This window comes from Athene noctua, chromosome 13 (genome assembly GCF_965140245.1).
Source record: "Athene noctua chromosome 13, bAthNoc1.hap1.1, whole genome shotgun sequence".
NCBI classification, from domain to species: domain Eukaryota; kingdom Metazoa; phylum Chordata; class Aves; order Strigiformes; family Strigidae; genus Athene; species Athene noctua.
In genome coordinates, this window is record NC_134049.1 from 22,152,397 (window position 1) to 22,274,292 (window position 121,896).

Genomic DNA, 121,896 nt, shown 5'->3' on the forward strand with positions numbered 1-121,896 from the left:
TCTCGGGCATCTCTAAAGTGTCATCAATAAATGGAGATCTGATTTATACTGTCCATTTGAATTTCCAACAGGCTTTGGAAAATCCAGTTTTTGAGGAAACTAAGCAGCCAAAGAGGATAAGGGAAGGTCTTAGCATGGGTAAGTAGTTGGGTAAACAAAAGATGGTAAAAGTAAATGATCAGGCATCACAATAGTGTCAGCAGAGTTCTTTAGGGATTTGTGCTGGAATTTGGGCAGTTCAGCATACTCATAAATGACCCAGAAAAGGATGTGAGCATTCTAGTCACTATTACTGGTCATTTGCTCTTCCCATTTTACAAATTTTAATGTAGAAAGGAACATTATTAACATTTACTCTAGCCTCCTGCGTGACATGATCTAGGACTAATGCAGATTAATTGCAGATTCAAGTCTAGTAGCTGGAATTGAGCTAAAACTGACCTTTTATAAAAAATACCTAATCTTGGTTTTAAAATTTCCTGTGACAGAGCATCTACAAAAAATTTTATCATGTTAATCTAGAGGTTAGCTGCCCTCAACATTAAAAATTATTAACTTAATTCTGGCCTGAAGGTGTGTAGCTTCCAGACAGCATCTCTTTTGCAGCTATGTCTGCTTGTGTGAGGATTCCTCTGTGTTCAGGTCTCCATCTCTCCATGCGGGTACTTACAGATTATTATCAAATAATTACTTCCTTTTGCTTAACCAAAAAAAGATTAAGCTCCCAGGATCTTTTTTATTAAAGTATGTCTTCCAGTTCTTTTCCACTGAGCAGGATCTTCAGCTTAGATTTGGTGCTAACATCTTCTACCACAAGGAGCAAAGGCAGTTCTCAGTCCAGTTTAACCACCTTTTGAGAGTCTTCTGCACTGGGGAGGTCTTCCAAGAAAAGGGGAAGGGCAGAATCACCAAAGCAGCTCTGATACCACCCTTCTGTAAAGCAGGGAGTAAGTGCATGGTTGAGGGTTACATATTCTAGCTTAGACTAATAGATCTGCCTCTTGTGAAAAGCCAAAGTAAGCTAGTGAAATCTTCAGACTACTTAAAGTCACAGGACGATGTTTTAACAAATTCTGTGCCAGTCCTAGGCTTGATCAAGTCATTTTGAATCTCACATTTTTTTAGGTCTCACAGCAAGACTCAGTCTTCTCTATTTATTCCACTCCAGTCTTCTCACTGCTAGAAAAAGTTAAGCATTCTCGAGTACTGAAAAGTGTGGGTGGCAAACACCTGATCTGAACCCTTTCCCCTGCTGAAGTTTGAATTAAAAAAAGCAACAACAAAATTGTGAGCTTTTCCCCCATTACTCATGAACTGGGTATTTTTATCACCACACATTTCTAAATAAATCCTGTCACCTAATCTTGTTAAGTGAAATCTGAAAACCCAAGGAAGTAGATGTCTGTTGCTCCACTAAAACAGGGATTTGTGAAGGGTTTTGCAGAATGGTGAAAAACAAAGACAGACTTAACAAACACAAAAGTGGCTAACAATATATACAATTTTTCTTTGAGCAGACTTTGAATAGCAGCCTATTGAGCATCCACTATGCCATGAAGTTGCTCAGAAGGGGGAAAGTGGTATTTGTTGTTGTTGCTGTTGTTTAACCTTAAGTGCTTCCTCTGGAGTAGAGTAAACACGGAGATGTCGCCAGCTAGAGAGTGCTGTTTAGTCTGACGTGCCTCTATGGGAGTAGGAGGAGAAAATGATTGCAGTGTCTAGGTCAGCTCTACTAAGCTACTTTATATATATATATATATATATATGTATGTATGTATGTATACAGCTTTTTTTACAGCAGTAGTGAGTGAACAGAAGCAGCAAGCAGAAATAAATGGTTTTTGCTAGTAACTTTCTGCTAGATACCATAGGAACATGTATAACCTGGGAAGCTAAATGGACAGATGTCCTGCGTCACCTCAGGCAAGGTTTTTATGCCAGACCCAGTGAAGGATACAGATGCTCAAACGTGTTGTGTATCACAGTGTGTAACTCCTGCGGGCCTGATCAAGCCCAGACTGGGAGACAGAACCTTCCCATGCTGTGCCCTGGTGGCTCTCCAGGGACGATGGGCCAGCCTTTGTGCCCAGCAGGAACCAACCGAGCCACGAGGGAAATGCTGAAACAATCAAGTAGCCACAAATTCCTTCTCCCCATCATCTCACCACAGCTCAGCCATGTGCGGGGCTGCACATACCTTCACATCATCTAGAACCCTGTCACAAAGATTTAAGTCTTTTTTTAAAAAAAGAAGACAAAACAGTTCTCACTCTTCTCCTAATTGCAGCTGGTGAAGTAAATGCCACTTTTCTGTTCCCCTAATGTCCCACGGGAAGCATCTTTGTGGAGCTGCTCCATCAAACAGAAGATTTAAAATATCATCAGTTGGTAGGAGAGCACAGGAGGGAAAATCAGGAAGGCTCCCAGGTCCTGCTCCCAGGAATGTTTCTACAAACCACATGGGAAAGGGCATTGTCTAAAAAGAAGACAGAGTTCAGGAAGCAGCATCTAGAACTGCTGTGTGTTGTCCTGCCCTTGCATTAAACAGCACTGAACAGTAACATTAGATGCAGTGTGCAGTTTTCTCATTGACTTCACTGAAAAAAGCTTCAGCATTCACAGAAGAGACAGGTGAGCAGGATCCTCTCCTCTTGCAAAAACACACACACACCAACACAAGACTACCATCCACTGAGACAAATTTATACAATGATGAACTGATACTATCAAGGCAATGGCCTCAGGAGTCTGTAAAGCTTTGTTTAAACTCTTACACAAAGGTCAGCGGAGTGTTGAAAACAAATGAAAGCACAGGCTGCGAAAATTAATCAATGGGGAGTCCCTGGGTAGACTTCTAGAACCGCTGCAGGATGGGGCAGGGCTGCTCACTCCCTGCCTGTGCAGAGCCAAACACAGCCTTGCAGCTCAGCTCCAGGAGCATCTGTTTAATCAGGGCCAGCTTGTGTGGCACTGTGGCAGATAAAATCTTAGTCCTCAGTCTGTATGCCTGAGAACTAGGGAGATGCCTGCATGATAGATATTAATTAGCACAAGGGCACACAGTCTGAATAGATGCGGCTGGCAAGGAGCATCTGGAGAAGGAGAGGCACAGATAAGAAAACTCTGAATGAACCTTCCACCTCCACCTTTCTGGGTTTACTGGGTATTTAATCTTTGTCAAGTGTACAGCCCTTGCGCTCCCTTTCATTAGGAAGACCAAATCTCATTTTATTATTAGCCAATTGGGTAATACGTTGGTTCCTAATACACCATTTGAAAAAGAGAGCAGGAAAAGCGCATTTTCTCATTTTTCTCTTCTCCACATACAACCTTCCTGTTTACAAAACCAGCAGGTTTTCCTTTAACTTTCAAAAGAAGGAAATTAACTTTTTGGTAAAGATAAGTTTTTCAGAATGTCAGTTTAGTTGGTTGAGAAAATGACCATAAATAAGCTTATAATGGAAGTTCATACCCTCCTTTCATGGTAGCATCGTAGCACTACTTCATCATGCAGAAAGGTGAATGCAATGCAGACAATTCTCTCCCTGCCCTCTTTCCATATTCATAGTTTCTTCTCTTCTGCTTTGGATCCACCCTCCTCAGTCTGTTTTCTCTGCTGTAGCTCCTCTCAGCAAAGCTGCCTCTGAAACTAAACAAGCAAAAAGGAAACAGACAGCACTGAACTGGGATTTGAAGACCATCAGATTGTTTACTCTGCTGCTATATTCTGTTCCTTGGCTGTTTAGACTGGAACTGCTAGGGTTTTGATATCAGCAGGGTTTTCTAGATGCTTCATTAACACCTATAATGAAACTACAGTAACAAATGACAGACAAAGGTCCAAATTGGACTTGGAGTGCTTTTTTGATCCATAATCGAAGTAAAAGCTTGATTAGCACTACCACACGTGTGCATGTGTAGACATAGGCAGGCACAACCTCAAGGAAATAATGTCCAGATTTAGGATAACCCCACAAGATCCTTCTGGTGTTGAGCAGGTTATATGCAGTAGCACTGAAGGGCTGGTTTCTAAAAGCAAAGCCTAGACACAGGAGGCCGTATTTTAATCTCATAGAATTATTTGCAGCCTTATCAACTGAAGCCTATTCCCTTTCCTCTACTTATCTACCGGCTCACTGAGGCACTTGGCATTGCTGACAGTTGCAGACAGTGCTGCTGAGCAACAGACATGGCAGTGGCACAAATCACTCTTTCCTCTTGCAAGATAATGGGAATGTCTCGAGAACTCAGACTGGCCTAACCTGGTTGCTTGTTTGTAGAGGATGTACCTATGCCAGTAAGGAATGAAATGAAGGCAGAATCTCCTTTGCCTTTGGCCTTGTTTTTATTGACAGTGAAATTCTACTCCATTTAAGTTATTGAGTGGGAGGGATAACTACCTGAAACATCCCTCTGTGGGTAGCAGCATGACCGGGGTATCCATCAGGGGTAATGATAAACTAGGGTCTTCTGCATGAAGCAATTCTACTGCCATAGTGTTTAGACATGCTGGCCTGGTGTCGTGGTTTAACCCAGCAGGCAGCTAAACACCACACAGCCATTTGCTCATTTCTCCCCCGCAGTGGGATGGGGGAGAGAACCGGGGAAAAAAAAAAAAGTAAAATTCATGGGTTGAGATAAAAACAGCTTAATAGAACAGAAAAGGAAGGAAAAAAATAACAACAACAACAGCAATGGTGATGATAAATAATTAGAATATACAAAACAAGTGATGCACAATGCAATTTCTCACCACGCGCCAACTGATGCCCAGCTGGTCCCTGAGCAGCAGCCCCCAGCCAGCTTCCCCCCTAGTTTATATCCTGAGCGTGACATCAGATGGTACGGGATAGTCCTTTGGCCAGTTTGGATCAGCTGTTCTGGCTGTGTCCTCTCCCAGCTTCTTGTGCCCCCCCAGCCCCCTTGCTGGTGAGGTGGGGTGAGCAGTTGAAAAGTCCTTGACTCTGTAAACACTGCTTAGCAATAAGTAAAAGATCTGTGTGTTTTCATCCTGAATTCAAAACAGAGCACTATACCAGGTACTAGGAAGAAAACGAACGCTATCCCAGCTGAAACCAGGACACTAAGCTTGTTTTTTGCAATTTTGCTGTCTTCAGGGGTTCAGAAATCATGAATAAGCATGGAAATGTCTGAGTTTGTTCTCCAAAATCATGAAATGACTTCTAGCTGCTTACCTGAGGAAATGACACTTACACAGTCGTGCTTTGTATCCCTCAGTCTGTCAGTTCCCTCCTACTAATATTGCAACCTGTTTGATAGTTTAAAACAAGTCTGACAGAGGGATTTTGTCTCAAAGATAATGTCTTCCTACATATTTGTGAAAGTAGGTAGCTGGAGTAAAGAGAGGATTCCTCTTGAGTTATAGAATCATAGAACTAAAGGATAATTTAGGTTGGAAGGGATCTCTGAGGGTCTTCTGCTCAAAGCTACTGCAGCCTACGGCACCATCATCAATAAATTACTAGACATTAGAGAATCCATGACAGAACGGTTATGAATTATGGAGGAAAAGCTTGTGCTGAATCCTGCACATTAGACATGGGAGACTCCAGTCACAAGGCATAAATCTATGGGACATGTCTTTCATAGCCATTTTGCTCACAGAGCATCTTGTTTTTAATTAGTCTCTTATTTCAGATTTTTAAATCTTCTGCCTTTCTTCAGCAATTTGCTGCAGGGAGGCATTGTTAAGGTATATCCACTTGGATTATGAGTTCTTAAATCAGAGCTGTATAAATGTCTGACAGGTAGTATGGCCGTGAAACTTTAGTTTGCAGTTGCATCAACAACATGATGTTGAGTTAGTTTGATTCACTTACTGAGGAAGAGAAAGGGTTAAAGTCAGCCCTGACAGAATTCAGCTCACTAAGAGCCGAGTCTGGACCTCCCAAAGTCAGGGGCTGCCATTACTGTTGTTGAAGACAATAGCACATTTCCCATCAAATCCAGCACTGCATGATAATCAAAAATAGTACAGTTGATGTAGACAGAAGATACATCGGCGGGGACAGACTCATGAAAAGGGATCCATTATTCTTTGTGAAGCTACAGCTCATTAAATGCTGGTGAAAGGCGCTATTTTGAGAAAGAGTCGTTTCATAGTCACTGAACTCATCCAGTTTGAGCAAATCTCCCCATGCTGTCTCAACCCTCTCCTGAATAATTCCAGATGAGGGTAGAAAAATAAGCTAGTGCTCGGTTTTTAAATAAAATCTGATGGAATATATATTTGGAAGGCAAATTTTATTGAAGTCCAAGATACAATCTTAATATGAGCATTGCAATGGGAATATTGGAGAATTCATTGGGAGAGTTTAGACCATAATATGAAAGTGTAGGTACTTTGTAAACTAGAAGTAATTGTGACTAAACCATACAGTTGGTCTAAACTCAGCAGCTTCTTGGATTCTATGTAATTTCTTTTCCTCATAGCTTCATACCTGGTTACCTGTCTCTATTTTTCTATTTCTATTAAGTTTTCTATTCTCCAAGGGAAATATGAAAGGTCAAGGTGGCAAGATGCTCATGCTAATCAATCTTGTTTCTAGCTGTGATTTTTAGCTACTTGATCCAGTGAGGATTAGCAGCTTTTGCAAAACATCTAAATATCCTGAAAATCTCAGCGGTTTATTTTCTACAGTCTGTGACTTCTTTCCAGAGATACCAACATGGCTGATTCTTTGGATAACATTTCATTTTTGGCAGTCCAGTGGCAAAGCTGTTTGTCAGTTACAAGCACATTCCCAGCAACCCTACTGTATCCTAGACAAGTGCTTAGATTTTGGTCTTGGTTATAAGGGTGAAGAGAGTGGGATTGCTCCAGATTTGTTTACCACTGGATGCTGGAATGAATATAGCTTTCCAAGTACTTCCTGATGCAAGCTTTTCCATCCTGTTGTGTATCTTGCCTCCTGCTGCTGCCTCTCCTGCTAGGCTCCACAGCCCGTTGTTGTTAGGGATCTGTTTAGTATCTATCTGCTTCCACTGATGGAATTTGAACCATTCTTTCACTCAGCCGAAAACAATTCTTGCACAGCCAAAGTGGACTTCTTCCTTCCATCCTGATGTCCAGCTCTGTGGGACTCTTCTCTCCTCACTGCCCTCTGGGGTGACTCCCCAGAGTCCAGCATCCTGGCATGGATCTTGCTTCCTTCCCATTGCTCAGCTCTTCCCTTTTTCCGGCCAGACGCTCAGGTGCCCTCTTCTCTGTGCCTTGAAATAGGTTTCAACAGATGTTCCAGTGGTTCATTCCCCCACTTTACAGTTTCTATAAGGAACGTGATAGAGCAGTAAGAAAGCACTGACTGAATGACAGAGAGTACAAGTGTGACAGCACACTTGGGTAATTAATAGGGACAAGGGGAAGATAGGATTTGTGTATTTATGGTGATTATTTTTTATTATCTTCTAGGTATGATACAAGCTGCAGAGGCAGTGAGTGCAGACACTACCACTCTGAGGTAGAATTTCCCTGTTTTGTAGTGTTGAATATTTCATGAATTTCAAATGCCAATTATGAGTTACTTGCTGCCTGCTAGGAACAATAGGGAGCTTTGGAAGGAGTGTTCCCATTCTTCCAGTCTATACCACATGTTTGTTGACTCTTTTTTTATCTGAGAATCCAAGGGTTCAAAGGTGATAACTGAAACTCTCACTCAAGCAAAGGTGGTCCTAACAGCCCAGCGTGCAGAAAGCTTGCACTGCTGCTTTCTGTACCCTGAGCTAGAGGGTATCAGTTTTTATGGCTCTCAGTCTATTCTTCTATAGTTCTGAGCTCATTTGGAATGTGATTTTTCACATTTGCATTGCAGCACTGGATTTTTATTAAAATAGCACCACATAGAGATGTACATGTATATATGTATATATGAGCTGGCAAAATTGCCTAAGAAACGGCTGCTTCACCTGCATTCTCCCTACTAAATTCATTCTCTTTGTATCTATGCCAAGTCTTGGAGCAGTATCTGACAAATACTGTTAAAAGGAGATCATTTCCCTCAAAAACAGTTCTCCCTTTTCCTGGCAGGTGGGTTTCTATACCCCTTTTGAATGTACTGTGCAGGCAATGATAGGCAAGACTTAGTACTACAAGAGTCCTAGCTTTTCTGAAAGGTTCTAAAAATCTGCCTATAAAGGTCTGTCTGCTGACATGGAAAGCACTGCCATAATGCTGACAATAAATAATGTCCATGATAGTAGTTTCATACCATTAGACAAGGATAATTCCCAGCCTCCTGCACTTAGTTCTTGGAAGGCTCTCAAATAAAATATCATTACTTTGAAGTTCTCTGGACACAAAATTGCCATTACATTTTAAGGACTTTAAAACTTTGTCTGAGTTCGGTACCTGTAACTCCTACCCGAGTTTTTAGAAGTGTTTAGGAACTCACACTTGGAGGCAGAGGGACACAAGAATGCACGTTCTGTTTTTAGCACTTTGGGCTACCTGCTTTGGGCTATCTGCTAGACAAGGCCTAGATTTGATAGAGCATTGAGGTTCTTATTTCAGGTTAAGCTTCAGGTTAAGCTCCCCCCCCCCCCCCCCCCAATGGGACTACAGTATTTGCTAAAGTGACATGCTTAAAAAATTGCTTCAAAGCAGGTGTGATACTGAAGCTTAATGCTTTATAGATGGATAAGGGTGACAAACAGTGTCCCAGAACAAAAACTTAAAAATCTTCTCTGTATCTGAGGAATCGTATGCATCGTCTATAGAGGGACGCTGGTGGCTGGGAAGTGCTAGCCAGAGTTCTGGGCACGGGGATATCTGCATGCTCTGTAATTGTGCAGCAGTGTGCCAGTCAGCCTGACTCAGTCTTTGCACCTGATAATTTCTTTCCTAGCTACAGAAGCGATAAAGGGACGTTCTGCTGCTTGGATGCTCTGTTGTGTTCTTCCCCCACTTCAAGGCTGTAAGAGAATTTTATTTGTGTCACCGAATAAGGCAGCACTCAGAGAACAATCAGGCCAGGAAATAAGGAGTGTGGGTATATTCTGGGGGCAGCTAAAATACCTATGGCTGAAAGAGGACAAACAGCTTGGTTCCTTGAGCACATCCTTTATTGCTCTGTCATTCTCTGGGAACATCAGGGACTGTGTTTAAGAAGCTGCATCAGTTTCAGATGTTATGCACCTCATTAATCAAAACACATCCTTTTGGAAGGCAGTTGATTGCAGCTTAGGCACAGAAGTGCTTACACCTCACCATCCCTAGTGCCTGGAGGAGGGAAGAAGAAGAGGAGAAAGACCTTTAATGTTATCAGTGGCTTAGTTCACGTTATCTAATCTACAGAATCATTTGAAAACTGAGATTTATTTCCCCAGAAAAGCTTGATCTACCAGAAATTGTGATGAAAATAACAATATTAAATAATATTTGCACTGGGTAGCTTCACTGTAGCGTATTTCAAATGAGTCACAGCCAGTCTAGGTTGTGCCAGGAGGTGGGAGGAGAAGAGGAGCAGGTGAATCCTCAGAGAAAGGATTTGGGAGAGCGAGCAAGAGAGCAGCCAAACAAAGATGAGGAAGCATGTGCTGTCTGTGTGTATGGTGAAGTCACTGCTGATGCCTACATTACCTTCAAGTAAGAGCTTAAGTATCATCCTGCTGCTTTAAATGACAGAGTTACCTTAGGCAAGAGACAGGTGACTCCTGGAAGGGAAAAGGTGACTATTTGCTTATGAAATAAGCTGAGAAAGAAGCGCAGAGATCGGCTGAGGACTTCCTCACTGCTTGCAGTGGGCATTTGTTGCCTGTGTTTAGCGTCCCTGCCTGTCTGCACAGTTCACGTGGTTTCCTTTTCCTAGGAGGTATGATTTTAAATGTATAAACCAGCAAACATTCTAGAAAGCATCAGACATGGAATCTCTGCAAAAATATATGCAAACAGGATCTCGTATGGCTAAACAGATTCTTAATATAACTCAACTGGTTTTGAAGGGCTTTACACTAGGAAACAATTTGAACCAGTGTATCAATCTAAGAGCTTCCTGAACGTAACAGAATAAACAGCCATTCCCAAAGAAGCACAGGGCAGGACTGATTGCCACCTCTTTTCCTCCTTTTCTCCAAAAACCTCTGAAAGAACAAAAGGTAGGGAAATGCCCGATTTTAGCCATTTTTTTCCCCTGCTGTGGCCTCTTATATGAGGTGCATTGCAGCAAGCAATGAAAGGAAGAAGGATTCCCATCCGGAGCTGTTGTTTTCCCAGGACCAACCTCCTGGGAGACCCGCTAGTCGAGGGGGAGCCGCAGAAAGTGCTGACTCAGGTGCCCACTGGGAAGTGGGTTTCCCCGTGTCTCGGGGAGAGCCCTCGCATCCCACACACTCCCTCGCCACCCCTGTCCAGCCTCCTTGAATCCAGCAGTGAGGCTCTTAGAGATGCAGCTGGCTTTTTTTTTTTTTTTTTTTTTTTTCCTTTAATGATTTCTGTAGCTCCAGCCCCGCTGAGGGTTAGAGAAATAGTAAGGTCTGGCATGTCTAACGGGGAAGCAAGGCAGCAAAGGAAAAAAAAAAAACAAACCCTTCCAAACCTTCGGCAGTTTGCAGACAGGTACAAAACGTGTTTCCCAGCAGGCAAACTTCTGCTAGGAACGACAGACACTCCCCAAGACCCTGCTTTGCATGCAGGTGAGATTTTCAAGGTGAACCGCTGTTTTTTCTTTAGATTTGGATCTGCCCCTTCCCACAAAACTCCCTGTGTCTTCACAAGTAAACCTGCAAGAAAGCACCCACAACTCCAGAAGGGGAAGGCATCTAAGAGAAAGAGGAATCTTCTTGCTCCTGGGTCGTTGTGGGGGTTTGGTGTGGGTTTTTCTTTTTTTTTTCCTCATGTTTATGATGCTGCTATTTTTAAATTCACGGCCGCCCGGTAATTTTTGCCGTTAAACCAAGGATGGCATTAAGCCTGGCACGGTCAGCTAAAGCCGCGTCGCGGTTGCCTTTGGCTCCGCGGCAGGAGCCTCACAGCGCCGGGGCTGGCCCATCCTCGGGGCGAGGTGGTCCTCGGGGCCAGCCGGTCCTCGGGACCGGGCGATCCTTGCAGCCCGGCGGCGGCAGCGCTGCGGCGGCGGTTCAGCCGCACACCCCCTCGGCAGGCAGGCGTTGCCCTTTTAAGAAGCCCGGGTGCTGGCTCAGGTAGGCAGAGCCTATGTGCAGTAGTCGCTCCTATGGCAACCCAATAGAAAGGGATCGCTTCATGAATATTCCCAGGAGCAGGGGCTGCATGAGGAATAAGTGATGACAGTGATGTAAGCAAGCAGTGGCTGCTGCAGGTTGCAGTTCATTGTGTTATTGGCCGGCAGGTTGAGGAGTTTGAGGCACCCGGGCTTGAGCTGGGCTTTCCGGATGATGTCTGCCCGCCGGGAGACACGGCACATTTGCATCTCGAAGCCAACATGGCAAGGCGGCTGCTGCTGCTGCTGCCGCCCTCCCTCGCCTTCCAGCCAGAAGTGTGTGGCTCTCCTCTAGACTTCTTGCCCAGTGCTCTGGATCTGAGCAGACAGGGATTGTAGTAACACTCACCAAGGGGAGACAAGCAGCAAGTAGCCAAATCGAGACACCGGAGGAGAGGGGGGGCTTTATTGCCTTCCCTCTTTCTTTTTTTTTTTTTTTTTTTTTTTTTTTCCGTTCTGGATGCAGAGCCTGTCTTTTGATGCAGAGCCTGTGGATGCCACACTCTGGTAAGGAGATGACACGCCAGCCTCTGGTCCCTTCTGCCCCTTGAGCTGGGGGCAGGGGCCCGGGGACAGTGACGGTTCCCCTCCCCGGGCAGAGCGGGGGGGTCTCTCCCTCTAACTGAGCAGCAGCAGCAGCAGCAGCAGTCGCGGCCATGGACAAGCTGCCCCCCTCCATGCGCAAGAGGCTCTACAGCCTGCCCCAGCAGATAGGAGCCAAGGCGTCGATCATGGACGAGGAGGAAGACAGCGACAAGGACACCCGGAGGAAAAGCATCAGGCTGAAGCCACTGCCTTCGCCCTCTGCTGGGAGCACCCGGGCACTCGGGGGGGACCCCGGCAGAGGGGGGGACCCCGGCCTCCTGGAGACGGAGGCAGGCGGCAAGGGCGCCAAGACCAGCACCAACGGGGACTGCCGCCGCTTCAAAGGGAGCCTGTCCTCGCTGGCCAGCAGGCACCTGCACGACGCGGCCGAGGAGAAGAGGCTGATCGGCGGCGAAGGGGAACCGGCCTCCCCCAGTGAGGACAAGAGCCCCCCCGGCAGTGGGGAGCTGGAGCAGGGACTGCCCGCGCCCCCCCCGCCAGCGTCCCCCCCGGAGCCCCAGCAGCAGCAGCCCCCCCGGGCTTGCTCCTCTACCTCCATCAAAGTGGAAGGAGGCGGAGGGTGCGACCAGATCACCCCAGATGAGGAGCAGAGGCTGGGCCAGGCCGGTTTCATGCAGAGGCAGTTCGGGGCCATGCTCCAGCCGGGGGTCAACAAATTCTCCTTGAGGATGTTTGGCAGCCAGAAGGCCGTGGAGAGGGAGCAGGAAAGGGTTAAGTCTGCCGGGTTCTGGATCATCCATCCCTACAGCGACTTCAGGTACAATCCCCCCTCCTCGGCCACTCAAAACTAGCCGGCCTGCCCCTGCCCCTCCCCTGCCACAGCGCACACACCCAGACCGAACTTTCCTTGCTCTCTAGTCAGAGGAGCTGGAGGACACTTCCAAGATCCACTCCAGTCAAACAATCTGCAGGTTTCATTTATATTTAAACTTAATTTAGTGTACCCACACTGTTACTAATTTTAAATTGCATTTTAAAACCAACGAATATCTTTCGTTTTGGCTTTTTATAAGGGAACGCCTCTCTCTAAGTTCAGTGTAAATGGGGAAAAATGGTCCCACCTGATGCACAACTCTAGACTAAAAGCGTGGTGTCAGCTGCTTAACTAGTCCTACATCCCCAGCTCAGAACGGATGGTCTGCCTGATTCATGTTTCAGTTCCCATTTTTGAACCTCAAAGACCTCTCTCTTCTTCCCCAAGAGTTGGGGAAGGATGTTGCTACTGTTGCTGTTCTGTAGGGCTTCTTACTGCAGCAGTGCTTGTCAGGAATTGGTATGTGCAGGGGATAGCAGCATTCGTTAAGAAGGAACTTAACACCTTCAGAGTCTTACGGAGAAAGATGTTCCCTTTTCCATCTGTAGATCCTTATTTGCAAAATTAATTTGGATAGGGAATAGTTAACATAGTCTTTATGAAAGGAATGGCTTTCTTTCACTTGGACAGCAACGTTTCCATGAAGGTTAATAAGGAAATTAATTAACTTGGAAACCCTAAAGCCATTATTTTTGTAGTTCTGTATAGCAGAGGGTATTTGTGTTTGGGTATTTCTGAGTAAAGTGTTGTCTGTTGCACAGGTGAATTGTCCTCTGCAATATGTATGTAAAGTACTGCAATCAATAATTAATTACTTAGTGCAATCAATGGCTAAGGTTTATTGCTTCAACTTTAATTACAACTGGCTTACATCTCACGTTTAAGAGCAGACAGAAGAGCATTATTCAAACACATCTATCAATCTATGTGATTTTATTGAATTCTTGGACTCTTCAAGGAACCTTGCATTATTACCTAAAATACAGTTAGCAAGATAATAGCAGGAAGGGGTTCCAGGGTGGATTTGGGTGCTCAAAGACAGAAATGACAGAAACCTCTTGACACTGCCTTTTAGAGATTTAGCAAACAGTCCACATGCTTAGAGGATTCAGCACTGGCACTGAACAGATTCCTTGATATTTGCTTGGATTAACAAATGTTATTAGAAGGCTGCATGAATTGGAAGACTGCACTGTCGTTTAAATTCAGCGCATTCGAGTGTCCCAAGCTCACAGCTGACCAAGCGTCTGAGGGTTTCCAGTAGTTACGTCATGATACATAGTCCTTGCAAATAGAATCTTACTCAAACCCAGATGGGAAAGCATATAAAATTGCCTCCCAGTTGTGACTGATCAAGTAGTACCTCACAAACACAGTGAAATGTGAGAGTGATTAGCTTTAAAAGGAACAAAATTAATTTCATACTCTTGGCTATAGATCTTTGTATTTTGCCACAAGTCTGGAGTTAAAAACTAGCTGCTGTGCTTTCTTGGGTTATTCTAGCAAGGTGTTCTCTGTGTGTTGCATCCTCATGGTATTTTGGATTTAGTCTCTGGATTGGATTTTGATTTATGCAAAAGTAGTGTTCAGCTTGCATATCTTTTATTTATCTGTATAGTGGATTTATTCCCTTCCATCTTTATAACTACATTTTCAGCATAGAACCAGACTGGCAAACTTAAGCAAAAGGATTGTAACAGTAGCTGAGTCTTGCCCACGATGAGATGGTGCTAAGAGTTTATTTTTGTAAGATTCTTAGTGAACCAGTGCTTATTCCTCAGAACAGCACAGTAAATTATGAGGTAAGTTTTTATTTCTGAGGTGCTTGGCTGTAGGGCCACTCCTAGCCTTACACAAAGGAATGAAATATGCAGACAAGCTTAGACTCTCCCAAGCCAGATGATCAGACTGAGTCTGCTAACGCTCAGACGTTCGTGTGCATGCAGATATATATATGAATGCATGTATGACTCGTTAGTATTAATAATATAATCCTCCCCTGACATCGCTTTGCATTTGTGCAGAGAAAGCCAGTGAGTTGGATATCTGTGCCCTGGTGCAAGACGCTCTCTGCTTGGGGTCAGATTCCAGGTAGGCTGGTATTGTGCCGCTTTGGGTTTCTTCTAAGTTGCTGCTAGAAGCCTAGCACATAGGTATGTGCTTTCTCCTCGCTATCGTATATCAACATCAGATGGGGCGGTGGTACTGATTGCACAGAGAGACATCTGGAGAGACGGGGAGGAGTTGGAGACATTACTGTATGGTCAGTACGTGTATCTTCTGGGGAACTCTGTTCACCCCTGTTTCTAGGTCACTTGCAGCATCTGTTTGAATATAAATGTCGCTTAGAGAAAATGTGTGGACTTCCATGAAAAATGACCTATGAACAATGGCTGCCTTGAAGGAGAAGAGTGGGAGCTTTCCCAGATTCTCTTCGGGTTTTGTATTCCCTCTCTGAATGCTACTAAAGCATCTGTCTTGGAAGTGACTCACATGAATATGAATAACATTTTTTGACCTCTGAAAAGCAGCAGATTGTACCAAAGAGCAGATATTATAAAAATATTTGCAAGAGCTATATCTCTGACCCAAAGGACTGTATTTTCTGCTTTGCAAATTACGCAGTGCAATGCGCGATTGCTCCTTGTTATAGATGGGTGCAGATTCTGGAGCATTAGGATCTTGTAAGAGGCATGAGTCTTCATTATCCTGCACTTTGCCATCACCAAAGCTATGCAGCAGCATTTAGTATAGAAGTTTCAAGTCCTCAGCTATTTAGACCCCGATCTTGTTTTCTGCCTTTTTGGGGAAAACAGTTTCACCTCTGAGAGTGAGGTGCATCTCCAGGCGTTTTGGTCGAGCTCCAGACCTCATAACTTGGAGCTGTCTCAGTACAGCTCAAGATCTGAAGTTTTGAATGGAACACTCCAGCCCTAATTACTTGAGCTGGATTCTGCTGTGAAATGACATTGGTGTAATTCCTCTGACTTCATGGAGTTGCTTCTCTGCGCTATGCGAGAGGAGTTGCCGTTTTAGAATAGAACAGAGGCTTTCATCATAGTCTCATTAAATTATCGTTTTAGCATCTAATGCGGCTAATTCCAGTAGCAAATCTATGACCCTCCAAGAGTAAAGCAAATTAATATAGATTAAGACTCTGTTGATTTCTGCTTTTAGTCCATTGTGAGGGGAAAAGACACCGAATGACCTTTATAAAAACCAAACAGAGTGCCCCTGAGTACTCATGACTAATGCAGTGGACTAGTTCTGGAAGCACTTAAAAGATGTTTTAGCAATTTCTAATGAAAATAAGAATACTAGCTCCTGCTCAGAGGTGCAGACGGATGTGCTAGCAGCCTCAGTTTATTTGCATCTGTGGTTGACTGCACATCGGTGCAGAGCCAAACTGTATTTCCTAGATCAAGATTTATCTGCAACTTTGAAAGCTTTTTCACTGGGTAGATAGAATTGTAATTTATTGCTTAGAGAAAGCATTGATCCAGTACAATTGGTTTAATAAAAAAATTCCAGACAAACAATGATCTATCTAGTTTGCAGCTGACTGAAGCATATTGGCTGTAGCTGCTATCCAGAATTGCTTGCAAAAAAGTGTAGCATGCTGCTTTTAGAAGGCCTGAGAACAGATACACTATCTGAAGGACCAAAATAGTCCAAACAGTGGATGTAAATAGACCTGCACATTATTCACTGCCCAGTAATCTATTAACTTATTCACAGAAAATACAAGCTGCTGCCTCCTTGAAAACAATGGAAAATATTCCGGTCGGTAACAGTCCCAACTTCAGATTTTAGAATTATTCTTTCCAGGGGTCTCCCTTTGTTATAATACTTGTCTGCAAATAGATCCTTTTCTTCATTTGCTTCTGCTGCCAGGGCTCCCTATCTGCTTGGGAACTTGGGGAGATTTCTGTGGCACCAGAAGAAATGCTCAGGTGTGATGTATAAGGTAGGGGGATTTCTGAAGAAATTTGCTCCCCTTCACGCTGCTTCAGACCTCTGAGCGGTGTCAGACTGCCTTCTCGTGGGGAATCAGTGGGGTTTACTAATTATGGTACTAAATACCAAACCAAACAGCACTGGTGGGACTGAGCAAAAATGGGAAGGATGTGTGTTTACCTTTCCCACTCTCCTGAGTAGGACTGATTTCCAGAGTGCCTCACAGAGTGCTGCTCTGTCTGGGGAGACTGTTTTCATTCCTAAGCTGTTTTGTTAGGAGGGTAAACAATTTGTGAAGCATACAGCACTGCTCACGGACTTTGGCAGTTCACTTAGGTGGGTGCTGCTTTCCCTGTTCTCAGACAATAATGCCCTTTTCTTTACCTGCTGCCCAGAATGCAGCTTCTTGTGCCGGCTTCTCTTCACGCCTTATCCACATTCAGAGGCTGCCCACAATGGCAAACTCTGATCTTGTGACTGGCCCACACTGCTCATAGCAAAGTAAAATGAAAGCTACCCATTGTGTGAGCCTTATGTACAGCAAATTGAAATTCTGGTTCAGTGAAACCTCTGCTTAAAGGGAAAGGTCGGGCAGACCGTTGTGTTAGTAGCAGAACCTGTGCCTGTCGTTAGAAACAAAGTGCAGAGCAGGCACAGGTTTATGGGTAGGCAGCTCATAGACTTGGCTATCTTCTTTTCTTGTTTATGCAGGTGGCACTTGCCTCAAAATAGTGTGGGGACACTGCTAGCTAAGGAAGGGGAGATGCTTTCCTGAAGTCAGATTTTGCCGTCTTTACTTTCCTGCCAACTACTAGGGCAGTTTTGCTGTAGCAGAATGAAGGGATCCAAGCAAGAATAATACCAGGGATAATCCAAATCTCACTGAACAGCATGGTTTGGATTTCTGTTGTCTTCAGTGGACTGTGAAACAGGCTGCAGGAGAAGAAAGATGGTTTTGTGACCATGAACTAAGGGGACCAAATTGGTGCAGCCATACTTCCCATGTCCATAGGCAAGTCATCACATGCTTCATGCCCACGCTAGACAGTCAGTGTGGGGATATATTTTTTTGTATGAGACATGTTCAGATGCTGCAAAAGGCAACGTCTGAAAACGGGAAGGCCTCAGTAAATGAAACACCTCAGTGTATCACCATAATATAAGGCTATAATCATATAATATTATGGTATTTTCATGTATGTTCATGTGCAGAAAATTAGATGAAAGAGTATAAATAAATATTGAAGCAAGCACTGAGATCTAAGAAAGTGGTATGATTAAGATTTTCTGAATAAACTTAAATCAGGACCTTTGTAAAATCTCTGCTAATAGATGACACATTATCTCTTCCACAGAAGCCCATGCCTCATTCAGTGCACACAGGGATGCTTCCTTTGTGAAAAACCACTTAATATTTTCTCCATCTCTCCTTGTAAGATATTTATTATATGTTACCCCCATATTTACTGGATCTTATTCATATCCTGTTCTGAAAAAAACATGTTAATTTCCTCATGTTTTTTTCTTTTCTTTGGCCTTATAAATTATTCAACTATAATAGCAATAAATGTTCCTTTCGCTTCCTGATATCTTGGCTAGGAAACCATCTCCCCAGTTTATAGCAAGGTGGCAGAGACTCATAGAGATTAAGGTCAAAACCATTCATTAACCTGGTGTAGTCAATTTGAGGACCTCTTTGCAGAGTAGGTAGCATTACACAGCACACCTTATGTTCAGAGCTCTGCCTTTCTGAGTGCTTAGTAAGGAATCAGGCATCACTGCGACCCAGAAGACACAGGCACAGAGATAATGAGTACCTGTTTTAAGAGTAATGGGTGCTTTAAGAGGATTGGGACATTCTGATTTGGACCATTTCTTAGACTAGCTTGGTGAGCAGCCAGACTGAGAAATAGGCACGCTGATCCCACCCACCCTCTTCCTGAGCCTCCGATGTTTGTTAGTTTATCTGTTGTTACAGAAAAAAAATAATCACAGCTGTAAACAATGACATAGTGTTCGCTTTAATCATCATCTAAGAATATTCTTCTAATTACAGTTTTGGATTGAATGATTTGCCTAGCACCTCTGCAGGAACTTTTTGGCAGAGACAGAATCTCCAGGGCACCACTCATCTGCCCTGGCCATCACATCTCATTCTGCAGTTATCTCTTATATTGCAAACCTTCCAGATTGTGCAAGAAATGAGCTCCTATAGCAGAACTCTTTCCCACACATGTCTGCCTCAAGCACTTACTCTTCTCTTGAATGAAGTATGAATCCTATGGGAAGAACTGGTTTAAATCATGTAATGACTGTGACATAATACATATGTACAGCTAACCTCAGTTCTGCTATTTCATAACCTGAGATTTTGACTTCACGGTCTAATTTTTAATACAGTGGTTTTGTACAGTTGTTAACGTTTTAAAAACCAAAATCAGTCCCTATCATCATTATCATCATCTCTCTGGATTCATTAGCAGGTATGGATCTTTTCAAGGATATGCTGCACTGCCCTCTGCTCTGAATGAAGCAATGGCTGTAGCAGGTAGTTACATCAAAGGAACGGTGATGGACCAGATTCTTGGGTTACTTTTCAGGCTTCAAAAGGAAACATGCTCTGCTTTTACAAACTCTCTACTTGTTTTCTCCCCAGCACCAAAGCATGACGCCTTCTGCCCCACTCTCTCCAACCTGTTGTTTTCCCCATCCCTCACTTCAAGTTTGTGTTTCTTATCCCACCACCTCCATTTTCTAGGCTTCTGGTGGCAGGTTGCTTGTCCAGCCAGTCCTAGGCCCCAATACCCAGCTTATCATCTGATCACTATTTTCCACCTCACCTTAGTTTTCAGTAATGCCTCTCCTGCCCCCTCTGCCCCCACCATGTTCCATTGCAGTATGTCGCACTTGGCACTTTACTCAGGCCAGTTCCCTCCCTTCCCATTCTCCAGCCCTCAGGTTTTTTTCTGAGTGGGTCTCCCCAAATTAGTCTTCTCTTCCCTTCAATATATTCTCAGTTACTGTCGTCCCTCTCTCTTCAAACAATCTTGGTTTTCTCAGCCCCTGCTTTCCTTCCGGATTAAAGAATGGATCATTTTGCCTAGTAATTTAAAACCCTTCCACATTATCCCCCTTTTCATTCTTGGATGCTACTAGCCCAGCAATGTTTAGACAAACTCTACCATTTTTTATTTTTTAAACTTGAAGTATCTCAATCCTTGGAGCTAAGCATTTTAAAGGATGAATTAGTGTAGAAACACAGTCTCCACTGCATTAGTGTGAAACAGATTTTATTTGAGGGGAAAATGTGTTTTCTAAAGGTGTTTATTGGTAGGCACACACAGAATCAGTGTAGGACTTTTCAGTACTGTTATAAGCAGGTAAATTTAAGCTTTAAGCTTTAACCAGTGTTATTCTGGTTAGGTAATTGCTAGTGCTCTCTCTTGCACTGAGTTTTTTCTGCTGTAGAGTCACTGCTGCTGCACTGAAATCCATTTATTATGCAGATAAAAGAGTGATCTTTGTCTGGAGATAACATAGTGTCATTTTAGCTTGAAACCATTGAAATTTGTCTTTGTTTCTGATGTGTTATGAGCACCTCATTAGCAAGCCCATGATTCCCTCAGTTTGCTCTTGAAACCAACTATCTGAGCTCTCATCTCTGCCAGAGCATAGATTCTTCCTTTCTCTTATTTTTGAAGGCTGTGTGGGTGCCAAGGCAGTTATAGGTCAATTGAGTTATTGTTGGTTCTAATTGGCACTCTAACAAGCTATTACATCAATTTACCTACAGATGAATGTCACTCAAAAAGAAAGGCTCCAACTCCTTTTCTGTCTTTGAGAACTTAAAAAAACCCCATTTCCTCTGGTGAATGTAAGGGAAAGGCCAGTCTGTAGGGGAGCGGCTAGTGAGAGATTTCACCCCTAAGTGTTTATGCCACAAGGTGCATGGCTGAACAAGGTCCAGGCTGTTCCTGGGCGCGGAGGGGTGAGAGTCTTTCCAGAACTCCAGGCCAAGAGGAAGAATTAAGAAAATCACTAAATCTGACAAATACTCTTATATATACCTTTCCTGATTTGTAACAGAGCATGGGTTTATTTCCATGTGGAGAGACCTACGTCCTCTTCTCCTCCTTTATGGGTTCTCCGTGTCCCACGTTCCTGTGACTGTTGATGCAGGTGTAGTGTTCACTGCCATCTTTCAAATCAGGCAGCACCCGGCTGGTGACATCATTACCTTTTTGGTGGCTGGTAATCTATAACTTCATGAGATGTACTTGTTGCAGAAGAGTCAGAGTTATGATGGTGAATAGGGTTGATTTAAGTTCTGTTCTGAAACATTTAGATAACCTCTTCCTCTAGCAGCAGTACAGTGCTTATTCCCATGTTATCTGAGCATTTCTTAGTGAGACGGTTGTAAAACAGTCGCTTTTCAGCCTACAAGTCAGGACAAGGTTCTTTGACCAAGCAGCACTGCAAGTTCACCCCGGGGTCTCCAAATCAAAGCTGCTTTATATATGACAAGCAGTAAGAGCTGCTCAGGTATCCTTGCTTAAGTGGGCAGTTTTTTTGGTGAAGCACAAGGCAGATGAGAACGCAGCTTGGCTCTGTGCAGCTCTACAGCTCTGCAGTGCTGACAGCACTAAAACCAGGGTTATGGCAGCAGACAAAGCAGTTAGGACTCCAGAAACAGAGAAGAGAGAGTAGATGTGTGCTGGGCTAACAAGGTGCTATTGTAGAGACCTTTTTCTGCCCCTTTTCCATGTTGAATGGTTTGCTACCTGGGAAGTCCCTTTAAAAATTGAAATTATTCATTCCGTGCAGTATATTCACAGTGGCTGACATCAAATATGGTCACACCGTGCCTAGTATTAGCACCAGACTGTAGTAAAACCAGGCTGTTAACTCCTGAAGAGATGCTGCATGCAGGGAGGGAAGACAGTGCTGGTGAGAGCATCCAAAGGGGAATTCCAAGGTCAGCTTGAGGGCCCACCACTTGGACATTATAGGGGCACGGCTGTTTCCCCAGTGATGCATAAAAGCTAATCTCATTTGTGGTGACTCGTCCAAATGTGCTAATTAAGGATTTAAATCTCTGCTTCTTTGGATGGAGAGCTTGTCTGTGTTTATGCATCTATGTTAAAGAGCTTAGAGGCAGGAGAGGTACTGCAGATTGCCAGCTGACTCTAATGTAGGAGCTATAACTCTTTTTTTTTTTTTTTTTTTTTTTTTTTTTTAATTTCACAGCTGTGCTCGGGGTTCTTATGACTGCCAGGAAATCCGTGGCTGTACATTGAGTAACTCCTCATCCCTGTACACAGCTCCAGTGAGACAGTATGCAGAGGAGCTCTGATGGGATTCAGTTTTCCTGGTTGGAACTGCTGAGCACTGTTAGTCTGATGCTCAGTTCCACCCTCTGTGTGCAAAAAAATGGATTTGCCTGGGTGTGGGAAAAAAATGTCTTGCAAAGTTATCAGCGCTCCAAAGCTTGTGGGGGAGATAACAGCTGCATTCCAAAGACTCGGGGACTCCACGTTAAGTCTCTTCCTCTCAGCCGTCGCTTCACACGTGATTTCAGGGCAAGGTGCTAGTTCATCACAGCATGAACATCAGCCCAGTGCCATGTCTGGTCTGCAAAGGAGCTGCGTGCGCATGTGCCAGAGGACGTGGAGGCCCCAAATTCTCCAGGCCGGCTTTGCGTGCTCTCCCACCCCTGTCCACCTCTGTGACTAGGCTGCGGGTGGCGCAGAGCGCAGGGCAGGGAGCTGAGCGAGTGCCGTGACATCTTGGCGCTCTGCAGAGAAGCAGGAGTTGCATTAGGCACAGTGAAGCAGCACAAAGGTGACATTCCCTGGTAGTGTCAGGGTTTGGACTAGCTCTCCCAACAGTCAAAATGATAACAGAAATGATAATGATGACTGACCCTATGCAGCTTTTTTAACAACAGCAAACCCACTTTCATTAAGCACAAATTCTTGATGCTTGATCTTTCCCCCTGTGCTTTAAAGTACTTATGTGTGCACAAGTTATACTTCTATTAATAACAAGAGGAATATTTTTTTCCACCCCTGATTTTCTGTGAATTGTGGGGCAGGCAGGAGAAAGGACCAGCCTAGGCTACAGGTCATGATCTGTTCTTCTTGATGCCTATACAAACCATTTGTATCATTCTCCCATGCTCATTTAGCTCCAGATACACTTTGAATCATAAGCGATGTATAACAGATAGAAGGACAAACTGGAAGGCAGGTCAGGCATCTAGTTTTGGTCCTGTGAGCCATCCTGAACAGAATACTCTGTGCCTTGATTTCTCCAACTTTGACAAGGGGATGAGGGCACTGCTAAGGGCCATGGGAATGCTGTGGAACTCTGAAATATTTTAACATAACAGAAGATGCCAGAGTAGATGTCAGCAAGGGTGTGGTTAATATCTACAAGGCAGTTTCATAAGCATTTCTTCGTGATTATCTTATTCTGTGTACTGCTGTGGATTTGGTTACATCTCTTGTCCATCTTTTGTTAGACCACAAAAATGAGTACTGTTAGGTGATTTCTGAATAATTGGTTCCTTTGTCTTAAGGAAACTGGTTACCAATGTCTGTACAGTTCCACATATGGTGAATTTAGAACTAGGCTGGGAAAACATAGAAAAAAGCCTGTACGAGGAGGGAGACAAGATGAATTTTACCTTTTTTGTCTGTAAATGAGAATTGTGCGTCCCCTGCATGGGGTTTGGAGATGCTCTAGAAAGAAAATATTCCATCTTTTCCTCACTGGTGATGTGTATTGCAGGGTGTGCTACTCTTTTCTTTGGGTATATGTGATTCCTTGACTTCAGTAAACACTCCTGAATAAAGAGTCTGGCACAGGAGCTGGCAAGATGTCTGTCCTTTTCTGTGGTGTGGCAGCTTTAGAAAACATCCTCTAAGCTTGCCAGCTGTTGAATGTTTCAGATAATCTGTTGTGACCCTTTTAGTGCAAACACAAGTGGGCTTCAGACAGTGCCAGCCGCAGCTAAGGTGATACACTGCCTATGCTATGGTTAGAAGAGCAACTAGACTTGTTCTACAGTTGGGAACTAGAACAAATGCCTGGGTCAAAGACATACTTAAATCGAACTCCAGATTTGGCAATGACAGTTGGCTCAATCCTGACTGCTATTGGAAGGTTTCTGGTCCTCAGTTTTGCAAAACCTCATGTGAAGTTACACTGTTTGGAGCTTCTCTTGGTGTATTCCTGTTACGACTGGGCTCCTGTGCTGTCTCTTTGCAGGACTGTCACTCCACTCTCACCTACTCCTGATCCATCACCCAGATGGGGCAAATTCCTCTGGCTTCTTGTTGTCTACATATATTGATCAAAAATTGGGCCAAAGCCTTCCAAACAAGGGTGGCTCTGTTGGTCGTGTGTTCCTTTTGCAGCATAAACAGGAATTTAGGCTAACAGTGGCAGATGTGGGTATGGCCTAGGGCTCCTGCTTTTGAACAGGGGATCCAGAAGCCTCATCTGCAAGTAAATTCACATAGCGAAATCTGCAGTGCAGACAAAAAAAGATTTGCCTTGACATCATCTGCCCTGCTTTGAGATCTGGGGTCAGTCAGGAGAGCAATGCACAGCTCCCAGTCTCCCTAGCTCAGTAGAATTAAGGCTAAGCTTCATCATGAGCTAATGCAAGCTGTTTCCACCCCAAATAATTGGCTGCTGGATGGCTTTGTGTCTGTCTAAGCATTACTGCATGTGGGTGGATGTGTTATGTGTGTGTGAATGAGTCTGCTTCGGAAATTAACACATAACATCGGGGGTGCATCTAACGATACAATACCTTGTGAGTGATGTGGATGTGAGAAGTGTAAAACAGAGCTGTGCCCGTCAAACATCTGTACAAAGATCACTCTCCCTGGTACCACAGGATGATGATACCCACACCCAGCCCATCACTACCTCTTTTTCGCTCTTCCTCCTACCCTAAAACACCTCAGATGTCTTTTCTGTCCTCTGTTTCCCATAGCCAAAATTTAAAAGCAGAGAAAAAAAAAAAGCAGCAAAATTTCTCAAAAGCTCAATCCCCCAGTCACCACAGCTCTCTTTGCAGGGCAGAGCACCCCATGGTGAATAGGAAATGACAGAGGTGTTGGCTTGTCCGTAGAGAAGGAAGGCAATGCCTGTCCGTGAGCACAGCTGTTGGAGACACTGATGTACAGAAGTCATGCATGACTTGGGGAGTCAGGAGATGTAACCCCTCTGGGACTTGGCAGCTGTTATAGGGTATTATTTTCACAAGGCTGAGCTGTTCTTAAACACTTCCTCTAGTGTAATCATCACACACACATTTTCTCAGTAATGGTAGGCCATCAGCATTTCTTGCCAGTCTTCTTAGATAAGATGTACAGAGACAAGCTGTGAAAGAGCTGAACAAGATGCCTTGACGTTAGTCATTCACATTTCCTCAGCTTGGCCCACGAATAAGCTTTAGGCCCTGCTTTCTCTACACATCCTTGTGGCTGAGTTTTTTTCAGGCAAAGAGCACCTCTCTGGAGTGAGGACAGGCGAGGGAAAACTTGTGCCTGCCCAAACTTGGATGTACAGTTTGCTATGGGTCCAGCTGTAATGGTTCAAGGTGGAACATCACTTTCCGACAGCTGGTCACTAGAGGAGGGGATACAATTCTTCACAAGCTCTTTGAAAACTTGTGTTTCAAAGGAAAAAAATATACGCTCCTGGTTACCTCAGAAAGCGGAAGGGAGGATATTAAAAAAAAAGCAGTTTTCTAGTAATTTTCTAGTAGTTTTCTGATCATTCAAAATCCACAGCCGTTGATGGAGCAGACTACTAGCCTTTACAGGCAGCCAGATAACACTGCGAGTAACTTTAGTCCAGTTTAAATGGTGTGCTTCATCCTGATTCATCCCCTGCCCAGAAGCAGTAGTTGTATGTTGCTCTGCTGTGTACTGAGGAACTGCTGCATTTCCCCTCAGCATTAGCCTTGCTGTAGTGCTGGGTGAAATTATTTCTCCACACTCTGGGGTTCTTGTGGATGCAGAAGGGTCTTTGAAATTAGTTTTTATCAGTAGACGTATGGTGCCAAATTCCTTGGTGAGAATCCATCTAGTGGGGGTGACACTGGGAATCAGCTGTACTCTGTGGAGCTGCTTCTGGCCTGTCTCTGTTGTATCTGTACCCCCGAGGCACATACGGGCATTGTGTCTGGCACTGTCTGAGACCTGCTAATATTGCACTACAGTGAGAGATACCAGATTACATTCACATTTTGATGTTTGTGGAACGGATCTTCAAAGCAGGATTAGTGAGGCTAGTAGCTCTCTCTTGCTACAGTGGAAGTATTTTAGAGCACTGAATTTTCTGCTCTTCGCCCACAAAATAGCTATTTCTGATTTAATGATGTCTTTCATAAAGGAGATCCCTAATTTACAATCTGAATATCTAATGAGCTAAAATGTTTTTGGATATACTTGAGAGCAGAGTTAATGTGCTATCTGCTTTTCCTGGACTCCAGTGAAAGACCTTCTGCTGTTCCTCACTGAAACCAAGCAGTGCTGAGGATGTTGGCTCGAGTGACTTGCAGAGTTTTTTTCCAGGTGCCCTCATCACTGAACCATCTTCATACTTCTCTTTCTCAGCCTTCCTGTGATCTATTGAGTGCCTGCCAGTTGGGCTGAGTCATATCACATATATTTCTGGTGGGATGAATTTGAAAGAACACAGAGGAAAACCCTAGCTTTTGCCTTACTACTAAGCTTACTTAAACAGAAGGAGTAGATTAACTAAAAAGAAGAAAAACATAGAAATCATGTAATCAAGCATTATTGAAGTGCACAAGTTCTTGGCTAATTTACATAATATGCTAGCACATTCCTGCTGAAATCAAAGGTTAAGTCAGTGCCTGCTGCAGTGGCCATGAAATTGGGTCCTCTATGTGTAGAAGTGTATTTCATGTTTTACAGAAGGGGGCCTTTGTGTTCTTGTGTTGCTTCTTGAAAAAGATGGCATTCACTGAGACATTGCTGCCGTCCTAGGTACCCAAAAAAGGGCAGGGAACTGACTTACCTCTAGGCACCACAAGCAAAGGATAAAACATGTCTTTTGAGACACAAAATTTAAAAGTCTGTAATTGTCTTTTGTGGCTCTAACTTTCAGTACCCAGAGCATGTTGAGGTTATTTTAGGGTTTCTTCTTCCAGACATGGGACCAGAAGTACATTCTTCTAGATTGGTGAGAAGGGCTGTGGCATCTGCAAAGTGCCATTGCCCATCTTGCATTGCATGTGCTTCTCTGGGCTTCAGGCATGAATAGACCCTGTCCTCACCAAAAGAGGAAAAAAAAAGAGAGCTCTGTGATGAATTCCTGCCTTGAAGTAAGGGGATTTAAAATTTTAAAAAGGTAGATTTAAAATATACACTTACACGTCATCTGTCAGTGGTATCTGCACCATAAATAGGCAGGAAAGTGCTTGAATATCACTGCCTTGGGTATACATATCACCTGTCCTGCTATCCTTTTGGTAACTGTTTACTGTGTCAACAAAACTATTTGCATGTTTCAGTTACACCCGATGTCTGTGGTAATTATATTGGTCATATGTCCAAAAATCTTTAAAGAGACTGTTATTTCACATTCACTTTGTAGCATGTCTGAGTCCTGATGCTGAAGTGTAAATACAGGGTTTTTTTTTTAATTATTTATTGGCTTTTCATGACTATCCTATCTGCACTGTCCCAGCTGTTTGTGGAAATAGCTTTGTAATATTTCTGTGAAATAGCAAGGATATATATTCCCATTTTATATCTGGAAAACTAATATACAGAGAAACTACATTAATTTCTAGTGAGTTGCTCACAGAATCTGAACTTGAGTTGTGTAGACAGCACAAGTAGTTCCTTAGTGACAGGACTGTCCTACCTTTTTCTGCAGTGTCCCTCTAGATAGGATGGAAACTGGCAGGCTGGAGCCTCCTTGTTATGTATTGATGGAAAATGGGTTGCATCAATCTGAATATATTTCTGAAACAACTTGTTTCTGGCAGGTTGTTCATTCTAAAAATATATTTATTTCTAATTGCTGAGTGGAATGCTTAATGAATTCTTCCTTCCCAAGAACAATTAATCAAAGAAATGATTTAGGGCTGGCACTTGCTCCCCCAGGGCTCAATGGCTGTGTTCCATTGACTTAAATAGAGCAGATCAAGTCCAGCCCATACTGGAAAAGATTTATCTAAGCATTTTTTAATGGTGCCCATCACTATTTGTCTGGATGTCTCTGGCAGAAAAGTACTATATGTATTGGAGGAACAGCACAGGATGTTGTAGTAGAGTTACAGCAAGCTGCTGTGTTTTGCAACTGGTGTTTTCCTGTTTTGGATATTTTTTGAAGAGAGGTATTATGCAAACGCCCGTTGACTGTAATGGGGATTTGGAATGGTAAGGAAAGAAAGAGCTGCAGTTGCAACCTGCTCCGAAAGGTTTCTTGACTGGAACAAACATCTGGAGTGGACTGTGTGGGTCACTGAGACCCTGCAACATAGATTAGAGTTTTGATAAAGGAGAACCCCACCACACCACAAAGATGTCCCCTTTCTACAAAGGATTGAAAGTCAGAAATTTGTGGCATGTCCTGGAAAGAGTGGTAGAGATCTGTCGACATCCTGTGTCTTGGCAAAAGCCAGATACATGTTAGGTGAAAATGCCCAGATCCCCAAGCACATCGTTCCTTTACAGGAGTGTTATGTAGCACGTTACATGGCACACAGGAAGATGAAAAGCCAAAATGGCTCCTACCATTCTGACATGAGGGGAAAAGCCTTAGATGCCCTGAATGTGGCCACTCAATTTTTTATATTCTGTATAATTGGTGATTCAAAGCATTCTCTTTGGGCAACAGTGTCTGACAGTATCCTTTCTAGAGGAGAACATATTCTAAATGTCCAGTTTCTGAGTTCATTCTCTTATCTCAGAGTATGCACCAAATCCTTCTCATTTTTCCCCAAGCCTCCTGCTGCCCTTGAGCTTTTCCTGGGTTTCCTCATTTCAGTCAGTTCAATGCAGAACTGTTTGCAGGAACAATAAATACTAGTTTCTCAGAAACTGAAAAGGGCTTTGGAGCTCCTTGCATAAGGAGCTGCCTTTCTGTGGAGCTGAAGTGCTAAGTTGTGAGCTGAGTTGAGTGCCCTTAAGACACTCGAGTGGATGTCAGGATTCCCGGTCTCTCTTCTCCCTTCTGCTGTGGACCTGCATGTGAGTGGGGCACTCGGGAAACAACTGTGTCTCCATGCCTCAGTTTCCTCAGCTGGCAGATGCTGAGACTCAGCCACCTGCCGTAAAGTGCTGTGAGGTCAAAAGGAAAAAATCTCTTGTGAGCTACATACTGTTTCAGTACATGCAGTAATTGATTCAGCATCCAATGTTTGGAGGGGATAGTGGATTCACGTGGATGCCTTAGGTAAGCATAGCCTTAGCACGGTATGTTACTTCTGAGACCAAAAATAATCAGAGGCAATTGGACTTTTTTTTTCCTTGATTGCTGCATTTTTAGAAGGTGATTCATCTCTTGTCTGGGGTCTCAGATACCTGAATAGCCCCAAGATCCCAGCAGCATTAGTCTTTTTGAGGATTCATTACGCTCCAGTCCAGCCTGAATAACTCATTGCGAACAGGAGTCTGATGTTAGCAGCAAGAGAGTTGAGGAGGAAAAATATTTTCTGCTTTAGAAACTCAAACACACATAGTCACTACCTCATTAACATTTTAGATGTCTTACTCCCTTCCATCCCCATCTTCCCCACAGAAAGAGGCTTATGGCTGGCACATCGTGTTGAAGCTTCTCTGAAACATTGACACCAGCATTAACATTTCCCACCAGGGCTGAAAGTAATGATGTAAATCAGTGTTGTTCTGTTGATTCCCCTGAAGTGATACTGATCGGTAGGAGCTGAGATTTGGAAACAGTACAAAATATGTACTCTATCCATCCCAGTCCATGGTCCTTACACATTGCTCCTTTGGCACTTCCTCAGCTGCTAACACTTGATACCATACTGCTGTTCACAGACTAGGCAGAAAATTTGCACTAGAGTTGCCATCCCTGTTGGCCAAAGTGTTTTTAACCCAAAAGCAATGCCTGTTAAAGAAGGCATGGAATGAACTCTCTTCCAGGTCTTCTTACCCCTGTGCTGTGTAACCACTAGGTCTGTGATGAAGTGTCCTTGTCAGGGATGAAAGCTACGTACAGGCAACACATTCTGTCACTCTGGCTTTCTCTCTCCTCAGTGAGCACGTGGTTTAGGAAGTTTTGAGCCTTTAAAGAGTAACACAACTTTGAATATGATCATTAGAGCAGACCATTCAAAAACCCCAAACTACTTTCTATTACCTTTTTCCTGGCAGCTTTTTGAATTCCCATCCTGCCATTAAGCGGGAAAGAGGTTGAAATTTTTCTCCCTGCTCCATCTGGCGTATCCAGGGCTCACGCAGAGTGGTAGGAATAAACGTGCATGGGTGCTGAAGTCTGGCAGATGCTGTTGTTTGTCTCAAACATAAATCCTAGTAACTCTGAGTTGGAGAGCACGCGTGCCTTACCCTACAAGCAGAGATGTATCTCACTGAGGCAGTTGCCTCATGTAGCTGAACGACAGCTCCATCAGGTTCAGGTTTGATCCATCCTCAGGCACAGGGAGCTCTTCCTCTGTTTTTTGGTCTTTTTTCATAAGTTAACTGGATGTAAATGGCCAGCTGTTCAGCTAAATGACATACATAGTTGTTTCTAAGGCTGCTTAAGCCCACTGGTGACCTGCTGTGGAGATGGTTGTCCTGGTGGTGTATGGTTCAAGGGTTACGGTGGGTAGCCCAAACCTGGGTCTCTAGGAGCCTCTATGAGAGGCTGGATGTTGTAGTAAGAAACTTACTGTTTCACCCTGCTTTCCATCTGGGGAGACTGGAGCTGTGATTCCTAATCATCGCCAAGTTGTGGCATAGCAATACCTAGGAGGAATATTTTTAGTATCTTAGATGGCTAGAAGTCTTTTTCTCAGCCTGACAGATGACTTAGCTATCTGCTGCATGCATTTATCACCTCTTTGTGGACTACTGGAGAGCACGAGGGCATAAATTTGTCAATCCAAACAAAACAACAGGTAGCAGAAAGCAGAGCAATGTCCCCTCCTCTGTCCTCCGCTTTCTAAACTATGATTCTTACCCAGTTATGGGACTCTTTGCCCTATTTTAGTGTTTAATTTTAGTAAATGGGGTTCCTAGTGGTGAGGCTGACATCCTCATCTCATGTAAATTCATACTATGTCAAGAGAGCCATGTTAGTTAAGAATCCAGCCTGTCATCTTTGTAACTTACCAAGAAGGTAAGTTGGTGGAAGATACCTGTTCCATCAGTTGATGTCATATGTCATCTGCCACTCTTGCGGCAGCATTTACACTGAACTAATATACACACGTACATATATCTATATCATCTCTACAGGTGTAAAGTCTGTACCTGCAGCACTGAATCCTGTAAGTGTGACCTGCTATTAATACTCTGACAAGTAAAGGTGAAAGATCAAATTCAGAGAATTAGGCTTTGAAATCTCTACCTGAACATCTCCAAGAAATTGGAGGCTGGTCACTCTGAAATAAGATACAGTTGCTTTCCTTCATATACTTGGGTAAAAATCAAACCCTTGGCCTAATATTGTTGCTTTTTGAGACAATTCAGAACTCCCTAGTGCTGATCTACCTTTCCAACAGACTGCCCGAACATTTGAATTTGACTCATGCTAGATGTTGGATATGGACCAGGGCCTGAACTTCATCACGTCACAACTTAAACATGTCTTAAGGCTTTAGTCCTTCACATTCCACAACATATTCATGATGACTGGGAAGCTGCAGCCTTTATTGATCTATCCGTTCTCTACAACAACATATGGCACGTTTCCATGGCAATAGGTCCCCCTAAAGGGGCTTCCTTCCTCTCCTCAGTATACTGGTCTTTTTCATTATTAAATCATCACAGATAAATGCACACAGAGGAGGGTCAACCTCTGAATCAATGGACAGCAAACAAAGAGGAACTTTTCCATATTCATACAAGTGAGAGATTTCGGAAGATCAAACAATGCAGAATTGCCAGGCTCTTAGCATGTCAGTCTCATACATAATGTATTCTGGGAGCTCTATGAAATCAATACACTTCTAACACGTTGAAAACCTCTGGGATTCAGCATGGGGAGGTGGGGCAGCAGAGAGGGGAATCAAGAAATATTTATGAGTGCAGTAGGGTGGGTTATGAAGAGAGGGTTAAGTTCTCTGGCCCGCGCTTTCTGCCATGAATGTAGTTTTGGTAAATGCTACAAAGAGAAAAATTGTACTTAATTCTTTAAATCTGGGAGGATGTGGTGTTGCAGGTTCCTTCTGATAAAGTCTGACGAGACAACCACAGAGTGGAACACATCTTATACACTGATGTGGCTCTGTAGGAGGTAATCCCAGACCACCAGTGGCTGGTGTGCAATCTGTCTATAACTTCCCTTGACAGGGAGCCTGAAATGGTCTAATGTCCCACCTGTAGGGAGAGGAGTCCTGCCAGACAGGTTAGAGCTTGGTTTTCCTATGGTTGCATGACTTGGTTTCCCTCTAGAGGAAACTTGTGCTTATAAATCTCCCACTAAATCTGTACCACATTATCTTCCAATGGTGTCTCCAGCCACTGCTGCAATGAATTTCCACTGCAGACCAATTTAGGTCTTTGATCGCCTGGTGCTTTGAGAACAATAGTCTGGGTTCAGTGTGTAAACTCTCTTCCTTTGGGCCTTCAGAAAGAGAGGGAATAAGTTTTCCTACATGTAGTACCCACAAAAATTTCACTGCTTTTTCAGCTTGTTACAGGGGAGTTCTCCATGAGCTAGTAATAGCTCTGCCCAGGCAAGTGAGAAAATATTACTAATGCTGGTTTTAGTTAGAAATGGGATGTGTGCTCTATTGGCTTCCATATTCCAAATTTAGAGCTGGAACAAATGAAGTCTCTTGTGGCTATCTTGTTTCTGTCTGTGTGTTCCCCAAAGGGGTAGATGAAATCTTGTTTATTTTTACTTTTCTGGGAAGATTGGGTTCTAAGTATAGATTTAAGATACTGTTTAATTTGTTAGGTTGATATTGGCAGGCAGGAAGGTAGCAGGAGTTGAGAGTGGTCAATTGACTGCTTCGTGCAGAATTCACCATGACCCTTCTTATTCTTGTGACATGTTTATGTTTCAGCATTATTGGAAACGAAGTGCAGGAGCATATTGTTTCTGTGTGATACAGTATGTCTGCGGACATAGATCTAAATGTTCCAATATATTTGCAATTATTGAATGGCAGATTGCGCATAAAACTGTTGAAAATGCTTATACAATTTCTATTAAGCACACTGCAGGGTTAGGTGGTAGACATTGACATTACAGATCAGATGTCTAGAGTTTTTGTTATCCCAGGACACATGCAAATCAGGCAGCAGCACTATAGCCTCCGTGAACTTCTCTGTCCTGACATGCCTCAGCCTGTACTGAAATGACAGGTTTGCTCAGTCTCCATGAAACTGAGCTTAGTGATACCACTTGCTGTGTAGTTCACATACACCGTATGGCATTTGAAGGAACTTGAGTGAAAGATAGCACTATCTAGTAGTTAGAGTGCTGTTGTCCTAGCCAAGTCACTTAAATTCTATCATCAGCTTCCCTGTCTGAGTGAAAGTTAAATACACTTATGAGACGGGGTGTCATCAGCTCTTTGGGATAAGGTTCCATTTATTTTTTTACATGCTTGAACAATATTTTTAATGTGGTTTTGGTTCTTGACTGGCACACTTCAGTGCAAAGATAATACGAAGTACTTAGGTTTTCTGAGGCAGCAAAACAGGCAACAGTGAAGTTCCAACAAAGTTGCAGAATGTCAGGACTATCTGCCTTGGCTGATTCACAAAGCCTGTTTTAAACTAACTAGGTGGAGGCCATAGAAATATCTCTTACCTGATAATCTAGTTTTTGTGCAGGACAATCACCACCAGTTTCTTGGCGGCTCCTCTAGCAGCTCCTGTAGGCAATGCTGAGTGTCCCGGCTATCCGAAGAGCCCTGGAGGGGAGATTTCCCTGGAGGTCCCAGCATGTGGTGTGTTCTTCCTCCCTGCAGAGGCCAGAGCCCACACGAGGCAAAGGCTTTGCCATTTCTCCTTAGCTAATACTTGATGAAAAAAGCAACTTCTCTGGCAATGAGCTCATGTTGCATTTGCAGTTTTTAACCAGAGCTGGTGGGAAGTGCAAGGTCCAAGGCTTTTATAGTCACAGCAGTAGAAGCTGGAGCTCCTCTGAGGGGGCTGCCCACCGCGGTGCTGTCTGTGGTCCACTCTGACCGGGCTGGCAGCAGGGGCTGTGCCAACAGCGACCAAACTCAGTGTCTGTTCAGAGCATTGAGCTGTTTTGTAGTTCAGACTACCCTCAACATAAAGTCTACTTTACTAGTCCTCAATTCTTTTGAATTCTGTAAAAATCTCCATTACATAGAATCATAGAATGGTTTGGGTTGGAAGGGACCTTTAAAGGTCGTCTAGTCCAGCCCCCCTGCAATGAGCAGGGACATCTTCAACTAGACCAGGTTGCTTAGCCCTGACCAACCTGGCCTTGAATGTTCCCAGGGATGGGGCATCCGTCACCTCTCTGGGCAACCAGTGCCAGCGTTTCACCACCCTCATTGTAAAAAATGTCTTCCTTGTATCCTCTCCTCACCTCTAATGCTTGTGGCCTCCTCTGATCTCTCTCCAACAGCTCCATGTCTCTCCTGTGCTGAGGACCCCAGAGCTGGACCCAGCACTGCAGGGGGCTCTCACGAGAGCAGAGCAGAGGGGGAGATTCCCCCCCTGTACCTGCTGCCCACACTGCTCTGGGTGCAGCCCAGGGTACCGTTGGCTTTCTGGTCTGCCAGCACACATTGCTGGCCCATGTCCAGCTTTTCATCTACCAGTACCCCCAAGTCCTTCTTGGCAGGGCTGCTCTCAGTCCCTTCACCCCTCAGGCTGTGTTGATACCCAGCTTGTCCCAGCCCTTGTGCAGGACCCTGTACTTGGCCTTGTTGAACCTCATGACGTTCACACAGGTCCACTTCTCGAGCTTGACCAGGTCCCTCTGTGTGGTCTCTCTGGATGTCATGCAAATCTTCATCTCCTTAAGAAGCCTGACAGTATAGTGAGTATATTTGTAGGTATTATCAAAGAACTAATAATCTAAGCTAACCCATATTGATACAATGCATTATGTTTTGTATGTTAAAGAAAGGGCATAATTCATAATGTACTCTGTTATAATTGGTTAAATGCATCAATGCCTCAAATGCGTTGTTTGCAAATTGTCAAGTATTATAGCTGGAATAAAAATATCACTAAGTAATGTCTATGTTTATATTTTTACAATGGAAAAGAAAGGAAAATTCCCCTTTGCTGCTACTGGTCAAATTACAGGATATAACATGACTGAAAACCTCTTCTGAAATTAGACAGCCATATTTTCTGGACAGTAGTTCTACCTCTAAATAAGTTACTTAAATGTTTAGTATCTCATAGCCTATCTAGTTGTAATATAGGATGATAATACCTTCTTTAATTATGTGTGCTGAGATTTAATTAATGTATGGACATTACTTTGAAAAATGCAGGGTGCTGATTATTGTTTAATAATGTAGTGTTAGATTTAAAAATTGATGATGATGAAGCCATACATGCTACCTTGCTTGGACTGCAAGTTCCATTTTAAAGTATTGCATAAGCAATAGACTTCTTAATTTTCCACTCACCAAAATCCAGTAATTATATTTTAAGGTAATAATATAAGCATATGTGTTAAACTCAAAGCACAGTATGGAATTCTGCACCGTTTAGAGGGGATTAGGTGAGCAATTATGTAGATTGGGGATAATCTAAGTCTAAGGCTAAATACAGACCTTGGGAAATATCTTGCCTCAAGTAAAACTGACAGTTGAATTCAGTGTAAATTTTGTCAAAGACAACACATGTGTTTTAAGAAATCTAGACGCAAAGTGCTCCAAGGCATACACCTTGTTTGCAGCGGACGCTGTACTGTGAGATATCCCTAATCATACACCTGCTTATGCAAGCACTTAAAATTCATCACTAGCTAATAGTCCTTTTGCTCCTGATAGGAAAGTTAATCACATGCAGAACTGTATCCCATCTTAGTAACTCACTGAGAGCGCTTACTCTCTGATACCCAGCTGAGGCATCATGATGACTATGGCATCTAAACTCAGAAGAAAAATGAGTATTTCAGACTACCAGCTGTACAGGGCTCTCAGTCCTGCCTCCCTACTGTCCTCATGAGGAGGTGTTTGGAACATCTTCCAGACCCATAGGTGCAGCCCTTAACCCCTGTATCAGCCCTAGGAGTGTCCCCACTGTTATTTTCTATGTCTTTGCACAGTAACAACAGGCAGGGAAGTTGAATTTGGTGCAGCCCATGTTCTGTTACAGACAGGGACAACCACGGCTGAGTGAGAAGCGGCCAGCGCTGCCGAAGCAGGCACCCAGGGAATTCAGGAGGAGGCTGGGACACAGCAGAGCTCTTTTCCTTGTGCTGTCGTAATGCATGGCTAATTATCAGTGCTCTCAGAGGTTTTATTCAGGATGGCAGAGGATACATATTATTTGCATAGATTGGTCAGAAGGAATTAAAATTGTTTATCTTATCCTTTAGCTAGGTCCCCCTAATCATTTCTCATTATATAGCACGCAGAATATTTTTGTAAGTAATTTGACTCTTATTTTTGGTGGGTATTCATTTCAAAGAGGTTTTCAAGTGCACAGGTATTTGAATAACTCCCTATAAATAAATGAATTCTTCTAGCAATTGAATTCTTGGACTCAGTTAAGTGTCCTTTAGTGTGTTTAGGAGCAATGAATCACCATGTTCCTCCTATTATCTCTTTGAATAATGCAAAGTTTGTAACTCTCCAGTAGAAATACGCCTACTCATCTCTGGGAGAAGTAATGCTTCCAAAGCCAGGGAAGGATGTCGTCCTGCTTTTTCTCTTTCACTCTCCTCAGTGTTCAGATACCCCTGTGAATAGCTGCTTTCTGGACTAAACTTTCCTCCTACCATTGCTGCTCCAGCCACACTGACATCCACTAGTGCTCTTTACAAAAGATGATTTCTATTTCTAGCCCGACTAGCAGTCCTGGGAATTAAAGCGCGACCTCCTTCCTGTCAGGATAGTTGGTGGTGAGCGCAGCAGTGTGGAACTCAACATGCAGTCCAGGCGGGGGAAGGGAGCTGCACTCCGGAGAAAAGGGCAGAGTTTCATCAGCTCTGTGCAGGAATAATGTAGCAGTTCCTCCCCATGGAAAGCAGAGGCTGGGGATGTCATTTGTGACTCAGTAGGTGGCACTCTGTTTCTTGAGTCAGCACCCAGCCGGTGCTCCTGCCTGGGCTTGGTAAAGCAATTGGGTTTGTCTTTGGTTTTGGTTTTAGCAAGACATGTTCAGTAAAGATCTGTTCTTGTAAGGTTAGGAAGGTTGGCCACAGTGTCTGAGCTACATTCCGTCGCTGGTGAGAATATCCTGGCTCCCTGGCATTTTCAGTTAGATGCATTTTTATGTTTGCTTCCTTTCTGTGCACTTTCAGGCAGCGCCTCAGTTCAACCCAGAGTTGGCTGCCTTTCAGCAGAAGCCGAAAACATCCAAAACGCTTTTTTAATTTAGAGGTGAGGTTGCTCAAGTCTATTTTCTCTTGACAGTGCAAACACTACAGAGCAAGAACAGAAGTTAAGGCCACAAATGTACCCCACTCCCGGGCAGGTTTTGACTGCCGTACTGACACAGCGATGCCGACGGGTCTAACCTCTGCAGTTCACTAGTGTCTCTCCAATTGGTCACAGTCCTTCCTGAGCTCATGCACTATAATTGGTTACACTGCATCATGGAATAGTTTTGAAAAATCAAGGTTTATTTCATTAAAAAAACAACATCCGAAAGCAATATTCTTAGCCTGCTGTTACATTATGCACTAAACAGAACAGAAAGATGATCTAACTTTCTGGTCAAAAACCACAAACTAATACCTACAAAGCATTCAAAGCAGTCAAACCAACTGAGTGACACCAACGATGCTTAAAAAGCGTGTATTCTTGAAGTGTCTTTGCCACACTAATTCTCAGACGCATTCTGTTACAACTAAATAATATATTAGGAATTAAAAGATCAGAGATAGTGGTGTTAAAATGTGATTTTCAGATCTAAGAAGCATGCATACAGTATGATGTAGTATAAAAACCAAGTATGTTTGAACAAGACATCTGTATTATATAGTGCTGGCAGTTCCCTGTGCTGTGAACTGTTCAGTTGCTCTGAGTCAACTATAATAAAGCAATACATTCATATTAATTTTTTATGTAGGCTTTTGAAAACAGGAAGAGAAGTAAGAAGAAAACAGGGTATCAGAGGAAGATGTCCATGAGATGCATCTCTGTTAAACTCTTTTTCAAGCCATATGAATAGTTTCAGATCTGGTTAGACTCAAGAATCAAATTCAGGTCCAAACCCTTATTTAGCCTCAGACTTCTGTGGATGAATCCCATTCTCTTAATTTTGCCATGAGGCTTCTCTATCTGCAAGACAGGGATAATAACTCTGTCTGCCTCTTGTAGGTACTGCGGAGCCAATTTCATCACTCTCAGCTCTGTGGAATCCCTGGGTGAAAGGAACAACAGAAGTATGGAAAACATGGGTTATTAATAGCTGGTGCTTGCCCTTACATACATCACATGCACTGTTAGTCATTCTGGCCAATAATTTACAGGGAATGAAAAGATGTCCCTCAGTGTAAATACAAAATGACACATGGATGATATTAGACCTCTGAGGTGTTTTGGTCCCTGAGAGTCTTTCCAGTCTAAATCTAGTGATGCCATCCTGAGCAGATCATACTTCATATGGGTAAAATTAAAACGTGCAGGAGCTGTGTAATCTTAATAGGTAAATTTTTACTTCTAGGCAGTTTACTTTGTAAAGGCAGTTGCATTTCCTGTGCTGGAATTGGTGTACAGACCAAATTCTTGGTGGTTTTCAGCTTTTTCTGCCTCCATTGTAGAGTCCAAAGATTATTTCCTCCCTGACACCTTGGATACCCTTTTATTAGCGGGGGTGCATTGGATACAAAAGTTTCATAAGTGATGGCTTTAAAGGTCAGAACTGAGGGGAGCCCCTGACAATAATCTTGAGGCACTAGTACACCCTTGAGGAGAACTGTGGCTTAAGAAACACATAGCATTGAATTTTAGCACTTCATCATTGCTTTGCCCACATTGCAAACCATGATTCTCTGTGGGCAGTTCAGCAGTAATAGGAGACTGGGACTGAAGAGTGTGTGTGAAGTGAGTTTGAAGATCTTAGAAATGGAATAGCAAGAAATGTTGTAAATGAGGATGCAGGACAGCTGAGCGTGGTGTGACCGTGTCACTGTAAGTGGCTGGGGTAGCAGGAAGTGCTATAGTCAGGCAGAAAGCATTTTACTGGGGTTGTGTGTGTGTAAAACATCTGACTTAACGGTGAGCCATCCTAACCACTGTTGTCATTGTTCCCAGTTGCCACTAAGTATTGAAATCACCAGCCAGCATAAAAAAAAGAGGCACAAGAATCCAAAGATCTCTGGAGAAAGCCACTTACCTTCACATCTCTGCATGTCTGGCCATGTCTGTCTCATGCCATTAATTTGAAACTTGGGAAAAATAATTTTCTTTGTGCATATCTCCTTCTGTATCCCCTGAGGCAAAGTAAAGATGGCTGGGAGGTTATTTATTTTCGGTAATAATATACACACTGCTTCCAGACTTCCTGCTATTGTGTGATTATCTAGATTAATTGACTAGGAAAGCTGCAAGCATCATCTTAGGCCCTTAATAAGGAAGACCGCAACATGGATTTATACAGTATTAATGCATATTACTCTGTGACATGGCCTTGCTCTTGGAAGCATATGGACAAATCTCATTGCTGACTGTCTACCAGCACCAACTGTACCTTTATAGTAAGTGAAGGATTGCATGCTACCTTGCCTGCAGGGGCATGGCACCTTGAGAGCAAGAAAGAGAGTTGATGACATTTTTAGAAACCTCATTAGTGGATAACTTTGCTCATACTGAAGTCAGTTCCCATCAGGCTCTGCTGAATGTTTCTGAGCATTGCTGGTGTGCTGCTGGTTTGTGACCCTATCTGTACATGTGTAATAGCTGGAATATTAAACATGCTTTTAGGTGCCTTAAAGTGTTATGTTCTTAACAGGGAGAAAGAATCTATACAAAGAAGGCTTTTAAGGCATATTCTGCCCTTTTTGTTTTCCTGCTGAGACTTTAACAAATCGGTGTAGTTACCTCACTGTAGTGATAACTGTTCTGCAGCAGCTCAGTCTGGTCCAAGGCCCAGGCTTAAGCTGAACAGCTCTTACCAAAGATAGATCTTGAGGATCTTTAAGGCAAATCTATTTCTCCTAAAACATTTCAGTGATTTTGACTGTAATCTGTCAGACAGATAGAGAAGCAGCTTGTGTGTGTCATTCTTCAGCAAACTCAACAGTTTCTTCCATTACATCATTGTAAATCCAGAGTCACTCTGTTGACTTCGCTGCTATTGAGATGACTGGTTTAAAGGACGGCTCAATTCTCTCCATTGCATTAAATTGCTGTCGCCTTTTTTATGGTCTAGGACATTAGGCTTATTTGGTACTCAAGAGATTAATAATAATATAAACACTATGCTAATTTGTGTGACTGACTGGAAGAGCCACTGCAGCTTTCTGAATGTTCAGGTTTAAGCAACCAAACCTGATAACCTTTTTTTCTCTGTCTACTTTGCTCATTTGCTGTGACAAGTGCATCTTAATACAAGTTATTTACGATAGCTCACAATATTACAGTAGGTGCCCTGTAGTATACAGTGTAGAGCTGACGAAATCTTGGCAAGGTGAAACCACAATACATTGGTATCCCTACACGTGAAACATCTGGAGGGAACTGGAGCACCACAGTGCTGGGCTGTGAGGCTCCTTTTGTGAGACTCCTCAGCAAAGTACGAGACCCAGACAGAGAAGTTTTTAGTCCTCACTCTGGGTGAGTTGTGGCAACACTGTGTGATTGTGTATCTTTTATACTAATACCTGGGGAAAATATTAAAAAATGCCAAACAAATAAATTAGAAACCATATTCAGACAGTGTATGCCTTCAAAACCAAAAATGAATGTTGTTGTAAGGCCCACTGGATAATATTGACTTGCCACTAAAGTGAAGATAAGCTTCTTGGAGACTGCTTCACGGAACAGTAGTTAAATGTTCGTTTAGAAATTAAATAGATATTCCTAGGCACATGATTCTGAGCTTTACTGGTCGTTTCTGTACAACACAAGAATCTACAGAATGTGGACTAAACTCCTATAAAGTCCAGGCTCAGCGTAAGCTTAGCTTAGCAAGAAATCTAAACTGAACACTGTGGATCACAGCACGGTCTCCAGTTCTATCCTGATCCCAATGCTATCAGTGCTAGCTACTTCTAAAGAAGGACCAGACAGTAGGAGCAAGCCTGGTGACTTGAACCCCAAAGAGCTTTATTGGCATATGAACTCTGAGGCCTTCCAAATACTTGTTCTCTCTCTCTTTTTACCTAACAGTTGCTGTAGTAACTGCAAGTATGTCAGTCTTTTCTGGTGGCTCTGAAGTCCTGATCGAAGTTTTCAAGTGGGCATGTCCAGAATTCCTTTCTGAACCCTCTAAGCCAGAAGATAAGTGTTCCTATGATCTTAATTACTTAATTAGCAGCTTGTGCACTCTGTGTACATGATGCAGACTAGCAGAGCATAGGGAATGAATGACAGTAGAGATGTATAAAGCACATTAGCTCTGTTGACCTGGGCTCCCTGATCTCCCACTCTATAGCTGATCTCACATGTCTTTGTCTTGCTGTCCAGGTTTTATTGGGATTTAACCATGCTGCTCCTGATGGTAGGGAACCTGATCATCATCCCTGTGGGCATCACTTTCTTCAAGGATGAGAACACTACCCCATGGATTGTCTTCAATGTGGTTTCGGACACGTTCTTCCTCATCGACCTTGTCCTCAACTTCCGAACAGGCATTGTGGTGGAGGACAACACGGAGATCATCCTAGACCCACAGAGGATCAAGATGAAGTACCTGAAGAGCTGGTTTGTGGTGGATTTTATCTCCTCCATCCCCGTGGACTACATCTTCCTGATTGTTGAAACCCGCATTGATTCTGAGGTGTACAAGACAGCCCGGGCACTGCGCATCGTGCGCTTCACTAAGATCCTCAGCCTCCTGCGGCTGCTGCGGCTCTCCCGGCTCATCCGCTATATTCATCAGTGGGAGGAGGTGAGCAGAGGCTGTGATGCACTTGCATCCTAAATCTTTTCTCCACTTATGCTGGTATTACACAAAAGTGCTTTCTTTGGATGCCCATTCTTCTACTTTATCCCAGTGTGAATGCTAAAGAATTGTGTCTTGAGTCTAATGCTTTGCTTTTAGCAGGTTCCTGAGAGGGCCTTCAGCATATTGTTGCTTAGTCACTTGAGACTGTAGTATCTGCTTCACAATCATAAAATATATAATCTGAGGAGATGAATGAGCTAGGAGGAGAGTAAGTCCAGGTGGACCCCCTGCAGGAAGTGTGTAGTTACAGAGCTGCCTGTGAGTGGGGCAGTTAGCCACACAGTGGGGTCTTGCCCCCTCAGAGCCCCAAAAGGTCCAGAAACAACTCCAAGGAAAGGTCTAGAGGCGGCTGATCTGCAGAACCTGTGGCATTTGTTTACCCAAGCATTCTTCTTTTACATGCTTATCTCTTGAATAAATGGCTTGGTGTTGTATTTATAACCTTCTTGCTTCCTAAATTCTGTTAAGGAGAAGAGGAAAAAAGAGCAATCTGTGGACAAATAGTGTCTGTTTAAAGACATAAAGGTCTGGTGAAAATCGAGAGCCCCACTACCCCTCGAGCCTGTGCTGTTCCCAGGGGAGTTCCAGTATGCAGGGTGAGCCTTCAGGCCTACTTGTGAGTGAAGCCACAGCCTTACAAGTAGCTTGAAAATTAGTTATTTTTTCCTGTCTCCGTGCTCTCCAAGGCAGAGAGAAAGCTCCCTGCAGCACATGTCAGGAGCATATTTTCAGGACAAGGAAAGCTGGTCAAGGCAATTTCATCTTCCTCCCCATAATTTTTCCTCTGCTTTGGAGCAGACCCCGATGCAGAGCATGATCTAATGCAGAGTGTGCTCCTGGGAATGTGAAGGCAACGCAGCCATGCAAGTCATGGCTAGATTGCACCAAGCTGTCAGAACACTAATTCATGGTAGAGCTGAGCCGTTTCCTCTTTCCAGCATCAGACTCAGAGGGAGAGCACTAGTGCATACTTTACAAATTTAAGGCTTCATCTTTTTGGTGTTCTAATTTGTGACTGCTTCACTGACAGCAGAGCATAATGCCTTGTTGCAGTTTGGGATGACATTGTGCAAGGTGCTGTACAGATGTATACGGAGAGATGGCTACAGCCCTGAAGAATTCACTACTAGGTTAATTTGCTTCATTGCACAGTCAGACAGAAACTGCACAGAGAGATGGAGATAAATAAAAGTGTCCTTCCCGGTGTGACTCAGTAAGTCAGAGACTGAGCAGAGCAATGAAGTATCTCCAGGTCTGTTGTCTTGTCCCTTGGTTGCATTACTTCTCTGTCCTCTAATCCAAGAACGCTCAGGAAAGGCGAGTTGGTGGTTTAGGCTGTTGTTAAAGTAGCTCCCTCATACGGATTTATGTGTAGCCACAGCAGTGCAGAGCTCTGTGCTTGCTTGCCTCTGCTCCTTGACTTCCTTTCCATAAGGTGGTTAAAGGGGATTTAAGTATATTCGCTTGCTTGTACTGAATTTGTTTTAAAAAATAATGAAATGAAAGCAAATCAGCACCCTTTCCCCGTGTTGCTTCTCGTGCAGTTTGACTGAGCAGCCATTTCTAGTTTCAGTCTCGCAGTACAAATCAGTGGGGCGTTTTTCCTTTTTGCTGGCTGTCGTGGGTACCAGGGACCAGCACAGCCAGGCGCTCCCCGGATCCCCCCTGAAGAGCAGATTCCCTGGAGTGATGCAGTGCTGCAAGTGGAAGGGACAGATGGTGTTGGATTGCAGTTTGAGACTGCAATGCAGACTCTGTTATGCATTGCAGAGCCCAGCAGAGCAAACATGATAGTCTTTTTTTCAAACAGGGCTCGACCCAAGCAGCAGTTTCCCGGAGAGAGTATGATACTAGGAGGTTTTCCACCTTCTCAAATGGGGGAGGGAAGCAGAGAGAAGGGATGATCCCTTGTCATTGGTGCACTGCATGCTACAAATCAATAAGGAGACAGGGAGGAGAAGTGCTTCTTCATTTTTGCATGGCAGTAAATGGTTGTGCTCCCTGGAACCACACTGAATTCTTTCTTCCTCTTACTCTGAAGTGCCTACAGATGATCCATCTCTGCAAGTTCACATGAATCTTTCCCCACTGCACAGATCAGCAGTGGTGATCTGGAAGTGTTAATTCCTGTAGGACGGACCAGTGTTGAACTAGGCTTACTCTGAGTGTGTGCAAGGGGCAAGTTGCTGTGCAGAGTTAAAGGAGGAGGACTGTTGGGAGAGGGGGTTGTCGAAGGTCTGTTCTCCTTTCTTCTCCCACATTATCCCACTCTCCGTCTCCTCTGCTAGGTAGTGTCCTTTCTCTTAGGGTTTTTGCATACGACCAGATAAGTTTAAAAAGACTTGTGAATAGGACACGCTGGTCCGCTGGAGAAGAGTATGTGTGCCAACTACAGGAATGCATGTAGGGCAGTCTGAGGCAGTTAGTAGAGGTGGATGGACTAGTCAGAGGGGAGCGTGCTGCGTTGTGTCTGGAGAGGGCATCCCCACTTCCCTGTACTGAGCTTGTACTGTGACTTTTGATGGAGTAATTGCTGCTGCCTTGGTTATAACCAGTTCTGAGACTCTGGGTCCTGCATGAGGAGGAGAGGGGGATCCAGTATACACAGAAGTGTTAATCTACTTACTCTGCCTCCTAGACAAACATGACATCTGAGCATTAGTGTAACTCTGAGTGAGCACAGGGATAAGTGGTCACTTCCTGAGTTCATAGTGAGCCTCTCCATTTCTTCCCCTGCAGTTGTCCATGCTCTGCATGAATTTATCACTCACCCTGCAGTGAGGAGAGAGCAGCTTTCTCTAAGGCTGCAATGCTGTAAAACAGCCAGCCACTCAGCCGTTCCAGATCAATGCTAGTCATGAGTCTGTGGGCTCAAGAGCCAGTGGTTTGAAGTGCCTGCACCATTCTGGCTCAGCAGCGGACTACTCTGACATCCTCCCCCAGATCTGAAACAAGTGCTTTGGGGACTACAGCTGGGCAAACAACCTAAAGAAAAAAGAAAAGAAAAAAAGGGAAGAAAAACAATAAAATGCACTAGTGTTCACTGGAGTACAAAAATAAGCTTAGTTCCAAATGTAGCAGTTTCATTTGCATTATCAATTTTGCATGAGTGGTCCAACGAATGAATTTACCAGTAGAGCAGAATATAAATAGAGTCTTTTTGAAGTGTCTGCCTTATCTACCCTGCAGTAGGAAGCTTGATTGCAATGTAGGAAGGCATAGTCGTGCTGGCTTGAGCCTAGTTTGCCTGAATATCATGTTATAAACTTCAGAGTCTGGTAGTTACCAAGTCCATAAGCCATCCAGGAGGCTGACGTGGTCTGTGTCTGGAGCTGTACTGCCAGGGTTAGAACAAACCTGGGTACTCCAGTTATGCCTTGTTCAAACCCAGGGAAGCTCTCACCATCTCGGCCTTTGAACCACTCCGAGAACTCTTCAGGGCAGCTGGGTTGGTCATTGGCTCTTGACCATGTGAACATGGAGGCACATTGTCATGCACCGACTCGGGGAGTTGGGCTTTCACACTTTTGTGTTGCAGAAACTGTTCAGAGAAAGCAGACTGAACACTAACATCCTACAAACCTATCCCAAGGTCATTCAGCAGAACGAATAAAAGCAGAATAATACCATGTAACCCATATACTCAATCAAAATGAACCAATACAGTTCAGACTGTGAGTGTTAGACAAAAAAAACCTCTTTAGGTTTTCACAGGCGAAAATGATCGATTTTTTTTTTTTTTCCTAAGAGCAATTGGCTGAGCTTTCCCTATTTTATGCACAGCATCTACCCCTGTGTTTGGTGCCAGGATTCAGTAACCTATATTTAAGATCAAACTATTTTGACTTACGAACAACGAACGTTTATTGGGACAACAGTAAAATCCTACTCCTATAAATTGGTTTCCAGATAGCACATAGGCTAAGATAACCAAAATATTTCAGTTTTGTAATCTATGTGAGGGATTATGATGGGAAGGAAAGGAACTAACTGGTTTTGATATGTATCACAATAAGATTATCATGTGAAGGATTTTTTCATATTTTTGTCAGAAAAAAATTATATTTTTTAGTTTTTGTACCTGAAACATTAAAAAAAAGGACAATTTGGTGATATTCAAACTATTATGTCAATGAAAACCTGAAAACTCTCCTGAATGCTGTCCTTTTCTTCCCTTGAGTTTCCATATTATATAGTAGTTTTAGAATGGAGGGAAAGCATCTTCTCAGGTCTGTTGCTGGGCACAGATTACATAACCTGAAAGATGACATCACTTTTAAGAAGATTCAGAGATATTGAGAAAATTGATTCAAAGGCTAGAGGGCCTGTGTGGAAGGACTAGGAGAGAGCTTCCAAAGTCTATGAGAATATGGCTCCCAGCTGATTTTTATTTTGATTTGAACAGCTAATTCCCTTAGTTTCTTCTGATCTATTTGTAGCCTTCCTGAAATTAAACTAAAATAACGTGGCTAGTGGCCTGGGGGATGTAATGTTAGGCCAAAGCCATAACTGGATCCTGAGAGGGGAGGAGCTGAGCAAAATGATTGTTCTCGAGTAGCACAGCAGGGTCCCATTCCATGAGCAGTTCAAAATAGTTTAGCAGATTTTTTATTGATATGATTTGCAATTCTGTCGTGTTAAATAGCAAGGCAGACTCATGAGAGTAACTCATTAAAACCTCTGGCCACCCTTGAGTAAAATCAGACTCAACAAACACTGGTAATGTGGGAGAGAGGGTGAGAATGGGCTGGGTTTCTTCCTAAATTTACATTACCTAATTTCTGAAGGCAGCATTATCAAGCATTTGTCTTTAATGTTGTTACAGGAGCTTATTAGAACCATAATGCAAGTTACAATAATTTTAACTTTCACTGCACAAAGTGACCCAAAACTGGAGCATCTTTTCCTTTCAGAGAAAATCCTGGCTGCGCTGAAATCGATGGCAAAAATCCTCTTGTTGATATTAGAAGAAGGTTGTTCAAGATTTTACCACAGCCTTTTACATTGAACTGTTTTCACTTGTGAAGCACAACATCCTTGCAGAGGGAGGGCAGACAACAGAAGGAAACAGATGTTCTCCATTCCTGCACAGACACTGCATTTTCCCTCGCCTGCCCGTGGGCAGCCAGTGATCCATCCCCTGCTCTGTGTCGTGTTACCTTTCAGGAGAAAGAAACCTAAAAAGATTTTTTGGTGGAGTTTGTCTTTAGCCGAAAGTTCTACTGCTATAATGCAAATTAAGCTTCCCACCTGGGTAATGAGAATACAGTTTCAAAGACAGTATCACAAAAAAAAGTGTTGTAATGAATTATAAGGAGCCAGGCAAATATTTGAATAGCTGCACAGCTACAGAAGTTGCCATAAAAAGGAAAAAGCCTTTTTTTTTTTTTTTACAGTCACTTTCTGGCAGTGCTTCATGTGTCTTCTGTCAACAGGATGCTATGACAGGGGGAGTAGATGGCTTGAGGGGTTGGGATTAGAGCACAGAGCCATTTGTCTCTTGGTCAGTAGTACAGATCCAGTTTGTAGCCAGTGAAAGTAATTTGCTGTCTCATGGATGTTTCTTCTCTGATCTGTTCTTAGTAGACAGCTGTCTGTGTGACAAAATGATCTGGGGGCCTGGCCCTGGTAAGCCTCAGGCTCCCAGTAGCAGCAGCAGCAATGGGGTTAAATTCCCCCCATACCTGAAGTGAAGTTCCCCCTGACCAAGGTGTCAGGCGTGTCAATAAGAGGGTCTTGCCTGTGCCCATCCTCTGGTTCTCAGTGTCACAAGGGACACCAGTCTGGGCTTTTATGCTGGGATGGAATTATACAGGTTTTCAAAAGAGATAGGCTGATCTTCTAATGATCTTTAATCACTGTGATAGCTAGTTGCTGTTCCAGCCTTTCATTTTCCTCTTCCCTCAGACTCCTCCTAGCCTACTCCTTACGTGTCCCTTCACCGGACACTGTGATAAGTTTGCCCTTCTCTTGGGAGCTCACGTCTCCGTAGTTCTCTGCCAGCACCAGCTGCCTGTAGCTCAACGCCCATATCTTGCTGGCTGCCTGTCATTTTTCTTCAGGCCATTGTTTTTGGAAGGGGGTTTCTGGCAGGCTTTATTATTGCTGCTGTGTCACAATAACAGAGGGTCCTCAAAGGAGAAGTGCTGGAGCCTGACATGAGGAATTCCTCCTGCAACCAGTGTCTTTTTGTAAGATTTAATACTGTGGAGGCTACACACTTCACTGAGGGGGCATGCTCCAGCTGAGCCATGCAGGGACCCCAGGCCCTCAGCATCTTGACACAGCCCCCCATGTTGCTGTCATACAGGTGACATATGAGGTGTTGTGACCTACATGTTTGTAAAGGGAAGAGGGGTCTTGACAACTCTGTGCTTTGACTGAAAACTTAAGGAAAACTTCTGGAAGCCTTCTAAAATGACAGAAAAACTCTGTGAGGTCAGGAACCAGCCAGGGCAGTGCCCAGGTCCCTTAGATGTGTGGAAACGCAGAATCATCCCTCAGTAGGGCTGTGACCCGTAGCAAAAGCCCTGTGAAGGCCTGCCTGAAGGGGCTGTACCCTCTGTGGAGCTGGAATCGAGCACCTCAGGTTGGGTCTGAGCCCTAAGCAGCCTGCACAGTGCTCTGCATCGCCTTGTGTCAGTACGTTGTATGGGGTGTATGGGATGCTAATGTTAGGGACAGCCAATACAGCTTTTTCAGAGGGAGATTCCTGTTACCATTTGGGTTGCTGATTCAATGCCAAATCTAGTTTTGTCTTTTAGCAGTATGGGAATCATGTTCTGCCAAACTCACCCAATACTTTAAGGCCAGTGTGTCTAAGGCACATTAGCCTTGGCATGTGGTAGCAAATTAATTGCTCCTCTTGTTGAAGCTTCTTCCAGGAAGGGACTATTGATTCCAGTCATATCAAGTGAAAAACTTTAATGAGGTAGCTGAAGAGAACAGCATTTCCTCGCCTCACTGTTTGTATTTGGCAAGAAAGGGCTGGAAAGGAACATGCCGAATCCCTAAGTTGTGTGAATGAAGCAGGAGCTTGGCCGGAATATGACCATGGAAAAAAAAATCAAGTTGGTTAGTGGGGGAGAAAGAAAGGGGATTTTGGAGTGTAAGAAGGAGCATGACAGCATGGAGTTGCTTTTTGCCAAGAGAGATTGAAGTAAGTTAACTTCATTTCCCCACAGAGCATCCTCATGTGCTCTGAGCCAGTCGCTGGGGAAGTGCCAGATGGGGACCTGAACAGCTGCTCCTCTGAAGTTGGAGTGAAAGGGAGAGCAAATCTCTGCCAGCAGGAAGAGAAAAATACCCCACTCACTGGTATAATTAAGGGTTTAGATTCTGGAAAAGAATCTGTTCTGTATCTGAACAGCTCTTTAGATACGAGTGTGGCTTCTTCTGTCTGGTTTGCTTTGCTTGCCTCCCCCCTCGAAGCTGGTGGGCACTCTGAGGCACCACAGGACACCAGAGGAATCCGCAGTAGTGGGTACTTACCTAGTCCATTTGCTCTAGTAAGTGGATAGCGCTGGTGGGAGAGAACAACCAGTTGTCAGTACACCTCACTGTTGGTAGACACAACACCCTTGGGCAAGTGCTGTTGTGTTGTGGAGCTCAAGGCCCAGCAGAACCCTGAATCCCTTCCCCAGACAAAGCTCACTAGGATGGGGTGCAGCGTTCAGACCTCAGGTTCCAGCACCATCGCTAGATAATACTGTGAGTTATAGAATTCATATGTGTTGCCACGCAAACAAGGTAGCCAAAGGCAAGCTCTTGCCTTTCAAAGGTGCTGTGCGCTGAGGAAGGGTGGATAGGGCAGTGTCAGCCACGCAGAAAGGTCAGGTCCCATCCTGCCAGCCGGGCTGCATGAGGGCTTAGCTGGCTGGAGGGGCCTGACCCTAGCTAGACCAGCTGGGGAAAGAAGGAACACTCTTTCACAGGGCAGCAAAACCTGAGGCCAAGCTTTGGCTCTGAGCAATTCTCACTTCCACTCTAGAGAAAAAGTTGCCAGCCACAGTGCAAGACTCTCTGCAACACACTATGTGTGGGGAACTGGAGCTGGAAAGCCCCAGCCCTGAGAAAATGTTTGGTTTTTACCCTCTTTTCTTCTTGCTGGAAATATGCTAATATAATGCGGAACAGCCTTGCTTTCCCCACTAGTTTGAGGTGAAAGGAAGAAGTCGTCTTTCTTGGGAAGGACAAGCTTCACTCCCGAGCAAAGCACGGACAGGTGCGAAGGTTTAATGGGCAAGAGCCTTATTGATGAAGTTATTTTCTGAGCACCGCTGTGAAAATCAGAGCTGTTTCGAAGACAGTTTCAGGACATGCAATTATCCAGTTTGCCAGCTTAATGCTTTCAACTTAACCTCATTTTTATGAAGCAGAAATCAATGTGGTAACTTTTCAGAGCTGAGAGATGACATTTTATTCTTGCTTCTCTCATAAGGATGCATATTTTTAAGCTTCCTCTTCTACTTTAACTCCTCCATCTCCCAGTTTTGAGTAAGCAGGAATACCCCAAGGGCTAGAGGGAAGGGTGAGGCAATTTCCACATTCCAAAGAGTCACATTAGAATGGAAAATGTTTCTGAAATCTCTTTGTAATACATGTCAAAATTTTCTTTATTGCCTTCTTGGAAAAGGATTTGGAATTACATCTGTGACTTCAGTACAAGAACCTTTTTATTCATTACATTCAAACACCACTTCACCAGGGAAGAACTCTAAAGTGGTGCTGAAGGTGCTGATTTTCACCCCAGTTTTCCAAGGAACGTGTGTCCCCAGTTCTCTGCTCTTCCAGCATCCATCACCTTTTCTACTCCTACCCGGTCAGGGGTATTTTGGTAACTCCCTTGTGTCTTTCCTTCCTAAGCAAGAAGTCCTGCAGAGCAGCAGCTGCCAGGGCTGTGAGCTGGATAATGCCTGTTCTGTTCAGAAGCTCCTCAACAAGAGTGTGCCAAAAAAATTGAAGAGAGCGGGGTAATTGCCCTGCTTTTCGTGAATATGCCTCCTCTCCTGCCCCTGGCACTTCCTGAAGTGATTTGCACCACTCATGTAGTATTCTAGCCTAGTGACACATGCAAAATCCTTGCAGATTAAAAATAAAACTTTACAATAAAAATCTTCAACCCAGGCTTAGTGTGCTGCCACCTTATCCATTGTGATTCTCTTATGTTGCAGAAAGTAAGTGTGCTTTACTTTTTTGACTCTTTCAGGTAAATATGAGTTATACGTCTTCCCCCCCCTCCAGCGCCCTGTGATTGGGTTTTTTTATCGTAGAAGCTGAGAACAACATTTCACTGGGGCCCCTTGTTTTAGGCTTTTCCTTGTGGGTGGATGGCACAGCAGTCCGGGGGAGCAGAGCACCCCGCGCCGGGGCTCCCCAGCGTTGCCCGGGGATGTGCTGCAGCTTCGCAGGGATGGGTGGTGGCAGCCGGTCACACGCTGTGCAGGGGAACCTGCACCGCGCAGCACGCTCAGTCCTCACCTCGGTGGTTCTCTACACAGCCTGGTTGGTCAAGGGCAGAATACAAGGGTATATGTGTACATATACAGGGGGAATGAAGATTAGACTTCGGTATTTTAATCTAAAGAAAAAGCTATTATTTATCCTGACAATGTAAAATGGCAGTGGTGGCCCTATGTGCCTTGGCAGACCCATGTGTCAGGTACTTCCCTGCTGAACTCCTGGTGATTTTATCTTTGCCATCTGGTCATCCAGTATTTATGAGGGAGAAGACAGAAATCAGGGAAGATCTGATCATGGGAAACATTCTGCATTTTGTGACAGCTGGAAAAAGAAAGTGAGAGATGTGATCTGAAAACAGAAACACCAGAATTATTCTCCTAGCTTCCTTCTGGGTTTAGGACAAGCTACATGCCTGTAGTCCCACAATGTTCCTTTCCATAAAATGAAGATAACAGTGTAGTCACCTTATAGATCTTAAACACCTGCAGGTCATTCACGCTTCTGAGGTGCCATTAGGCCTGGGATCTGCTCTGATACAGATCCTGAGCAATCTCACTGAGATACAACATAAATCTGTACTTCTCTGCTAAGTACCCTTTGGCAGGTCCTTCCCCCAGGGCTGGGGGGACAGTGTTCCTGCTCTAGAAACAGAGCCCTAACCCAGTGTGGGATATACATATCTTTACCTTAGCACACCCTACTGTCTCGTGTGGGTTTTCATGGTTCTGTGATGTATCTAATATCCTCTCCCTTGACCTGTTGACTTGGGGTCACCGAGGCAGATGAACATGGAAGAGGATGGTGTCATGGTTACTCTGTAGCTTTGTTCCCTGAGCGTTAGGAGAGAAAAAAAATTTGGGGAGTATGTTTCTCAGGTTTGGATCCAGCCAGGATGGATCATCAAAAAAGGATGATGGTCTATGCAGTGTGTAAGTAGATTTGGAGTAGGAGACTGGTCTGATGGGAAATCTTGAGGTAAGGAGTAAGGGAGAGAGCAGCAACACCGTGGGCAGCGAGCTCAGGGAGGGGAATTCACTCTGCAAAATGCTGCCCAGTGCAGGGGTGTGCACAGAGCCGTACCCCGGGAGCAGAGAGCGGCTGGAGTCTGCCCTCCTCTAGGTTCACTTTAGGTCTGGCTTCACTCTCATGTGGTAGAGCCTGTGGAGGGTGAACTTTGAGAGAACCTCTCTCTGTGCTGGCAGTAACAAGCAATCAAACAAGCAGCAGCCGTGCTGCCTTGTAAACACTGGGAAGAAACTGTGAGGATAATGTCCCTTAAAGCAGCTGACAGGCCTGCTCTTCCTCAAGTCCCTGGAGGGGGTGGAGAGCAGTTAAGCAGTTAAGACGCAGCAGCTGTGTTTGTTTTTTGTTGTTTTTTTTTTTTTTTTTTTCATTTATATATTTTTTTTTCCAACTGCCGGGTGTTAATTCCTCTTGATTTGCTGTGTCTCAGTGCAGCCCAGTTTGGAGAGGCTGTCCCTCAAACAGGGTTGATTAGACTCCTCTCCAGTATACATCACCCAAACATACACTAATTCCACTTTATCCCAACAGTGTGCCTGGCTTTTCTGATTCTACAAAGAATTAAGCTGAAACTGTGTAGTTAATTATACAAATTCAGTGCAGCCAAAGTCCAGAGACTTCTATCAGGGCCCAGCAGTGATCACTAATGAAAGGTCCTGAACAGATAAATAACTTTCAATCATCCTCTCATCACTACCACCCAAAACTAGTCCTTTCTACTGGGCCCAGCTCTAATTGGTTTCTGCAAGCAGCACAGTGTATCTAGGGGAGATGTGACATGTCAACGTGACCATGTCACTGAGAAAGCTTCCCCCTTTCAGTGCTAGAAAGATGCAACATCCCCCTAAATTCACCACACTCACAGATCTTTCCTGAAAAATGTGAGCCTTTGCTACACTGGAAAGTTGTTCTAGCACATCACAGAGGTCAGAAAAGCTTGGGAGCAGCCCTGGCAAATGGCTTGGCTAGAGCCTTACCATGGCCCCTACCTGCCTTTATGTGCCACAGGGATATCTGAAGAGAGCATCTAGAGAAAGCCTAGCCAACTGCACACCTCCCAGGGGCTCCTGGCCCGCTGACAATATCCCCCGCAGCTGGAGGAGGATGTTCTGGTGACTGTGTAAATGTGTTGTAATGCACTGATGAACTCTGCGTATCACATGAGCCCAGCAAGTCTTCACACTCTCTGCATCTCCCTGTATCTCTATCCCTCCCTTGTGCTAGAGCATCTACAGGAGATGCAAAGTGGAGCCACTAATGAGTCATGGAGAGCCTGTGCCATGGTCACCTTCCTCTCTATTTCCATATTACTCTTTCATGCCTAGAAAGGATAAAAAGGGCTGTCATTTGCATACAGGAGGAGAGAGGAAAAAAATGTTGATTCAGGTTGGTTGTGCCTTCTCCAGCAGGCTCTTCCCCTTCCCCACAGGCCTGGCCTGTGGGTGAGCCTTGTTCCTCTGAGCACTTCTTCAAAGGTCTGCTCCCTGCCAGGATGCGCAGACATCCTACCAACTGCCTTCTTCAGCTGATAAATCACCTCGAGCTTGTAGGTATGAGGAAGGGCAGATAAGAACTTTTCCCTTCAGCTCCCTTCCTTCCAGACCTGAATGACATGTTTGTATTTTGTCTTGAGCACAAAGCAGATCCACTCCAACTCTAGAATGTGAAAGAGAATTGGAAGAAGGCCGGCAGGGAGGAAAGGAGAATGAAGAGGCCTTCGATGAAATGCGACAGTAGAAATGAGAGATGGGGAAGGCCTGCTGCATCATGTAGTCTGTCCTGGCACAGAACCGTCTGTTTGATTTTCAAGGGCTGTTGTCAGATAACTTTTAAATATGTCAAGCAGCAATACCTTGTCACTTTTTTTGAGATGTTCATTTCACAGCATTGTCTTCTGTGCTGTAAAGGGGACTGATTACTCTCCAATGCAGCAGACTGCCATGCTTAGCCAGGGTCTGACTGTGCTTTGGCCCACAGAGAACAAATGGGCCAGAGAGTGGAGAGCTGGTCTTTGCTGTTGCCAGGGGGAAGAGATTGGCTTCTCCAGCATGGAAAGCAAAAGGAGAGATCTCTCTCGTATCTGCTGTGAGGGAGAGGGGTCAGCATGTAGCACTGAGCAGACTGCAGCTCCATCCTGCTTTGCTGCCTTAAACAGTACATCCCATGAGTGGATGTGGGTAGGGTGCTTCAGGGGAACTCGAGGAATCCTTCCTGGAGCTTCTCTCATGACCCATGTCAATAGCATTGCTGGAGATGAAATTGAAGTACATGATGATGACGCTTCTCATATACAGATTTTTTGCTCCTCTCCTTGCCCTCTTCAAGGTTATTTTAGCAGCTGGCAGGGAAGGAAGAACACAGCCCACTTTAGGAAAATGGAAAAAAGCCTTCAGTTTCCATCCTGGCACACTGTGAGTGCTGGGAATGCAGACGATGAGGTCTGGAGCCAGGCTGGAACATGTTCCTCTGGCCTTTACCCTCTCCCTTCTCCCCCCTTCCTGAGACACAGCATGCTGCAAGCTCCTACAGGAGATGGTTCCTTTAAAAGGAACCTTATCTCAAAGCACTCTCCCCTTATCTGCAGCCTTCAGATGTGGACGTGCTGCATAGAGTGCTGACTGGGGACCTGCAGCAGCTGGCAGCAGCTTTCCATCAGCTGCTGAACAGAGAAAGCTCTCAGGACCTCCCTCCCAGCCTCTCTGCAGCACTGCATCCGCTAAACCAGCCACACACGGTCATGGGAGAGGCATCCCTCCTCCTTTTAAAATTCACCAGCATTGCAGAAAAATGCATACCTATCTCTGCCGACTTTGCCCTAGTCTAGATATCAATAGCACCACGGAACCGGGACCTTCCATGTCGGAGCAGGATCATACCCCCAGTGAATACCCACGGGCCTTGGCGAGATTTGCATAGCCCCTGCAGTCTTCCCTGCTCTTTGTATCCGAGCAAACCTACTACTGTGGTTACTCCTACAAGTGCAGTGCTGCAAGCTCCTGAGGGTGAAGGCGTTGGACGGCTCTGCCATTTCCTTGCCTGATAAACATTGCCCCAGCCCGAGCAATTGCCGGCTGCAGGATGTGCTGCTCATTTCAGCCTTTCCTTCCTACCTCTGCAGCCTCTGGCCAGCAGCAGCAGATGGAGGGGAAGCAGCCTCAGAGCCCAGCATTTGACCCTGATCAACTAATGGGGGTGAGGGAAGGGAGAAGAGCCAGTGCTACAATCAGTCATTTGAGTGAAGCAGGGCCTGTTTTGATTAGCTGGCCATTTTTCTGGTCATTTGGAAGAAAAGTTGCCTGCATGTGTTCCCTCCTTCCTGGGGCAGACGTGAGCTGTAGGACACCACCCCAAAACTTCCTGGTTTGGAAGTGGAAAAAAACTATTCTGTGGAGAGATCTTTCAAACAGAAGAGTGGGGAGAAGATATTTCCACAGTGTTTGAAGTGGAAAGACCAAGCTAAAAGGGATAGAGCCTATTTTGTTCCAGACAAGGCATTTCCTCAGCATGAGGGTGGGCATCAGCAAAAAGTTTTTAAAAAAAAGTTTAAAAAAAGAAGGGGATGGGGGATGTGGGGGGTGGGGGCTCCCTTCCAGGGTTGTGCATCAGCACCCCACACAGTGGCTTCTTACTCCAGTCACTTGTTTGCAGATGGTCCAGAGCTTACCCTGTCTGATGGCTAACAACCAGCTTCTTGCCTCTGCGGCTGGAGCTCGGTGCACTGGGGGTTGCTTTTCGAGGTGGGAAGGTTGTACTGATGTGCCAGCTTAACTGAGAGCTGGCACAGAAAAGGGGATGTGCTGATGGATGGGAGGCAGCTGCCTACTCCAGATGCCAGCACTGGCATCGGAAAAGCAGCAGGAGAAAAGGCCAGGAGCAAGCTGGGGTGATGGTGAGGAAAGTAGCCTGGACATAACCACATGAGGGGGACTAGCGTCTCTCTGTGTTTGAAAGCCTAGGAAATGTGTCAGGCCAGGTGGCTGGCTGGGAGGCTTGACAGCAAGGGCAGCAGAGTGCTCCGAGTCCTTGGTCTGGAGCCTCCTGGGAGTAGGACAGCAAGCTGTGCACTTTTCTGCTTACTGCTGGAAAGACTCGAAACCAGGTGCGAAGGGCTAAGCTCCCTGCAGGCGGTAATTACAGGAGAGCAATGTCAGGCAGTTCGCTGGCTGAGCAGGGAGAGATCTTCTTGGTTCCTGGAGTGGTGGCAGCTGGAGGTCACCTGTGGTCATCAGTTATAGTGGAGACATCCTTTCGTCTTGCGTCCATGTGTGTATTTGTGTGTATGGGGCTGACAGCTTAGCAAAGCCCAGCTGGCTTGCTGGAGGGTGACAGGACGTACTGGCCAGACACTTGTCTTTGTGGCTGGCCTGGCCTGTCCGAGGCTGTCACTGCGGGGCTTCCCTTTATGTCTTTTGCGATGATAGGGATTTGCCAGGTCACCTTGGTGTACTGAATCATAGCGAAGATATGCTGGGTTGGGCACATCCCGGTGCAATCACAGCTGCTCACAGAAGCCTTCTGTACTCCATATCAGCCCTGATTTCTGATGCCCTAAATGATATGGCTCCCTACCTTTCCTTTAGCAAGGTAATGCTGCTAAAAAAGCCTTACAATCAGTATTTTTCCTTGATGTTCAATTTAGGGTTTTCTCTAATTGCATCCCAATGCATTCTACTCCATGCCCCTCACCGCATCCCTAATGATTCTCAACACTTTCCTCCTCACCTCTCTCTTGACATCCAGCAGATCTGAAGAAGAGACAATTGCCAAATTCCTTCTCATTAGTCGTGTCAAAAGTTTTTGCATCCTCCATGATATTTAGTCTACAGATGAGAGATGGGATCTGTAATGAAATCGTAATGTTCAGATCGTTTCTTGTCTCTGTGGTAGGGAGAGTTACCTGGCTCAGATTCAAATACCAATCATTTGTTAAAAATTTGGACACCAGTCTAATCAGTCCAGAGATTGAGGTGCCTGGGGTTTTAGGGAGATCTGAACTAATAAATGGGATATCAAACATCTGTTTCTGACCTCCCTTCCATTTTCAGTCTTCCCACTGGGAGCTGTGAATATTTGATCCCTCAGATTATTTTGTTTACTGCTCTTTGGAGTGCCCATGCCCATCTGTGTGCTTCAGAGCAAACGCTCTTGAGGAGGTTGCCAGTTCATAGGTGATCATGAAGAGAAACTCCACTGCAATTCCCAAGTCTCACTAGCTGCCCACAATGTGCACAAAATTCTGAAATATGATGGTGCTGTGAACCCAATAGATATTCTTGTAAGTTTAGTGAAAGGAGGTGAAATCTGTTTTGTAAGTTTTCACAGAATCATCTCGGTTGGAAAAGCCCTTGCAGCTCCTCCAGCCCAACCATGACCCTCCCCCTGACCGTTCCCAACGCCACCAGATCCCTCAGCGCTGGGTCAGCCCGACTCTTCAACCCCTCCAGGGATCCCGGGGACTCCCCCCACTGCCCTGGGCAGCCCATTCCAATGCGTTTTCAACTGCGTCAGACACAGAACTGGGAAATCAGATCCCATGGCTCTGAATTCATGCTAAGCCTTAAACTGATGGAGCAGGCTTGTACCTGGGTTCTCCCGTTCAGGCTTTAAATTCTGAAGAGCTCAAGTTTTGTGCCCTGCATTTGCTTCATCCCATGCTCAGTTTAACCTTGTCTTTTTGAGGCATTGTTCCACCCTTGTCAGGCAGCTGAGATGACAGCAGTCTGGAAAAGGGTCCAGTTTGCCTGAAGTTGGGTTTCAAAACAGCCCAACTGTTTCTTGCCCCGTGTTGCTCTAGCAGAACTCCTTGTCTGCAACTTAACTCCCTGTTCACTTTGTGAAGGGGGAAAGCACCATAAACACAAAGAAACTCATAGTATTTAAAACAGATAATAATTTAGTCCTAGTGCTAAAGCTTTCTGGAGTGAGTACTTAAACACTGTCTTAGAGGAATGTCCCTACTGCCCTGCTGGTTCTCCTTGCCTGATCCCATATGTTGGAGCTGCTCCTGGTATCGACATCCTCTGCCTGACATACTTGCGTCCTGATTCACATTTCTTGCTCTGCCAAAGCTTTATGGGGTCAGGGATCCAGCTTCATTTATAATTGCCGCTGACACTTAATAATTCTGCCTTAGGTTAGAAGTGCTCATGGAAAAGACACTCATTATAGTAAATGCAAACCACTGAAGCACTGCACTGGTCCCTTCTCCATCCCTTCTTACAGCGTGGCTTGCTCTCCAGGGCAGAAATCCAGGCCTGTGTTGCAGTTTTACCACTCTGTTAGTACTCTTTTTGGGGGGAGAAATGGCAATGTCAGCCTTTCTCAATTCCTGCTGTAACTTCAGCGTGAGTCTGAACCTGTTCTTGAGTCCCAGCTTGTCTGGTCTCTGCACTGCACCTGTACAAGCACACATCCAGGCACAGACTACACCATAGCCTTACTTCTTCCAAGGTGGAGGGGCTGAGTTTTTTCTGCCCTTTTGCACAGCTCTCATTGATGTCATCTGGAGAGATCAAGTGTGACTGAGACTGAACGCCATCCAACAGCAGATGCTCTTGAGATACTCAGCCCTCCTGAATTCACTGCTGATGCTCTGAACCAGTGCTACAGCTACAGCCACTGGTAGGGATGGACGAGTGTGTGCCATTAGTCTGTCTTCACACACCTATTCTTTCTTGGAGTCCATTGTTGCCTTCCAGTGTAGATACAGGCACTGCGTGCATAGTCTGTAGCCTTTGTCCTAGCCAGTGTAGGTATAGCTCTTGCAAGACCCAGTCAGCCACAGAGGTAAAGCAGATTCTACCCCAAACTTAATTTCTCTGAATAATTATGCAGAGGTATTGATAAGGGAGGCTCTGCTGCAGCACCATGCAGGGCATTGTAAAAAATGATCAGTGCTGTCATTTTTATGTACTTTATTTCCCCTGGTAATTTTTCAGTGCTGCTACCATCATTTCTTCTGCCCATTTCTTCTTACACTGATGGGGGCAAATTTTCCTACTGCCGGACCAGGGGCTTTCACAGCAATGAAGTATCATTAAATGAGACAAGGCAGCAGAAGTTGAAGAATGATCCAGACTATAGAGGGCAAGGCAGGAGAAGTTGAATGAGCAGGTTATGAAGTGAATTCCCAAAGGACTCAGTTTCTTTTAAAACCAAGAAAGAAACCAAGCTTAAAGCAGCTCTGTTTCTGCTTCGTAGTATAGCTTCTTTATAGAAGCTTCTTCTGTATAGCTTCTTACTCTCTAGTTCTCTGCTGGAGGGGATAAAAAAGAACTGGGATTGGGGGAGCAGAGGGTAGAGGAAAGCACTAAAAAATAATATAAATGGCCATCGTAGGATAACTGAGTCTAAAAATATCCCAATTTTAATTACTTAGGCTACTTCTACACTGTAGGAGTAAAGTGAATTTTGAGAAAACGGATGAGAATGATTGAGAACAACCTGGAATAAATGGAAAGTTTGAAATTCTTTCCTTTAAGAGGAAGGGATTTAAAGAAAAAGCCTGTAAAGTAATAAGTGAGCTAGAAAAAGATGACGGCTGTATATATTTTTCCTGCCGTATGCAGCAAAGATATAGAGCAGTCAATGAAATTGAAAAGGCAGCAAATTCCAAATGCATTCAAGGAAATACTCTTTCAGACAGCATGTATTCAGACATTGGAGCTTCTTCCACAGACAACACAATTCAAGGGCAGTTTGGATGTTTATGTGAGCTGTAAGTATATCCAGAGTTACAAGGCAGACAAGAGCTTTGGAAGGTTAAAAAACACTCCTGCTTCCAAGTTTAAATCAATCTCTCGCTATTACACATTCAGGTGAAGTCTTCCAAGGAGGTGGGTTATCATCCCTCTGCCTGATGGGAGGTTTCTTATGCCTTGTTCTGAATTAACTGATCCTAGTTGCTGCCAGAGAGAGACTTCTGGAGCAATTGGGCTCCACATCTGATGTGGTTTGACCTTGTTCAGTTGCGGTTCCAACTGAAGTGGGTGAAATTATTCTTTGTGTATGCTGGTGTGAAGGAAGTCAGGCTCACAGGCCAGGAGAAGAGTGAGTCAGGAGAGAGTGGTGGATTCCATTCCTATCAGAAAAGTTGAATAGGTGTAGCAGCAAAGCCAATTCAGAAGGAAAATAGCAAAACTTGGGCCAAAGGTAGCTTTGTTTAAATAATTCTATCATGCAGTGTGCTTTTTGGAGAGAAATACCAATAAAATACTTTCTAATCACATGATGCAGCAAGAAGAAGAGGTTTTATTTGGGCTTTGTTAGCATTTATGTGAGCATCTTGCAATGCCGTGGTGGTGTCTGGTCCGTTCCAGCACTGACAGACAGGGACCTAGTACTGAAGTATTGAATGGCTCTTCCTTTTCTGGGGAAAAGGTTAAAAACCTGCCTGGGGAAGGCTGTGGCCTTTTAAAAGCACTTAATAGTATGTTTTGCTTTTTCAATAGTTGGTTGATACAGGATTGCTGCAAAGGAAGGCTGTCAAAGTTTGAAGATTCGTTTCAAGGACAGAAAAGCCCTATGCTGTGAATAAGAAGAGGGATTCTCCTTCATATTATCCGCCTGATGACATGACTCCAGGCCTCAACCTCCGAGGCGCAGCTGGAGACAGAGGGGACAGCAGCAATTTTTTACAACACCCTTATATTTTGCTTGAACATACAACATCCCTGTCAAACGATTATTATTACTATTTCTATGTTTATTATAATATTATTGTGTTATACCCCTAAAAGAGCTGTGCAAATATCCTCCTTCTCCAAGGCTGCATCTCTGGAGGTTTTTGTCTTGATACCTGTCATCAGGCAGAATTTCCTGTTGGATTTCTAATTAAAATGGCAGCCTTTAGGGACTATGTTCCTGCCCAGCATATATTAATGGAGGTTTAAGAATATTTTAGGTAGAGTTTAAATACAGCTTTTAAATATCTTTGTCCTGACTTAGTTCATTTTTCTATAATCAGCCAAAGTATCTGTATACAACTACAGCAGGAATTAATCTGTCATGCTCTCATAAATATAATCTACACTGCCTGTTGGTTAAAAAAACAGTTTTCCCTGTCCCAGATTCTTAAAGCAAATAAAAAATGCACCTAGCCATTTCCCCCCTTTCACTGTCCTCCTGGGATCAGTGCAGCCTGCGTGCATGTGAGGGTAATGGCTGTATATCCTCCAGCAGCTCCTCTTCCTCCAATTTCTCGGCGTCTCCTCTGTGAAGGTTACGGGAGGGTACAGGTTTTCTGAGGTATATTACTCAAGGAGTTACTTTCACTGCACCGTTCTTTTAAGAGATGTCTTCTCTAAGGTGCACATTGCAATACAGAAAAGGTTATATTGCTATTATTACTCCAACAGAGTAGGAGGACGTTTGTCTCCATTACTTGTCTTGTGCCAGATGAGACATGTGTGACACACTGTATGCAAATAAATTTGCATCACTCTGTGCAGTGATATCTTCTGGTGCTTTGCCAGCAAACTGAGGTCCCCCAAAAGGTGATTCAGATCCTTGTTGGAAATATTCAGACCAATCTCTGTCAAAGCAATTTAGGAAAATACCCAACACTAACAAAACAATTCAGATGTGTGCTACTAAGGGCCAAACAGCAGCCTACCCAGCAGCCTGGCACACCTCTCCTCTGAATTTGTCCAGGGCTGCAGTCAAAAATTTTTATTGCTGCGGTATGAAGTGCCCCATTCATCTCATCTGCTGTTTCTGAAATGTTGCTAGCAAATGAAAGAGTGCCCAAAATGGATCAATGGAAATTTTGCAGGCAAATGCTCAGCCCATCTGGAAATCAGGCCATTGTGCTGAGCATCCTCAGTCTGTGAACTTCGGTCTCCGTTAAAGTACAACATCACTGCGTTTGCAGCCGGAGGAGCTATCATTATCTTTGCTCACACTCTCTGCCCCGTGGCACATGGAACCATTCAAGTCTCCAGGCCTGCCAGGCTGGTTCTTTTCATGGATGTTACAGTCACTGACGGCATAAAAAAAAGTCAAGGGTGGAAGTTGTGCTTGGTTGCCGTGGTTGTAATCGAATTAAACTAGAGGATTGAGTTAGGTGGAAAGTACTGTCTCCCTGCAGAACGTGAACCATCCTGGCAGGCTGCACTGTGCTATAAGCAGCAATAGGTTATGTACTTAAATATAATCAAATGTAACACACTACCAGTCTCAGTGGGCAGATGCAGCATGTAGAAATTTACATTATTGCCCTGTTTAAAAACAGGAGGAAAAAATTTGCCATCACTTCAGCTGACAGAAAGCCTGATCCTTTAAACAAATGCAGAGCCGAGAAGAGATCAGTGTGGAAATGTGTAGCTGCAGTTCATTTGAAGAGCCCATAGGACTCATTTTGGGTACTGCCCTGATCTCTGTGTGCTCCTTCTCTAGGGTCCCCCACACGGAGGTTTAGCTGTGGAGACATAGACCAGATTTCTGTAGGGAAAGAGCCTATGAACTCTTCTGCTTCTAACTGCTGGAGCCCATCTGGGATGAGGTGGAGGCCTCACTTGTGTGTGCGAGTGTTGTCCTGTTTATGCAGAGAGAAGTGTTTGGAAGACAAAGAGACACATGTTCATTCCATTTTGGATGTGGGGTTTTTGGCTCAGCTCCTTTCTGTGTGCTCTTACAGACATCTGAATAGGGCTTGGTAGTGGGTTAATATGCATGTGCTTTACTCACTGGATTGAAATGCAAGATGTGTTAAGGAAATACTAATTGATCAAGAGTAAACTGCATGAGTTCTGTACTTAAGCAAGTTTGCACTTAGTGGGCAGGACCTAATGAGTTTATAGTATATCTCAGGTGGTAATCATATGAATCCATAAGAATGTTAAGTGACAACCTTGGATTTAAAAAATCTGTTCTGAATTTTAAACTAAAAATTTCAACTGTGACTGCAAGAAATATGAAGACAAAGGTCACTGCTAATTTCTTTTGCCACGCTTTTCTCTAGAATGTGAACTAGGGCTATTTTACAGGCAATCTGAATTTCGAGAAGACAATTTTCTGTCTCATTTGAAGGGTCAGTTCTCTTGATCTGATTTTCTTTCTCCTGTGTTCTGGTTGTGTGTTTATGGATACAGACAGCTGGCAATCCTTAGTTCTCCGGGTCAGGCTCTTTCACGTATGTAAATGGAGATGGGGAGACACTGTGGCAGACCAGACGTTCATTTAGTCCACTCTCCTGCTCTTAATAGTGATGAAATGCTTCAGAGGGAGCTTGTGATGAATTCCAAAACAACAGCTCTAAAATAATCTGCTCACAGGTAGTTTTATTCCTCAGGCTTTTTTTTTAATCACTGAAAAGGAAGAATATAAACCAATTTTTTAAAGTTATTATTAGTCAGCCATTTATTTATATATTTAGGCATGTATTTAATATCCTGCCAAGTTCCTGGCCTGAAGGATTCCTGTGGCAATGCATTCTGCAAGCTAAACTGCACATTTTTTGGAAAAAAGAGCATTTCCTCTCATCAGCTGGTCCTTCACTTTGATAAGAAGTCCTCTTGTCTCTAGGTAAGAGAGGACAGTTAAGAGCACTAAGCCTATTCCATAATATATATGTCTTTCTGGGATACTTGTGTCTTACCTGCCTGTCACCCTTTCCTCCCTGGATCAAACTGTCCCAGGAGGTGTTCTATAATTAGTGTTTTTTAACTCCTACCTCTTCACCAGGGATCTTCAAACTATGGTAAAGAGATCACTTAGTGGAAGGCAAACAGCTTCAAAACAGTATGTGACATGATCCAGCTTGGGACCTGACGTTACTGCTGGGAGGAAAGGAGATTGGGATCCCCTTCCCCAGGACACCTATTTATACAAGTTTTTAATTTCCTCATTGAAAATAGATCTGTCCTGCAAAGGAAAGGGTGTCACTGACCTGGGTAATAGCATAACCTGATCAATATTGCCATTAGTATTTTGTCTTATTATTTGTCCATGCTAACTGTTTTAATTGACTTTGTGCCTGGTAGCTCAGTGCATTTTTTGATCAGACCACAAATGAGGTCCTTCTGACATAGTTTGCAGCCTGGGCTCACCTATATCATCTGAGTCATCCATCGATTACCTCATCTTGCTGCTCAGCTGCCTTTTCCATCAATGAATACCTTCGCTGAGTGCCAGTCCAGGGCAGAGCCATGTGGACCAGGCTCTCAGACCATGGAGTGCTCCTCTTGATGCCACTTCCAGGCCTTGATGCCCCTGTTTCAAACCAGTGGTGCTTCTTGTCTCCTTCTCAGGTATTTATGCTTCCTTTCCCCTCAGCCTCCCAGATATTTCTTTCTCTAGGCATATCTATGTATAGCTACTGAGCTAGACAGACCTTTTGCCTGATGACTGTGGTCATTCTTAAACTTCCAAAAAAGCCTGTGACCTATTTCCAGAAGTGATTCATTGCTAGCCTCTCAGAAGAACTACAATTCCCAAAGATGCAGATAAGAGCCACGAGAGATTAAAAAAAATGCCTAAGCGGGTAAGATATCTAATTCCCACTGAGAATGAGACACCTAACCTACTTACAGCTCTGGGGGCTTGATTTTTTTTTATTCCTTTTCCAAGGACGTTTAACTATATCGAGAGATACTGTTGAAAACCTGAGCTGTAGGCGTATGAGAACATAAGCCCCATTGAAAAGCAAAGGGGCACTTCCTCCAAAGTCATAGAGGTTCTTGAAAAAAGCTCTGGCCCTCGTGTTTGCATTGCTGCTCTGGGACATGTTCCCTGGGAGGTGAAAATGCCATCATCCCTCCACACTGGAGGCACTGGCCAGCTCCTGTCCCTTCTAACTGGCACCCATGGGAGGCTTACAGCTCCCTTCAGAGGCAGCAGAAGCCAAACCTAAATGTTTTTTCGTAGAGGTTTAAGGAAAACCACGAAGGAAAGACAGTCATTTGAGTTGTGCTAGAAAATATTTTTAAAAGCCTGTGTCACGTTGCCGTGGTGACAAAAGTTCTTAAAATGATGAAGATTAAAGTCTAGGCTGAGAATGGTGGCATAGGGAGGGGAAGGGGGGCTGTTGTCACGACAACCTCGACTCAGAGTGCAAGAGGCAAAACACATAGTGGTGGCGGGATCTTTGGGGTTTATATACACGTGTCTATAAACATCTGCCATTTATGCCAGCTTTCTTAGTGCTAATTAGTCCTGCTATTTCACCCTTCTCTGCTGTAAATATTTTCCAGTAGACACTGGTCTCTGAGGGACAAGGCAAGAAAACGTTTAGGTTTTTTTCTTTCATTTTTGCAGGGCTTTCTGCTGTTCTCTCTCCATGGCCCCTCAGGTCCTACCTGGAGAAGAACTTCCATTAGCCAGAAGGAGGCTGCCTGAGAAAAGTTAAATCATCTCGGGAGGAGGTAGAAGCTTGAAGGCTTGCATCATGTTCTTATAGAGCTTTAACAGCACCAGGCTGCTGTGAGATCACTTCTGCCTACACCGCATGCACATACACACTCTGTCTTTCCTTGGCACAGAGGTGGCTGTTTCTGAGTGTGAAGGGTACCTCCTTTGGCTCTAGTTAGTAGCCACAATACATGGGCAGTGGTTAGAGCAGGAGATCGAAGCTGGCATCCCTAGATTTGGCTCAAAACTTTGCTCTCAGCTTCCTCTGCAACCTCTGGCAAGTGGCTTTTCTCTTTTATGTGCCTCATTTTGCCCATCTAGAATAACAGAGATCACACATTCACTGGAGATACTGAAGCATACCAGATTGTCAGCCGAGCCCCTTGAGAACCTTCAGATGAAAACTGCCACAGCAGCACAAAGGATTATTATATTTTAAGTGTAAAATCTACTTGGATATCTCTCTGAACACCTGGCACTCAGTGCACTCCCTCAAACTCGCTGTTCCAGGCAGCCCTGAGACAAGCACACTCCACAATATGTTCCCCTGTGAGCGTTAAACCTAATGAATCACGGCCCTGATTTTCCTCTCGCACTGACTCAAGGCAGCATCAGCAACTCCGCTGACATTGATTATGTCATTTGGTGCAAAGCAAGCATAAAAAGAGAATCAACCCCAAACTCTTACCTTCATCTAAAACTTAATCTTCTGGTTATAGTTTTCCTTGCTGGCACAGCAAAAAGCAGGAAAACTAAATCCCACACCCTCTCAAACTGTCGAGTGCATCCCTGAATCTGCACACTGCTTGCAGATGTATCTGTGCACCACAGATGATTTTCTGTCTCCAGTCCATCTGCTCTGTGCTGACTGGTGCTTTCAGCGTTGCCCCAATACAATCTGGATCCCAGAGCTCCCTCCCTCCCATACCATTGCTCCGTTCTGCCAAACACACTGTGATTAGCACAGCCCAAAGCTGTCTGACCCAGAGCCGATTCTTCATGAGGGACTTCTGCCTCCCAGTACACTGTGAAGTTGTACATAAGCCCAACTGTGTTCCTTTACATATTTTTCCTTCCTTAACTAAGCCCCTTTTCAGCAGGCCAGCCTGAGCAACAGTTGCCTCAGAAATTCGGAGCTTATATCTTTGTATATTTCAGTGGCAAGAACAGCATTTTGTCCATTCTTCCAGAAGAACCAAATGTGTGGCCTGGTGAGTTATTCGAGACAGCAAACCTTTTGGAGTAAAATTAATTTATGTTTTGGCACAGCTTAAATGTGACATCATTGGAAGAATAAATAGAAAGTTGGGCAGGGTGAGGAAGGAGCGAGTAAAGGGGTTGATGATACATTTCCCTTAGCAGCATCAGGAGAGGGAAAAAAGCAGCTGAGATCTTTCATGTTGCTTTGCTGAAATACTGTGTTTCCCAGTGATGTGGGTTTACTCAACAGGGTGAATTTCTTGGGGAGCTGCCCTTTCTCTCTCAGGTTTTTTGTGCATCCTCACAGTGTCTGGGTTGCTCTGGAGTTTTGGCTCTGTGTGCGCCTTGTGGATGCTCATGGCTTCCATGCTTCAGTGCTCTAATGTGCATAATGCTGTGTGTGCCTGGAGAGGATTTTGCCTCCTGGGGGGAGCCCATCCTTCCAGTTCTGCGTGTTGTTCGTCTCTCCCCTGGCTTCAGCCTCCTGGGATGGATCATCAAGGCTCCCAAGCCATTCCCCTCTTATGTGGCTTGTGTCAGTCAGGACTCTTGCTGAGTGTGGAGGTGATGTTTTGCCCCTTGCCACAAGAATTGGCTCTGGTTTGTGGTTGTGATCCCTAAATGAACAAAACCACTGTTTTTTCAATGAGCTGCCTTTAGTTTGCACATTGGCCAGAATGAGTAAGAGCTTAAACTGTTGCCCAGTCAGTTTTTGTAACTAAACAGGATGAGGCCCAGTCAGTGATTAGATACAGAGCCACTGTAGCTGGTGATGCAGGGACGTAGTACAGCCACCCTACAATAATCTGTCTAACAGTATTTTAGGCTCAGAAAAGCTCTTCACAGCAACCCCTGATCCCCAGTATATCGAGAGATAAACACTTAGGTTTGAAAAGTCAGCTAATGCCTCTATGAAGAAAATGTATCTTTGCTTCTCTTATCTGTAAAAGCCAAGTAAAGAAAGGAAGAGTGAAAGACGTGTCAAGTTTCTTCCCCCTACTCCACAAATACTCTTCATAAATGCAAGTAAACAAGTATTTCCTCACAGCAGAACAACTTTAACCCTAGAGCACTCAGAATGACATATGATACTCTTCTGATTTCCTTTTGAGGTTTTTATTTTCTTTTAAGGTCTTCGGGTTTTTTAAGCCATAAATTAAGAGTAAATTCTTTGCTTTCTCTTAAGCTGGGGCAGTGTCACAGCTAATTCATTATCCACAGGGGATTTATCACAGTTGCATATTAACCCTAGTGTGGATACAGACACCAGCACCAGCTCTGGACCAGCAGGCTTTCTTAGTTTGGATGCAGTGCTACAGAAATACTGCTATGTTCCTAGTAGAGGTAGTGAAGGACAACAAGCAGTTTCACTGCTTTCCTGTGGTGCAGAGTCTGTTCATAAACCCTGTGGATGGAAGTCAGTTCTGTGTGGAGCCAGCGTTCAGCTGGGCGAGTGTGGATGCTGTTAGCTCTCTCCAGCAGGGTGTTTCGCTCTAGCTCAGCCATGCTGGCTCCTAACAGAAGCGTGGGTATGCCTCTGTGTTGTGGTCCCTAGACCCTCTGGAAAACCTGTTTGTTCCAGACATAGCACCTCCGGTCCTTCCAGAGCCAGCAGGGATGTGCAAACCACAGCCCAGCCTGCAGAGCTTGGCACACTGGGGAGCTGAGCACAGAGACAGAGGCTTTGCTGGAGCTGGCCTGGGCCTGGCAGGGCTGGTGCAGATTGTGCTGGACCAAGCTGCCACGTTGCACAGCGCTCCTGCAGTGTCCTCGCTGTGGGCACGCAGTCTCAGAGCAGGCCAGCCTCCACGGCCCTGGACAGACAGACACACTATTGCAACATCGCTCCCAAGGATCCGAGAAGTGCTGGTGACCCGATGGTTTGGACAGCCACACCAAACTGTGTGCCAACATAAAACAACGTGTCTAATTAAACATACAACTTTGATTTCAGGCAAAGCCCTTGTTTCACTGACAGAGCCAGGCCCCCACTTCTCCAGGGTGCCCTTGATTTTTTCTGCAGTGCAGAGCCAATTGAGAGTACTGTACAGAGTGAGTTGGAGCTGACAAGATTTCAGATTCATGCTGATAGGATCCTGATAGCTTGTTCTGTATCAGTGGGATTTCCAAGATGGAGCTCTTATATAACTAGAGATTGCTTTGTTGAGGAAAGTTTTGGTCTTCCCACTTTCCTAAGCAGTCCTTTCAGAAAGCATTGCGAGGTATTCTCTGGCTAGGACAGAGACGACTTTGTAACAGGGATTCTGAAGCCACAACTTGTTTTGGACAATCCAGAAACAGGGATGTTATCTCTATCAGAGAATACTCTTGGAAAGAGATGCTTCTAAGTGTGAATCTGTACTGTGTCCTTTTCCTCACTCCCTTTTTCAAATCACAGGCAGCAGAAAGCCAGAAAGCACCAGCAGTTTCAGGGGCAAAAGGAGGTGTGATGCTCTGGAACCCAGCCTGGGTTGTGTTACAGCAGGACAAGAAAGCCCTGAGTGTTAATGATGAAAACCAAAGAAGTTCCAATTGCCACTCACGTTCCTCTGCTCATGGACCAGCTATTCTGCAATGTTTCTTCCCCACCTCGCCCTGGCAAGCTATAGACTACTTTAGGGCACTGCAGCACTGACTTAGGCGCTCTCTAGCATGCCCCTGGAGTTAGTATTCCCTGCAACACGGGCACCTATTTACAGTAGGAGCATCTTCGCAGTGAAAGGTGTTCGTTCACACCCCTTCAGTTATTCCTGTGTGCCGCACAGTGAGTGTTTCTTACTTTTCTCTTGCATGTGAATGCAAATATATTCAAAGGAGTGGGCATGAGCTGCTAACTCCTGAGACTGACATTTTGAAATGGGATTTGTCTCACCTGCAGTTCAGACATTTACAGTTGGAGTTCATTATCTAGGTTTACTTTATGGGCAGCAGAGGGAAAGAGGAATTCCTGACACAGTGCATCTCTGCTCAGGTAAACAAGTGCCACAAACCAGATGTGTCACCCTCTGGGTGTGTGCTTCCATCCAGTGACTCTAATGAGATAGTCTGGATCTCAAGGTCCAAAGTAGGTGAGCTGAATCCACCCTTGCAGGAAGCAGATATTGTCTCTACCTGTGTGGGAAGTTTGTGTCAGCTCAGTTGTGATCCTTCCCTCTAGTCAGTGCTGGGCTTTAGAGGGCAATCCTGAACGGCCATGAGCTCCCGGCCTCTCTGAGCTCTGCGCTGAGAACAGCCGTGCACTACAAGGGCACAGGCACCCTGGTGTTAATACAGAGACAGGACTCTCCTCCTCTTTTTGCTTCAACACTGGGTCCCACCCTTATGGGTGGGTTACATGATGAGCGTGACCGGTGGTGAAGGAGGACCTGTGAGCCAAGACGTACACACACTCTGCACAGAGCTGCTGTTTCTCGGCCGTCAGCAAATGTGTGAGTTATTAGTGCATGAGAGGAGGCAGCGGGGCCTAACAGCAGAAGCAAACACCATTTATTGCTGTTTTTCAGAGGTGCACCAAAGAATAAAGGCTTTCTGCCCTATCCTGACTAGAAGAGATCCCAATCATCACATAAGAAACTCCATATCCATTTACCTTTCCCTTAAACCATACATTCCCTCAGGCTCTTCACTCTCTGCTTTTAATATATTAAAGGAAGAAAGGCACTTCCTAACTCTGACAGGGTTCCTTCCTGTCCCTGGCTCGAGTTCCCTGGGTTACAGGAGAGCTGGAGCTCTTTGAAAAACACACGTAGGTGAGAGAGGAAAATTCATTAGCACCGTAAAACCCCGGTGATACAAAAGATTCATTCAGAGATCCTTCTGCAAACTGCTGTTCTGGCTTCATTAAAAGCATAGCCTGTGGCTGTCACTCAAATAGACTGGATTCACTTTGGGTTATCTAAATGAGAATGATCATTTCTGCAATGGAAAAAAAAAAAAAAAGAGAAACCAGTAGGAATTTTTCTTTATGAATTATGTACTCAGCTTTCATACTGACCTATTGAGTCAGCATTGGATTTCCTAGAACAGCCTTTCATGGTGGATTTTGGATATTTTCTTCTTTTCAGCCCAGAAATATCACTAGAATGGCCTTTCTCACACTAAGTGACACTGTGGACTCCAGCTGCATCGTGGATGCAGCGGAAATAATGGAATTTCGAAGCAGTTATCCAAATCATTCATCCTTCTGGTTTCTAGCATTCTTCTGTGGCTCCCTCCCAGTCTGGATTCAGCATGTCGGCATCTCTCAATGCGTATGACCTCGTGACATCCTGATTAAGTGGGGCAGTGTTGATATCTGGTGTGGAAACAGGCATTCAAATTGAATGTCTGTCAGAGCAGCAAGGAGTTATATGGACCTAGCTGTACAGTCACAGAGCGTGCCTATGGCCTATCCCTTGCTCCAGACATGGCATCTCCCTCGGTAACTGCCTGCCCCTGCAGAGGTGATGCCCAGGTGGCTGAGTGACCTGCTGCATGCCCGTCTTCTGACACCGAGGCTCCATGGAGCCCTGGCAGTGCTCTGGGGGTGTTCAGCACTGAGGAAGCTCTAGGTGTGCCTCCCCCTGTGGTTTCAGTCACTGCACTATCAATTTTTATTAATAACACAGAAAACCAAAAATTACTGTGCTGTCTTATATAAGCCTGAATCAGGGTCTCTGTGCCTTTTCTCCCGCTGCCTGGTGACCTGTAAGAAAGTTGTGTTTACAGGTTTATTTTACATCTGAGGAACTGACAGTTAATCCTGCTGCATCCCTAAGGAAATGGTGAGCTTGGATATGTGTCACTGTGTGCGCTGCGTGGCTCACCTGGAGGTCAGTTTTACAACAGTACTGGGAGTCACAGTGTAACCAGAGGTACGGTGGCAGCTCAGAAAACAAGGTGTGACCACGCAGGGCTGGAGCAGCAGCGCAGGGCTGGGGTACAAGAGCCGAGCTGTGGGGGGGACTCGGATGGTGACACAGTGGAGTGGAGGGGGTATGGCAGGGCTGCTGCGGAGTCCAGGACTGAGAGAGCAGGAGGGGCTGCAGGGTGGGGTAAACAAGCTCTGTGGGAAACTTCAAGGTGATGTAGCTGGATTAGGACGGGGCTGATTGAAATGCACCCTGGAAGGGTGGTACCATCCTACAGGTCAGAATGGAAATGCAGGACTAGAGCTGGGACATGCTGCCTCATCTGAGTCACAGTAGTCTACTTTGCTCCTCATATTCCTCTGTTCTTTGTTCCCTTCCATCAAATCCAACTAGGACATTGTGTCACCAGGTTGCAGGCTGGGCTGCAAAACAGCCAGGCTGTATGTGCCTTCAAACCGTGGGGAGGCCTCCTGAGAAGGCCCAGCTCTGGCAGCAGGGAGTCCCCCCCGCTTCATTCACACACGGCTGTCCATTTATTCCACTCCTCCTCCATCAGAAAAAGCAAGACTGTGTGTGGGGAGCCGTGATTAATGTTTCTCCAGATGAAACTCTAGGGCAGGACACACTGGCAGAGCTGGGGTATGGCTGTCAGGCCTCCACCCATCCCAGCTCTGTCACAGATCACCGTGGTGACACAGCGGCACGGGGGAGAGGATGCCAGATTTGTTCAGTGTCTCAGTTTTCAGGGTGATGCAGTAGGCTTTTTGAGCTGGAGGCCAGCACACTGTGAGGACTAACGGTCCTTACTGGGTCCAAACCACTGCCCAGTGACAGTTTGAAGGTGTCCTCTCTTCATGATCTGTGTTAATGGCAAACGAGGCCAGAAGGTGGGCTCTGTGCTGAGCCACACAGGGCCAGCCAGTGCTCTTCAGAGCCCATCTCTCCTCACTGTGGCATGTTGCAATGTAGGGAAAACCAAACCTGGGTAGATATGTAGCTCAGGGTAGCCTTTGCTGGCATGCCCTGTATGTCTAACTGTCATCACAAAGCTGGGCATAAAAGAGCTAAGCGCCCCCATGTCTCCACAACACACCACCCACTCATAGGAAAAAATAGTGTCCATCATTTAATTCCTGACTGCATATGCAGCTTTAATAATATTTCTCAGTGTGTCCTGCGTATGACTAGTACTACGGACAACATGGCCACGGACTGACTCCATTTGCGTTCAGGAACTAACTGCAGAGGTGTGGCTGCTGCTGTTTGCTTTCAGGTTTCTGAGCTTCCTTGCTATGAACTGCTAGACACGTTTCCCTTTTCCTTGCCCTCCTTCATGTAAGACTGGAATTGAATACAAGAAATGCAAGAACATTTGAATCACATCCTCTTCTAGAAATCTCTGCTGAGTTTGAGGCCATTCTTTCTTGTATTTGCTACTTGCAGAGGCTGCATCTGACATCCAGGACAAAGACAGCTTCCAGCATGGGTCAGTATGTAGCATATATTCAGCAAGAGAGAAATCAAAGAAGGGCATTGCAGTTACAAAGATGTAATGATAGAGTTTATTTCTGATGAGTGACTGATGTTCCAGAAATATTTGCAACCAACTTATTCTATAAAATGAGTTATGGAGCTTTTAATGTAAATTAGAAGGCAAAATCAAAGGGCAAGAGGGGTGAACGATTATGATTTTGTATTTCGGTTTTTAATCTGTTTTTCAGCTGGTTTTGCTTGCATCCTGTGGCTGACCTGAGCTCAGCTGATGCAGCCTTTTCTGTTACTTTAGAAAGGTTCTTGACCCTGATACTGCATCTAATTATGTTGGGTTGGTTGTTTGGGGAGCTCTCATCTAATCTGCTCCCTGTTGGCCCCTGCAGATCTTCCACATGACCTATGATCTGGCCAGTGCTGTGGTGCGGATTGTGAACCTGATTGGGATGATGCTGCTGCTGTGTCACTGGGATGGCTGCCTCCAGTTCCTTGTGCCTATGCTGCAGGACTTCCCCGACGATTGTTGGGTGTCCCTCAACCGCATGGTGGTAAGTGCCTGCCCTCCTTGCTCCCTCACGGCCCTAAACCCAGGCCCTCGGTCACGGCATCACCATTGATTGCAGCATCGCCCTCCCAGCACTAACATGGCATCCCCCAGCTTCCCGTTCCCCCCCAGCTCCTTTTAGGGCCTTCCTCCACTATCCAGCAGGCATCTCTAAAGCCACGGCGCTGTGGGCGTGGAGGCTTCTTGGAAACAATCTCTGCAAGGAGACAAGTCTCGGGGCTGCAGAGCAGAAACCAGCCCCAGCAGAGCCTGCTGCGGGCTGCCTGCAGCAGAAGGCAGGGGCCAGGCTCCCCCTCCTGGCAGGAGACAGCAAAGAGCGGGAATGGAAACGGTTTTCTGCTGAGGTCTGGGCATACCGAGCCAAAGGCAGGAGGCGGAGAAGTCCTAGAGCCATAGCTGGGTCTGATCCGTAATTCCCATCACTGGTCCCAGGGGAACTGTTAAACCTTCTGCTCCATATCCACCTCAAGTGTCAGTGTGATCACCCACCCTTCTCCCCGGGGAGCTGCACAATATCCCATTAGAGTGGGCTGAAACAGACTCTGCCAAGGCACAGTTTGTCGTGGGATCAGTAGCCAGACTTCCCAATAATGGCCCAAGCTGTGCTGCTTACTCTACTGTTTGCTGTGAGGGAGATTTATGCCATATGGTAAACGCATGGGTAGTTCGTGGTACCTTTCAACCATTTCACAGAGAATTCAGGATCTTTTATTCAAAGGGACAATGTCCAGTTGATTAAGCAGCAAAAACTGACAAAGCTTAAAAAATTGCCTCTTATTGCAGCTCTTAACCTCCAGATTCCCCCAGCCAATTTCTTCTTGAAAAAAAAAAAAATAATCAGGCACTCGGGCAGAACAGAACAAATGTAAAATGTATAAAAGAACTGCCAACTTCCCATGCCTCCCACGTGCAGAGCTGTGGGCACATGCTGCCCATGCCTGAGAAGAGTGAGCATCCATGAAAAAGTCGTCTGTTTGGTGTTTATTTATTCATTTCTTCCCTCTGCAATAATCATTCACTTCCTGCTGTTGAAGGGTGCCAGACTGACAGTTCTGGAGACTAGAACCCTATATTTATCTACAGAAGAAGAACAACCCATGCAGCAGCTGCCTTATCTTCCACTGTGCTGCCTTTTCATTATTTATATGGCAAGAACAATGAAAGATCAGAGCCCCGTTGTGCTTGTGCTATTCAGGTTCAACAGGGCATACAGCTCCTCATCCTGGAGAGCTCAGAGGTGCAGACAGAAATCATCCCCCTCTGATGAAGTGACTTGGTCATGGTGCCCTTGCAGGACAGCTTCAGAGCAGCAGATTTGAACCATGTTTCCTTTATCCTAACATTTGGGTGGAGGCTGCTGTCTGATGGAAACAAGTTCTATTTGCTTTTCCCATCCAGCCCTGGGGGAAGAGGTAAAATCTAGAGTTGCAGAATTGTAAGTGTGATGATAGCTGCAACACGAGCTGAAAAGTGACCTGAACAGTTGAAACAACCAAGTCTACTGCTAACTGGTGCATGGAAAACCTTCACAGAAGGCAGCAACTAGCAGTGGCAGACACACATGGCGAGAAGAAGAATAATCCAATGGCTAGAGCACTGACTGCAAGAGGGACACCTGGATTCAGTTCCTAACCCTGTTCTGTGTGATCCCAGGCAAGTCAGATGGGAAGCTCAGAGAGTTCTGTCTCCCCAGGTGCTTCTGAGGATAAGTAAATACTGTAATGGTGGGTATCTATCTAAACAGTCCGAGAGACCTGGGGTTGTACTGAGCGCGTTGCACAAATGCATGGCACAGGCTAATGCAAATTGGGTCTTGGACACTTTTTACTCAGAAAACCACTTGTGTAACCCAGTGGAATGAAGAACTGCAAACATAAATAGAGAAACGAAGCTGAATTTATATAGTCTAGAAAAAAAGTTACCTGGGCCAGACTACGATTAGAGCCTATAAATGACCATCAAGGTAACTGTGCAGTGAAGGGATAGCATCTTGAAAGGTGGCAGGAGACAGGACAGAAGAAGTAAAGATTTAGCCTAGGCACCTTTTTTAGGGGCAGGACTGAGAAGAGGGGTTAAGGATGCATCCCACAGGCAGAAGGGCTCAGCGGAGTCTCCAGAAGGGGTGGGGTAGAAAGTTTCTATCCAGAGCAGAGCTTTACCAGACAAGGACTCGTGCTGCAGTATTTCTCTTCCCAGCCTTGAGAGTCTCTGAAGCTGGGAATTAAACTTTCCTTGTGTGATTTTTTCTCCTTCCCTTCTGCAGTTAAATCACCTTCACTTTTTCCACTTAATAAAAGTGAAAAAAAATTATCTCAGTGACTGTCTCAGAAATGGAGCCTTGGGAAACTGGGTTGAAGAACTGGAGAGATGGTTATATGCCCCACCTACAGTTCAGGTGAATTCCACTCTAGAAGCTGTACAGGAATATGCCAGCCCCAAAATAGCTTCATTTTAGAACATTTAACAAAGAGAATAACTAGTTCTTCTGGAACCAGACAGTTTCTTCTCACAATAAGATTCTGTCCTCTGATCTCCTGACATTTCCAGATGTGTCACTGGGACCAGTGATGGATGTGGATCTCATGATTAGTGCAACAATTTATGTATAGTCTACAGTGGAGTAACAGGAGAGGCCACCAAGTCAGGAAACAAGAATCCAGCGGTCTGGGCTGTTCTCAGACTTTGGTGCCAAGATCATGATGGCAGTTTCCAGAATGGCTCTGTCTGAGAGCTGTGATGGACGATGGTTCAGATGTGGAAGGCCAGGATGGCATCTGTCTGTGACAGAGTTGGTAAGTTGGATTTGAGGACATTCTGTACTGGTCACAGCTTTGTGGAGAAAAATATACTTGATGCACGACCACCCTGATTGAACACAGGAGCGAGAAAGCTGGGATGGAACCACTGGAGGAAAAAAAGGAATCTTCTGAAGCTTCTACAGCCAAGAGGAGCTGAAAGGGATGTGCCAGTGCTTTGGAGGCTTTCTCCTTGAGTATGCTGGTGCTGCTCTTCCACTGCTCTGGAGTTTCCCACGTAGCCACTTGGCAGTCCATAAAACCAGCTCTGATTCCAACGCAACAGGGAAAGAAGATTCATCATGTCCCATCTGCTTCCTAAAGGTTTGATCCTCTTCCAGGGGATCTGTGAAGGGTGTGGTGTTGCCAAAATCATATCAAGGGCTTGATAAATCCCTGAGTCCAGTTCATCTTAGTGTTTTCTATGTGCACCATGTTTCATCTTTAGCAATTGTAGAAGGAATGTCTCTGTATGACTTCTTTCTGAACTGGCTCTGAAATGGCAGGGAAGGATGTTTTCAGTATTAATTGCTCAGTCCTAATCTCAGGGGCTTCAGCATTCGCTTCCCTACAGGGCGTTTTATTAAAAAGAGAAATGCTAGTGAGTCAGCTGCAGAGTGGCATGTGTGCGGGCAGCAGCATCTCCCCAAGACTCTTACCTGGCAGCTCCTCATCAGAGAAATTTGAGCTCTGCTGAGAACGGAAAGCTGCTGGAAACACAAGGCTCACTCCCTTGGGTGTTGTGCTGAACTGATAAACCCTGCAGGGAAGGCAAATATCCCCATGTCAAATGCAGCGACCTTGCATGGGAAATACTAATTGCCTTCCCTTCTTCCAAAAGGAGAGTAGCTTTCCTTTTGAGCTTAAACCCCCCTCCCCTTCCCCACCCCCCGACACGTTCTTGTAGTGTTGCTGATAGAAAGGAGGAGGAGAAATGGATGCAGCATGTGTTGTGGAAGACAGAGCAATCCTGCATAGATCTCCTGTGTGATTCCTAACTCCCCCAAGCCTCTGGTGCAGCAGCTCCCTCCCACCCGCAGCAGGCGTATGATGCTGTGTAGATTATCATGTTTTATAAAATGTCAGGGAGCAGCAAGAGTAGGGCTGCTCCATGATGATATATGAGCCAGGAGCCAGGGGTGACCCCTGCCAACCAGGGCACAGCCCTACCAGTCTGAAACAGGGTGGGCAGAGCAGAAGTGATGATGACAGGGTCCACCGACCGTTCCAGTGAAGGCAGGGCGACAGTCATGTCCAAGGTCCACCCAGGGAGCCTGGCTGGGAGCAGCAGGAGATGGGGTCAGAGGCGTGGCTGGACACCAGGCTAAAGTGTATGTTCAGGGCCCAGTGCTGGGTGCCCAGGTCTGCACTGAAATGGAGCTCCAGGTACCAGGGGTGCATGGGTGGGAGTCCTGGGCAAGGCTGACTGTGACAGTCAACACTGGTGCAATCAGAGTTCTGAGAAAATCTCTTCTGTTATGTGAAGGTCTCCTTGGAAATAAGCCAAGAACAGACAGGTTCTGTCCGATGTGAAGTTTGACCTGTCATCTCCCTTTCTCATCCCACTATTCCCTTCCTTTAAACTGGATCTGAAGGTTTCTTGTCGCGGCCCAGCAGTTACAGTGTTGACCAGGGGAGGGCAGTGATGTTCAGAGGCCTTATTTTGCAGCTTTTCCTAAGTGGTGTGCAGGAGCAATCCCTGAGTAACAGCTCTGTGGCCAGATAAGATCACTGCTGAGACAAATGTGGGAGTTCACAAGCTTGAAATGTGCCCTTTCACTAGAAACAGCTCCTTAATACTGTGAAATGTTAGCGAGGTAAGTCAGGCATAACATTGTGCCCATGGACTATGCCCCTGCCACAAGAATTTGCCAGGACTTCTCTGTGTCTTCTCTCTCTAGTACGTCAGACCCAGAACATCCTATAAGACACCATACTGTCTCTTTAGGTGCTTCTGTAAGCTGTTGCAGAACCCAACACTGCCTTTGAAGAGCTCCAGGAACGTGTCCAAGTATTCAAGGGTAGATCTGAACAGAGGCATTGCAGTCCAGACGCTAATCCCAGAGAAACTCTTATAATACCGCCAGTGTGGATGTTAAAAACAAGCTAGTCTGAGAAACCGCTTCAAAGTAATTTTAATTCCCTTTTGCAAATGCTCATAGTGCCTGGCATGTGTCTGAGATAACATCCCTCTTGACTATGTTCAAGCACAGATCTGTAGCTCCATTTTAGCTTGCTTTGAGATGTGGTTAATGAGGAGTCATTTTCTTTCTGCAGTTTAAGGCCCCATTTACCTACCCTAATGGGCCATTTTACCCACTCCAGTATATTTGAAGAAGTACAACCCTCCCACCGTGGGGACTGGCATAGAGGTATATTGAGCATAGGGGTACAAATGTTATGGAAACAAGCTGTATCAGTATAAGGCACTGTGGTGCTAGTAAACTTGTGCCCACAGTACATTTGGAACCACTCCTACTAGTCTGATTTAAAGTACATCATTCTTGACCTGCCTGCTTATTCCGTGGAAAACAAAAGAGTGTAGAGCAGGCCTAAAATGAGAGAAATACTGAGACCTGTAAGCAAAGAGTCATCACATAAATTGTGGATGAGGATCCAGAGCTGTAGGTGCTCTGGTTGTGTCCTAAAGGTAATCGCTTCAACAGGTTTCCCCTTCATGGAAGTTCCTCTCTTTCATCAGTCCTTGATCTCTTCTCCCAGCAGACCACATTGCTCAGGATTGTTTTTTAAACACTCTGTGTTTTCCTCCAGCTCTAGCTCCTCAGTCTGTCATTGCTCAGCGACCTCAGTCTGGCACGAAGCAGGCTGTCCTCACAGGGAGCCATGCTGCTGATGGGAATTGGGGTTGTGACTTTTAAGTGTGGAGTTCGCAGAGAGCCAGTAGTGTTTCTGCAGGCTATAGGGGCTCAGTGGTGTTGGATGTTGTAGTTTTGGTTGACTAATTCCTACAAAACACTGGCAAGCTTCCTCGTAAACAGCATTCCTGAGCAGCAAGTTGCTGGAAGAATGGCTTTTAAAACTTGAACCTGCCAGATACCCAGATGTTCCTCTTAGGCTCTGATCATTCATGGCCATTAAAGACCCTGGCAGCCAATTTCCTGATATATCAGATTCCAGCTCAGCTATTCATAGTCTATCTTCCCAGATTCCCTTTGGAATTTCAGCTCAGCATTTCTTTTCTCCCTGCTCTCAATTTTGTTGTGAAGATGTGCTGCCCTGTTAAACTACTGCCACACTGAACTCAGAAGGCAGCAGCATGTCTGCAGTGTCCAGTGAGAAATGCCTGCATGGGAAAGGAATTCATTTAGCCAGGAAGGGATGGGACAGGACACCCACACTACTACCTCTGCCCCAGCAAAGCTGTGAATCTGCTGCCCACCTTTACAGGTGATGCACCATTTTAAGCAAAGGTTGGTCAAGTGTGACTGCTCCTGCCTGTTGTCTCAGGATGACAGCTTCCCTCCTGAAGCACGGACAACAGATGGGTTAAAGCCGCAGAGTTTACAGCATTTGGCATTCTGTAAGTGCAGGGCCATGGCTTTATGACTGCTGGTACTACAGGGCTGAGGGAAAGGGACTGACGCTCCTGACAGTGTTAACAGTGAAAATACAAGGAGGCCTGTGTAAGGTGTGTGAGATGCTTGATGCCTTCACAGATCAGAAGTGGGTCTGCAAAATGACACAAAACCTGGCTGGTGGAAAAATGCCCCCCCCCGCCCCTACTTCTTTGGTCAGGACTCTGGGAGCCACAGGATCGACATGGGTGAAGCAAAGGAGCGAGCAGATTTGGTGCTGACACCTCAGGCAGCCCCCGTGCTCAGACCCCTCCTGCTGCCCTGCACAGGCAGCAGGGTGCAAATGCTCTTTGCCTTCCTCTGTCGCTGGCTCCCCTTTGGGCTGTGGCTCCTCACACACTGACAGGCCAGCTGCGTGGCCAGGAATAGAGACACCAATGGCCACATTGTCCCTTGTGTCTCTCTGCTGACCCCAGGGTAGTTTTTTCCAGTGCAGGAGGTGAAGAGGTTCCTGCTTTGTTAGGGAGGAGAGCCCAGACAGGCTGGCGTCAGCAGGGAGCAGTCTCTTCTGGGGCTGTGAATGTGCTGCTTCTTCTGCGTCCGCTTTGCTGTCACTTCTGTTGCTTTGCCCTTCTTGTTGCAGTGTGAATCAGGCCTGTCTTGCGTAATGTAACTGAATATGGCCAGGGTAACACTATCGCCTGTCTTTGTCGATGTGCTTATCTCCTAACCAAGCATTAACATTCTCCAGAGGTTCCAGCTCTTTGCCACAGCTCACAAACAGCAACAGTACGCTTTGCTTCTGTTTACTACTTGTAAGCTTACTGAAAAATTTCCATCAACATTAGTGACACTCAGCTGTTTGCAGAGAGGTCGTCAGCCGTCCACCTGCTTGTGATTAGATACCTCCAAGGAGGTGTCCAGTAAACTCCAGGGCTCCCAGCATTACTGGTCACTGGTGCTGAGGCTGCTGCATCTCTCTGAATGGAGTTCACAAAAGTATTGCTTGTCTGTTTGACAAGCCACAAACCAGGCCTTCTGTACAATGACCTTCTAAGTTGCCATGGTATATGTATCAGCAAAGCTATATCCATAATGTTAACACCTTCCTAGGAACAGAAAGAAGACTGATGAATGTACAGATTATGTGCTGCAATGAATGTCACTGTAGCAGAGGTATTTTTTCACATACCTTGTAATAGCAATGTGTGATGACAGTGCATTTACTTTACAAGGTTTTGTGGCAAGGACTTGCTAGCAAATAATACCCACAGGACAGTGAATGTACCTTGAGCTGTTCCATGAGCTCAAGCTAATCAGAATAATCATGAAACTTATGCTGTTTTTTGTCCCTATCCCATGATGTAATTGCTGAGGTGCTTCTTGTGTTAGTTGCAGTGGGAGAGCACAGGGTGTTCGAAAGAAGCTGTTGACTTCAGCTGGCTTCTCATGGTGGTATATTGCATCTCTCAAATGAGACCATTTGTAGTTTCTTAGCTCCCTGAAAAAATCCCTGTTCTACACTGAGAAGAACTCGCTGTCTGGACATTATCATCTTAATTTTCTGCCCTTCCCATCTCTTCAGTTAATGACCAGAGATCCTGACCATTTCCTAAATTGCCTGGGAGTGATTTTTCCCACTCTTAAGATCTTGCTGCTAGCAATCTTGCTCAGGGTCTCTTTCAGCAGTTCGCTGTTAAAGTCCTTTTCCCAGTGGATTAATTATTTGCTTCAGTTCCTTCTCCCACATGTGGGTCATTTTGAAAATAGCGCAATGCATCATCACAGTTTATCCCAGGTTACCAGTATGTCTGGCTGTCTGGCTTCCTTTCTGGAAAGTTTTGCTGGAAGGAGTAAATGGAATCTGTAAAAACCCTGGCCAAAGTCAGTTAATGTCAGATGACTAAATCTGGGCTTTTTTAAAAAAAAATAAATTGAGTGTGCCCACCAGTGCCAAGCCATCAATGAATTGCTTGTTTAACATATAAAGGTGCTTTAAAAATGGACTGTTGGGTCTGATGTTAGGTATCCTTTTCAGAAATGTGTTCATCTCAAGAGAATGTCTTGTCCCACTGCTAAAGCTTTGTCTGTCTATCTGTCTCTTTAGAATGACTCCTGGGGGAAGCAGTATTCCTATGCGCTGTTCAAGGCAATGAGCCACATGCTCTGCATTGGGTACGGGCAGCAGGCGCCCGTTGGCATGTCAGATGTGTGGCTCACTATGCTGAGCATGATTGTCGGTGCCACCTGCTATGCCATGTTCATCGGCCATGCCACAGCCCTAATCCAGTCTCTGGACTCTTCGCGGCGTCAGTACCAGGAGAAGGTAAGGACTGGGCTTTGCAACCCTTATGTGACCCAGGGGTGGTTTATGCACTGTCTGGAGGAAGCCAGGGCTGTCAGTGACCATGTGAGAGGCCAAAGGTGCAGTGTCTTTGTCACCACGGCAGTTTGTTGGTAATTCTTACCCATCCGTTCACTCACACAGACCCTCAGGAGGAAATAGATGCAAGATCAGATGAATAGTAGTAGGGCAAGTGGGTGATTCTTGTTGTCTCTGGCTGTCTTTTTAGATCAACATTATCAATGTCACTGGTATCTAAAACTGTAAGTCACTTTTTCCTTTCCGAGATCTTGTTTCAAATCCCAAGTGAATGTTCCAGAATATGTAGCTTTTGTTTAGCAAGTACTTTCTTTAAAAGTATCCAGATTATTCACTTCAGTGCTCATGAGTGAAACTACGTAACAAACCCCAAAGCAGGGATCAAAGCTCAGGCGCTCCAAACAGGTTCCTCAGGTAGCTATTGAATTAGTTGCACGGTTGTTGAATTGCATAATGTAGGGCACAGGCAGAAATGTCACAACTGATCAGGTTACCACTGCAGCGGCAGTAACTGCTGGTGGTGGGTTTAAGATGATGCTGTGAATTTGTAAGATGGTAAGGGGCAAACAGGGACAGTCATCCTGATTCAGCTGATGAGGGATAACTCATGGAATTGTATCGGTTCCTTCCCTCTTTCCATGCCTTCAGTATATTGTTGTCTGTACAGTCACATTCTGTTACCTAAAGCAAAGGGGCTGCGGGTGCAATGATACTTTCCCCTCTAGGACACAGGCAAAACTTCTGCCTTTAACTTCTGGTTGAGCCAGTAGGCCTGCACCTCCACAAAACAGGAGAGCTGCTTAAAGAGTGTCTGTGTACAACTAAGAGCAAGGGCCTGGGTGGCTCGGAGGGGAGGAAGGGACATCACCACAAAGACAGTAGATCACTTTCAGGCATCAACAAAAACAACTGCCCTCAATTAGTAGGGCTGAGTCTGCCAGAGGCAAGGAGGTGTTATGGTCAGGGTCTTACGAATACAGTTGATCTAAAGATTAAGAAAAGGAAGAATTAGTTGCTAGCCCTATTCTGACCCTGCCAGGTGCAGTTAGATTAGGTGAAAGGGTAGCTGTTATTCAAGTGGGTAAACTATGGCTAGCATGCACAGTCTAGGTAAATTTTAAGTTCAGAGAGGAGGTGGGAGAAAGGATTTGTTAGATGGCCTAGGAACAGGTTTGAGACACAGGGATTACAGTGCTGGGCCGCAGAAAGAAAGTGGAGGAGAGAGTGAAAGCAAATAAAACCAGAGGCTGAATCATGTTTTGAGGATAGGGAAGATCTCAAACTACAGCTAGAGCCAAAAGAAGTAAAAGGCCCATGAGAAGAAGTGTGGAGGACTGGGATGCAACTAGAACACCGGGCTTTGTATAGAGTTTTAGCACTGTGTTACAGATCAGGTGGACTAATTGTAATTGAGAGTAAGGCATGCCAAAGAGAAGGACACTGCAGCACTAGGAATGCAAGCTGATCAAATCTGTGTATGCATTTATTTAAATGTGTTTGAAGTAGCACAGAAGTCAAGGACTGATGTGAAAATCCAACCACCTGGTCATCCTAGCCACAGCCAAGTTTACACCTGCAGGACTGCGCATTACAATTTTTTTTCCCAAGCCAGGTCTGAAGACAAGGGCAGAACTTGACCCTGAAAGTTGGATTCCAGTCAGTCCTCAGAGAAATCAGTCACCAGTAAGCCAGCAGGGACTGTGGTGGGGGTGGCAGAAGAAGCATGAGACATTAAAGCCTTATTACAATGTGGAGATGCGAATGAGAGGGTTAACAGATCCAGGAGAAAAGCTTAGTGACAAAGCCGTGGGTAGAGGATTTAACAAAGGGTGTATTTCATGTGTAGTGGTTATAACAGGTTCATTTCCCAAGATATTCTCCTAGGATTAAACCCTCGGGGATTGAGTACGTTCATTTTCCTCTTGCAAATGCAACAAATGATGGCCTAAAACCAAATATGTATTTACTTTCTGCATTCCTTAGCACTTGAATAGCCATGATTAAAATAAGGCTGCTTCATGATTTGCAGCCCTGCAACTCAATTTAGTTCAGTCCTCATGGGACAATGTGCCTGTTGAAGCATATTATAAGCAAAGAATCTCAACAAGTTTGGAGGTCGATTGGTAGAAGCAGGCAGCAGTTTAGAGACCTCTGCTGAATACACCTTTGGGCTGCGAACAGGGCTCTGCCTCTCATGGCGGCAGAGGCTCAGGCTACAGAGGCTTTAGCAGCTCTTCTGGGAGTAGCCAAAGGAGGAGGAGACAGTGGGGAGGGAGAGGAATAGCAGAAATAACAGTAACAGGGCAGAAGATTATTGCTGGTAACTGTACCGACAGGCTTTGCTTCATGTTACCTTCAGCACAAGGTTCAGTAGTGAGTTTGTGGTGAAGTTTCAGATTGTCTAGATCTCTGCCAAACCAACTTGTTCTTCCCTTGTACAAACAGGGCTTTTGAGAAGAGGAATGAAAGCCAAGATGTGCTTTCTGCTGGCTTCAGTAGCAGGCTTGTCTCACTCTGGGTTGGATTCATTGAACATTTGGACATTCCCTCCCTGGCCCGTCTAAATCTCCTCCCATAGCATCTGGCTTCATTCTGTGTTGGTTGCTGCAAGGCAGGGAAGCTGTGTAGGACTGATGGGGTGGGAAGAAGCATGGAGAATTTGGAGAGGGAAGTTGCACCCTCCAAGACAGTGCAGTGCCGAGGTTTCTGAGCACAAGTGGAGAGTCCCATGTGGCACAGAGCACTCACACCAGCTCAGGCACTGGAAGTGGCACAGCCATCATGTAAATGGCTCTGTGCCTCCCTCAAAAAGCTCTGAATCGGAATAGTTCTTTAGATTTGGCACTCTGAAGTGGCTGTTTTATTTCCAGTCCCAGTGACAAAGTTAGAAGGGACCTGTCTGTCCCATCTTGCATTGCAGAGTGTGTTATGCCCTAAATTACTTGCCCGTGGTCATGAAGAGAGACAGTGGCAGGATCAGGAGCTGACTCTGAAGCTTCTCTTCAGTCTGCTGTCCAGCTCCAAAATATCTTTTCACCCAAGATTGGTGTCTGTTTCCTACATGTGAGAGAATATTACTACATGTCCATCTTGAAGGATTTTGGTGGAAAAGATTCCCAAAGCCATGTTGTGTAGTTACATATTATAAACTGAATTGATCTGACAGCTTTGGCCAAAGAAGGGAAGTCTCACATACCATTCTCACCCAGTGCTCCCGACCACTATTCTCAGCTGCACCATTTCACTCTTGTGCACCACCTTTTGTACTTCTCAGACTTTTGCTGAGCTGATTTCTTTCTTCTGGGTTCTTTTTTTGCCAGATTAGTGGGTTGAATTAGCTTGCGGTAGAGCCCGTGAGTGCCAGAGCTGGTGCAGGGTGCTGGTAGAGATGGTCCATAAGCAAGAGCAGAGGCGCAAGGTTCTTCTCAGCTATTTGTGGATCAGCTCAAGCATTAACATGCAAGTTCATCACTGACTGTGAAATTACCCCACAACCTGCAGTAACTGTGGCTCACAAGAGAGGAGGAGTGATTCCTGCCCGGGAGATGAATAAACTAGGCTGATATGCAAGTTATTTTCATGCTTTTTGCAGGTTCCCCTGTTAATTTCTTTCTCTAATCCTAAAGCTCAGATGGATTAATATTTATGTCAAGTCACCACACACACCCCCACCCCCACAGAGTCATCCTCCCCAGCAGCCTTGTAACCTTGAGGCTCGTGGGAGCAGTGATTATGCTGCTTGCTGCAGCCGTGCTCCTTGGAACAAAGCAGAGAGAGACTCTGGGCTTCACTCTCCCATCCCAGCAGGATGCAAGCAGTGATGGGCATCCTGCAGAGAGGCTCAGCTCTCCCATGTTATCTTCTCAGGTACCCACAGAAGAATGATTGATGAGAGGTAGGAATTGCTGCTGTCAGCATTGCACAGCCCAGCAAAGCTGTAATCTCTCCTTACAGAACCTCATCTCTCCTCAAGATCTGTCTGCTACACTGGCATTCTCTCAAGCTCTCTGCTCTCCACTTTCATTCCCCTGCTCCTTCTCCTCCCTGAACAGTCTATCCAGTGCCTCTTGTTCTTAAAATATGTATTGAAACTGGGTAGGCACTTGCATATTCACTTGTCATTATTCTGAAGAAGCACCTTCTGCAGCACAGTTGCAAGGGGGCAAGCAGGTAACACTAAAGATAGAATCACTTTATAAATCCTACAGAAGCACTAGTGACATCACCTCTCAGTTCCTGAAACAGCCCTGCTTAACCCTCAGCACAATCTTTGCCACACTTTTACCCCATGGACTGGCTATCCAGGCAAAAAAGCACTTTACTGTCCAACTATCAGCATTTCAGCTCTTCTGTCATCAGCCCAAATTCAACAAAGAGTAATTGGGGAAAATTTAGTAATTGTAAAGGCTCAATCATAACAACTGGAACGTGTCATCTCTGTTGATGCAGATGATAGACCAATATTCACTAGAGGGGAAATGAGACACTGCCGTTGTGCCTGCCTACTACAGTGAGAGCTGAGAGTCTGTCTTCTGGGCTTAGTCAGTCCTTGTTTTTTCTTCAAGACAAGCAGTAAAGAGTCGTATTAGGTTTAAGGAGGGATTTGGGTTTTTTTATGGTATGTAATTAAAAACTGTGGAACTCACAGCTACAGGTGCTACAGAGGCCCAAAGTTTGATTAGCCTCAGAATATTTAGACCAATTCATATAAGGAAAATCTTTCAAGTGTTACTGAATGCTAAGATGCAGATACAACCCCTGGCAGTGAGTATCCCTAATCTGATTTCGTCAGAAAAGCTAGGAGGGTATGGCCAGGAGTTGCTGTGTTTCTTTTTTATTCTTTCTCCTCTTCCTCAAAGCACCTGCAAACGAGACACACCACCAGGTGAACGGGGCCCTCAGCCTGCCCCCCCTGTGGTTTTAGGCCATTTCACTACACGGTTCAGTGTTCTGAACTGCCTCCAAATGAATGTGTGCAGGGAATTTGGTACAGAGACCCTACCTGGGGTCCTGGATACAGTATAATCACATTAGCCTGGCAACATGCCCTTGCTGATTAGCGCCCCTCCACCCCTCCTTTAAGCAGAGCTAATTAACCCAAGCACAGCACTGTTCTGAAGCTGTGTTAATTCTCGTGGCTCTAGGGTTGGCTTAGCCGGTGCTACCTTGGGGACAGCACAGCACAGATACATTGAGATAACTAGTGTCAGCTAGCCAAAGACTGCTATTACTCCCACACCTACTTTGCCACAGAACTGTCCGATGGGAAATTGCATGTTTGTTACCAGTCTGGACAGGATTTGAAGTGACATTCCCAAGGTGATTGGTCACCAATGCCTGTAGGTTCTCAGGTGGCATTCCCAGATTCCTAGAGTTCAAAGAGGTTATGTAGAAGTCCCCTCCTGAGCTAATGTCTCAGTTCTGGATGTCAGGAAAGCTGCAAACCTCCCTTAATCTTCTGGAAGTGTGTGTGAAGGAAAGGGTAGGGAGTGTGCAGCACTCAAGAAATTAAAGGTGTCTGGAAAATTTAATCAAATGCAAAATTTAATCAAATTTCCTAATTGGAAAAAGTTTGGAGAGCCTTGCTTTATCCGGTTATGACTGCACTAGTTGTGTATTACCTCAGACTGTTAAGAGATAGCCTGAGAACTATTATATCCTATGTTACTGTCAATCAAAGCATTTGGGGTTGGTAACAAGGCTTATAAATGATGTGCTTTATTGACTGTGTCTAGAAGCAAGGGTGTCTGATGTGCACTGGGCTTGGTGTCTCAACACTGCCTCTAGGTATCTTTTTCTGTAAAAAACCGAGGGCTGTGTTTTCTGGCTGGTTTGCAGTCCAGTCAACAAGTAAAAGGAGTAAGGTGAGATGCAGTTTAAGTTAACAGAAGGGGTCCAGCTTCCACCCTGATGTATTAAAGAACGGCTGGAATAGCAAAGAGTCCCCCATCCTCACCTTCTCTGCATACCCACCCACATGTGAGAGTAAGTTCAAGGAGGCCACCAGAAGATTGCAGCCTGATGTAAGCTGACCCTCCTTTAGGTGGGGATTGGACCCCCAGAGGTCCCTTCCAAACTATATCATTCTTTGATTCCAAGCCTGCTTTCAGGCAGTGAGCACTCAAGGCTCATGAGAAAGGCTGGCTCAGGCTTGTGCATCCAGCTCTGCAAGGCAGATGTCCTTTCACAGACACCACATCCATCTCAATTTTAGAAGAATGCTTGTAAGAAATAGGTGATGGGGTGGTATAAATAATGATTCATTCAGTTCAGCTCAACCAAAAAATCAGAAATTCATGTCAATTGTTTAAGGTTATTTAATCCTTTTCATGAAAGAATCCTGAGTTGGTTGTAAAACAGAAATGTTTTCTGAATGAAAACCTAATGGTTTCTTTTAAAAACATCTTGCAGTGCAACTTGCCTTCCCTTTATGGCCTCAGCTAAACTGGGGTTGAGTAGTTTTTGTTCTTGCAGAAGAATATTTCATTGGTGAACTTACTATTGCTTGAAACTGTTTACCTGTGTATTACTAAGAGAAGCCCCATTTTGAAGCTGTAAACTATGTCTTCCAGATCTCTCTGCGGTGGTGATCAGCCAGTGCTTAGAGCAGACAGGTCAGTGCCTGGGGGTGTGTGTGTCCATCTTACGGGGGCAGTGCCCACGTGGAGCGTATGGCTGCGAAGTGCAGGAGTAGCTGCAGTACCCTCTCCACGCTCACATGAACAAGGGAAGGAAGGAGTCAGCAGCACTGCAGTGTCTTTGTAGCACATCTTTACAGAAGGAGAAACGAAAAGCTGCCATGTAGATTGCCTTCTGTCAGCAGGTTTATGTTAGGGATTCGTCTTGGTTTCCTCTATCAGAGATACTGTGATTATTGCTAGGATTTTGACATCTTATTTCAGAGAGTGGAAGCCAAATAGTTCTGTTCTTTGAGCAACGTCGATGACAGCCTGGTCTGAGCGGTATGTTTTGTGCACGCACAAGCACTGCATGTGGGGTTGTGGAAAGGAAAGTGCTCTTGCCTCAGCAGTTCTTCATATCGCAGTGTGGGATTTCAAACTTCATTATCAGTTTTGAAATTCATTTTGGCACTTGAACTGTAAATAAATAAATAAATACATCATAATGTGAAGCACTAAGCCTCCCTGCTGAGCTGTCTTTCCTGGCAAAAGGCTGCTCCCAGCAATACTGATTTCAAATTGCACAGACTCACTGTTCCCTTTTCGCCACCTCTGGCCTTTGTCTGGTGGCAGATTTTCCCTCATCTCTCTCATTCTGCTCTTCTGATGAATGTAATGTTGATCTCTTTTTCCCCATCACACCTCCAGATATGTGGATCCAGTGATGCAACCTGACATCTCCAAAATAGCCTGTGATAGGAGTTTCACAGTGCTTAATGAATAATAAAAGATTCATTGACCAGGTCCAAAAGTTCCCTGTGCTGCACTACTGACTTATGCTAGGATGTGACCTCTCAAAACCAGCAAGGCATTCTCTTCAGGTGCCTTTCCCAGACTGGAGCTAGTCATGGCAAACAAGTTGTTTCTGTAGCCAGGTTTGTACATAATACATTCATCATTGTACCGCCTTCCTGTGATGAACAGGATTAGACCTTAAGGCTGAGCACCTGTAAGAGCAGACAAATGGGGCATTGCCCACAACTTTTAATGCAGAGATTTGTCCCAGAGTTCTTGGACCTGCTCTCCTAGGACCCCTGAAGTTAGGAGCCGTGTCCTGGATTGCCACAAAGCCAGGACATGTCCTCTGGGTGTGTGACTGCAAACTCGGTGCTGTGTGCTAACGGCACCATCCCCGTGGTGGGGTTCCCTGGCTTGAGCTGTGGCCACTGCAGCAATGCAGCTGGTAGGAGGGAAACAGCTATGAGCCAACTGTTTCATCAGGCTCACAACTGACCCTACTCAGTCTATTGACATCTTACAGCTCAGAAATGGGATTGCCTGAAGCATAATCCTTTCTTGAATAGGTACTGATTAACAGCAAGGGGAGGCAGCTATGGCAGCTGATCATTACAGCCATCCTCAATATAATGAATGCTGTATATGAAGTGGGAAAAAAGCTCCAAGAATTTTCTGCTAGTGTCTGTGGTCTTTGTAACACAGCAAGAGATAAAGAGCCTGATTCTAGGTAAAATAATTTCTGAAGGTATCGCTGCAGTAAAGGTAAAACTCTTCCGTGTTTTTCAGCGTGTAACATGCAACATTTAAAAGTTATCTTCCTGCAGCAAACCGAGCTGGTGCCATGGCATAAAAATTAACCCAGTCTTTGGAAGAACTCAGAACCAGGACATAACATAAAGCTTTTTGCAGAATGGAGATAGATATAAAATAGCTTCCAAAGCTGAAGATGGACATGGGTTTAAATTTAGCTCATTAATCAGGAAGCAGAAATAGCACTGATAATGTTTGGTGCTGTGCTAGATGTGGTCTGAGGTGTTCAGGTTGAATTAGAATTGAAATAACCACCAGTTCCTATACAACCTGCTACAATTTGCCTGTACCGCACTCTGATCCCCACCTGCTACCACTCCTGTCAGGCAGACACGTCAGCTCTTTCCACTTTCTAGTTCTTTTAGAATTTTCTTTGGTTCCCTCTGTGAAGGAATCCAGCTCCTGCTTTAGCCTCATCTGTAGGCCCATCCTCGATATGGAAGGGACAGCATGTGCCTGAATACAGCTCCTCTCAATCACTTCCCTATTGCTATGGAGAAGACAGCCCTGTGCACGTTTAATTTTATGAATGTCTATATTCTTGCTGGAAAACAGCAGGACAGTGCTCATGAGCATGAGTATGTGTGTAGAGCCAACTGCGTTCATAAGTGTTGGCAGACTCTGGATAAACTGTCATAACCTGCACCAGTTACAGTTCTCAGCAAAATTTCAGGAGGAGGGAAGAGCAAAATTATATAAGCAAGGACTGGTACTAAATATGCTACAAGCATGGGCTTTGTAAAGGGACACCAACAAAGATTGCACCAGAAGTGTCAGCATCATTTTATTTTGTTACAATTGTTCCCTTTTCTTCCCTTAAACCACTCACTCCTGGAGTCATTTGACTCCATAAGAAGGTGTGTCTTGATCATTTTGAGCGAGATGTAGATCTGGTCATAGAACAAATCCTGAGAATGGAAATATGAACAGCTTAAAAGACAAAATATGGAACTTAGGTTAAGGGTTGGACTAGGTGATCTTCAAGGTCTTTTTGAACCTAGATGATTCTGTGAACTTGGCATTTATTGGTTTCGATGCTGACTAAATCCTGGGGAGGATTAGACATTTAGCCACTGTTTTACTCCTAATCATAGATGAGAGAAAATAAAAGAAAGGTGCAGCTGTGTCCCATCCAGACATTCCATCTGGTGAATCTGATGACTTGATCTTTACCCCTATGAAACGCTAATCCACTTGAGAGAGCCACAACGTTGTACATCGTGGCTGCTTATGTTTATCTTAATCCAATCTCACAGGATATATGCTACCAAGCATTCAAAATACTGTCAGAGCATCATAATTTTTCACTTAATTGAAAATGCATTACTCTGCTTGATTATCCTTTTTCTTACACAAGTGCATCTCTGTTGACTTCCATAGAGTCCAGACGTGGGCACCGTGGGCACTGTGACTGTGATTAAACTCTGTCCCACGGTTATTTTAGCCTATTTCTGGAAGGATGCAAGCAGTACAACAGCTCTGTGTAGGAAATGTATATTTATCTTTGGCAAGAAGGAGACAAGCATCCCAAGTGCTTTCATTACAGTAGGTTGTGTGTGTGCTCGTGTTGGTAGCCATACTGCGAACGTGTGTGTACTGAGATGCAAAAACGGAAATGGAATTTCTCTGAAGCTCTGAAGAGTGATGTGTATGGACTAAAAGAGGACTTGAAGAGGTGTCAATGCCAGGACTGGGATGGGAGCAGCTCTTCTCAGATACAGGATCTTTTTTATATTCAGAAGTAGAGCACGGAAATAGTAATTTTCAGCCAGTGATTTACTACCAGAGAGAGGAGCATTCATGATAGAGATTGAGGGCATGGAAGGAGTTAAAAATATTTAGTTCCTTTTGGACTGTGAGTGATCTGAGCTTTAGTAGAAGGGGAGGGGAGTGGTGAGACAGCTAGGGAAAGTGGCCAGTTATAGAAGGAAAAATGCTCAGCTAAATGGTTTCCTTTTGATATATTAATACCTCCTTCAAGGGCTTCTTTGAGGAAAAACAGACTTAAGAAAATGAGTTAGGATTTAAAATGGACTTGATTGTCTTCTGAGAGATTTAAATAATTGCTAAATGAGTCTTTTTAGTTGAACTCAGAGAGGCCACTAATCTATGCACGTTCCTCCGAGCACAGGTCAGACTGAGGACATGGAGACAAGTAGGAAGACTGAACAAAGTACAAGGGAGAAAGGAGGCAAAAGAGGGCTGTCGGGTTAGGCCTGGCCTAACTCAAAGGGGTGCCAACTCAAGGGGGCATGAAGTGGCTTTAGTGAGTGCCAGATCTGCATGGTGTCAGGGCCTCAGTCAGAAAATTAAGACCTGTAAATTCAGGGTTATCAGGCAAAGTCTTTAATCCCCACGCACTCTGCTGTTGATGTTCACTACAGGATTACCCTTACCCCTTTGCTTTGTCCCATCACTGAGTGTTGCTGGTGACCTCAGGAGTGATCTTGTGTAGAGCTTAGAGCTGAGAAGAGACATGTACACCCCACTACTTTGAAAGGGCCTCCCTCATGCCATGTTTTAGTGGCCTTTTTGTTAGTTGCTACTGATGCTAGACACTGCAAGAGTGATGGCCTTCAGCCTGACTGAGCAGCTCCAAGGGAAAGGGTAAAAACCCTCCATGAATCTTCAATTTATTGAATGTAGAGTGGAGGGGCTTATGCTTTTGTTTCTGAGCACCTCTGCAGACTCCATCTCTGTGAAAGGGAGTGTTAAGAGCCCCCGAAACTCTCCAGCTGACATGGGTGAGAGGAGGTAGCACTAGCAAAGACAGGAAAGCCAAGATGTTAAATGTGACAGGGAATTACGGTTTCTTGTTTTAAGTTTTCTTTTATAACTGTATTTTTAATTTGTAATTGGAAGCAGAACCTTTTTTTCTGGTGAAGTAAATTTATCCTGTTTTTACTCTAAGCCTTATCTAGGGACAGTGATTTTAGGAGAATCTGACAAGCCCTAGGGACTTTGCAGAACAGTAATTTATTGCTCTTTGTTACAAAGCAATAAATCCATGTACAGTAGTGAATAAGCAGAGTCTGAGTCGCCTCATCCAAACTGTGCTTGTGAATCTGAGAAGCTGGGGGTGTTTTTCCTGAGAATCAAAGGTAAGTTGAAGATTGATAACAAGTGCTTATGGTGGAGAGGAGAGGGGTAGCGGGCAGGTGGCGGGCAGTAGGTGATGAGAGGCATCTTGTGACACTGCTCATCGGTCCAATTCAAGACCATGGGCTAAAACTGAGAGTATAAGGTGCTGGTTTTGGCAAATAATTTATTCAACAAAAATGCAGCATTAAAACAAGCAGAACTGCTTGTGGATTTAGGACAAATTTAATTAACCTGAGTCAGCAAAAACCAGTGCCTAATGCTTTCCCTTTCCACAATGAGTGTCATGCATGTCCTATGTCTGATTTGCCAGGTCCCACGGATGTCTCAAATGCTGCAGTGCATCTCCAGCAGCAGTAGACACCTACTTTTAGGCATCTGAGCCAAGCCCTTAAACTTTCTGCATTTAAGAGCATAACCTGCAAAATTCTCAGCAGGCTCAGACCAGTGAGATGTCCACATGTGAGATGCTGGTTTCTGCTCCCTTTATCTCCCTCATTCACGAGCTGCAGACTGTGCAGCACCCAGCATAGTGCTGCCTGACACAGCGTCCTGCCAGCCTCTACAGAACTTCAGCAAGCCAAATAATAAAGTGCAGCGTTCATTGCCAATTCCCTACCTGGCTCCCTGTGGGGAGGTGGTGACTCGCTTGACTTTGATCATGCTGTAGTGATCATGAATATTTACAGCCAGCTCCTCTGCTGCTAGCTACAGACAAAAAGCTCTGGAAACACCAGGAAACCCCGAGTGTCCCCTCTGCCACCTTGGCTTCTTAGAGTAATTCCTTCTCCTCTCTGGTGCAGATCAAGTTGTTAGCATGCAAGGCAGTGCCAGCACAGACTGTGCTGAGAGCAGAGTGACACTGATGTGTGCAGGAGAGGTCTGTAATGAGCAGAAGTTTGGTAATTAGGCTCTTCGGCACAAGCTGCAGTAAAGAGGCATTCAGGGACAGATTTATTGGGAAGGAGAGGGAAAAGAGGGGTGGCAAAGGTGGACAAAAGGGTCCTTTCTGTCAGCATTATTTAGTGTGGTACACACTCAGGATCATATTCTGTGCTGTCTGCCAGTTGGAGGGAGCATGACCATTGCAACACACACACCTTGCCCCTGCAGCACCTTTAAGGCAAGTGAACCCATTTACAGTCCTGTGCCCTTGAGGAAGTGTCATTTATTCATAGAAAGCACCATTCGTCCCCAGATAGTGCTCTGGCATCAGTCAGAGCGTGCCCTTGTATTCCCCTCTAAGTGACAAAATGAAAATGCAAATCATTAGGTAAAAATATGGGCAGGTTAGATAGCACAAGTGCATGGGGCAATAGAGACCCAGCAAAAGGTGAAGAAAATCAGGACCTGTGCAGCCCTGGGTGGGAAGGTAAAGGTGCCATCATAGCGGGACAGACAACAACACAGAGGAGAGGAAAAGCAGGCCACTGCAGCTTCAACCAAACAACTCAGATTTCTGTCTTTGTGCATCCTTCAGTTTGTCTGTGACTATGAACATCCAAGGCAGAGCTGTGCTCTCCTGTTTTTCACAGCCCCTGGTACAGTGGGTTCCTGTGCTCGGCTGAGGCCTCGAGGTGCTGTGTGTCACTTACCGGACTAGAGCCAGGCTACCAGGTCATACACCCTGGCCACCATTCTGTTGTGTGCCGTGGAAAAACCTTCTGTTGAGGGCACGTTGTACTTTCCTTGCTCTCATTCTGCACAGGCTTTGGACAGTCTTTGCTCAGCAATATTTGCTGTGAGGAGTTTCCCGGCTGGGCACTTCTTACTCATCTCTGCTCCCAGGTTTTGCTGTGTGTGTAGGGGAGAACAGGTGTCTGGCTGCTCGGCACCCAGGCACTGAGGAGTTATCTCTGCAGTGTAACTGGCTGAGGATAAGTTTAAAGGTTAAAACATAAGACAGCCATTTGGGGAATATAACAAAGATGTCTGCGAACTCCCCATGTGTTCAGACAGTTGCTCTCTCCTGCACCGGATTTATCTGCCTGGACCTGGCTTGGCGTGAAGGAAGCAGGTATGACTGTGGTCTAGCATGTGCTTGGCCATGAGCAGGTGCCACTTGTTGCATGTCCTGGTAACTCCTTCTCTTCCTCTCTCCCCTGCACAGTACAAACAAGTGGAACAGTATATGTCCTTCCACAAACTCCCCGCAGACATGCGGCAGCGCATCCATGATTACTACGAGCACCGCTACCAGGGGAAGATGTTCGATGAGGAGAGCATCCTGGGAGAGCTGAGTGAGCCCCTCCGAGAGGTAAGGAGGGAGCAGTGAATGGGAAATGCATATTCCTGTCATCTTTGGCAGCTGTGGAGTCCCCGATGTGCAGTGTCCTCTCCCAGTGCTGTGCAGAGGGCACCATCAAGTGATGGGAGTGGTGGGAGGCCAGCTTTCCCGTGAGCACTGGCTGTGTGTGCGCTCTGGTGTCATGCCCAGCAGAGACAGCACATCCACATGTCTGAGCAGCCTCAAAGGCCCTGTTTTGCTTGGGCCTGTACCTGCTCCCGTGCTGTGCCTAACTTTCTGTGAGGGCAAGGCCAAGAAGAACATGATGCACAGCTTGGCTATGCCTCTGTTTCATTCAGAGGGAGTGACGGTCCTAGCCATTGGTGTATGTCTGGTATTCTTGGTCATGGCAGAAGTCACTGCTGTGGAGAGAGACACTCAAGCCCTTGGCATTTGCAGGAGTCCTGCCTGAGTCTGGTAACTGCTGCAGCACAAGTGATGTCTGACATACAGGCAATGTGGGGGACAATGTGCTGGCCCTGCCACCCACTCAGCATGTGAACAGATACATCTTAGCACCTTTTGAGACCATGGCAATGTCTGACAATGTCATCCCCTTTCCCAAAGAGCCCCTGCAGGAGAGCACTCTGGAAAGTGCCTCACTATTACCTCACACTCCTGCAAACCCCCTTCTGTCCCCACACAAACATGCACTGCTGCCTTGACAGCATCTCAGGGCGCTCCCACATGGTCCTCCCTAATATTAAGCTGTATCTCATGTATTTATATAAACCTTTATGCAGTGTGCTGCCTCATCAGTGCCCCATCCATCAGCTGTAACAGCGTGTAGAGTCAAAGGAAGGAGGAGCCTTCTAGCAGGGCCCACACTTCAAAAAAGTCTTCACAGAAAAGCCCCTTCCCTAGCTGAAGCCTAGCAATGCACGTTCTCCCTAGTATATGCCTCCAGTATGTTCCCCACAAGCACTAGAAGTGGTCTTTATTCTGTCTTCCTCCTCCCAATAATGTACCTCCATAGAAGAGAGAAGAGCTGAGAATCTACCAGCCTTATTTTAAAACTAGTTCTTCCAAAGGGCTGTCTCAAAGGGCAACCCTGAAAAGAACCCCAGTGAGGAGGAGACAGATGCTTCCTCAGCCCTCTTTCTTCCTGCTCCAGTCATCCAGATGCTCCTTCCCTGCTTGGCTGGAGAGCATTGTGCTGAGGTGATTTACTCAGTATCACTTTCTGCCTCTTTCTGAGCTGACATGGCACAGAGCAGCTCCTGTGCAGTGGAAAGTGCTGTCATACCCTCCGAGTGACACCAAACCACAGGAGGAGGCACAGTCCCTGTCTGCTGTATGACAGCTGAACAGCTCAATTGGGTTTTCTTCATCTGAGGTTGATGATCCAGCCCATACCCCAGTGACTGTTGGGCACCTCTCCTCCCCTCTCTTGATGCTGTCCCCATCTGCCAAGGATGATTCTTTCTCCGAGGCCTTGGCACATTTGTGCTGTTTAATATCTCATTGACAAGCAAGGGCAACAGAGAACATAGGACTGCCAAGGTGAGTTATAACATTTTCCCAGAGAGGAGCTGTGGGCTTTTTCATAGAGCATTTCACCAGTGCTGTGCACCTCTCACAATTCAAGATTTCCTGCAGAAAGAGGTATATTGTGTGTATTTGAGAGGTTGGGGGGTATTGTCCCCGCTCAGAGAGAAAGCATATGAATGAAAGCTGTGAAGCATGGTGTCAGTCTGTCAGCTTCAGCTCACACTGCTACATGCTCTGAGCATGCAGAGCCCATTCCAGCCTCCACGGGGGGACCCAGACTAAGGGAACTGCAATTTTTTTTCCCCACTTTGTAATGTACAGGTCAACTCGGAGATCTTCATAGGTTATCAGATGCTGACTAAACGTGTGTGTCTCTTCTTCTCCCTGTCCCATGTTTTCTCCCCTCTCTCTCCCTCCCTCCCTCCCTCTCTTTCTCTCTCTCTTTTTTGCATCACATCATGATCAGGAAATCATAAACTTCAACTGCCGGAAGCTGGTTGCCTCCATGCCCCTCTTTGCCAATGCAGATCCCAACTTTGTGACATCCATGTTGACCAAGTTGCGGTTTGAAGTGTTTCAGCCAGGGGATTACATCATCCGGGAGGGCACCATTGGCAAGAAGATGTACTTCATCCAGCATGGGGTGGTGAGCGTCCTCACCAAAGGCAACAAGGAGACCAAGCTGGCAGATGGCTCCTACTTTGGAGGTGTGTGTTAGTCAATCACCCACAGCAGTGCCCACTGCTATTGCTCATACATTCCTTAACTTGCTCTGGGTGCACAGGGATGGCATCCACCACAGGGATGGAGTACCTCCTCCTCCATCCTCCATCTCTGTTCATCTTCCCTGTCTTGCAGCTTTCCATACAGTAAATTGTGCAGTGGGAGGTGACTGGGACTCATGGGCAGTGGAGGAGTCTAGATAATAAATAATAACAAAACGGGGAAGGGAAACTTAGTTCTTGTAGGTTCATTTCTTTTTGCCCCAAGCAAACAGACAGATCTGTGAAGCTGAGATCCTAAAGAAAAAAAATGAAGCATTCTCAATTCTCCAAGCACTTTTATAGTGTTGCCTAGTCCTACCATCTGGCATCTATCATACATGGTATAGTATAAACACGGAGGAAAAAACATAGTCCATCATCTCCCCAGCCTGTGGCTCAGCAAAATGTCATGAAGGTCAGCAGGCAGGCATAATGTATCAGCAGCAGAGCTCTGGAACAGTGAAACTAGCATGAGCTCAGAAAAGACTATAAAACAAGATTTAGGATATTGCTCTTAGGAGTAACACAGACACCTCTCCTATCAGGGCCCCGGAGAGACCTCACTGACAGCCCAAGGCAGACAGTTCTCTGGTAGATGCATGTTTCAGTATGAGCACTGGATGCACCACAGTTAATGGCCTACTGAGAGGGGGCAGAAGCCTGCCTTTCCTCTATTAACAAATCCCTACCATGTATTTTCTACAGTCTTCTTAGACTCTTAGCTCCTGTGAATCAATCTGTCTGCACCTGCCCAGCATACAAGGATCTTGCATGTCCCTAGCAAGTTGGGTCAGTTTTCTGGGATTTGAAGTTAACAGGGTTGGATTCAGGATACCCTGACTCTGACAGATTTGATTAAAATTGCTGGTGACATTCATTATGTTTTACATTCCGTACACACACCTCCTCACACACGTGGCATGGTCTCATAAGCATCATTTCCTTAGGAAAGCAGCCTCATAATTCACTTAGAACCTTGTAGTGCTGCTATACCGCTGCTATACCGGTGCTTAGACCCAGAATGAATCCTGAGCATGGTACTGGTGGACTGACACCCAGCATAGAGCACAGAGGAGAGTACTGGCAGTCTTTAGGTCACACCATCTGTCTTTAAGTGCCTGGCTTAGCTGCCCATACTCTGTGTGTAATCAGTGGAAAAGCAGGACTCAGGAGCTCTCCACTGAGTGTTCAAGGAGTGTCTGTGCCCAAGTCAGGCGTTTATGGTAGTTGAGGACTTTCTGTTCTGTAACCAGCTGAGCATCCTCCTAGGAGTAGATTGCAGTAGACTGCAGTGTAAATACACCAAGAGTTAGTAAGTGCCACTAACTTGGCTTTCTCTGACAATCTGTAAGCTTGTGGCATATCTACAAAAAACTTTGAAAACTTTTAAACGACAAATGTTCTGGGTGTGGGGATCAAAATTACTACCAGGCACCAAGGCCACAGGTCAGCACAGAGCCTTTACTACAAATCTAGAGAGGGAATTAGCTTCAGAGAGAGCACGACTTCACCTTCTGCTCCCAGAGCCCATGAGGAGCTGGGAAAATACAGCGTCTCCAGTCTGAATGCACAAATCATTTCTTTGATAATCCACCATAACAAAACTTGTCTGGCTAATTAGATCAGCACGATCCCTGAGGTGCAATTGTGTGTAGCAGCTGCCACAACTGAGCCCCTTGGTATTTTTAAATGTTTCTGCATATGCAGAATATTACCACAGTTTATGTTTTCAGCAGGAGAGCAGGTAGAGTCCAGCTAGAGAGGAGACTGGGTGGGAGGCAGGACTGCCTGCGAGTGACAGTGCCAGGTCTTGTACTGCAGGGCTGATGGTGTCTATCCCATGTTCTCAGGCTGGGTCTTTCATTCCAGAAATTTGCCTGCTGACCCGTGGCCGGCGCACAGCCAGCGTGCGAGCTGATACCTACTGCCGGCTCTACTCCCTCTCAGTGGACAACTTCAATGAGGTGCTGGAAGAGTATCCCATGATGCGGCGAGCTTTTGAAACCGTGGCTCTTGACAGGCTGGACAGAATTGGTGAGTAGAAGGTGTGAGGGTCTCCTTCCCATTACCTGCTGCTCTGGCACCCTATCTCCAGGCTTGGTCCATAGTTCTTTTGCTGGAGTTGTGAACTGGAGGAGATCCCAGCCTATCTCTCCTTGCCTGACTTCAGCTCTTACAAGGAGCCCCATTCACAATCAGTTAAATTCACATCCTCTCTCTCTTTCTCTCACACATACACATTTCTGCTGGCTCCTGTTTCCATTTATTTCCAAGAGTCTTTAGGAAGAGCCGAGATCTGTAGTCTGAGGCCATCAGGAGCATGCTGGTGAATTCACTAGATTTTTAATTTCAGCTCAGAATGTGTAAATATGCAATTGATGAAAACCTAACTGCCCACAGCTCAAAGTAAGCACAATTAACCAAAGAATATTATTGGATTTTATAGTTCATACTGACCGAACCCAGGATGCTCTCCTGTCCTGTGGGAGACATACCCTGTGCTGCGGACATCCTTGTTAGAAACTAGAGAAGATCAGGATAACGTTCCTTGGTCACAACCAGAGACATTTAGCACAGAGAGATTAAATGACTTATGCAAGGTCACACAAGAAGTCTTTGCAGAGCTGAGGACGAGGACCAAGCATGTCAGTCTAACTTCTTTAGCTTCTTATTATACATCTCTTAAGACTGCATGCATTTTCATTGCCTTTCAGCGTCAAAAAGGTCACTGCAGGTCTGAGTACAATGCAGAAGGCGAGGAGGATAATGGGGTGAGGGAGGTAGGGAAAAACCTGGCATCGCAGCAAGGGGTGCAGTGCCTCTGGGGCTTTTCATGCCAGGAACATTGTATTCTGTGCATCTCATTACCTGCTGCAAATCAGAAAGTATGACCCCTGAGGAAAAGGTTATGAGCTAAATATGTAGAGTTTGGCAAAGCCCACGCTAATGAGGCCCTAGTGTAAGTGGCAGTAGTCCCATCACTTGGGTTATTTAAATTAGACTGTACAAACCACTAAGAAAATGTAATGTCAGGCACAACCAGGGATGGGCCAGCTTGACTTCATCTCAAATTCTTCAGCTTTATGTGGTCAGTGCTGCTCAGCTTCCTGGGCAGAGCATCCTGTGCTTCTTGTCTTTTGCTCTGTGTGCCGCTGCACATGTAACTAAAATTCATGGAAATTTCTGAACCAGCGTGAAGAATATCACATGCTTCTTCCCCTAGGAGAAATTCTCTTCCACAGACAGCTGAAATATGTCAACTTAAGGTCAGAAGGTGACAAGAGCAACTGGAATAACAGGCCCTTTGGTGCAGAGCTCTGGCATTGTCCTCCCCTCCTTTTGCCATTCTGCTGACCTGAGACATCAGTCCCTATGCGAGGTAAAAGGCAGAAACCTTCGGAGCTGTACAGTGAAAATCCTAGCCCTACCCTTGTTTCCCTGGCAATCAACTTTACGTCTTCTACTATTGTAAAATAGCATCTTCACAGCACTTTCAACCCCATTGTACCCAACACTCTTTGGCTCGAATTTCCCAAGAGGGCCTAAGGGAGTTATGTGCACCCTGCTGAAATTGGAATTGGAAATCCCTGTCTTCATAAATAAGGCATTTCTTCACCTTCACCTGAAATGTGCACCATCCAGAAGGAGCAGTGCTCTTAGCTGTGTAACAGCATATGACTTTTCAGAAAAGTCAAGATTACTGCATTCTGCTAAGACCCTCTCTGAAAGTAGAGGGATTATTCTAGAGGACTAAAGTTAGGGAACGGCAGTGCATAAAAGGTATGAACAGAAGCAGGACCCTATTTTTGGTCCCTGTTACATTCAGCTCAGGATCTGTACACAAGATGGAAGCAAATGGGAGCCTCTTTCCAAGCCAGTGGTGCATTCACTAACTCCCTTCTACCCAGCTGACATGTCCTTGAGAAGCACATGCCTCACTGAGTACATGAAATGACTCAGAGGGCTTTATCACTATTCTGGTACCAGGAGAAGATCCACCCAGTATTCCCCCTGTGCAGTGAGGAATCAAGAGAGCAGGGAGAAAAATCCCCAGTCCATCCAGTCACAGTGACTGGGGAGATGTTTACAGAATTCCCTGCTATATGGAGGATTTGGAAAGCATGGTCTAAGCTTGTCTAGGTAGCAGGGAGACAGGATGAGAACGTAAGACCTCATCCCTTGAAGCAACAGGAGCTGTGCTGGTTGACTGGAGGTGCGATCAGGCATTCACTTTGCAGAGCAAATGCAGTTTGAATGCCTGTGGCTAGGCAGAGGGGAAGGAGAGGGGCAGATGCACCCTGATCTGTGTGTCCCCATCGCTTCCTGCTGGTCGATGGGCAGTGCAGCAGCACGAAGGGCACAGCCCCCCAGGGAGCTGTCAGCTACATTGATCGCTCGGCAAAGAGCATGGTCATGTATCCTTCTAACCTCTGTGCTTAATGGGAATTGATACTGGCATCCTGCCTGGGCCATGCGTGGCTGGGGAAGAAGTTTCCCACGTGTTTTGCACTTTCAGAGCTCTTTAAAGACTGGAAGGGATTAGTCTTCATGAATTGACTAAGGCTGGGATTCTGCGAAGATTTGTGTCCCTGCTGAACTCTGCTCTGAGGAACTTCAGTCTCTGAAGAACTCCTCAGCCTCCAGAATATCACGTGCCTGAAGAATATCAGGGCCTGAAGACTGAGACTCAAGGAAGCGAGGCTGATCATTGATTAGTGATCATCTTATCGCTGATTAAATCTTCCTCTTTTTCTTGTTCTAGACCAAGATGTAAAATTCTTTGTCGTATTTGTGTGTTGAAATGATTTGTTTGTTTCCCCAGTGAGTAATTTTTGTCAGGCAAGCATTTGTGAATTGTCCCAGTTTGTGATGCATCGGTTACGTAAGTCGCATCATTCTGTTCCTGACTGGTTTGAAACTGGCTTTCAGTGACCGCTGAAGCTTAAAATCAGATTTTCACAAGCATTTGCACATGTAAAACACCACCACTCAAATGTTCATTGAAAGTAAATACAATACAGGTCGTGAATATAATCAAATCAAAATTCACTAGTGTGTTCAAAAAATATTGGGGCACAATTATTTTCCATTGTTCATTGTGCTGTAATAAATACCATAAGGCTGCTTACCATCTGTATCAAGGTCACTGGTGAGAGCTGAAAGCATACTTAAAGCCAGAGTAAGTTATTTTTTCACTGTCATCAGGAATTTTTTGCCCCGTAGTTTGAAATGCATACATTTTCAATGCCAGTTACATATGTTTTGATACAAGGATCCCAGTTAACCCAGGATTAAAAGTGCCTCCATTTCCTTTGGGCATTGCAGGTGCTAAAAATGCAAAGAAAATCAAAGAAAACACAATACCAGCCTCTAAATATAATTATATAATATTACTGCGGTACAAGAGTGTCTGTTCAAGATATTATAGTGGTATAAGTTTTAAAGGCCTCGTCCTATAAACAAGCCACAAAAATAGCTGTTCCCAAACTTTTTGACTGGGCACCCTATTTATCAGCTCGTGACCATGCTTCTGCAGTTGAAATCTGGTTGGGTTTGCAACCCCGCTTGTCTAGGTCATGACTAATACTCTGGGATCTGCTGCCTCAGAGGAAGAGCTGCCCTGTGTTAGGCCAGGGGAGCTGTGAATGAGATCTGGGATCTGTGCCAAGCTCTGCCACAGATTCCCTGTTTGTCCTTGTCATGCCTTTGCCCTGTGCCTCAGTTCCTCATCTCTTCTACAGGGAAAATAATGCTAACAAAGGTGGAGCTCGGTCTTTGAATGCTTCTTAGCTGCCCACTCCCTCATGGCAGGTGCCCTGCAAATCATATGAATAAATGAAACGGACTGAAATGTGTTTAAATAAAACAATATGTACTCAGCATAAATTTTGCACTGTATCCACATTGTAGTCCCAGATTTGTTTACTGTATGCAGGTGAGTAACCCCCAAAGAGCTGCACATGTGAGATGAGGAAGCAGATTTGGTCAGAAGGTGAGATAGATATTTTTATATATATATATATATGCTTCTTATTTGAGGCTGCTGATACAGGCACAGGTGACGTAAGGATAAAAGTTCCTGTGGCCCAGGTATACAGTGCTGGAGTCTGAGTGCTTTGGGGGAAAGCTTTATTTCAAAATCACATTGAACTCTGCCCAGCCCTTTAAGGAGATGGAATCTTATTATCCAAGTACTGAGTAGGTGAGGGTATCAGTGGCTGACAAGAGATAACATTGGTTCTCCTATGTTGTGTCCTCTTGCATCACCTGAATAAATCACGAACATAACTGTTTATGAGGAATCAAAGTTCAAATACCACTATGTGTATTCCTCTGACTTGAAATCCTCTCCCATCATTTTCAACACTAATATAGGCATCTGAATCTGGCTTTTATAGTCAGCAGAGAAAAAGGCATTTAGAGTGTGATTCGTCTTCTCCTAAGGTGGCTATCTGAAATGTCTTAGGTGAATCACACCCTGGAAATGCTGTCTAGCACAGACATGCAGGGTAGGAGCCTGGACTTAAGCAGAAATTGAATATTTGAATTTCTTTTTATTTGAAAGTGAAGCCCAGACTCAGAGTATCTTCTGTTTAGCCTAAGGAAAGATACCAACAACTCACCAGCCATGAGTGAATGCAAATTACTTCAGCTTAATTAAGGTGAACTGGGAACCCTGTTCACCTGAATATGAAGTGCTATTTCTCATGCAACTCTAGAAGGAAAATAAAGCCTAAGACACCCCAATAGAAGGGACAGCGGCGTTGGTGATGAGGTCTCAGGAGACCTGCCTTTGACTTTGGTCACATCAGTTTATCCCAACCCATGCCTACTGCCTACCTTGCAGGGTGCACATTCTCTGGGAAGTTTGTTCTTTTAGGCAGGAGTCTCAAGTACTGAAAATAGGTACTTGGCTATCTGGGAGACATTAAGCAGAAGTGAGAGAGCTGGGGGACTTGTGGGAGATAGAATATATTTGTGTCCCATCTTCATGGGTCCCACAAACTACTGGATTCCTTTTATATTGAGAGAGCCACATCCACAGTTCTTTGCTATCTGCATTGAAATAAAAGACCTGTTCAGATAACATTTAAGCATTCTAACACCTTTAAAAATATTTTTCAACCCCCTCTTTAATTACATGAAGTAGGACCTGCTTACCAACCACACCTCTAGACTCAGGGGACTTTTCCTGCCTTGAAAGGCAGTCCAGTAGCTATCTGCAACCAGACCACGCTGCAAAGCACACAACTGGCAGCAAAACAGTGCCAAAATGTTCAGAGTCTTCTAGAATCTGTCCCTGTCACAGCTGTCAGCTCCAGTAGGGCACTGAGAGTTGAGTGCAGGAGCTCTGGCTCCAGACACAAGCTCTTCTGCCATTTGAGGAGAAGGCAGCTCTTTGGCTTCAGTCTTCAGCGATAAGTAACAGCCAGGACATCATGCCCCAGGCATTACAGGGCATCAGAGGCACTCCAGCATTACACAGTTCTTATACCCATTCATGGATATTCACAAACAGTTTGCTCTAGATAGCTCTATAGATTCAGCTTTTTTTCTGCAAAGCTCTCTATGATGGGCATAAATGTGAAGAGAGGAAAAGCTTAGTTTATTATAAGTTTTGTTTAACTGTCCTGAGATTTATCAGATAATGTTACTCACCATGTATCATTTGATGTGTGGCAGTTTGTCCCATTTAAAGGTTGTGTTCTGTCTGTTAAAAGAGATGCCACGTATTTTTGAAGATACCTATTTGGTTTGTGGGAGAGGAGAAGCAATCAGTGGCAGACCTGAGCTGTACAGGGAGGGAAGACCTCCACTTGGAAAGATTGTCTGTTTTAAATTTTTGAACTCATTATTGTTTGTTAAGATGGTAATAAGAGGACAGATTCAGCTGATGTCCCCAGTACAATGGGCTCTACACTGATAAAATTTATTTGCCTTTCAATATTTGGCTTTCCTGCAATGCAACCCCTGTGTACAGGTGTAACTCCACTTAGGCTTGCAGAGGACAGAGCAGGGGAGAAGGAGAAACTGTTGTACTTTAAATGTACCATAAGAGTTCAAAGGATGAAGCTTTAGCAAGAGAGAAGTGAAACTGCAGTATGCAGGTGGGTGCTGCCTTGTACGTATCCCAGTGTAAGATCACACAAATGGCAACTAACTGCAGTTAATCGAGAACTGCACATCCAGTTTGCAATGTATTTACACCTCCGGGAAAGTTAATCTGAATTAGTTTCAAGAACAGATTTGTTAAGTGCACTGAACTGCCCTGTGGATGTTTTTAGAGTTGATCCAGCTGGCTTTGCTTTGCTTCCAAGGGCTCCTTCAATCCTGAGCAGAAACCTTCACATGACAGATAATACAGTTCAGTGTGGGTTAACTCACATCTGGGAGAGAGTCAGGCTTGAACAGGAAAAGGGCACATACACTGGGAGTTAAGATTTATTTTGAAATCTCTGTTCCAGCTAATTTCCCTTTATACACAGACTCTTAAGACAGTGGTAAAAGCTATTGCAGCAAGATCCTCCAACCAACATAGTCCCAGTGCAGAGTATTTCCCCCAGGGGCGTAGAAGCAGCTGCAGCAAACTGCCAGTTATTGAGTATGTCCAGGGTTTCTTTGCGTGCAGTTGCCAGTTGCTGTATTGCCCCTCTGGGGACAATGACAGCGAGCTGAATTACCACAGGAGACCAGCTCAGGACCCAAGTAACCCATAGGCAAGGGAGGGCAGAGACCACCTTCAAAGCTGCAATGGGCTCTGAGCCCTTTGCTGCAACCCCTGATCCAAGCAGGGTGTTTAGCACCCAGTCATATAAATAATAAGAAGCAAAGACCTGAAAGAAGTAACCATATGGCAGGGGGCAACCACTCTGACAGCAGGCCAGGGCATAAACCAGCCTAATAAAGTGAGATTATTTTAAATACATGCAAATTCAGAAAGCAATTTAGTGACCTGAATTCTTAAACTGCAGCCAGTGAGCTCAGACAGGACTGAAAAGAGAAATGAACAGAAAGTCACAGCTAATTTCCCTGGTGTCTGTGCAGAATTCTAACAACAGAAGGCTAATTTTGATTATTTGATTGAAGAATTATTGTTGAGTGCTGGCTCCTTTTATGAAATCTCATGAGCCTTTCTCCCTGTTCTTTTGTGTGCTATCTACAGTTGAGGAAAATCTGACTTTGCAATTCTTTATTAAGGGAACAACTTCTATTTGCTTAGTTTCCATAATTTTACATTCCCCACTCCACTTCAAAGAACCAGTAGCTTTGCTATGAACATCTTCTAGGCTGCAAATATCTTTCTTTTTTCCCCCTGTATTTAGCCTATTGTTGCAGTGAGGAAAATAGGGAGTTTTTAGAACCCAGAGCACTCCATTGATGAAAAATGGGAAAAAAATCATACTGTGTTAGAAGCTGTATAAAGATAACAAAAAAGTCGGTTGTGCCATGGAGACCTTTCAGTTTTAAGACCTTTACCTGACTGTGCTCCTGTAGTTCCATCAGTTGAACTGTCTCTCCATCTGGTTCAGGGGCACATCCAGCCCCAGAGGCTGCTCGGGAGCCACCCAGCCCTCCCCTGCTTCAGGTTGTCACACACCACTTGTCCTGCAGAAACCCAAAGCAGCTTCTCCCTCCTCTGTAGTAGGGCAAGGAGCCTTGAGCTGCCTCAGAATAAGTAACAGTGGGGAGTTGGTGCATGAGGTGGTTGCAGATGGCTCCTATGCCAGCTCCATGGCATCTCAGTAAATCTGTATAGTGCTTTTGGGTTTGAGAAGAAATGCTTAGGTGGATTGTTTATCTTAGTACCTTAGACTGCTCAGCACTTTAATTCATGTGGGATAAACAATTTAGAAGGAGAAATTCTGTACATACAGCCTCCGTGCTTCCATGATTAGATTGAAGGGGAAACGGGAGTCACTTTTCCTTTCTACTAATGAAGCTTCTCACTGGCTTAGCAAGAACACAGGACTCTATTGCAGTTCACCGAGTGTCGCTGTGAGCTGCAGAACGTTGTTTCAATTAGGGTTACACAGAACCAAACTAATCAGCCTTTCAGTCTTCTGATTGCAGTCTTCTCCGCTCGCCTTTTGAGGCAGGTGCCGCGACAGTAAATCCAGAGCAGAAAAAATTAATTTGAAACTGAAGCAGTTTCATAAGTAAGATGATGAGGAGGAGAAATAATCTCAGGACCACCAGCCCAAGCAAACTTGCTCCTACAGCCTTGTTCCACCGTTGGCTTATGTCTCATGCAGGACCTTAGTCAAACCTGCCAGGAAAATGTCTTTGTCCTACCAGGACTCTGCTGTGTGCCTGTTCTCATCTGGTGCTGGTTGGAAGGAGGATTGACTCCAGAAGCAACTAATAAGACTTATATTGGTGTGTGGAAACATCATATAATGATGCAGTTAATTAGAATGGTGGAGCCAATTAATTTTTCAGTTTGCTAACCAATTACAATTTTGAAAAATGATTTTGAAAAATTCCTCTTTCCTTCAATAACTGAAAGAACATTTTCTGTAAATTTTTTAAATGTTCTGGAGCAGAAATTTGAGACATTTTTGGCAAAACGGAAAAGAAAAAACTGATCTAATTAAACAGTTGATACATCCAAGCTGGGATCAGGAAAACAGTAAAGTGTAATGTAATTTCAAAGGAAAACTGAAATGTTCTGTTTTAAAAAGTAAAAAAAATAGGAACTGCAAGGTTTTTGCTGGAAGTAGTTTATCAATTTGACACAAATTTAAGGAGCTTTGATCAAACCATTTTTCAGTAAATAGTATGCATGTTTGGAAAATGTTAGCATGTTCTCCATTTAGTGCTCTGCCAAGGAAACCAGAGTCTGCTGTTCAGTTCCTTCTGTGTTTTCAAGAGCTCTGGTTATGAAAACATCAGTCCCCTCAATTCATCCATGCAGCTCTGATTATCATCGCTATGGCTTCTCACCTGAATTGAGGGCAGCAATGGAAATTGCAGCCTATTCAAGCACAGACAAGCAAATCAGAAGCCAAAGACAGGTGACATGGAATTAAAAGAGTGAGATGAGGTGTAATGATGGAAACACAGAGCAGTTGCTGGTATTAAGCTTTTTGGAAAGCTGCACTAGCAACATCTGCTGTTTCTCCTTTTCCTACCCCTAGCCATTCCTCCTCAGCCTGCTTTTGTTACAGTCTGTTATCAAGAAAGCAAATGTGGTAAGGCGGCATTTTGTCTGCCTGCTTTGAACTCAGCATGTCGTCTCCCGTCCACGTCCTGACCTTGCAGTTGTGCAGGATAGCTACAGATTCCCCATGCTGGGATTTGTACCTTCAACTCCAGAAAGAGAATGATTACAAACCTGCAGTCTGAATCCCTCTAACTCAAATGTGCTGGCTAGGTTCTCTCTCACCTGTCAGTTTTGTTTAGATAAGTTGTTCCTTCTCTCCAGACTTGGAGCAGTTAGTATTTCTGGTTTGGTTTAAGCAGCTCTTTGTGATCCTGATCTATTTGTCTGTGAGCACGTATGTGATTTTAGTAGATGGACACTACCGTGTGTGTGTGTGTGTGTGTGTGCGCAGCGTGACCCCCTGTGCCATTCACTCTCTTTCACTGTGTTCACTGCGAAAATGCTCTTCAGTTTAGAGGTGACATTCATGCTCCCTCTGGTGTGCCTGGCTGCATGAGCGGCGGGTAGAACCAGGATCTGTCTGTTTGGGGCATATCCAGTGCTGTCTATTCCAGGCCAGTATACAATGAAACAGACGTTATATACATATCCTGCACACCACTTCCAGTGCAGAGAAGCTCTCCAGCCCCTGTAATGACATTAGCAGCTCAGAACACTGTTTGCCTTCAGGACTCTGTTCTTCCAGGGCTGATATCTTTCTCCAAGGTGAGAAAAGAAAGGTCAGTTCATCTGCCTTACTGCTTTTTTGGGAGGGAGTGATTAACAGTAGGTAAACCACAAACCCGTTAAACATCCCGTATAAGCAGAATCCCATATCAAACGTACCACTACCTACAGCAGACACGTCCCAAACGCACCAGTTGCAGATCCAGAATCAAAACTCCATCTGCATTTTAGTGGTTTGGTTTTACAGTGCAGTTCAGCCCGCTGTAGATTGCAAGCTTCACCCGCCCTGAACAGTCGCCTAGCACTACTGCATAGCACTCTGTTGCTGCAGCCACACCTCATCCTTTATAAAGAGATAAATGGTTGATTTTGAAAAGTACAGTAAAGGAAAAACCCTCAGTGTGTTCTTCCAATACTTAGCTACAATTACAGTTAGATTGCTCATTCTTTTCTTTATGGGCTTTCTAAAATCACAGTATCTCATGGGTCATTCTGGAACTGAAGGGAATGGTTCTTAGCAGCTTCCTTCATCTGTGAAGTTCCCTATAAATTGGTATCAAATCACCTCTTGTCTGAGAGAAGCTGAATACCTTGTACTTACTGATGTTTTTCAAGCCTGATTCTTGTGGATATTTTCTGTACCTTTTCAAGCTTTGCAGCTAGACACTAGAACTAAAACATCACACTGTATGCCTTCCCATCATTATATGCAGTAGTGACTAGTATCTCCCTTCTATTTTACAATTTCCTCCTTATTTGTGCAATAATTGTTTCACCTTTTTCTGGTGGTAGATTTGGAACTCAACTAGTTATATCCAAGACTCTACCATTTTTGAGTTACTTTTTAGGACACCAGGATACCACGTACCCTCTTCAGAGTGGCATTCAAGTTCTTTGCTGCCAGGTGTTGGATTTTACATAAGGCTAGAGTAAGAGGCATGTCCTTAAGCTTTTACTCTTTTACCTGTTACAGCTGCAAAAGATACATCATACACTAAAAAACCCAAACGGCAATCTGGATGTCATCTATGCACAGAGGTGTACCAACATCTGTACAGAAAGATCTGAGATATAACTGGTATAGGATTGAAAGGAAATTCCTCTGGAATCTTACTGGGAACTACTAACCGACATGGCAGTCCACTCTTAACCATTCCTTCTTGGAAACTATCAACTGGCCAGTTTAAACTAGAGTGCTGTATGGGACAAATTAAATACCATACTGTGGTCTTAGTCAATAATATCAGTGGCTGACTTGTCTTGAAATTCATTGTTTCGTAAAAGTGTGGAGACAAGTTTAATGCACAACCCCTTGTTTGCAGGAAACTTACTTGACGTGAGCTGTGCTGCCAGCCTTTAATTCGTAAAGCATGACATGATTTGGGGGTTAAAATGCAGAAGAAGGGGCCCTTCCACACCCAGGCCTCTATTCCATACCTGCCACTATCTCATGCTCTGTGAATCCGCAGCATGTGGCCAGATGCTGTCTGTTTGCCCTGGTCCTGGACAGGAACTAGAAGTGATCAGACAGAAACCAGCAGAAATGACATTTGAATCGGAGCAGAGGTTTGGTAATGGGTGCAGGGCCTGAGGATACATTTAGTTCAGGAGGAGGGTTAATGCAGCTTTTGATCTGATCCAAACTGGCTGGTGCCTCATCCAGGGGTGACCCTTCTACACTCGACCCCTGAGCTTCAGCTGCAAATTGAGCTGTGTACAGACATGTGACGAGGGCACACGCACACACATACACACACACACACACACAGAGACACACAGCATTTAGTGGGCTGAACCCTTCAAATCCAAACAGCTTAGAAGTGAAAAGGAAACCAGTTCAAACTGGCATATGTTGTCAGGATAGAGGACCCTTGAGAAGGCAAGAACAGGGATCTAATCCACAGTGATTTTGTAAGAAAATCATTCCAATCAGCATATACCAGCTCCTTATAAATCAATGCTGGCACAGTTACTGATGTGCATGCTGTTATGAGAACAGAGATATGAATGCTGTTATGCAGAGAGCCTGTGTACATCAGAAGGCCTCTGCTTTGAGAAGGCATTTGTGCTCTGGTGAAAGGGCATCACTGGCAGCATCTCATCCTGCTGCGTTGAATGGTTCTGTCCTTCAGTCCAGGAGAGTGTATCCCTTCAGTGCCAGGTGCACTCTCAGACCAGACAAACTCATTACGCCACATTTTCCAGCCCATTGAAAAGGCAAAGTGCTGAGCTAATATTTTGCTGCAGGCTAGGAAGTCCAGCTGGAATGTGATGTTTTATACCCTGCAGTTCCCTTAAAGCTGGGGCCAGAAGGGCATGGCCAGGTAAGATGGTAGCTGCAGCACGTCTGAGGTCTCTTCCTTGGGCCAGCTAAGCTTTTCCAGCACATAAAGTCCTTCTGTTCCTTATTCATAGAGACCTTTACTTTCAACTAAAAACACATATTTCACTCCAGAGTGAACAAGTTGCATGAGACAGATGCATAAGATGAGACAAATGCATAAGCTGAATGAGAGTAGCTGAAGACTCAGGAGACTTTACTGATTTTATATTTTTGAGGTTTTCCCTTGCAAACACACACAAAAACAATTGCATCCTTTAGATTTATTCTCTTTTTCTAATGGAAGTTCAGATTATGAGGTGCAAAATGGGAATCTTCCAGACTCGTAAGCTTTGCTCCAGGTCTGCCACATTTACCAAAGTGGCTTTACTGCCTCAGAATATGTGTCCTGTTGGCATATCTTTATGGGATCTTGAGGTCTGTTGATCATACCACGAAAGCAGAAGACATGATGTTTGTCATCTTGTTGCTGGAGCACAGAAACTGTACACAGATCCCATAATGACAGTGGAGGAGAGACAGTGCCGACAGTTTGAGGAAAGTCTGGCAGGAAGCTTTGAGGAAGCCTCCTATGCTTTGACATATCAGAATGACTCTTTCTCTCTTCACTTTCTCTACAGGCAAGAAAAATTCCATTCTGCTGCATAAAGTCCAGCATGACCTCAATTCGGGTGTTTTCAACTACCAAGAGAATGAGATCATCCAGCAGATCGTGCAGCACGACAGAGAGATGGCACACTGTGCTCACAACGTCCAGGCTGCCGCCGCTGCTGCTGCCGCTGCCGCATCCACACCCACCCCTGTCATCTGGACCCCACTGATCCAGGCACCCCTGCAAGCTGCCGCAGCCACCACTTCTGTCGCTATAGCTCTGACACACCACCCACGCCTCCCGACAGCCATCTTCCGTCCTCCGGTGTCCGTCCTGGGTTCCTTGGGGCAGCAATCCAACCAGACTCCAAGACAGCTGAAAAGGCTTCAGTCTCTCATCCCGTCAACCGGTCCTTCTGCCGTTGGCTCTCCCTCCAGTACTCCATCCCAGCTGCATACACCAGGAGCAGAAACCCCGTCGTCCTCTTCCTTCCACATCCAGCAGCTCGCGGGATTCTCAGCTGCCACCAGCTTAGGCCAGTTCCAGGTGGGATCCCCTCCAGGCGGCTCAAGCCAGCCGGGTTTGAGTGGTGCATCCTCGGTGGGACTGAGCCAGTTCCAGCACGCTCCTTCTGGATCACCCCTAGGTACAGCTCAGCCCGTGCAGCAGCAGCAGCAGCAGCAGCCACCAGCCGTTTCCAGCAGTGGATTTGGGCACTTCCAGCAAGCCACAAGTAGCTCCCCGTCAGCATCACTCACCCAGCTCTCATCAAACTCACCCCCCAGTCTTCTCAATCAGTTCCAGCCCACCACAAGACCACTGCAGGGGGGACAGTTACAGCAGCTTTCGGGCAGTGGGACTTTGGGGGGAATTAATCACTTCCAATCCCCTCCTTCTTCCAACTCTCCATCCTCCAGCCTAAGCCAGCTGGCGCAGGCCTCTGGTGGGCCGTCCTCAGGCCTGTGCCAAACACATCCAAGTGCATTAGGATCTTTAACTGGAACGATAGCCCAGCTCCACCAGGAACGGCCACCTTTTGCCTCCATGTCTCCACTACAGCAGTCTGGTGTCGCCTCTCCCTGTTATACCCCTTCTGGCCTTAGTCCTCCCAGTCAGAGCCCAGTGGCAACAAGAACTTTTCAATGCGGCCCTTCCGGGGCCTCAGGCTCTCACGGTTCTCTGCTCCTGCCTCAGACCGCCAGCCCACCTCCGCAGATCCTGCAGTCCAAGAGCACGCCGCCTGTGCCGCCGGGACGGCTCAACCAGGACATCAAGTTGATTTCTGCTTCCCAGCCATCTTTGCCCCAGGAGCTGGCTCAGACATTGAGCCAAAGTTCTCCTCATTCCTCTAGAGAATCTGTTTCCAGCTTCTCTCCTTTTCCTGGTGGAGGGACTGGACTTCTTGGGAAGCCTTGTAGCTCAATTCCTGGGCGTGTGACTTTACCACGTCAGATGTCCTCAGGTTCTTTACCACATCCGCTGGTGTTTGGGGCCAGCGCTGCAGGCGCCGCTTCTCTGACTGCTGGTGGGCGGAAAGAATCCATAGTGCTCACAGGGGATCTGGAACCTGTCAGATCCAAACTGCCCTCCAATTTGTGAGGACTGCTTCTGAGAGCTGGTTATGTCAGCCGTGCAATTCAGTTCCTGATTAGACTTTCACGAGTCATTTTTTCCTTTTCTTCCCCCCCTTTTTTCTCCATATCTTTTGTTTAGGTTTAACTGTGATTAGAAACAAACAAAAAACACACACACACACACACACACAGAGACACAAACAAACAAAAAAACAACAAAAAAAGAAGATAACCAGGTATTCTTAGAGCTATAGATTTTTGGTCACTTGATTTTATAGAATATTTTCATACATGGAACAAAAGGATATGAGCAAATTTAATCCAACGAGGTAACGCACAGACAAGTTGTGTACCTGAGCTGGAACATATGAATGATCAGCCATAGAAGCCACCAAAAAAGGTTTTCCTGTTGGGACAAAGATCCAAGGTTGATGTGGGCCATAAAAGGGAACATCAGGTCAGGCCTGTAGCTGGTGTTTCTAGAACAGCTGTGGTTGGCCTCAGCTTTGCATTGCTTTGCACCAGCTGTGAACCTGGCCTGCAGCAACTAGTTATGGGGGGAACTTAGATGGCATTTCCTCCCAGGCTTTCTCTTGTGTTCAGCAGGTTGCAGAGGAAGCCAGAAGAGGGGTGAGTTTCACTGATGCAGTCCCCTCTAGGGATTTCAGAAGGGCTGTTTTTGTTCGGACTCCATCTGAAGAAGGTAAAGGTGACAGGAGATGGACGGGCCTAACTTCAGATGCTTGTCTTTTTCTTATTCCACTGATGCTCTAGTGGGAACAAGAAGCGATCCCTTGGAAGTCACAAGGAGGGCAGTAAATATCCTCTCCGTATTTTCATAGGCATCGTGGATGTGGGCTGTGGGACCAGGCAGCTGGCCCCAGCCAGCAAAAGAGCTCAAGCTTCAACATCTCCATGGTTTGGAAGGTGTGTGTGCTGCCTTCCAGGCAAGGGGAGGGGTGAAGAAACAGGCAGCCGTTTAACTTTCCCTCTCCCATTTTAATGTCTCAGTGTCCATGGGCTGACCGCTTTGAAGACAAATGAGTAGAAAAAGATTGAAAAGTGGGGTGCAGTCACCCCAGCCCTCTTCCTCAACCCAGGGGAGTTTGAGCTTTGAGGCACTGAGGGTAATACTGGTTCCCAGCCAAGAATCCTCCAGATTTGCAACTATGTTTATACCATTAAACCAGATAAGACCAGAAATTTGGCCAGCCGTGGTCTGACCTTCTCCTCTCATGGGGGAATTGAAATAGTTTTCTTGATTTCACCAGCAATAACAGCCTGCACCTGATTGGCTTTGGTCTCGCCCTGCAGTTGCAGCGTCACTGGACACATCTGGGGCCTGACAGACACCTTGAGCTGGATGTTTTGGGCTCCCCTGATTTAAGGCAGTCAAAGTGGGATGAAGACAGTAAAGGGGCCATGGGGTGCACACAGCACTGAGAAGCTACAGCCTTTACCTCTAGAGAAAATGTCTCCCTTTTCTTTTACTCTGATCCTTTCTTTCTCATTTGTTTTTATTTAGGCCAAGAGGTGTCCCCGGCCACCTCACTGTAAAGAGTCAGGTGCTCAACTTTTCTAACACTCGTTAGAAACACATGTCCAGCCTCCCTCTGTTTCCAGCTATCATGGGGTCCTTCCAGCCCTCAGAGGGAAAGCAGGACTTCATGCAGCAGTACCAAAAAACTTACTATTATCACGATAATGATACAGGTCCATATAACTCCCTCTCTTACCTCCTCCCACCCCCAACTCTCTCCTAAAACACTGGCTGACAGTTGTTTTTTATACCGAATTGTTTGCAAAACTCTTGATATGTGCCTGTATCTTGAATGTTGCTGCAAGCATTCCTGGGCACTCCTGCTTCAATGTGCTTTGGTGGCTCAGAATTCAGATGTAATCAGCTTTGGTCTTCCTTAAAGGATCAGGGGAACTCTAGAAATGTTTTTTCTACTAGTTACATACAACTGTCTATGTGTGAGTGTGTGTGGTGGGAGGGGTGCGTGTGTGTGTGTGTGTGTGTGTATAGATTTTATATATATATCTATAAATACACACATGCTTTTATATATACAGTATACAGTTATACACATATGTAGTCTATTTATGCACATGTGTAAACATGCACACACACACACACACACATATTTATATATATATATCTATCTCTCCTAGTTTTAAAATACATGTCAATTTTGACCCTTACGTAGGACTGATTGGCAGGTGATAATTATAATATATAGATCCTGCTTTTCCAAATATGTACAGGTTCATCTTGAAACAGAATCAGTTGATGGAATCGAAGCAGACTCACAGACCCTCTCATATTTTCATAGGTATGAGGCAGTTCCTAGAAGGAAAACTCACAATATCCTTTTAAGTTTTATATTTGTTTTATCAATCTTTTTTCCCCATGTGCTAGAGGGCCCCTAGAATGAGCACCTCAAGAGGTTGGGAGCTAAGCTGTTTGGGTCTGGGTATCTTGTGTAAGCAGGTGGGAAAGATCTTCAGCCCAGCCATGCCAAGCCCTCGTGGATGACTGTCCTGTGACTGCTGCATTGGTACTTGAATCTCAACAACCCCTGTGGACACTCAGACAAATGGAGGTGCACAGAAACACCCTGAGGGCTGTCTCTGGTAGATGTGTGTTCCATCCACCAGTCTGGTGAACATCCTTCTTCAGTTGGGTTCCTTTGCTTTGTTTTTCACGGGGATATTGTTTGATTTTCCAGTTCTTAGCAGTGCAGTAGCCAATAATGAGTTATTCTGACTGGGCCTCAGTCAACACTAGGCTTGTCTCAGTAGGTGGAACTATATTTATTATTATTGTTATTTTTTGTTTTATTTTGGGGGGAAGGGAGGGAAGAGTTCTAGGGGTGGGGTTTGCAATATAAAACACACAATAAAACCTTAGTAAATAAAAATGTGAAAAAAACATCCCTCTGAGTTGCTGTCTGCTTTAAATGTTGAACTTCAGGCAACATGAGGTTTCAAGAAGAAAAAAGCCTCAGATGGCATTTTAGTCTTCTCTTTCCTGAACAGAGAAGATGCAGGGGTTTGTCTCAATTCCTGTCTGTATTTTCCTGATGTCGTTAGAGCTGTAGTAGTGCTGCCACATCTCCACCTCACATGTTCTTGTAGGAAGTCTGTATTAAGCCACTGACAGTAAAAGTTTAAAACTTTTGCCTACACTTGAATTTTTAACAGTACAAAGGAGGAATCTGGTAGTTATTTTGCAAATGTGTGTATGAAAATCCTTCACATTAATGGCAGACATGGGAACTCTGGCTGACTTTGTGATCCTCAGTGATGAGCCTAAGGAGCCCTACCACAGGATGCAGACATTAACAACTTGGAATAGGGACTATCACAGAAAATGGACAAAAAAATGAAAGACAGAAAGTAGCCGTTTCAAGATCACAGACTAAGCTGGATGATGATGCCAAGGTCAGGACCTGATGTATTTTAGGAAGGTAAAACTAGCCTCAGCTCTTAGCTTTCATTTCACTCCTGTGATACCCTCTTTGAGTCTTTGTCCGAACCCACTCTGGGGAGTACGCATGTAACTGATGATTTGGGTCAGTAGCTCACACAGGAGCTGTATAGCTTTGTGCCCTTTCTTCGTAGCAAAGGAAACGTAGGGCAGAGCAGCCCAGCTGCTGGAGTGTGTCCTACAGCCTGTGGCAGTGAGATGTAGCTAGATACCGTCCTCCCTGCTCCCTCTCCAACCAATTCAAATCAAGAGCCTCACCTCTCATCTCCATGCAGTGCTTCACATTCATTTTTCCTTCTCTGAAATCTCGTTTTGTTTGTACCTTCTCATCCAGCTGTTGCATTTAGCCCTCTGACATTTTGCCTAGTGAAAGACTTGACTTTGCTAACACATTAACAGTGTATCTGTCCTGCTGAGCTGAGAACAAGGTACAGGACCTTCTTTACCAGGACTCCCAATGCCAGAGATGGCAAAAAAGAAAAATGGGAGCCCCAGGGCCATGAATGAAATTAGCGTTTTGCAGAGAAGCATGCAGAGACGGACACACACTCCCCCTCACAGCACAGGACAGGCTTGGTCCAAGCAGGACCATTCCCTTTCTCTTCCCTCCTGGTATAGGAAAATGGGAGATCCTGTTGGTCTCCCTCCATGAATTCTCTGACTTTGGCTGTAAATGAGCAGAACTAGTGAGGAAGGAGTAAACCAAACCTTTTAATCAGAAAATGCCATTCCCTTGAAACCAGATGGCTCTGCCCTGGCAGATCAGTTGTCCTGGATTTTCAGTAAGGGAAGTTCAAGCAGTGAAATGTTTGTTTTGCCTTTCGAAATGAATGTCTGTGCCAGGCTTTTTTTATTTTACTTGCCATTACTATTACAGAGGAAAGGAAACTGGGATTGTGAGTCAGTCCTGCCCAATCAAAAATTTCTTTTAGAAATCTATTTCACAGAAGATTTGTAAACTTTCAAGGTTTTCATGCTAAACTAGAACAAAATTCAAGTTTTGAGCTCTTAAACTTCCCTGTGAATCCTGCCTTTTGTTGTCCACGAGCAGCTAGCAGGGATTCAAGACGCAGCCCCACTGCAGAAGTTGTAGAAGGATGGGCAGGAGTACATCACGGGGATGTCGGGCCCTTCCTGAGGGCAGAGCAGATCACAGGAACACAATAACCTTGTCCTCATGACAAGCATGATGCCAGAGGAGTCAGTGACACGGCTTAGCTAATGGAGGCTGATCTTTACCTCATCCAGAACATTTCAACCCAGCTAGTAGCCACGTCTCTGCTCTGGGCCATCATGGATCAGGACGGCACAGCCAGATTTTTCCCTCAACCAAAGTAAATCTCAGGGTCCACTCTCTGGAAAAGCCAGAAGAAGCCCCGTCGGCTGTAGAAAAGCACACTTGGAAGGGCTTGACTAGTTTAGTATATTGTGTTGATGCCTCCTTATCGTATTGAAAGGACTTAAGACTGCACTGGGATTTCATGATACTTGCACACCGGCTGTCAGGAACAAACTGTTCAGACAGCAGAGCCAAGTCACCCTCCTATCAACAGAGTGGTTTCTCCGCCTCCTAGTCACTACTACCTCCCCTGCAGTGCCTTGTGAAGACCCAGCCCACTGGTGTGGGGATTTGTAGTGGGGAAAAAGGCAGGATCACCAGCCCTTGTGATTTCTCCTTTCCCCAGGCACACTCTGGCTAGGGCTGTTCTGGCTAGGGCTGATTTGCAGCCTTGTCTTGGGAAACTGTCCCAGACTAGCTGCCCACCCCACTCACCCTCCCTCCTGGAGAAGAGCAAACAGTCTCTGGTTATGGGAGAGAGGCAGGGGCTCCCAAACTCATACCTCCTGGACACCATGAGAGACTTTGAGGTGTTGGAGATGATAGAACAGACCCATTCCTGGCAATGTTTTCCCACAGGCACTGGGATTGTTGGATGCCCTGCACCAGCCAGCCTGGGACAGGAAGGAGTGATGCTGGTGCTGTGGTGAGAAGCTGGTGTGGCAATGAGCTCTTGGAAATAAGGCTTTTCTTCCTCCTTGCAAACTCCCTGAGCTGTTTGGACCAGCAAGGGGATGAGGTTCATTGAGCACAAAATGGTGGAGTGCTATTTGGGCAGCAGCCTGGCAGGACCACTCAGCGCTGTCCTCCAGTCACAACCATTGTAAGAGAGACCCTGCGACATCTCTGATGTGGCTCCAGGAAGCCTGGCACTGGGGATGGTGCTGTGCATGCCCTGGCTGAGTCCTTTTTTTATCTCCTCTGCAAATTCAGGGATCTTGTAACGATGGGCACAGGACTGGTGAGCTCAGAAGAGGCAACAGGTGCCCTACAAGGTACTCTGGTGATTGCCCAAAAGGAAAAGAGATTTGCACCTTTCTCCTCCTTGCTAGGGGAAACATTAGTAAGTCAGGAACCACCACTTCAAAGAAATGAATACATTATAGTGTATATTTTATTTAAACTAGAGAAAAACAGACACCAGTGACACCTTTGACTCATTCACTCCACCCAGCCTCAGGGGCCAATCTCGTACCTGCCCACTCAAGGCACTGGTATGGCAGTGGATGAGCTGCAAACCATGTGAGCTAGACTCTGCATCCCTGTTATTTTGCGGAAGAGGATCCCTTTGGGATGTGGAAGGGAAGATTTACACAAGGCAATGCCCCCATTTGTGTGCAAACCATGGGGCGTGAAAAGCAAAGTTGCTCTAGGCCTGGCACGGCTTGTGCAGGGTCACCCACTGCTGCTCCTCCACCTTCAGGCAGAAGCAGGAGGAACTGGTGTATTCCAGGCAGAGGTGACATCTCACTGCTCACACCCCTGTAGGACAGCAGAGGACTTTTCCAACCTCTTGCCAGAGCTGGAGCAGGTTGCCCGTGTGAGCTGCTCTGCAGCCACCTCTGGCCAGAACTGCCCATCACACCACGTGTCACTGCAGAGAATGAGTGACTGAACGGGCCCCAAAAACTCCCTGTGGGACTGGAGACATGGTGAGAGGAGAGGAAGGTGAGGGCACAGACAGGTTCATTTCCTCAGGTGATGGGGTGCACAGAAATCTTTCCAGCCCAGCCCATCTCTGCCAGCAGGCCATGTCCCTCGTGGGACAAAGGTACAGAACAGGAATATAGATCCCAGGGAGGCACCAGGGTGGGAGAAAAGTCCTGTGGCTGAGGGATCTGGAGTCCAGGGAGGGAAAGGAGAGGGGCAGGCTACTTGACAGCCCTGGCGGTGAGATGCTGAAAGGTTGACCATGAGTTCCTGCTTCCCATAGGCAAGGACAGTTAGAGCTTCACTGCTAGTGAACCAGAGACAGCAGCTGCTGGCACCAGCATGGCCTCAGCACCTGAGGAGGCAGGATCTTGCCTCATTGAAGGTAATTCTCTCTGTCCAGCATGGGTGGGTGGCAGCCACCTCTCCAAGCCCCTGAGAGGTTCAGCTGGAGCATCAGCACTATGTGAGTCCCAGGAGATGGAAGGAAAGAGGCCAGCCCATGC

General features: G+C 45.2%; 1 protein-coding gene across 3 annotated transcripts; it reads left to right on the top strand.

Annotated features, from left to right (window-relative positions):
• Positions 1-11,708: 11,708 nt before the first annotated feature.
• Positions 11,709-117,085, top strand: HCN4 (hyperpolarization activated cyclic nucleotide gated potassium channel 4). Of its 3 annotated transcripts, none has more exons than XM_074917525.1 (9): positions 11,709-12,558; positions 41,570-41,993; positions 73,810-73,971; positions 82,427-82,645; positions 96,140-96,286; positions 98,274-98,514; positions 100,441-100,605; positions 113,363-113,934; positions 114,013-117,085. In XM_074917525.1, exons 1-9 carry the CDS (start codon positions 11,852-11,854, stop codon positions 114,931-114,933), a joined length of 3,558 nt encoding a protein of 1,185 aa, XP_074773626.1. In that variant the 5' UTR covers positions 11,709-11,851; the 3' UTR covers positions 114,934-117,085. The 3 variants fall into 3 exon arrangements, with proteins under 3 accessions (XP_074773626.1, XP_074773627.1, XP_074773625.1); XM_074917526.1 differs by having other exon boundaries at positions 114,019-117,085; XM_074917524.1 differs by having other exon boundaries at positions 113,363-117,085.
• Positions 117,086-121,896: the final 4,811 nt, after the last annotated feature.

Excerpts from the sequence above, each read along its gene's own strand:
- HCN4 (XM_074917524.1), top strand. The coding sequence starts at position 11,852 with ATGGACAAGCTGCCCCCCTCCATGCGCAAGAGGCTCTACAGCCTGCCC. Across the intron at positions 98,515-100,440 it reads AGATGGCTCCTACTTTGGAG|AAATTTGCCTGCTGACCCGT; the intron begins GTGTGTGTTAGT and ends CTTTCATTCCAG. Across the intron at positions 100,606-113,362 it reads TGACAGGCTGGACAGAATTG|GCAAGAAAAATTCCATTCTG; the intron begins GTGAGTAGAAGG and ends CTTTCTCTACAG.